The 144,179-nt window shown below is 38.2% G+C and overlaps 7 protein-coding genes and 1 pseudogene across 11 annotated transcripts; 5 read left to right on the top strand and 3 right to left on the bottom strand.

Moving 5' to 3' along the window:
* Positions 1-24,788: 24,788 nt before the first annotated feature.
* LOC122057681 (chaperone protein DnaJ) lies at positions 24,789-27,522 on the top strand. 2 transcript variants are annotated; one of them, XM_042619878.1, is made up of 3 exons: positions 24,789-25,037; positions 25,185-25,262; positions 27,268-27,522. In XM_042619878.1, the coding sequence occupies exons 1-3, from the start codon at positions 24,834-24,836 to the stop codon at positions 27,391-27,393; spliced, it is 408 nt and encodes a 135-aa protein (XP_042475812.1). In that variant the 5' UTR covers positions 24,789-24,833; the 3' UTR covers positions 27,394-27,522. The 2 variants fall into 2 exon arrangements, with proteins under 2 accessions (XP_042475812.1, XP_042475813.1); XM_042619879.1 differs by lacking the exon at positions 27,268-27,522 and adding an exon at positions 25,538-25,913.
* Positions 27,523-31,901: 4,379 nt separating this feature from the next.
* Positions 31,902-36,923, bottom strand: LOC122058101. Its single transcript, XM_042620570.1, has 3 exons — positions 35,813-36,923; positions 32,765-32,941; positions 31,902-32,167 (listed from the first exon to the last, which is right to left on the bottom strand). Exons 1-2 carry the CDS (start codon positions 36,674-36,676, stop codon positions 32,807-32,809), a joined length of 999 nt encoding a protein of 332 aa, XP_042476504.1. The 5' UTR covers positions 36,677-36,923; the 3' UTR covers positions 31,902-32,167; positions 32,765-32,806.
* A 9,114-nt stretch (positions 36,924-46,037) lies between these two features.
* On the top strand, positions 46,038-46,576 carry LOC122056924 (annotated as a pseudogene).
* A 1,116-nt stretch (positions 46,577-47,692) lies between these two features.
* Positions 47,693-65,802, top strand: LOC122057752 (serine/arginine-rich splicing factor SR45-like). 2 transcript variants are annotated; one of them, XM_042619993.1, is made up of 13 exons: positions 47,693-48,013; positions 53,695-53,760; positions 54,910-54,998; positions 55,089-55,135; positions 55,222-55,302; positions 55,385-55,547; positions 55,641-55,863; positions 55,942-56,007; positions 58,830-58,943; positions 63,646-63,712; positions 63,803-63,840; positions 65,243-65,279; positions 65,379-65,802. In XM_042619993.1, exons 1-13 carry the CDS (start codon positions 47,808-47,810, stop codon positions 65,400-65,402), a joined length of 1,221 nt encoding a protein of 406 aa, XP_042475927.1. In that variant the 5' UTR covers positions 47,693-47,807; the 3' UTR covers positions 65,403-65,802. The 2 variants fall into 2 exon arrangements, with proteins under 2 accessions (XP_042475927.1, XP_042475926.1); XM_042619992.1 differs by lacking the exon at positions 65,243-65,279 and having other exon boundaries at positions 47,697-48,013.
* A 2,378-nt stretch (positions 65,803-68,180) lies between these two features.
* On the bottom strand, positions 68,181-83,434 carry LOC122057751 (E3 ubiquitin-protein ligase RGLG3-like). The gene is made up of 12 exons (XM_042619991.1): positions 83,068-83,434; positions 76,145-76,421; positions 74,690-74,774; positions 74,458-74,598; positions 74,255-74,368; positions 71,809-71,906; positions 71,145-71,224; positions 70,950-71,055; positions 69,526-69,653; positions 69,291-69,423; positions 69,139-69,195; positions 68,181-68,553 (listed from the first exon to the last, which is right to left on the bottom strand). The coding sequence occupies exons 2-12, from the start codon at positions 76,382-76,384 to the stop codon at positions 68,470-68,472; spliced, it is 1,266 nt and encodes a 421-aa protein (XP_042475925.1). The 5' UTR covers positions 76,385-76,421; positions 83,068-83,434; the 3' UTR covers positions 68,181-68,469.
* Positions 83,435-96,068: 12,634 nt separating this feature from the next.
* On the top strand, positions 96,069-99,999 carry LOC122058013 (calreticulin). Its single transcript, XM_042620386.1, has 14 exons — positions 96,069-96,228; positions 97,247-97,354; positions 97,505-97,697; positions 97,795-98,053; positions 98,145-98,201; positions 98,313-98,360; positions 98,465-98,551; positions 98,635-98,692; positions 98,783-98,850; positions 98,932-99,027; positions 99,144-99,191; positions 99,428-99,457; positions 99,539-99,637; positions 99,745-99,999. Exons 1-14 carry the CDS (start codon positions 96,129-96,131, stop codon positions 99,754-99,756), a joined length of 1,263 nt encoding a protein of 420 aa, XP_042476320.1. The 5' UTR covers positions 96,069-96,128; the 3' UTR covers positions 99,757-99,999.
* An 11,368-nt stretch (positions 100,000-111,367) lies between these two features.
* Positions 111,368-129,371, top strand: LOC122057811 (DNA mismatch repair protein MSH6). Of its 3 annotated transcripts, none has more exons than XM_042620102.1 (23): positions 111,368-112,489; positions 113,454-113,550; positions 113,847-113,949; positions 114,026-114,079; positions 114,187-114,261; positions 115,910-115,978; positions 116,155-116,238; positions 116,912-117,103; positions 118,944-119,464; positions 119,542-119,671; positions 120,556-120,647; positions 120,984-121,162; positions 121,236-121,438; positions 121,538-121,639; positions 123,603-123,765; positions 124,545-124,834; positions 124,935-125,072; positions 126,316-126,395; positions 126,544-126,643; positions 127,378-127,504; positions 127,913-128,419; positions 128,541-128,618; positions 129,182-129,371. In XM_042620102.1, exons 1-21 carry the CDS (start codon positions 111,619-111,621, stop codon positions 128,161-128,163), a joined length of 3,921 nt encoding a protein of 1,306 aa, XP_042476036.1. In that variant the 5' UTR covers positions 111,368-111,618; the 3' UTR covers positions 128,164-128,419; positions 128,541-128,618; positions 129,182-129,371. The 3 variants fall into 3 exon arrangements, with proteins under 3 accessions (XP_042476036.1, XP_042476037.1, XP_042476035.1); XM_042620103.1 differs by lacking the exon at positions 129,182-129,371 and adding an exon at positions 128,723-128,868; XM_042620101.1 differs by lacking the exon at positions 129,182-129,371 and having other exon boundaries at positions 128,541-128,868.
* Positions 129,372-130,433: 1,062 nt separating this feature from the next.
* Positions 130,434-134,108, bottom strand: LOC122057560 (E3 ubiquitin-protein ligase MARCHF7). Its single transcript, XM_042619699.1, has 7 exons — positions 133,566-134,108; positions 133,340-133,411; positions 132,843-132,910; positions 132,600-132,753; positions 131,500-131,580; positions 131,181-131,276; positions 130,434-130,604 (listed from the first exon to the last, which is right to left on the bottom strand). The coding sequence occupies exons 1-7, from the start codon at positions 133,701-133,703 to the stop codon at positions 130,491-130,493; spliced, it is 723 nt and encodes a 240-aa protein (XP_042475633.1). The 5' UTR covers positions 133,704-134,108; the 3' UTR covers positions 130,434-130,490.
* Positions 134,109-144,179: the final 10,071 nt, after the last annotated feature.

Raw genomic sequence — 144,179 nt, forward strand, 5'->3', positions numbered from 1 at the left:
TCTGACGCTTAGCGATTAATAAGGGATTGTGGCCTTCTTGTAAGGTTGGTGTAGTACTTGGGATGGTGACGAGGGGTGCAGTTATATTTCATAAGTTTATGTTAATGGTTTTGTCTGTATAGTGATGAGGTTAAGTGTTTTCTTTTTCATAAGATTGGTAGGGTTTTCTGTAAGAGAAGTGTTCTCTCTCTCTCTCTCTCTCTCTCTCTCTCTCTGTGCCATGGTATAATATCGGAAGGAATTCTGATTCTGGAATGATTAAACTCAGCCATGAAATAATTTTCGGGAAAAAGTGAAATCTAGAGAGAAAATTGGTTGAAAGAAGTAACTAGTACTAAAATGTGAAGAAACACAACCCTAAAACGATGCAGAAGATAATAGAAAAACAAAATAAACAATGCATACAGATTTTACGAGGTTCAGCAAGGTTGCCAACGTCCCCGGTGAGATGAGATCCTACTTCACTAACAATGGAGAATAGGGTTACAGCGCTCATCCTCACGCCTCTCAGTATTGCTTGCATTACAGAGAAAGAAACCATCGCTACAAATATATAGCGAAAAAACCCTAATCCGAAAAGTACACACTTGCCCTCAAATAAAAAATTCGAGCGGGGGGTTGCGCCCCCCTACACCCCCTGCTATGCAGGGGGCCTCCTGCCCCCTTCAACCCCCACGGCCCACTAACCGGCTAGTGGGACTGCCATCCTACCTGTCTAGGTGTTGCACCAGTACTCCCTGGATTAAACTGCGACGGAATACAAGACATCATACACCAACAAAATTTCTGTTCCAAACGATCACCGCCCAATCCATCGTGCAAGAAGTGATGGAAAGTGAACTCAAATTAAATATTTTTGTAATCACGATTATATAATTACGTTACTAAATATGGTCAATATTAATTTGTTTTTACCACTAATTTCATACTCATAATGGAATGTTTTAGTCTTAAAGAGTTTAAATTGCTTGTATCTTGACAATCTGAGCTCACTTAATTATTTAGTCCCAAATTTAATTTAGAACTAAATAAAGAGTAAAAGCGTAAGACGAAAGAACGGGCCGGGAAGAGGATTAGAGGAGGACCCACATAATCAATTTTGATATTCAAAATTATGATTCAATCTCCTTAGAAGCCCCTGATTCTTTATAAAATTTACCTATTGAATAAAAAAACACGTTTTCGTTCTCTCTCTCTCTCTCTCTCTCTCTCTCTCTCTATGTGTGCGTGTGTGTTCTAAAACGTCACTCATCTCCTGCTTTCAATTAAGTGCTGTTTTGTGCCTCTATGGGCTCTCTTGTCTTGTCTTAATATATAAATCATATAAAATCGTTAAGATTTCGTTTGTTTGACGAATAAAAATGGTTGAAAAACTTATGAGGGTGATTTTTTTTTTTTTTTTAATAAAAGAAATTTATTAAGGCTTGAACAAGGTTCCAGAAGAGTCAACAAATAGAGAGAGCCACAAAAAAGATAGAGTGGTAAGAAATACAAACAAGATTGGAAATCAACGCCTTTACATGTCAAGCAGTCCGCTTGGTTGAAAATTTTATGTGGGTGGATATGAAAGTGTGCTCCTGTACTCAGACACAAGGTGGATGCAAAAAGATTTTCACATTATCACATCCCCTAGTTGATGCTCTCTTCTTCATTTTCATTGGCCAGGCTGCTGGTGCGGGGGCCACACTCTCAACTAAAAAACTTTCTTCCATATCTCATACTGGATATGGATCCTATTGTATACAAAAGGCATTGCCTTATACTTGTGCATTGGTTTAATGTAAAAATCACTTTCCATATGAAGCAATCAAGCTATTGATACTCTTGTTTCGTTTGTTGTAAATCATCAATGTTTTGTTATTGGATAACTTCACCCCATCATTCATTAGGCATGTTTTGTATTCTAATTATTGAACGCATCTTTCCCTAGAATTATAACTTTTTTTCCTTCACAATATGAATGAGAGAGAAAGAGAGAGAGAGAGAGAGAGAGATCTCGTATGGTATCATCTCGCAAGCGTGATTCTGGAATGATCAAACTCGGCTGCAAACCCATGAAATAATTTTCAGCCGGTAAAATAAAAATGGAGAGAGACAATTGGTTGAAAAAATAAACTACTGCTAAAATTTCTGCTCCAAACAGTCACCTCCTTATCCATTGGGCTCGGAAGCTACTAAATATATAGGTATACTGTTTTTCAATTATGTTTAAATAATTATTTAATTTCACTTTCCAGCCCTTTGTATAAACTGTTCCCGACACTTCAAATATGAATATTAATTTGTTGCTTTTCGCAGTATCAATCATCTTTCCTTAATACTCATAATGGAATTCTGGTCTTCAGTTGTTAATTGCTTGCAAACTTGACAATCTGAGCTCGCTTAATTCTTTAATCCCATTAATTTAGTAATCATTAAAGTATAAAAGCTTAAGATAGAAGAAGATTAGAGGAGGACCCACATAATCAATTTTGGTCTTTTCGATATGTGAGGATGTCCAATTGTCCACGCATAAGATCAAAACATAAATCCTATTTTCCCTTTCATTAAATGGGAGATGGATAGGTATGTTGCCGGGGTACAGTAAACTAGCAGACAACACCAATCGGCGCACATAATGGGGTATCATTTAGGAAGGATATAGCCAGGAGTCATTTCAAAAAGGGGAAAAGAGAGATAGACACAATGGGTGCTAGCGTACAGTATACCAACAGCATACCCAATCTTTTCCCTTTCATTAAATATTAGGGAAATGAAATCCGTCACCAACCGGGCGCATACACAGGGTGTGGCGAAATGACCCCATCCCCGTGAAAGCATGAAAGCACAAGATTCTACTTTTGTTGATGCTCCAATGTTCATTTCGCTTTAGTGAAGAGGCTATGTTTTTTATATTCAAAAAAAAAAAAAAAAAAAAAGTTATGTTAGGGATGCAAGTATGGCCATTGCAGCTAGAATTCACCTTTGTCTGTCCTAAGTCCGTATAGGGTTAGGTCCGAAAATTCCGGCTCTAAAGGCTGGTTCGGCCTTGAAAATTTTTTAGTTTGAGTCAAGGTGGGAAGGGTTAATGTTTGTGGCTCGCTTTGAGTCCGATCCTAGTTTTTTATATAACTTTTGGCCCTACCTGACCCTTATTGTTTACCTTGATTTCGATCTAGTCCTGATTATTTTTATCATAATGATGTTTTTTAAATTTAATTTAATTTTACTTTTCAATTCCAAGAAATTTAGATGCTAAGTCAAATGAATTTTTAGTTATTTCATATTTTATACCATTAGGATTAAGGTATACCTAAACTTGATGGCAAAAACACATTTAAGAGAAAGAAGTATTCCTTCTATCTTCTTCGTCTCTAGTTGGAACCAAGCTCTTCCTGTAGAAAAAACTTTCCTTTCATTTTCATATTTTTCTGCCACTGTGAGTGTATTCTTTCCACCTATGTGCGTGAAAATTCTCCATCTCCGCCTTTGTGCGTGTATTATCAACTACAATTCTATGTGTAATATTGTTCGCCACAGATCGACACTCTTCCATGATGGTGGTTGCCATGAACTGTGGTCTAGTTAGTGAATATGGCGAAACTGCCGACGACGATGACGACGATGTTGCTTCTCGAGAGCAGATCTGGGTTGGTAGATCTGTTCCCTGTGTCGTCCTCCACCACCAGCATATGACACAGCCACACGCACCCTCCTCAGAGAATCTATTGGCTAACGCAATCGTAGAGGAAGATTTCACAGGGAAAGTCGCTGGGTAGTATACCCTTCTCAGGCTTTTCGGTTTGATTTCTCTGTGGATCGGTTGGCTTAGATTTTCTATAAATTCCTCGGTGGAGGAAAAGATTAGAGTTATGTGGATCTAGGTGATCAGTGAGCAGATTCTCCTTCTCCTTCTCATCTCCCTGGTGACAGAGATTTGGTTAAGCGCCCTCATCCTCAAGGTGGCCAACCAGCAGATCTCTGCCGTCTTCGACGTTGGAGTTGATCAACGGAATAAAGATCTGGTCCTCATAGGTAATGCCTTGTCGGTTAGATGGGATAAGCCCACGTTCGGTTTCATAAGTAATGGCTATTTGTTAGCCTAGTTTGTCGGCCAGTCTTATTTGTTTCTACCACACATTACCAAAGCATGGGCTGAATCACAATTCTCTTTGAATGAGGGAAATTACATTTATGAAGCTTTTGTAACGCACCACATGATCTCTCGACGACTCTCAACCATATCCTATGGATACTCGGCTGCTAAAAGCGTTAGATTTATGGGAATGCCTTCCGTCAATGAAGACAATGCTGACGAGATGGTGGTAAACGTGGATGTTCCTAGACTTAGGTTGCATGCATACTGTGACATTCCATTTTTTCCTTCAATTGTGCCAGATATTGTTTTGGCTTGGGCGTGGATTGCTAAGGAAGTTTGTCTAGCATGTGGCTTAAAACATGGGATGTTTTATGTAGCAGTTGTGCTATCCCACTCCATCAAGCTTGTCGCTCTATCTCGTGTATTTAGAAAGTCTTATGCACCATTATGCTTCGTTAGCTGGGCTTTCAGCTCCTTTTATAGGGTTATTGATTTTGCTCATTCCCTATCCGGATCGGTCTCATCCATGACTTGTACGACAAAACCATATGTCATTCCTTGGTTTATGAACTCTTCTTTGTTCGAAATCTTGTGTTTCACATGTCTTTCCTTTTTCTTGTTATGTATTTTCCTTTTATGGTTTTGTTTATTTTGTATCCAAACCTTATGTCTTCCTTTCAATTCAGTTGAATGAAATTTCCATTTACCGAAAAAAAAAAACTTGATGACAAACTAGGATCACGACCAAATCAAGAATATTACAACATGAACCTGTCCAATTATGACCAATAATCAAGGTAGACCTGGATTAAAATTTTTAGATCTATAATAAAAAATCAAAACAGGTTTAGACCCAACTAATGAGATTCAGGATTGAACTAAGGTTTCATTAAACATAGCCCAACCCAACCTGCTGCAGCCCTAGGCTATGCTCCTGCTTCCTGGGCGAAAACTGTTCATGTTAAAGGTAAGGTCTTCTTCTTAAATATTATACCTTAATAAAACGTCTGATTCTATATAATTTACCTATTTAATGAAAAACACGTTTCTGTATTTTCAATGTGTCATCGTCACCAAGTCCCGGGTCCCGGGTCCCGGGTCCCGGGTCCCGGGTCCCGGGTCATGAATTAGACGCGTGGACCCCTCTCTCACCTACTTTTATCATGAACAACAAATGGTAATCATTTATTAACAGAATCTGTCATAGAAATATGGTCAGAATTCAGTTGATTTATGACAACTAAATTCCAGTCATTGGTGTAAGATGGTGTCCCCATCTTTACCAAATAAAAGTTGGGCCCTCCATGGGGATAAGCTTTGGTCTGGTCAGATTAATTATGGTTATCATTCGTTGAAAGTGATGGCATAAGGTTTGTTACTTAGCTTCAAAATTAAATTGGCAAAAATTATATATATATATATATATATATATTTCATAATTTATGTTGGTTAAAAAATGTAAAAAATAAAAGAAACTTACATTTTGCAATCACAAGTTCCTCTGTAATTCAACGACTAAGAACCTAGGAGCAATTTTGCTTGGTCAAAGTAATTTTTCCTGTATTTTTGTACACACTTCAATTGCTTGATGGCCAAGGAATTCTTAAGTAGACCACATGTTAACGTGATCTAGAGGTGTAAATAATATGACTTGGGTTCGATAAATGATAAATTCTAAATCAAAATGAGGCAAGCTAAGCTCACATCTCATTTTGGTTCAAAATTGACCTCAACAACTTGCTTCCTACATGACTTGCACTTAGATTCAAACAATCACAAAAGAAAAAAATTTAGAGAAACAATGTTCAAGAACCATAACAATAGTGAAGCAAGACTTTCCGATATTTAACACACAACAAGATGACGATATAGACTAAAAATCCATGGGTGTATGGGCGGTAAGGGTTCCTAAAGATTGCATCTTAAAGGCTTGACCAACATATTATTCCCCAACATCCTTGGCCACCTCTACTTTCTTTGACATTTTAAGGTTTTTGGTTGCATTATTAGTGTCTTGTCCTCAGAAACTCTTAGCAGTGGAGACCATAGTAGTTGAAATGAATTAGACAACTGGGATTTCCTTATCTTTCTTTTCTCGTTTTAGTCATCATGACCCATGCCTGGCATCAATGGAAAAGGAAAGCCAACTTTCCCAAGACATATAAGACACAATGTGAAAATGAGAAAAATCTCGCACTAGGAAAAATAAAGATTTCTTTCTCAGTGTTAGTTTGTACTTGTAGGGTAGCGAATCGGCAAACTGCCTGCATGGAACGGATTTCATGCCAATCAAATGGGAGCATAAGATAAATTGCCTTTGTATCCACATGGTCATGAGACGCACGTGTCTTTTTTCTGTTACGTGTCAAGGAGGAGAAAAAAATGTGAATAGGTGATGAGCATATGACACCCAAAGCCATCATTTTCCCATACTTGTATGAGACGTAATAGGACTAACCCAATCCTATTGCACCCCTAATTAAGAAGATGCATAAGACTAACGGGGTGCTCAGACATACATGGGAGGGTAATAATTTAATTTGAGACAGTGAAATGCCACATATGAATTATTTAGACCATTTATCTATTCCTTTGGGTGGCTTGACAACCCTTTTTCCTTTTGACATATACAAATCTCCTCAGCTTGAAATTTAGTTTATTTTCTCTTACCATGATTTTATTTTCATCTTAATTTAGTTTATGTTCTTACACACACACACACAAAAAAAAAAAAAGTATCTCTCGTCTCTATCTTGTGGGGCTAATGGATGAATGGGAGGGTGAGTCCCCTAATACCCTTATACACAAAAGTAGGTTAGACAAATGCTATTGATGTTGCATGGTTTCTAATGTCTATGTCCAAAATACATATATATATATATATATATATTTTTATTTTCCTATCTTATTTTCCTAGAAGGTGGTGGCAAGCCACCGAACACAGGAAATCTCCAATGCGCCTAGAAGGTGGTGGCAAGCCACCAAAATGAAGCACCAGAGAGCTGATCACTTGCACAAACATGGTCCTCATGGATGGAAATAGCAACTGCCACCATGGTTCCTAGAAGACCAGGATCCACAAAGTTTTAACAAAAAAAAAAAAAAACAAACAAACAAACAACATTGTTTCTAGCCTTTCAAATCTGCCAAAGGACAGCAGACCATGTAATGTGAAAACCCATTAAGCAACAGGCATCCTTATATGGTTATAGTCACCGGGTCCCGGGTCCCGGGTCATGAATTAGACGCGTGGACCCCTCTCTCTCTTACTTTTACTATGAACAACAAATGGTCATCATTTGTTAACAGAATCTGTCATAGAAATATGGTCAGAATTCAGCTGATTTATGGCAACTAAATTCCAGTCATTGGTGTAAGATGGTGTCCCCATCTTTACCAAATAAAAGTTGGGCCCTCCATGGGCATAAGCTTTGGTCTGGTCAGATTAATTATGGTTATCATTCGTTGAAAGTGATGGCATAGTTTGTTACTTAGCTTCAAAATTAAATTGGCAAAAATTATATATATATATATATATATCTATAGGGATCCACAAAGTTAGTGAAAAAAAAAAAAACTACATTGTTTCTAGCCTTCCAAATCTGCCAGAGGACAGCAGACCACGTAATATGAAAACCCATCAAGCAAGAGGCATCCTTATACTACAAAAAGTGAAATTAAGCTAGTCCTTGAGATTAGTACCATAAAATTCAAGAGTGCTAAAAAGTAAAGGGATACTAACCAATAGGCCTCTGCAAATGAACATTGAAAAAGAGCATGGACAATGGACTTTTCGACACCAGAGCATAGAGCACAAAGATCCTTAGTGCCCAATTTTCTTTAACTAAAAGGTCTTTAACAGCAATGGAATTAGAACACCACCTCCAAACAAATATCTTAATATTTAGGCCCAAGTTTTAACTTCTAGGTGAAATTCCACAGGGGATTATGGGTAGATGAGGAGGAAGAGGAGAAGATAAAGAGCAATAGTATGCATATCTGGCTGTTTACAAGGCGGAATTAGTGGAATCCTTGTTGGTGTATGATGTCTTGTATTCTGTCGTAATTTAATCCAGGGAGTACTGGTACAGCACCTAGACTGGTAGGACGGCGGTCCCGCTAGTGGGTTAACGGGCCATGGGGGTTGTAAGGGGGCAGGAGGCCCCCCTGCATAGCAGGGGGTGTAGGGGGGAGCAGCCCCCTGCTCGAATTTTTTTATTTGAGGGCAATTGTAGTTTAATCCGGATTAGGGTGGCAATTGTAGTTTAATCCGGATTAGGGTTTTTTCGCTATATATTTATAGCGAGGGTTTCTTTCTCTGTAATGCAAGCAATACTGAGAGGTGTGAGGATGAGCGTTGTAACCCTATTCTCCATTGATAGTGAAGCAGGATCTCATCTCACCGGGGACGTAGGCAACCTTGCCGAACCTCGTAAAATCCGTGTGCATTGTTTGTTTTGTTTTTCCATTATCTTCTGCATCGTTTTAGGGTTGCGTTTCTACAATCCTATCTCCAACCATCCGTTTAATCAAAAATACTTAATGTTATCAATCTCTTGACAGAGGCCTGTAGAATGCACAGATTAAGGGTGTAAGCAATATGAGATAAGATATGTTTCATCAAGAAAAAGAAACAACATGGAGACCAATGAGAGAGTATGTAGGGACATCAACATAAATGAGATTTTTTATTTTACAGGAGGTAGAGTAATTTCTTGTGCTCTTGTGGATAAACACAGGCCCACGCTACGAGGCAGCTAAATAAGATCCTCCCTAGCTATAACTCCCTCCCTAATTAAGTTGTCACTAATTAATTCCAATATGGAAGTTAATATGGAATGAAATCTATATATTAAGACTCCTTCCCTCCAACTTCCTCTCTATTTGCTTCCAGTTCCTCTCGACCACTGCTGGCATGACTTGCACCCGCCGTTGGGCCTTCTTGAATTGCAATTGGGATTCATCTCCTGCAATCTCTTAGGACACCCTGAAAATATGCTCAGGAAGAACCATATTAATCCAAATTAAGCACAATCATATCTCCTTTCAGGTAATTATTCTCCTTACTTAGTTCTTGGATTTCTTATATTGTTTTTTATTGGACTTGGACCACTTCAACTTATGGAATTTCTGTCTCAGCAGGAGAATCAACCGTATGTGATTGTGTTTGGGATGAATCTGGCTCTTCTTGGGTGACCACATCAATCTCACTTGCAGGGGAAGATCCAACTTCTATGTGCTCAAGAAGTTCCAACAGCAAATACAAGTCATGCAATGCCTAGCTACCTTCTACTACAGTAAAGGTAAAGGTAATTAACCAAGTAAACTATTTCTGTTTGTTTTTTATTTTGAGATTTTATTGTTATTTAAGTGTCTTGAATATGTTGTAGTCTGGCGACTCTGACCTCATAGAAATAGAAGGAATGGCTGTGGAGCGGCTCTTCCTTGCAGGGGTAGTCTAGTCTTTCCCTCAAAAGGATGAGGGTGGGCTGACTTGATCTTTAGTCCATGCAAGGAATGAAAGAACACAAGGAAGTGAGCCCATTGAAGATTTTTGATTTAGATAGAGAATGTAAATATAGAGAAATTGATATACAGAAATCAGTGTCACCGTAGTAGATGACAGCTTGAATCCCTTAAACACACCGTTTTATGGCAAAACAAATTGTAGCATGAGCGATGGTAAAACATGGGTCAGGGATGTGGGCTAACATAAAAATTGGGTTAATTTTGGTCTCTCGAGTTACAGTTTGGTAGGATTTTTTTTTTTTTTTTTTTTTTTTTTTTTTTTTTTTTTTTTTTTTGGAGGTGGGGTTGTGTTAGTGGTGGTAAGAAAAATTATATCATCAAGAGGGACATAATTTATGATAGTTTTCTTTTCCTTTTGTGACTACTTGTCTAGCTAATCGGGCTTACGTTGTGAGGGCATGATATTATTTATATTTGATCTATCGGGTCCAAATTTCCTATAATCAAGATTAATGGACAGAAAAATAGGTTACAAGGCTGTTAGCTCTAACTGGGCCATGCTTAATATTGGTCTCTAAAGTGGGGCTATGGCTAGAGGGGATACTAATAAAATGGGCTTAATATGGGCCTTAAATTTTTTGGTTTGGGAATTTGGGGATAGAATAGGATAAAATGTTCCAAAAAAACAAAGAAACGCATTCCACATAGAAGGGTTAAAGGAGTTGTGCTAAATGGGTCGGTATGACATTCACTCTGAGAGCGATTGATTATAAACATGTCAGACGTGAGCTCGATACATTTATTAAACATGTCGGTTCAAGGTTCAAGAAGTCACTTGTAACCATCTTAATTTCAAACATTTATGTCTTTAAAATTCCTTGGTTTATTTATTTTTTTTTTTTTCTTTTAATAAAATTCCAAGACAAGGTAAGGCTAATTTAGAAATTTAGCATTCAAGTGAGGTTTTTTTACAATTAAAGGATTTTGGTTTCCAACCACCCTGACTCGGATTACTTAGGCGTCCAACTCCCCTTCAATCACCATCCAACAGCTAGAAGGACTTGGACAAACATCCTAATACCTGTCAACACTTGTGGATGTTAAACTTTTCTTCGTAGTTGGATGAGTACTTGAAGGATCATTGGTGAGTACTTGAAGGATCATTGGTTCTAGAGAGCCCTTCCCCTCCCCTCAAAAAAACTCCTATTCATCTTTCCATGTGGTCCCTTGTGTATGGTGTGGAGAGTGGGGAGTGGGAACAAAAATCCATTCCCGATGTAACTCATATGAGTAGCATTCCATGATTTGAAGATGAAAAGCTACTTTTTTTAGGGAAAATTACCTTAGATCCAATAGATAAGAAAATAAATTACAAAATAAGTAGGTTAAAATTTTATTTTAGGTTGACTAGTTGTAATTTTGAAAATATTTACTCGATCCCCAAAATTAGTTATTGCTCATGCGGTACGTCTAAGAAAAAACATAAGTAAACTTCTGAAAATACCTCAACAGAAGGGTGCAATTGATAGAATTTTTAACGTACAGGTGAAAAAAGTGACGACAATCAGAGAGTGGCTTATAATTAATTAATGTCTCCTTCCAAAATCAATATACCCACTCATACACATGCATATCTTTCTCTCTGTATCAATACATCCCTTTTATAGTTCCTGCCACTAGGCCACGCTTATTATTAGCTATTAAACTATTATAAATCATCTTACGAAAAAAAAAATATTATATATCAAGACAGGTAGGATAGGACTTAGAAGGGTCAAACTGTCCACCTGCCTAAAACTGAACTAGATATTAAAAATAAAAAAAATTTGTTCAAAAGTCTGGAGCATAGTTAGTAAGAATGTGAATTTGTAATCGAAACCATTTACCGAAATCGAATCGATCCATTTACACCGAAATCGTAAAATCGTTTAGTAAATGGTGCGGTTATGGTTTCAAGTTTTAAGCCGATTAGCTAAACGGGTCGGGTCGATTTTAACCGTGGAACCAGTTGGTTTCAAACCGAATTGAAACCGTTTAAACCGATCCGATTAATCCGTATAACAATTAAATAAAGAAGGGACAGTAATCCGTATAACAATTAACAATTAAATTAAGTGTTCATCCTACTTTGGTATGATTTATTACAATTCAGTTCAAATTTAGGCTTTAGATCATGAACTTGTAATCCATATATGTTACTATGTTATTATGTTATCATAGATGGGGTGTTTTGGCTGAACCATCTGTCATTTTAATATTTTATGCCGTAGAAAGCTGGATTTGGATGTTGTATGAGATTAGTTCTAAATATTTGAGAATGGTCATGTAAAGAAATAGCACTAGATTATCAAATTAAGACATACCATCGTTAATATAGAATCTCTTATCTGTGGTTGCTAATTATTTTTTGATAAGCTTACGATCTTCAGTTTAGAGATGGTTGCAAGTTATAACAAACCGATTATGAACCGTTTTACAAACCGTATGGAATAAATCGAAATCAAAACCGTTTAAAATCGTAAAATCGACACCGTTTAGAAACCGTGGAAACCGAAACCGTTTACTAAACGGTCACAGTTTCAGAAAGTGGAACCGTTTAGTAAATTGTGCGGTTATGGTTTTAGTCAAATAAATATGAACCAAATCGATCCGCACCGTTTATACCGAAATTGAACCGATTAACACCTTTAATAGTTAGTAAGTGCGGAGACGGCAATAATTTGAAAATGGATACGTACGGCAATTAAATGGACCATACAGTAATAATACGTTTTAAAAAATCTGGTACAATAAAACACGTACGGCAATAATACGGTATGTGTTTAGTATGGTTGCTCTGTAAAAATCCGGGCGCAAAAATCCGAGACTAAAAATGATTGTTTGAAAATAAATTCTAATCTGTCATGCTTTTATGGACACTAAAATCCAATTTGATTTTTCAATTTGAAATCATTTTCCATTCTTTTGAATTTTCACATTTGATATGAATTAAATTTAACCTCTAAAAATTATATGGTAGAAAGAACTAAGAGGAGAATTAAAACTCATCTCGTCTCATAACTTTTACATATTCTCTTCTTCTTCTTGGTACGAAAATAAGGTTCAAGAAGATAGAGAATAAGTGTTTGCAATCGTCCATCCCTAAGATACGCTTGGATTTTCTTGAAATTTTCATAGGGGTACAATAAGACCGGTCATGAATCAATTTTAAGGCTCAAGAACCTCCTCCCTTCAACTCCTTTGATTTCTCATATGCAGTATTGCAAGAATAGAGGGAGGAGAACACGTATGTCATTTTCCTCTTTCTAATTCTTTATATTGTCCAGTTGCAACTATGTTTGTAAATAATTGTCGGTCCAATTCAAATAGTGATTGTAAGCTAAATTTCCTAAAAAGGTTTTCATTTCAACCCCTTTTGGAGAATTCCACCCTTGACCATCTTTGTCAATGTGAGTCATCTCTTTTGAATTTTTCTTGTTTCTAGTTAAAAATTATTTGCAGATGCAATCGTCCTCGATTAAATATTCAACTACCAATGGGAAGAGAAACGGAGAAGAGGAAGGGTTGATTGGGTTTTCAACAATTAATGGGAAGAGAAATGGATAAGAGAATGAGAGCAGGGGGTATTGATGTCTTACCTAGCGCCCTCGGTCGTTGGCCTCCGAGAACGGAGATGGAAGAGAAGGGGTCACTGGGACAAGGGTTCCTCCTTTTTTTGGTTTACTTAGATAAGGGAAGAAGGAGGGTTATAGTTTCGATCGATTAAGGTTCCTAATAGAAGACAAGTGTTGGGAATCAGGATTTGACCCATTTGGGTTAATCTCAATTTTTTTTTTTTTAACAAAAAGTTTTATTGAGTATGTAACGTATTATACGAATATTATTCGTGTATAATACAATTATCTCTAAAATCCGCATATTAAACAGTTTTTTTGGATTGACACGCCAAATTACGAACTTTTGAATTAAATGTTCAGATGCACATTTTATATACGTATAATACGTGTATTTTACTAACTATGGTATGAAGACTCTGGACTCTAAATCATGAGCACGTTAATTAATTCCACACAAAAAACTAAATAAATAAAATAAAATAAAATTTGTCTAAAAGGTATCGGTGCTTAAACACTCCATTTAATTTGAGCCGTTGATCTTGTCTGACATAATCTGAACCGTTTATTAATTTCAACCGATTACATGTTCTTTCCGTATTCTTTACAATTCCTCAATCCGAAGTGTTCCCACCTAAGTCGTCGTGAAGCAGAAAGAGATGATCACCGACTCTGTTCCTTAAAAGAAAGAAGTTTAAAAAAAAAAAAATAGAATTCTGAAACTCATATCTCACCTGAATTCCATAGAAACGCCACTAGAGAACACAAACAGAAGCTAAAGCGCAGTTGAGAGAAATACAGAGCCGAATCAAAATAGAAGAAAAATTAGAGAAATAAATGAATTCTTTTTAAAATTGATCTATAAATCAAATCAGTCCAGCTCAGTTTCCCTCTTAGTCGATCTTTCTATTGTTCAAAATCAGCTCTGAAGATCCGAGTTGTTCTTCGTCGACCATATGATTCCAACACAATTCACACTTTTTCCCTCTTCTATTGATTCACACAGTGTCTCCTTCCACTGTCTCATTCTCTTGTCTCATCTCTCCTGAAGCGGAAATAAAGCGGCATCAATAGAAACCATGTTAGCTATGGTACGCCGGAGGAACAAAGCTTGTAAGCTGGACACGATCGTCGGCTACTGGATCGTGTTAGCGTCATGGTGTCACCCTTTTGGGTATACCTCAACAGGAAACCGGGTGTGGAGGTATAAGCCATTAAGGGAGGCATGAGAGTAATCAATGGCTTCGATTTATTATAAAGAGATCAACACTCCAGATTATATGTGGTGTACGTAAGTTGCGAGTACTTAAGCACTGCTAAAGGAGAGAAATAAACGGTGGGTTAAAAGTATTGTGACACGTGGTAAAAACGGGTGTTTCGTACGGATCCAGTCTCTTTTTACGATTTCGGAAACATTCCTAGATTTCATCTCCAGTTTCATTGAAGGAAACTTTTAAAAATAATAATAATATTCTAGGAACAAGGGTCGATGGTTCGCTTTTTCAATTTATTATTACTATTATTATTATATTAATGGTTCAGTGGGCCAATTCAGTTCCTTTTGTGCCGACATGCATATCCCAAATCAACGGTTTAAGGAGATTTACATCAAGATTCAAGATTGTGTTGGAAACTTTGAAGCAGTAGCCTCTTCTCGCTTTTATATACCCCCAGAATCGTCTTCCCTTGCACACTACATTGATAAATCAGTTGCAGCATTGCTTCAAAGAGACGAAGGCAAGAGGGGAAATGGCAGGTGCACACAAAGAGAGATCTGAAAATGAGGTTACCACAGCGGCGGCGGCGGCGGCGGCGGCAGTGACGGCGAAGGCTGCGGCGACGGCGGCGGCGACGGCAGTCTGGGTGTGGCTTGTGATGCGACCGGGGTTACAAATGGAGCTGCGGGGGGGTTCGTCGAAATTGCCACCGAGGAGAGGGAACGTGAAGAAGAAAATCTTCAAGGACATTGCCGAGGCTGTTTTCCGTTCTACAATTCGCATGGATGCTTAGAACTTATATGATTACATCCTCATGTCTCGATGGTGTGTCTTTAGAGTTCAGGGATTGCGAATGAAAAGGGCTTTTGGTTCTTATTTGTAGGCTTTAGTACTTTTTGTTTTTTGTATGTTGATGTGAAACCATGATTGTGAAGAAGAAGGGATTCTCTCTCTCTCTCTCTCTCTCTCTCTCTCTCTCTCGATTCTCGAATCATTCCCTGGGTAACGAGAAGAACAATTGCGAAAATTAAGAAAAAGTACAATCCCTGGAGAGTGTTCTTCTTAACTAAATGTTTAGGGTTTGTTGGTGGGTTTGTTTTTATTTGCGAGATGTTGATCTTCTTTTTCTTTCTTGCTGTAGATCTAGTTCTTCCATGTCTCTCTTTATAAGATCGGAGTTTCTCCATGGCTATATCTTTTTGCTTTCTTTTACAGCACTAGTTTTTACCTGTTTCAGCTTTTGTTCTGTCTAGTCTTCTGTTTCTCTTTGTATATCTTGCCTTTCTGGTACTTCGTTTCTATTTTGTAAAGGTTGTTATGCTTCTGTGTTCAACTTAGTTTTTTGTACCTCCTTTTTGCTTGGCCTTTCCATTTCTGTTCTTTTCATTTTTGGTGGATAGGTCTACTTCTTCCATGAGTTGCATCTGATATGAGTGTTCACTTTTATTTTCTAGTCTCTGTTTTTTGCTTCCTTGGATTGGCTACTTATGTCTGCTTGGCTTTAATCTCTTGTTTTCTCGTCTTTCTTTGGGTTCTTTATGATCGTCTTGGCACCCTTGATTTCTGCAGATATGAAATTAAGATCTGTTTTCTTGTGGGTTTCTTCTGTTTTGCTGTTTGATCAAGTTAACTAGCTTGGTTTTCCCTGGTTTTGTTGTTTCTGTTTAACCCTGAATCCCTGATTACCCTGTTCTTTTCTCTAGGGGTTTAAGCTCTGTCCGGGTTTATCTGTGCATCGCCCAGTCTAATCTGGTTTTCTTATATGATTCAATCGGTGCATTGGAATTGTGTATTTTTTTTTTTCCCCAGGGAAAGTGTTATTTATTCAATGTTGCTTCCTATGCCTCTGATGGAATGTCTTTAATGGCAATCTGTGTCTGGGACTCTGGCATAGTTCTTCTCTTCTGTAATTAGAATTTTGGGCTAGGACTGGTTATATTAATCATTCTTCTTCTTTTTTAATTTCAGAGTAATCTGTTTTTATATTCGATTTAGGGTTTTCAGGTTGCAGTGTAATTTCTGGGTCTCCCCCGCCCCTGCCCCTGCCCCTGCCCCTGCCCCTCTCCCCCCTTTCTCTCTCTTGTTTGCCTAGGAATGATTTTAGCTCATTCAATCGGGTTCGTTTAGATTCTAGATCGAGATCAAGAGAGAAACAGAGTCCACACATATAAAAGGCAAGACTTAGGTTCCCAATGATATACAAAAGGCGATCTTTCAAAGCCAAGCAATAAGACCCTAGGGTTTTCAGGTTGCAGTGTAAGAACATGAATCAGAATTTGATAATATTTTAGTAATTTTACTAAAACTTTGAATCAGAATTTGAGTAACTTTCTTGATTCAGTTTTGGTTAAAATTTGGCCATTGAGATATGCGTGCTTTATCACATGGCTTAACCTCATGCATTGTCAAATAGCAAATAGTGAAGTATTGTCCTTTATTAGACATGGTGACACCTAAAGAACCATTGAAAATATCATTCAAAAAATAAAATAAAGACAGAGAAAATGCTACCCTATTGGCATAATAAACACCCAAACACAACATACGCGAAAAGATACTATTCCCTCACTTTGCAGGGCATCGAAGTTGCTCTAGTGCCCCCAAGCATTGGCCCATGCACTAGCATGTGCCTACACCAATAGGGTAATGTGCTCTTTTTCTAAAATAAAATAGGGCAAGAAAACACTGACCTCTTGTGTGGTTATTGCACCAACATGAGGACCAATGGAAGCCTATATGAAGGCATCTTTAATGCATGAGGTAGGATCAACAATTTTTTCACACCTACGCATAAAAACACATAAACGAGTAGCATTCTTTTTTCTAATCAAATAAAACAAAACTATCAATAACACTCTTCCTGACATAATTAGTTCGTTAGTATTCTTGCTCTCATTGTAGAATTAGACGTGTGGGACTTCTAAACACTCCTGGGAAATTGGGAGTGGACTCAACTGGCTGATCTAACAATTAGCAGTTGGCCGTTGGATGATAGGGGTCCCCACCCTGAATTGACCCCCCTCACAGCGTGTTAACCGACGCGTGAAGAGTAACACTTCCTCTTTTACCCTAATTAAGGAGAAATATATATCAGCTAGGTAGCCATGTGGCAAGAATCCTATGGCTGACAAGGGAATTCCTAGATCAAACGGTTAAAAGAGAGAGAGAAGGACAAGGGTTTACATAAGCAAAGAGTTTTGATGCGCTCCACCGGTCCCATACGAACATCGAATCATTCCCTCTCTTTGGCGTCTTTCTATGACACGTGTAGTTAACTCAATAATCCGACAGACTATGCCACGTGTCATACTACATTACATAACGTGCCTTTCTCAGGCGGACGCCGCGTGCGTCACAAGCATTTCCGCGGGGCCATATAATTATATAAAGGCTAGATTTAGAACACACCCCCACCCCCAACCCCCTAGCGCACAATTTGCAATTTCCCTTTAAGAGATTTCTGGTAAGAGAGGAAAATTGTTTTGAGCTCGTCGGCGGCGAGAAACACGAAATGCATGGAAAATCTGTGACGGCGGTGGCGCCCACCGGAGGTTGTCTTATAATTCCGATCGAAATACTAGAGCTGCCACTTGGTTCACGAACGTTGCCTCCGAAGAGAGGTAATAAAATAAAGAAAAAAATCTTGGATAGCATTGTCGAAGCTGTTCGCCTCTTCCTCAAGCTATTCACAAGTGAACCACTGAGCCATTGATTGCCAACCAAAACAAAGGCTCTTTGTGTCTTCTCGTTTTGGAGGTTTTTTGTGTATAAAAGTTTTTGGGTTCGTCTGTTTTCGGAATTGGGAGTTTGAAGTTTGATGGAATTATCATTGGCAAGGGATTCTATACAGTCTATAGTTAACATCACTTCCAATATCCAAACCTTCCAAGAAAAGGGAATTTAGAATTTTTAATATGGTTAATTAATTATTCTCCTAATCATTGTTCTTGGGTTTGCTACTATTTTTAGCTTGAGGATTTAGTGAATGTGGTTAATTAATTATGGGTTCCACTGCACTGGATCTTTCTTTTTGTTTCCATATGTTATAAAGAATAGTACTTTCAGGCGACTACGGCAAAGACTCATTTATTAATTAAGAAAACAAAAGGAGTGCAAAGGAAGGACCACACGCTCCTTTTTCGTCCTATGATAAAAGACTATCACGATGGAAAATCAGAATAATGATTCCATTTTATTTTTTTCATTTTTTTTATTAAAGATTTTCTTTTTTAATTCAATACAAAATAATAATGTTTTTGTGCGTTCATGTTGAGTGATCAGGTCATGTGCGAAACGCGTGACTACTTCAGAGAGGGCTGGGCGGCTCACCAGCATGGCAAACATGGTTGCCCTAGGGCCCTTGTGTGTAAGAATTCATGTTCCCTGGACCTATGGCACAAGGGCCCCTCTCGGATAGAATTAAATTTTACATCGAAATTCAATATATCCTCTCACATGCAAACATTTCTTTTCATTGCACTCAAATGTAACTGTTATTCCAACCCGTGGTTCGAAATTTTTTTATTTAGGTATATACCAATGTAAGGACTAAATACAGGAGAATAGTACCATTAAATTTAATTTTCCATTACGCTCTTGAACCAATTCTAACAATTGAAATCAGAGTCACCCTAATGTTTGGTAGGGTTTTAATTTTTCTTACGTCTGATTTATTTGTATTCTTTTGAAAAAAAAAAAAATAGCAATCCAGTGCACAACTATTGCAAGGTTTGAGAGGAGCAAATGTACACAACTTTACGTTCAGGTTTCAAATTTATGATCAACATGCATCAATAGTATAACTTAACTATTATTTGCACTATTTGTATTATTTCTAACTTTCCATTAAAAAAAATTATTGGGTCGTTACTGCCAAAGGCAAGTAGCCAACTGACTCTACTGCACAAGGTCACTTGCCTAGAACCAACAAGACACCAGACGGGTGTGAGGACAGTAAATTAGAAAAAGGTCCCAAAGTCTTAATGACAAAGAATTGTCATTTAAATTAGGGTCTAACAACACCCACACATAACAGAAAATAAAAATCGAACTATGTAAATGACCCACTATACAATTTAAATATAAAATCTCCTAAACACCCCATTCTCATGGAACACAGCAACAGAGAACTGCACAAAATTAGGTGATAAGGAGAGGGACCCAAAAGGACGGAAAACCCAAGGATGGCATATATATTATGTGAGCAAAACTACTGATTTATGCTTCTTGGCCAATGGGGTTGGTAGTCTAGTGGCGAAAATGCCCTTAATCCTTCACCGTTCGAGTTGATTGGTTGTGGATTCGAGTTTTGATATGCCCACTATCTCTCATTCATCTTGTGGAAACACCGCTTACCGTACGGGGGCTTGTCCTGGGGGCTATAATCACTACCATGGAGTACCCTTTTTTCATTACCAAAAGAAAAAATCATTGCTAGCAAGTACCCTTCTACACTTGTACACATAATTGTAAGCCTCCTTAATTAGTTTAGTTCCATTACAACTCTCAACCATGTTCTCTTTCTCAATGTAATCTTATTCCTTGGCTTGGGCTTGTAATAGAAGCCACAATACCCAAGTTTGCCATTTATCACCTTGATTTTCCTTTCCCTGTAGAATGAAGACAATTCGTTTCCACCAAAAGATCAGGTTGGAATTAATCTTCAATAAATTTCCACCAGAATAAATAATAATATTTTTAAGAAATCTAGAAACCATCTCTGAGTTCTTCAATAGTCCCACAATACCTAAAGAAATGAAAAGGAAAAAGATATTTATTAAAAATTGGATGAATATATTTAGACACCTACAAGATTAATAGAATGAAATTACTAATGTATGCAAAGAAAATTCTTTTAGACACATCTCTTGATTTCACTGTTGTCAAAGATTTAGTGAGGAATTCTTGGTACATTAGAACAAAAAGGGGGAACCCAAAAGACCCAATCTTTTTTCATGTGACATATCTGTAAATGGCAGGCAAAATTAGTCTTTCCACCCTCAATTGATTGAGCATCTGTAAATCAGAAAAGAAATCAGATTTTTACAATGATTTCTGCATCAAACTTTGAAGCTTCCAAAGAAACATTTACCAACTTATGAGCTGTAGTTGACAGTTATATTGTTATGATCCCATATCAGCTTATAAGGGTTGATCCCACATCGGTTTCTTATGGGAATTGATGTGGATTGATATGGTCTTAGGTCCCCTCACCTTGTAAGCCGGTTTATGGGGTTGAGTTCAATAATCAATTCCTAATAATTGCAAAAAATGTTAATGCAAACATTTTAGATCAGTTGTCCTCCAGATTCTTTTTATAATCAATTTTTTCCAAGGTCATTATCATTCACAAGACATTGGTATGATGCTCTGGAGAATCAACCAATCACAGAGCAGACTACTGAATCATTGAAAAAGTGGTTTAGAGGAAGATCAGCTAACTCAATTGTGTTCCTTGGCTTGTTTAAGTATGTAGTTTGGTGGGTCATTATACTAATCAAATTGAATTAATTATTCTTTGAGCCAAGTTGGATAAACAAGCATGCCTCTATTGACTTCTTCCAGAATAATAACTCTCAATCCAATAATCAGATGAACATCCACTTCCTGTCAAGCGGTGTCCTAGTAGAGGAAAAGAAATCCTCAAACAGTGAGTCCAATCCGATGATTGGCTTGGCTGGAATTGCAGGTGCTGAACTGAGCAGAAAACTGAAACAGAACTGGATTATTTGTTGGGAGGAATAATAGTAGAAATAATTGAAGATATCAGGGCAGAAACCAAACCCAAAACCAGTTTCAGATCTCAACAGAAACTACCCTCTCAGGTGTTTATATGTTGGTGGAACTAACATACATTAGGTCCATATAACTTATTATTAACACTATACTAAGCTTTTTCCAAACTAAATGAGGTTAGCTACACGGACTCTGTTTCTTCATTCATGTTCAAGGACACTCGGCGAAAGATCAAATGCCGAGTGTGTCTCAGATCATCTACATTAGCTTATTGGGCAACACTGACGATGTTCTTTCTAGGTAATTGTAAATACAATGAAAGTGGTGTTAGAAAAAGGGTGGTGTCTTCTTCTCAAGGAGCTTTTGTCGAGCAGCAGAAAATTCAGGATGGTCAACAGATAGCCAATGAAGTTGTTGACCCATTTGGTTTGTACTCAAACTTCTTGGGAGAATTTGCAATGTGGATAAGGGAAAAGCTTCATGTCTATGTCAATGGAGACTTCTTGCCACTTGGTCTTGGGATTAAACTTTGTGTTTAAAAGGAAAGGCTGTATGCAAACTTGTAATTCTTTGGCTAGTTCTTCATTCATTTTCTTGCGCTTCATGGAGGCAGCTTCATGTGCTGGGTTGTGTGCTTCAGTCTGCTTGAGAACCCAAAATAAATGGCTCCAAATGTCAACTAATAGCATTAGGAAATGCCTCCAATTGTCCAATGTGTAGGCTTTGGCCACTGGTATACAATATAGCATTGTTACCCTTTGCTCATTTCACTTGAGGCTGCCTTTGTGGGGTTTATATAAGCAATCTTCCATGAGCGAGCCTGTCATTCAGAAAATGGAAAATCACTTCGCTAGTTTGAAAGTAAAATATTTATCAAAAGGTACAAATTCACTCTTCTAAAGTCTTCATCGGCCAATATTTCTCCTTACTTCCCTTCCAACATCAGTGGATGCTTAGACCCATAATGTTTGGTGTGGTGATGAAGGCCTTAAAGGAGACCCTCCTTAATATCTATGATTTTGTTTGGATAGGAGGATTTTGTGGATGCTTACATAACCCAGCAATCTAGTCAGAGGATGGGTTCCAACAGTGAGAAAAAATCTAATTGACAAGGATATTTGATGGACAACTAACAGTTTCAGAGTATGTGGTGCTTAAATTAACATGATATAAGAGAAGATATACCACTTTTATTGCTCTTACCTCTTAAAGAAAGCCAATAGTCAATTTAACCAAGGTAAACAAATAGATTTATACATATAGATGAAGCATTGATATATGTCAGAGAAGTGAGTCAAAAGGAAACTATTAAATAAAAAACCAGGGCAGAAAGGAAACATCAAGGTATGGTATCAAGTGAAAAGCAAATGTTGAGTACATTTCCCCTTTCTCTTCTCATTTCTCTGTGATTGATTTTAGGTTCAATATCTCAGTTGTATAATAGAGAAGCACATTATCTAGCTAAAAGGGCTTCAGTTTTAAGTCTCTCTTGTCTTGTAAACTCTGCTTTTCTGGGCATCCATGTCCACATTGCTCCCTAGCTATCCTCTTGAATGTTTGACACTGTGGACATGTGAGAAATCAATGGGGAAGAATGTCCCAGTGTCCCAAAAAATATAGAATATCCTTTATATGTTACTGATAAGTGGCTAGGAACAACCCTTTTCCCTTAATATTTCAGCTGTCAAAACTACAGGGCGACTTGTTTCAGATTATAATGTAAATGCTTCAAGAAGACATCATACAAAGCAAAGGATGCAATCAAAAAATTCTATTAAAAAGTTGTGAACCAGGTAAAGCAATACTTGGTATGGTTTTGGTGGGGATTAAATCTTCCCCTTAATAAAAAAGAAATGACATATCAAACACAGAAACTATGGAGTCTACCTAAGTAAAGTGGGGTCTCTGTCCAGTATTGAACTGTTAAAAGAAAATGAGAAAATAATAAAACACTAAAGTTATGATTTAATCCCACCTCAGTTTAAACTTTGATTTGTAGAAGACAAGCCCCCTCACTGCGTTCTGAACCTATATCAGAAAAGCTGAATTAATATAGGACTTATATGGAACAAAAGATACCTTTCCTGCAGGCTGATGGAAGCAATCAATTGAGTTAATCTTCTTCAACAACATTCCTTGGCATTAGGAAAGGAGCAATCTCCTTCTCTGTTTATACTATCCACAAGAAGCCCTTTATCCCAGGGTTTGTCAGTTAATAAGGCCTTTGATTTCTCTTTCATCAAATGTATCCATTGTCTGACTTCTTCTGGTCAGATGAAACAGCATGAGATTTGCTTACTTCACTCTTAAAAATACCATCAATAGTGAATCTGTTGCCATTACATTTCCTTGAAGATTTGTGTTCAGTGAAGGCAGCATCACCCACCATATCTTTCTCCTGAGTTGATTTATCAAGTACAAATTCATTATCCTTAGTTCAGGTAGAACGCCACCATCATAAGAGCAATCAACAGGGAAGTCAAGAAAGTTTCCTTCCCCAATTGCCAGGGCCTGCAAACCTATATTTTCCTTAGTTTTCTGCAATATCTTTGAATTCCTTCCCTTGGTAACAAATTGGTTTCTTTTCTTCAGATGCTTTCCTTTATTTCCAGAAACTCCAACCGGAAGATTACAATGCCCAATAGTTTGCCGACTACATTCAACCACGATTTGAAGCAGGAAGTCAATTAGGTACTTACTCCACAGAGTCGATATCGATGGAAGTGGTGAATGAGAGGAGGCAGAGGCTAGTTAGGGCTGGGCTGGGCTGGGCTGATCCTAATTGGCCTTTTAACATTTAATTTAGTTTTAGGAAACTGAAACTAAATGAGATCAGAAGTAGACTTTCATCATTCCATGCCTCTAAACATCTTTTATTAAAGTTGGGCCAGGTTCAGCTCAAGGTTTCACCCTAGGCCAGAAATTCTCAGCCCTAACCCGCCCTCTGAGTCAAGGTATCTCAGCCCAAGCCTTGTCTGGGTTTGGGCTAACAAGGCCAAACTTGCACCCCAAGGCTAGTGAGCTCAAATCTTCTACACGTACATTCATCTGAATGTATGCTTCATGAGCAAACACATGTCTCTTTTATTTCCATAAATATTCGTCTTCACCCTTTAAATGGAAATAGTGATACAAGTGTTGGCACTTATGCATACCTTAGGGGATCTCGAGGCGAGAGAGGAGTTACATATTTTTTTTTTTTAACCAAGGTGCTCAGGTTAGCTTACAGTTTCCACTTAAATCGTAGATGCACATATGAGAAAACAATTCTAAGACCATGCTCTTATCCACACAATTCCTAATTCACCCTAACCATATGGGCAATGATAAAAATGTAAAAGTGTTGATGTGTGTCACTGTGAGGGAAGTAAGCGGAGGCTCACATTTTTTGGTAGATTTCTAATATCCATCATTTATTCCATCGTGTTTGGTCTTTTCCCCATAATACTCAATATAATCATGTAATTTTCTCCTTTTTAAAAGGGAAATTTAATGAGTATAAAGGGCGTAGAAATTACTTAAAAAGAGAGAGAGAGAGAGAGAGAGAGAGAGAGAGAGAGAGAGAAGCCAATCTCCTCCGTCCAAAATAACCAAAAAAGATTCCAATCTTCCGACAATTATCCTGCGAAACAAGATATAAAAACAGCTATCCGAAAATCTAGGCCAGACAAAGAAAGAGGGAGAGAGAGAGAGAGAGAGAGAGAGAGAGAGAGAGAGAGTATGATGAGAAACCATGGGAGCGGGGGGTTGGGAGGGCGAGGAATGCAGAAACTGCGGTTCCTAACAGCAAATCCGAAATCTAGCCGTTGTGTCAGATTCCCAACACGATCTCTGCGATTTTCCGACGAATTTGCAGTCTTGGGTCTCACTCCTTTTGCCTCTAAAGCCGATGTTAAGCAAGCCTACAAGCGATTGGCTCTCAAGGTGAAGCAACCCACCTGCCCTTCAACTTCACAAACCATTATTTCTCCTTCTTCTTCTTCTTCTTCTTCTTCTTCTTCTTCTTCTTCTTCTCCTTCTCTCTCTCTTCTGAAGTGTTTTTCTCGCCTTTTCTGTGTTTGAGGATTTCAGTATCACCCAGATGTGATGAAAGGGGAGAACCTACCTGAGAAACAGGACATTTTCAGGGAAATCAAATCTTCATACGAGGTAAATGAGATCTGTTTTTCTATCTGCGATTTGTAGTTTTTGTTTGGATTTGTGCCTATATGAATTAATACCGGTTTCCTTCTCTGCATTTTGTGTTAAGGAAATGACAATTTCTTTTTCTTTTTAATATATTTGGGAAATCATTTTCTTCAAATATTTATTTATTATTTTGGCTATATTTACTTGGCATTGGTGATTTTGTGTGGATTTGAATTTGATTGGGTTCCTACCGATAATAATAATAATATAATAATAATCTGATTTGGATTGTGAAGAAACAATTAAGAAAAATGAAGGATTTTGATACCAATTTAGCCAGTCTTAAATCGGATCAAAGCAAGGGATTGGCATTCTTTGGTGAAAGTTTTACGAGCAAGTGACAGAGGAATGCACCAATGAGATGTGACAAAACAGTGTCATACACATAAGAGGACAGTGAGATCATTTTATGTGAGAAGAAGAGAGAGACAGATATGCTATTGTAACTTGTCTCAGTGGCTCTGAGATCCTTTTTTCATGTATCAACTAGAAAAAGCCTTGGTGAATGCCTCCACCAATTTTTATTATGTTGGATGGTCAGATGAGACGAGGGTTTTTGATATATTTAAATTTATTGGTCCGTCTCAATTATAAAATTGTTTATATATCTAACTTTGTCATTTTTTTATGTTTTTTTTTTTTTTTTTTTTTGAGAGAGAAATTTTCCTTCACCACGCAATCAAAGGGTCGAGTCCCTTGTTCCCCCTTCACTGTGACCCAAATGGGCCAGGTGGCATAGGGAAAGTTGGTTCTTTTTTGAAATATCTTTTAAAACCTTTTGCATGAAATCTGGAGATTTTAGATCGGTCTAAAATTTTAATAGATGTCTAACATCGTATCTCCTAATTTAGCTTTAACTAAACTGCCATATGGTAGATATAGAGGGCATGAAAGTTAGGGTATATAGTATATAGCTCACCATTTTGAAACAATTGGAGGATTGACATCGTGAATGCAGTTATTTGATAGAGAGACTCTTGGATTGTATATATAAAATTTGGTGATTCATCTCAACTATAAAGTTGATCATCTTTTTTTATTGAATGAGCTCAATTAAGATCAACGTTTAAAAACCAAGAATCAGGTTCCAGATAGGTCATTCTGATCTAGGCAAAAAGCCCCCTAAACCCTAGTTTTCATCTGGATTAGCCAAAATCAGGATCGGCCCTAATCAATTTATCCGATATGATTTTCTAACCCCGACAGATGCCAAGCTATACTACTTTTTTCTTTCTTTTTTTAGGTGATAGCTATACTGTATATTAGAGGTATATAAGACAATGCAGTACTAGCATGTAACCTTGTTCCAACTTGAAGAAACAGCCCCAATTATTTGTTGTTTCTACCCATATCTTAGGCTTTCTGTGTTTACATATTGGAAGTTAATTAGACTATTGATCTCCCTAGAAACATATTTAAAATGCCCTCAGATTTGCATATTGGATCATATGGTCAAGCTATGATACAAAAAACAAATCTTGAATACAATCGGCATGAAGGGTTTGAGGGTTCTCAATGGTACACCTTACTTTTCTTTCTTTTGTTTTTTTTCCCCCATATTTATGTTTTAGGAAAAGTTTCCATCATTTCCATAGCTTAAAAAAATTTTTCATCATAGTCGTAGTTGAAGCCTAGAATCATATTGACAAATTTAATGACCTATCTCAATCACACAGTTTATCGAATATATGATTTTCCTTGTCTATGTACCAAAAAAAAAACCTTAGTTTCTTAAGAGTTCCTATTATTAATAATACTAAAAGAAGAAAGGTTTCTTAACCAGCTCATTTTTCCTGATTTTTTAAATGTTGATCATATATTTTTGTTGATAAATTTAGTGTCCTATCTCAATCACATATTCTATCACATTAGTTTAAAATTTTACTAATATATCCATTAAATTTAGGCTCATGCGTGTCAACAATAGTCCTCTCTTTATTTTAACATTTACAAATTAATGGAGCAGAGCTTGATGGATAAGTTTGAAGAAGAAGAGCAACAGGTGCAGATGGACTACTATGATGAATACGACGAATGGGATGAATGGATGGGATTTGAAGGAGGCATGCCCATGGTTTATAATTCATCCTAAGCCGCAAGACATGTTTGCAGCATAGAGTGCAAGCAATCCTCACAAGGTACTGTATCATAAATTCTTCTACAGTGTAATTTGTGTAAATATTGATACAGGAAAAATGAATGTGTTACAGAAATTCTCTCTTTCTCTCTCTCTTTCTCAAACAAACAAAAACAAAAACAAATGATGAGAAATATAACTCAGACTTAATTATCCAATCAATGCAAGTGGATACAACATCCATTAGGCTGTTTAGTGACAAGTTTCATAGTCTATCTATTGGAATTATGTCCATCAAATACATATTTATATGGCTTAAATTTAATTGATTTGCATAATTTAATGGGCAGCTATTGTCATTAGCTTTCAACATAAAAGTTGTTCAACAGCGAATGATAGAATTAGGCATTTTGTTCTTTTTTTTGCTAACGAGTATCAAACCTTCAGCCTGACTAGTCCCGCGGACCCATACTGACCCCACAACCACATGGACGGGATCATACCGTGGTTGAATGAGAACTATTCAACTTTCATTGAAAGCAGTGAAGAGCACTAAACACCCCCTTGTGAATGGCCCAAGGTGTGCCTAGTGGGAGTCGAACCCAAGACGTCTAAATTTACGGTTTGTACCAAGTTCATTGCTCACCAACTACACTACCACCTTGGGTTGATTTGGCATTCTGTTCATATAGCTGTCTGTTGACAATAAATTTTGACACAAAGAAAGGATCCTTTGGACATTGATATATTTGGCAAATCTTGACCCAGGAAGCATTGCTCACTTTCCCTGACCATGATGGTCCCATATGGGCAGAGGAGAGGGACAAAGAGAGGCTGCATTGGCGGAAGGCCCCCTATCCAAAAATATATTTTCAAGTAAAGGGAAAAAAGCGTTACCCAATTGCGCCCTCTATGCCCAAAAACAGGACAGTATGAAAAGAAGTCCCTACCCCTTTGCTTGGAGCCTTGGATGCTTGTGCACACACTCCCACTAGCCCAAGTGCTAGCACAGGTGTTGTTCTTTCTCGTTAAGATCATGTGTAAAGGGACTAGAGAGAGATGCGAATCAAGGTGGACAGTGTGGCAATGGGCAGCCCCTCGGGTATCCTCTTCTCCCTCACCCACCAAGTAGTTGAGAGGGTTATATGGTCTCTGTTATTTTTTGGGATAATAGGTATACGGTCTTAAGAAATTTTGTAAATATTATCTAATTAATTGAGAGAGACTTATCTGAATAGCTCATTAATTGGATTGCAATATGAAATACTAATTACGCGATTCTATGGTTAAAACACACGCAAGAGAAACCTTCCCAATCTCAGTTTGAGAATCAATGCAAACGATCGTCGCGTGCAACTCTGCATTACCTGCAATGCCTTCTACATTTGGCTTTTCGATGATAATTGAATAAAGCCTCACCATAGCCATTGGAATGCTTCAACCGGAAGGGTATCACTACTATGTAGAAGAGCTTTGAAACGATCACCAACTTTAAAAACTTCGAAATTTTTAGGAAAAATTGCTGGGATAAGTGAAAGATAGTTCGGACAAGTTGTGCCTCTGATCACTCTTGTAATGATCATAGATGCTCTCTATGGTCCAAACCAAGTTAATGCGAATTGGCCTCAAAGATGAAACCCTGCATAGCTTTCAGTAATTGTTACACTCGCTTATTGAGCCTCTTCCAGTTGACCGCGCAACCTGTACTATCAAGTGATATAAATACATGTATGTGAAGGTTATTGGTTAGCTTTGCAGGAAACAAAAACCATGGGGAAAATAAAACAACTATGATGGTATTTTGAATCTTTATTTCACTCCAAATATATATATATATATATATACTTTTTTTTCTGCTTTTCTTTGGGGGGGGGGGGTGTGGGGTGTAAATAGCATTCATTAATTTCTGATGATCTTCTTTTCAGATAATTCCTGAAACATTATAACCATAGAGAAATCAAACTTTTAAAATCAACATATACCTAACCCACACCTTAAGCTGCAAGATAGAGGAATCCAAAGCACCAGTCCTAGGGTAAGAACACTCTTACTATCAGATAAGACAATGACATCACTGGTTAGGAGGAAAGAGGCGGCTGCAGGCGATTGAGACCTGTTCCAACCAGTAATGGTTTTTTCTCTTCCTTCTCAAATGAGGAAGAATGTCAATACCATCATCAGAAAGATAAAGACTTAAGAGCCAATCAAAGGGAGCTAGGTTGAGATGTGAGTGACCGCCCTGTGACTGGGTGGTGGGTGGTGGGTGATGGTGGCACGTGAAACAGAAATAAAGCATAAAGCAGGAAAACTATAGAGCAGAAGTAGGATTAGAGGGTGTATTGACATACATGACACGGAATACAATTCAGCTTAAACAGCATATCTAGTGCACGAAGATCCTATTATTGCGGGGTCTAAGGAAGGTCATAATGTATACAATCTTACCTTCATTTTATGAAGAGGTCGCAACAGAACAACCTTAATGTTGCACCAAAATCTACCCTCACATACCACTCGATATCCAACAGTAGGCATGGCCACAGCATCCTTCCTCGTGGCTAACTAGGAGGGGCCCACAAGAAACTTTCCAAACATGCCCAACCAAACAAAAGTAAAGTTGAAGAAAGATTTCCCTCATGGTGTTTCTCACCTTTTTATGGACAAATTTCGTGCGTTTGCTTTTCCTTTTCTACAAATGCAACCAATGAACCGAACATATGTTTCAAATTTCCCTGGTCCCTTCGTAACCTTTCTAGTATAAGAACCAAAGTTATAGGTATCAGCATTGATGGCCGGTAACTGTCATACCACCGATACAATACGGATCAGGCTGTGTGGGGCGAAAATTCAAAAACTAGTCACTTCATAGCCAATACTCTCAATCCAAATCAGTATCGTATTAGGTACATGTGATACCAATGCATCAATCAACCAAAAATTAAAAAAAAGATACCAATGCATCAATCCACAGTGACAAACAAAGTTAAATGCAAAATTAGAATTAACCAAAAGATCTCCACGACACCAGAGTACAAATTCCATCTTACACCCTCTTAGATAGTGATCTGTGAAACCCACAATGATGCTTTCTCTTACCCACTAGTGATGTGCCCAGAATGGGGTTTTTGAATTTATCAATAGTAGATGAGAATTTGTTCAATGGAGTTCTTTGGCTGAAGGGGTTAGAGAAAAAGGGTTCAATGGTGGTCTTTGGCTGCTTGGTGATCTTCTTGAACAGTCAGGCGACCAGTCTCTCCTCAGGAAGCAGAGGCATGAGAAACAAGCAGACGCTTTAACAAACAATATTTCAGGCTTCAGCCAACAATAAGAAGTCCACAGAGAAAGCTTGAATAAGATCCTCTCCAGCCACGCTTGGCCCCCAGCGAGCATCCAACATCAGGGAGCCCCTTGGGCTGCATGCCCAGGTGCGCCGAGCGCCCAGCGGATCTGGAGAGGAACAGATCCTTAGCCCAACAAAGGCAAGTTTAGATGAATGAGTAGCAAGAGTCAAAATGATAAAAATAGCTCCACTGACTGCCGCAATAAATAAAAAGTGGTGATGTGCTCAGTACTTGTGTGATTAAGACTGATAACCATGCAAATAAGAACTAATATAGATTAGTTTACAGCAATAAAAGAGAAAAGGGATGCCAAAAGAAAAATAATAATGCTAGTCAATCTCCACCTAAGATGATAGGTCGTTTTTTAATTTAAAAATCACTAAAATAAAAAGCTAACATACTACAGGGCAAGAGGGGAGCGCAATAACCAGAAAGGGAAAACATCATCAAGCATCCACCAAAGCTAAAAGCAAAAGAAGCAATTCTATAAGATATCTCCACAATCTTACTTCTATGAGTTAAAACCAGAGAAGAAAAAGAAGCTAAGACAAAACCAATATCAACCAAAATATTATGCAGAGTCCAATCCACCCACCTTTGATATTTGAGAGTTGGGAGAACAATTTCTCACTCAAAAGACAAACTCGAGGGTTTGATGGGAAAGATCATACTTCAAAAGGCAACAGCACAAGTATTAAATCTCATACTCTTAGGAAAAAATATAATTGAATCAACGAGGAAGATTTTCTTTTCTATCGTCTTATTTCAATTTCCTTAAAAACACAGAATGGAGTCAATTACTGCTGCCTTCTTCTGAATACCATTAGAGTTGTCGACTGAGAAATTCATGGAGACAAAAAGATGGAAACGAGTGTAGTGGATTCAAATCTGGTGATTTCAAAGAAAGGATGCCTCACATGAATGCAAAAATGCTTAATCATTTTTCTAGGATAGACCATCTCAGATTGCCATGAAATATTCGTTTCCTGTCACCTTCCTGCTAACAGTAGAGATTCTCTCCATTAATAAAAGAAAAAGGTATCTTGTTCATTAAGAAAAGAAATGCAAAGACCAAATGATGGTAGAAGGTGTTCTGTTCATGTAATGGGCATGGAATCAGAATCCTTTGCATGTCAAGGTATCTAACTTGGTCACATAATAATAACTGAACTCAGAGACTCATGAAAAAATTACCTTAAGTACTAATTGCATTTTGCAACAGTATATATACACATATATCCATAGAGGGGGGCATAAATATATAATTGTCATATAAGCATTGCACAAGGAAAAACAGATTCCATATTGTATATGAGATATACAGACTTGTCAAAACCAGGACATGATAACAAGAAACCTGAAGTGTTTGCCAGAATCAGAGGGGTGATAGAACACTGTGTAAGATATTGGTACACCACCCATTGAGAAGAGCCACCAACCGACAATGTCTGCACAAATAAGAATAGGACATGATAATATATGAGCTATTTCTTGAATTTTTCCATTGAAAATATTCAGTAAATTTTCCATCATGTGCAACTGAGAAAGAATTATGTTGGTAGCCTGACTGGACCCTACTTTAACAACTCGTCAGCGTAACAAGTCCAGCTCATATAAAACCAGTTATATGGTAGTGTTTACATGTTGTTTTTCTTACATGTTGTACATGTTGTTTCATATCCCACAGATTAGATTATCCCCACTAGAAATTAAACACAAGTCGCGGTGCATCTGACTTGTTGGGATGGACTTCAGTCAAAAGGTCAATTAATTACAGAAATTTGCTGATTTTCTTCCATCTCAATCAAATGAAAAAAATTGAGTGTCACACAAAGGATGAAATGACAGTTTTGAGAACTGAAGCACTTCCATGAGGTTTTGCCAAGGAGGGGAGATACAAGAAAGGAAAGAACATACATAGAACTCTTAACTAACAAATAAGTAATTTAACAAACTCATACAAATTAAATACAAAACAAAAGCTATAATAACCAAACACTTAATTACATACAAGAAATCTCTGAGAATATACTCCGGCAACTGACCTTGTAGAACTTATATTTTCCTCATCTACAACACAACAGGTTTCATCTCAAACTCATGACAGGCCAAGGAGTCACCCCAGCTGCTGGCAGTGAAGGTCGTAGTGTTATTGGGACACGACGAACAACTGAGAATGCTTCATTAAGACGTGCAGCACGGACCATGAACTGAGACACCTTCTGCAGATTTAAGAACCATCAGAAAAGGAGACGAAAGCACAAAGGTTAAACTGAGACGGAAATAGAGCATTATGTCATGTAAATGTAACTGCACAGAGCAAGAGGACTCAGAAGCAACAAAAAAAATTAGTAAACCCAAGGAAGATACAGCACAAGAGCAAAACATAGAAAGGAGACTTGAAACACAGATCAAAATACCTCTACACCATGTCCAACATCATATAAGCCTTCCAATTAATTTTAATTTTGTACAGTAACTATTCAACAGAAACCAGCCCTTTCATAACAGAAGAATACTCAAGAGTTCCCAATTTGACACATTTTCTGCTTTAAGACTAGTTCTTTTTTTTGTAGAAGCTTTAAGACTAGTTATGACTATATGATTACAACAAAGAAAGATTCTAAAGGGAAACACTGCCCAAGCTTTAGTCCATCTCTCCCACCTGCAACCACTCACCTGCCATTCCCTGACCCCATCTCAATAAACAAATAATGAATAAAAAAATTAAATAAAAAACATAGTAGCTCCCACATGACGGTTTTTTCAGCTTTAAAACAATTTATTTTTGTAAGATTGCATGAATGCAATGAAAGAATGACTGTTGGGCATGTACTATAGCAACAACCCGCGAAGGTCACGATGCACCGTTTGTTAGAGGAGGACACTTTAAAAAATCATTCCATCCTTCCAAAATTTCAAGACTTGGCCAAGATAGATGGTAATGATGATAGCCTCTTTCATATTTGCAAATGAATCCGTCACATTTTTCATGCTTCTACAAACATGTGGTTGAACAAAATGCCATACGTTTAAAATTTTTGAACAGAATACTAAAGTAACTAAACATTTTAAATATTTGAGAATTCTTCTTTTGTTACTTGGCTTTATAATTGTTGGAGTGCACCCAAAAGAAAATGCTTTTACATAAATAAATTCATCATAGTTTAAAGCACCAGCTGCAGACCACCAAATGGTTTTATATCATCCTATCAGACGAATATGCAATAGGACATCCTTACTAAAGCATAACAAAACAATTTCAGATAAAAAGAGAAGGATGCGTCTGTTTGTAACTGTACATTTTTTACCCCTCTTTAAGACGATCTGTTAGTTATTTGGAGGTGCTAAGAATGTAAATTCGCTACCCTCACCCCTAATCAATTTCCTCTTTTTTTTTTTTTTTTTTTTTTTTTTTTAATCCAAAGCTGTCAGCTCTGTTGTTCCTCTTTGCTCTTTATCTGCCTCGCCAAGCAGAAAAAGCTACCTGCACCTGCGGTGTTAGCATCCGACGTTGGCTACCGCTGACTCTCTGTTCATGACAGCCATTGATAAGTGCTTGTGTGGGTTAGAAAAATCCAGTCAGTTCAGGAACTAACATCAATGAATAGTCATAGCATTTGTGTCGGTTAGAAAAGTCCAGTGAGTTCAACATAAAACCCTGTTCTTTTTTGGGTTTGCAGGGGGGTACGGGGCAAATGAGGATAAGTGGGTTTCAGTATGATGATAAACCAAAGGCTATGAGGAGAAATGAATAGTCACAGAGCATATACAGAAAACAAGAATGGAAGTTTGCTCAAGAATTAAAGAACCAGCCTGAAATCTGAATAGATAAGAAGGGGTGAAGAGAAAAAGAAACACCCTGGGACTGATCTTTCTTCATCTTCTTCATTAGGGTTTCGACGGCGAGTTGAAGTTCAGAGCCGGAGGAATGGACAACTCATTTGATGGATTTGAGAAGTCGAGAATCAACCTCAGTAACCGTTGAATTGCCTTCTCTATCAATGACCACACCTTCCCCTCCCCAATCACCAAACACTGCCAGTTCCTTTTGTCCCAATTCAACTCCCAGAGGTTACTTGATCAATCCACCAACCTGAAATCCCTCAATAGAAAATCCTTCAGCCCTCCACAGCGGTTGCGAAGGGTCCAATTCTGATACAAAGAGGAGTGATGGAAAGGGGGAGAAGGGAAAGAAAATTACAAAAATTACCTCTCTAAAAGAGGCCGTAGGTGATGTAGCCAAGGGGGAAAAAAAAGATATTACAAGATTCTGTTGTAACCAGTTTGGTTACAAACAGATTTTCCCAAAATAGGAGGACTACAAGTTTATTTACTGAACATAACAAGACAGAGAACTATCAAGTTAAAGATTTACTTACATTTACATTGTAAGTCGATCCCTGAAAATGCATAAATTTGAACATGGAACTATAATTCATCCCAAAGCAGAAAACCCAGAAGACTCAATTTGACTTTCCTTATGGCTCCGTTTGGTTGCAATGGGAATTTAAAGGGAGGGGAAGTGAAATTTTCATACCTCAAAAAGAAATATTTATAATCATTACCCATGTGATTGTATAAACTACTTAATTTTTTTAACCATATTTAGTAATGATATATTTTACATGTAATTTTTATTTTACGTATTATAGCAAAAGGTTTTGGATGCAAAGTAAAGTGAAATTTTATAACCAAATATGGAATGATTTGAAGTTAATGTTAAAGCCACATGGGTTACGATTGCATATATTTCTTTTCTAAGTATGAAAATTTCACTTCCCTTCCCTTCCCTTCCCTTTAATTCATCGTACAACCAAACATAACCTATATGAAAACAAGAAAACGAAACATGAAACATCTCAGATACAGCCAGCATTGACATTGTTAAGAATCAACAGAAAAGAAAAGTTGCAGTTACAAATCATCCATATTATCAATAAATAAATAAATAATAACCAATAATCAACACTTTCCACACATACAGAAGAGGAAAGGAATAATCAAATATGACTAACTAACCATAATTTACCGTTGTCTCTCATGCAATCGAGTTAAAGAAAGAAAAAAACAGATCTTTGGGAAGAACTGACCTTATCATCCACAGTGACCTTAAGCGGAAGGGCCTGAGTCCTTCTCCTCATCTTGTACAATCTCCAGCCTAGAATAACAACACCAATCATTGTAGCAGCTAAAGATAGAGACAAAACAGGACTAACCCTGAAAACACAGAATTTCAGAAGCTCAAAAGGAAGCTTCCACCAAACAATCTTCCTCTTCCCTTCCTCTCCTGGTTCCATCGCTTCGCCCGAGATGGTTCCCACTCCTTCAACAAACTCACCTTCCTGTGCTGCAACCTCCAAGATCGCACCCGAATTTGACCCATTTAGCCCCTCTGTTTCTAATTCTGGCTTGTAATCACCAGAGACAGAACCAGAGTCCCCCTCAGCGTTCTCAACCTTCACAGGGGAGGATCCGTCTCCACGAGAATCGGACCAAAATTCGCCCGAATCCACAGGTTCAGGTTCAGGTTCACTTCCTTTGGTTTCCCCAGATCCCTCAAAACCCACTTCGCCTCTCACATCACCACAACCCAAATCGTTTTTCCGGGAAACAGAACGTTCACTGCTCGAATCTGACCAAAACCCCGAATTCTTACGCGCTAGTATAATTCCTTCGAAACCCAATTCTCTTTTGGCATCATCTCCATACCTCGGCTCCGAACCAGGATCAACCCAGCTCGGATTATCAGATTCAACAGAATCCTCCTCACAGAGATCACGTTCAGAGACTGTTCTCGCGTATCTCTTCTCCGAATCCATAGAAAAATAATCAGACCTGATAACGCCTTCAGAGACGCCTTCGATTTCAACGAAATCCCTCGGATTCTCAAGGGGAACGGGTGATTCGACAACACCCAGCAACTCCCAGTCCTGAAACTCCCCATGTTCTTCCATGCCGGCTTATTGATGAAACAAGAGTGACCCTTAAAAGCACCTTCGAGAGAGGGAAAGGGGCGGAAGGAAGTGTTGAAACAATAGAGAGAAAAAGAATCGCAGAGAAGTGGGTCGAAGACTTTCTAACCTTTTTCTTCCATCAAAGGGAAACAGATAATATCCTCTATTACTCTCTTGCAGAGCAGAGAGAGAAATGCCAGATAGGGAGACATCTGTCACAGTGTCTAGTGTTCACTTCATGATAAGAAGCAGTCAATTGTTCGGTTTCGGTCGGGCTGAACCTTTTGGGCTGGTAATAAGCTTCTGTTTTTTTTTTGGTAAATGGCTGGTAATAAGCCACCAACCTGAAACCAAAACATTTTTAAGCCAGAACCCGATTGCGGTCCCGGTTGAAATCAATTTTTTCATCGGGTTGACTTAACGGGCTGTTATCAGCCTACTACCGATTTGGTTTCGGCTTTTCATAGATACATTAATAATACCAAAAATAACGGTTTTTATTATTTTTATTAGTCTCCGTCCAGGTTTTGGTCGCTCGAGCTTGGTTTTAGTTTCTATTTAATCTTATAGAACCAATAAAATGTTTGAAATGTTTTGAAGCATATTCAAAATTAACTAAATGCGGGTTTTTAAAAAGTGGGAATCAAGATCCGTGTAGACACTTTGCGCCCATTTGATGACGTTTCAAGAAACGCGTTTCTGCCGTTTCTGTTTCCAGAAACAGCAGAAACGGAGCAAAAAGCGTTTGATAAAACTGTTTCGTTTCACTTATTTTTAGAAATATAAATAGAAATTTTTACTTATTTATGGTTCAAAAAACGACCCAACTTGTTTCGCCGTTTCTGTAAACGACTTGTGGCAATTCTTTCACTGGTTACCATCGACTTTTAAAAACATGACTTATCAAACACCTCAATTCCGTTTATGTTTCTAGAAACGGAAATTTATGTTTCTGTCGTTTCTTGAAACAGAAACGACAGAAACGTTATCAAACGAACCCTTTATTTTGTCATCCTTAAGAACACTCAAAGCAATGATGGATAAAATGTTTGAAGGTCATCCATAATCTTAAAGATGGTTGAGATCATTGGAATAAAATGACTAAAATATTCTTGTAGGGTTAATTATGTTAAATATGGTTAATCAACTTCGAAATCTATCAAAATTTCAAATAAAATGATTTCCATGATTTTTTTTTCTTTAATATCATTTCATTTAGATGCATGTGAGGAACACACAGTAGAAGATAACAGGGTTCCTTCAACCACATACTGGAACACAGCTAGACTTTTGTTCAGGCAATAGATAGGACCTTCCTGCCTAGGGAATCTACCACATAGTAGGTAGCTAGCTAGTCGAGCGCTAAACCGAATCGACCAACTATAGGCCCAACTTGAACCGACTCATTGTAGCCTAACTGAGCCCAACCCCATTTATGACAGAACAACCATAATCTCATAGCATTTCTCTTATTTATTAAAGATTTGTTTCACCTTCTTCTATAATGATTTTTTTGTATAAAACTAGTGATTTAATGTTCAAATTGAACGATTATGAACCTTCAACCCACTTGAGTAAAGAATTTTAAGGTACGCACATTTAGAGCTTGTTTGAGTCCGTTTAGACTTAACTAGGTTTGTAGCCCGATTAAGCACGACACCGATCGCCCCAATTGTAAATCATACCATGTCCCCCAAAGCTAGGCCCATTTACTTAAACGGGCGTTCACAGTGCAATGTTTCCAAATGGTCAAGCCCTGCTAAGCCCAACTAAGACCGGCCCGACATGACCAGTTGATATACCCCAAACCTCTGCTTTGTCGTTTGTGCGCGTTAGGTTAGGATTTTCGCCTTTGTGCTTGTTAATTTCTCCGTCGTTGTGTGTTGTTTCCTCCACCTTTCTGCATGTTATGTTTCTCCGCCTTTGTGTGAGGATTTGCCATGAGTGGTGGTCTATTGGCAATGGTGACGAAGTCGCCGATGACGACGACGAAGATGATGATGCATCTCCAACCCCTTTGTAATTAGAGATCTTCTCAGCCACGAACCTCCTCATTGTCGCCCTTGCGCCTTCTCTGCAGTTCAAACCATCTATTGCCTCACCTTCCCCATCACCGCTGAAGTGGCAGCTGAGAATGGTGGTGTGTTTCGATGTGGGTATTACCTTTTTCCTAGTGAAGAAGAGGGCTCTCATCACTTTCGTCGTGGCAGCCATGGTCCCCTACCCATCGCCGCTGAAGGAGGCATCATCGTACGCTCCTTACGTTTAAGGTGACAGTTTCAAATTCGAGACCCAAGTTGCTTCTCCATGGGACTTGGCCTCACTGTCACTAAAAAATTTGTTCCAAACGACATTTTTCGTCGAGACCTTTGGCACCTGAGGTGCTCTTTCATAACTCATTCTTGGGATCTCAATGGCCACCAACATTAGAATTTTCACCGAAGTCGACATCAAGAATGTCTGTGTCAGAGGACTCGATGGTGTTTGTTTTTTATGTTTGGTTTTGACATGGGTGGCAAGTGGTAGGACTCGAGTTGTTTTGGGGGAGGATGGTGTTGTCTTTGGAGTCGGTAGTGCTTCCTATTGTCATCATCAGAGCTATTGTACGAACCGTTGAGTTTCTTCTCAACACCGGCGTCGTCTCCGAACTCTTTGGTAGTTGGTCTTGCTTTGGGCCATAAGCATACAGTGACACTCCGTGTCTGGCTTGTGTTGGGCCACATATATATTGTGATACTTTGTGTCTGGCATGTGTTGCTTTTATGCCCATTTGGACTCTATCCTCTCTATTATAAAAGAGGAATTTGCAATTGTTATTGAAAGTTGTGTTTACAGCTGTATTTCTAGGGAAGTTATTGGTTTCGCCTATCCCCTATTTTGAAAGGCTTCGTTAATGACATGTACAATGGATTTGCCATAATCCACTACTTGGTTTCTTGTTCTAATAAAAAGTGAAACCTTGTGTAACTCGTGTCTTTTATCTAGATTAATTAAAAATAATAATAATAAATAAATAAATGGGCTACTTTGTTTGGTTGTTGGAGCAGAGAAAATGAGTTATTTAAAGGGAACAAGTTGCAACCATCAAAGTGGTCAACTAAGAAATTGTAACCTTTTTTTAGTTCCCCATTTTTTTATTCCAAAAATTTATCTAATGTAAAGGTAAAAAAAGGGCTTTCATAATGTTGAAAGTTCCCTTAATGCAATTTTTATGCAAAGTGACAAGATTTACTTAATTTAGTTTTTGTATGAAGTGATGAGATTTACCCATCGTTGGGAAAAAAAACAATGTTAAACTAAAAGGGCAAGAAAGTAAGGTTATAATAAGATTTTCCCTTAAACTCTCACTTGAAAAACAAGATGTATCAAATTGTAATGGGGATACTAACCATATTGTCAAGGCAAAAGAACATTGGAATAATGCATGAACTACTGATTCATTTACTCTTGAACACAAAGGACATATATATGAGAGGACACCAAATTACGCCTTGCTATAAGTTATTTCACTGAAATAGCATTGTTACAACATCTCCACACAAACAATTTAATTTTAGGAATTAGTTTTAACTTCTAAAGATGTTTCAAAAAAAGGGGCTTGAGATGGAAAAGCCTCAAAAGTTAAAGATAAAGCACATAAATAGGCAATCTAATACTAAACACACCAGATCGAGTGAAATTCCAAGTCCAAAAATCATCTCTAAGAGACACAGGCAAAGAAATTTGGGTAACAACTTTGGCCTCAGCCTCATAACAACAAGAGTAAATGAGGTTTGAATTCCATTTTCTTAAATGAGTAGGTAATGAGATCCCGAACGAACATAATATTAGGCATATGGTTCCTACTTAAGATGCAACCCCCTAGTAATGAAGGAACCCAACAATCATTGAAATCTAAAGTATAAGCCCCATTACCAATACCTTTCCTTAAGCCTCGGTAAAGAGATCCCTACCCTTTAAAAGATTTGTCCAGCCCCAATAGCAGTTTGGTTTCAAAGTGCATCAAGAAAAGAGCAATGGGAAATGTATTTGCCCTTAAGAATTTTAACCCACAAAGCATCATGATTATGTAAGAGTTTACGTCCTTGTTGACCAAGAAGAGTATGATTAAAACAAACTAAATCACAAAATCCAAGACCACCTACAATTTTACTTCTACGTAGTTTAGACCATTTACCCAACATACTCCCTTTCCAATATTGTCTTACCTCCAAATGGATCTAATCATTTTATTCAACTCTTCACACAGGCCACTAGGGAGGAGGAACATTGACATTGAATAAGCTGGAAAGGCAAAAGCAACTGATTTGATCAGAATTTCCTTATTAGTTGATGAAAAAAGACTTTCCTTCCACCCTGACAGCCTAGCCGGAACCCTTTTCTACAATGTAAGAGAACAACTATTTTTTAGAACAACCAAGATTAGATGGCAAACCTAGATAGTTCCACAAGCTCGATACCACACCAAAATCTAAAGCCAAAGAGGCATCCTCCTTATCATTAGGAGGTATGTTCATATTGAACCAAATACTTGATTTAGATATGTTCAACATTTGACTCGACACTCGATAGTAATCGGAAATGAGCCCGAAAACCTTATGGCTCTCATGAGTCACAACCACCAGCTTTAGAGAAAATCAAATAGTCATCTGCAAATAAAAGATGGGACATAGTAGGACAAAAAAGGCTAATATGAGTACCATAAATAAATCTTTCAGCCTCCGCCTTCAAAAAATAACAAGATAAAACTTCATGACATAGGATGAAAAGATAATGATTTAAATGGTATCATTGCCTCAAGCCCCTATTAGAAACAACAATAACTGCTTATGTAATACCCTACTTTTTAAACCCGGTCTGATTAAGCGGGTGAACCGGTTTAACCATGTAGGAACCGAGCCAGAGGAAATTAGAGCGGGTTCCTTATGGGCTATGATGGCACGGGTGACCTTAAACACCGGCTGGCCTGACAAGTCCGAGCCAGTGCCAGAAGAGACGGGAGTGCCCAAGCCGTGTACATGCACCTACCATAAGGCCATGTACGAATAAAATAGGTATTATATCCGTATTTTAAGGTATATACGTATGCTACCTCGTATGCCTGGGGTGGGGTTCGCGCCGAGGCCCGAACCCGATCAAAATCCCAAGTTTGGCCCTCAGGTGGGTAGGACAGGTGGGTACACCCACCCACCTGAGTGACCCATCCAAGTGCACTATTCACTTAATTAGGAATGGTATATAAGGCTTTATGATTTTCTTTTCCTTCCATTTATTACCCCGTACGTTGGTGAGGAGAGTAAAGAGGAGAGAGAAAAGAAAGGGAAGAAGAAAGGAAGAGAAGAAAGAGGAAGAAAAGAGGGATTTTAGCGGCACCGAAGCTCGATCTTCCCATTATGGCTCCGGGAGAGTGATCTTCAACTCTAGATCTACAGTTAGAGGTAAGCAAGGTTGGGTTTTGTGAACATTCACCATATCAAAGCTTTAAACCTTTGATTCGAGTATGGTTTCTTGAGATCTTGTAAATCCCCTTTGAAATGATGAATCTAAGGTTTAATAGATGATTTATGTGTTGATCTTGAAGGATTTGAAGAGATATTGACAAGGTGGAAGGAACATTGTGGGTTTGAAGTGATTTGGAGGGTTTGAAGTCGTTCTTGAGCAAAGAAGGTAAGATGGTTTTCCCTCACTTGAATCTAACCTAGATCTAGGTTAGAACCATCCTATAGGACCTTGAAGGTGTGAAGAATGGGTGGGGAAAAGGCCATTTGAATCCCCAAAGAATAGAGAAAGTTGGGAAGAAACAGGGGGTTTCCCGCCAAGACCGGTGGGTGCAACCGGTGGGCCCCTACCCGCCTGTGGGCACCCACCTGAGAAGGCAGGGGGGCCTTCGGGCACAACCGGCGGGCCATCCTACCCGTCGGTCCTAGCAGGGGCCCCTGGCCCAACCGGCGGGTGGAACCGGCGGGCCATACCGACGGGCCCCTACCCGCCGGTCCAAACCGATGGGTAGGACCGGTGGGCCAGACAGCCCACCTGTCTGACCCACCCGTGTGGCCCCGAAGGTGATCCTTATGTCCGATTGGACCCAAATCGGACGTGTGACCTTCTTTTGACGTTCTAAACATGATTTTATCATCGGATTTCATTAATTTTGATCCTAAAATGGTGAAGTACTAACCCCGCTCAATTATGTTAGGTTCACCAAATCTTACCCGATTCGCACCGGATCTCACTCGTACCGAATGGGAGTCCTTGTACACTACAAGTAAGTGGGGAGAGGACGTTTGGCCTTGTTTCAAGGCATTGTTTGGCATTCATTTAATTATATCTAGTCTAGTCATGCCATCATGAATATGCTATGTAGATTAGTCATTCCTCACATTGTGATGCATATGTGTTATGTTTACTTTCTAAATGCCAATTGAATGAGATGTTTATATGTTGAATGTGGACATCATGGTGCATGATGCATTGATAGACTAGATGCCGTAGTCGGCTTGGAGACGAGTGCATTGGTGGCCCGTGGAATGGGACACGGAGGCACTATGCAATCGTACTATTGTCATATAGGAGCATGCGGTATTAGGATTCTCACCATCCCGTGCTACGACCCTTTCCAACAGGGGTTAAGGTGTTGGGTTATCATTTGGGGGGAAGCAGTGGTCGCGGTCGTCGGGTCACTGTGGCGGTTAGACATAACGCCCGACGGGTCATGTAGGACAGTCGGTAACCCCGGTGGTACATTCAAGAGGGCCAATCGTACTGCTTTTAAATTGCTGGAGTCAGCACCTTTATTTTCAGTCATTTACATTTCTGTTGAGAGCCGGTGGACGGCATTGTCTTTACTTTTCCGAGTACTCACGGTGGGCCTTCTCCGACAGCCCTATGGGCGTATCGCGGGAGGGAGTTCACGGCTCGTACCCGGAGTATACGCGCACTGTGGTTGTAGTAGCACTAAAACCAAGGACTTAGTAATGTTGCTTAGGTGGATGTGATTTAAAATGTATAGCATGGCATGTAGTGCATATGATGTGTTGTGATGTGTGGACTGCTGTGTGGTCCATCTTTCTACTTACTGAGCTAGTGAGCTCATCCCACGTGTACACCCCTTTTTAGATGATTTTGCAGGTCATACATCTGAGGAGTATGGGGTGGGTCCCACAGTCGAGTTTCCTGAAGAGGACTGGTGGACCCCTGAGGAGTTAGAGCACGGCGCCGACTGCTCGTGTGAGAGTTGTGCTGCGGGACAGCACTTCTGAGGCCGTGCTGAGCTCCACTTCTGAGGCCGAGCTAAGCTCTTCTATGTGATGCCGAGCTGGGCACAACCCTTGATTCCGAGCTGAGCTCCAACCTTGAAACTGAGCCGAGCTGTGCACTCTGATTGTTCTGATGATTTCCTGTATATACTTGATATATGAATTGTGCTTTTATTGTGTAATTATCATGCCTTCGGGCCCACATGTATATAATTATTGTATCACAATTCGGGTATCAAGTATATGGGATTTATTCACAGGTAAAACTTAGTCTTCCGCTGATCTGATGAACTTATGTTAGTGTGCGTATAGCCGTATACTGTGGTGGAATACAGTATCTGATGATCCTGGCAGGTTTGGGTTAACCGGTGTTAACTCGATCACCGCTCCGGTTCAGTGTGAATGGGGTGTGACAGCTTAGCCTTATCCCAACTAAATGAGGTTGGCTACATGGATCCGCAAATATTTGATTAAAAAAAAAAAAACTCTTTGCGGTATCCCACTCACGAACCGTCTGCAACTCGAATCTTACCCCTCCAAGTAGCTCTGTTAGATGTTATACTTGGGTGGAGACTTAACTTTTGCATGTCTCCACTAATTAACTCATCAATGGTCAATTTTGGTCTGCCTCTAGCCCTTTTGGCTCCATTCATCTGCATCTGGTCACTCCTCCATACTGGGGCATCCAAGGGCCTCCTTTGGACATGCCCAAATCATCATAACCAACATTCTCTAAGCTTATCCTGAATTGGGCAACTCCTAGGTCCGATCTAACCTGGTCATTTTTTATTATATCTCTTAGGGTTTTGCCACACATCCATCTTGACATCCTCATTTCAGCCACACTCAACTTATCTATGTTACGTTTCTTGACTGCCCAACATTTTGCACATACATCATAGCTGGTCTTATGGCTGTCCTGTAGAATTTTTCTTTAAGCTTTAGAGGAATACATCGATCACATAACACTTCAGACACCCCTCTCAATTTCATCCATCATACTTTAATTCTATAGGAAACATCATCATCAATCTCACATTATTTGTTTAACGTAGAGCCCATGTACCTGAAACAGTCACTTTGCGGGATCTCTCTCCCCTCAATTTTCACTTACTCGCTATCAATCATCGATCTACTGAAGTTATACCTCATATATTCTATTCTCGTTCTACTTATCTTGAGACCTCTTGATTCCAAAGTATATCACCATAGTTCCAACTTATCATTAGTCTCTATTACTGTTTCACTGACCAGAACAATATCATCTACAAATAGCATACACCACTAGACCTCTCCTTGAATATTATTGATTAAATCATCCATTACAAGTGTAAATAGATAGGGGCTCAATGCAGATTCTTGATGTAAGTAAATATTAATTGGGAACTCAGCCCCTATTAGAAACAACCTCACCAATAAAAAATCCATTAACTTTAACATGAAAAGAGACTGAATAAATGCATCTCATAATCCAATTAATCTAAGTAACATAAAAACCAAACCTAAGAACCAAATTTTTATAAAATTCCATTATACTGTATCATATGCTTTACAAGGTCAGTTTTAGAGCCATATCATCCTATGGTAGGCAAAAATTCTAGTTGCAAATTATAAAAAAATAAGGAAAAACATGATTCACCATGACTAGGTTTGATTAGGCCAAGTCATATTTTTCTATTTTTGAAAAAATTGCATTGCCATCCCCTGAACTTTGGTCCTTATTCAATGCCACCCCTTGGACTTTTCGAAAGACCAAAGACACCCCCTGAAAATTCAAACAATTCCAAATCAGACCCTACCGTTAGCTAACTGTGTTAAGTGATAGAACCGCTGTTATTTTTTTACAAAATACCCAAAATACCCTCGACTATTATGATAGGATAATATTACCCTCCCTTTCCCTTCTTCTTATAAACTCAAATGGTTCTCCCGCCTCCGGCATATGTTCGTGAGCACCCCTCCCCTCTGGCTAAGGTTCGCAGCTACCCACCGGAATACCACCATCGTACCTACGATTAAACTACCACCATCATCATCATCATCATCCCATCCTAACAGTGGATCCGAGTCTGTCTAGGCTTCAAGTCTTATGATATGTCATACAACACCAGCTTGACAAAACCCTAAATCCAAAGCTAAGGCAGGTGTGGACAACCAGAGACTACGAGCGTAAGATATAGGTATTCGCAAAGTTTTTCACCGACCTCAAGCAGAAAAACCTTATGTCCTACGATTCCAAGGAGCTTTGTATCGAAGCCCGAGTTAGCCAAGAGGTGGCTGCGCTACAGAGAATCGGTGTATCAGACTCGATTGGGATGGATTTGGTCTAGTATCCTCCATTGGCGATGATTGGTGATTTCCACAACCAACCATTTGGCAACGAAAGCTTCAATTTTGAATTCTCGAACGTGTTCGACCACGCAGTCTACCCATCCAAGTTCGTTGGAAAAATCGAACAGACATTGAAGCCCGGAGGTATCTGCATTTTGCACATGGCTTTACCAGAAGGTCCGATAGGTACTCGGCCAACGACCTCTAATGTGTGGAGTCTTTCGTGGAATTGTTTGAGTTAGAGCTCATTCATGTCCGTTTTGTTGATGGATTCGATCTCGACACAGAGTTGGTTCTCTGCAAAAAAGAATAACAAGTAAAAACGCCATTATTGATTTTTGTTCTTTTCTGTTTAATGTTTTCTTGGGCTTTAGGGTTCACAAGGAGTCATTGATCAATTCATCATTCATGGCTACTACCTCTTACGTTGCCTTTCGATTTTGGGGTTCTAAATTTTTTTCCATTTTTGTTCCAGTTGAGTTTTGAGAAGTGAAGATTAACCTTCGTCGGAGGGAATGGGTAGCCGTGAACCTTTGCTGGAGGGGAGGGGTGCTCACGAACCTAAGCCGGAGGGGAGGGGTGCCCACGAACCTACATGGAGGCGGGAGAACCGTGTGAGTTTAGAAGAAGGGAAAGGGAGGGTAATATTGTCCTCTCACAATAGCCGAGGGTGATTTGGGAATTTTGTAAAAAAATTAATAGAGGTTCTATCACTTAACGCGGTCGGCTAACGGCAGGGATTGATTTGGAATTGTTTGAATTTTTAGGGGGTGTCTTTGGTGTTTCGAAAATTCCGGGGGGTGGCATTGAATAAGAACCAAAGTTTAGGGGGTGGCAATGCAATTTTCTCTTTATTTTTTTAATAATGTGTGGGTCATTATCAGCTGAGCGCAGTAGTACTCGTAGTGGAAATTCATAATATCAAATCAACCCTGAGAAGAAATATCCCCAAAACAGTGGTTTTTCATTTTCTAAGGCTGTGTTTGGTAGCTAAGCGAAGAAAAGAAAAGAAAAGAAAAAAGTACACTTTTTGTACTTCTTTTCTTAGGTTAAAAATTTCTCTTTGCACTTGGTATATCTTCATCCAAGAGAATATTCATATTTTCAAATTCAAAATTTTATTTAGGAATTGTGAAATTTTCTTTTGCTCCCGTAAAAATTTTCTTACAAAAAACACAAGAAAACATGAGAAAATATAAAAACATAATAAGACAAAAAAGAATAATTACACAATGATATGTGTCTATCTCTCTTTTAAAATTCAAATATATATATATATATATATATAGATATATTTGCTTCTCTTGGTAGTCAAACATAGACTCTTTTTATCTTCTCACAATTTTTTCTCTTTTATTTTCTTTTCTTTTCTAGGTTTTTTTTTCTCCTGGCTACCAAACATAGCCTAAAGGAAAAGAAACCCAATAGCTTGCTGCTTAGAAAGCCCACTGCTTCTAGCTGTAAAACCCTTGTCTAGGGTTTCTGTCTTTTTGAACCGTCTGTGTCTGCTCACTCGGCCGTGTTTGTGGTCTCTGCAGGTAAACATGGCGAAACCTGGTCGTGGTCGTCCGGCCACGCCTTCGGGCTCGGACTCGGGTTCGTCTTCTCGGTCCCGCTCTCGCTCGACTTCTGGTTCAGATTCACGTTCTCGTTCGCTGTCCCGTTCTCGGTCTCGCTCCCTCTCTTCCTCTTCCTCTCCTTCTCGGAGTGTCAGTTCTCGCAGCAGATCTCCTCCACCTCAGAGAAAAAGGTTTGTACCTTTTGCTTCCCAACCTTTTCCGTTTTCCATTAGCCCCATTATTCTCTATCTGTGTTCCATTGTGCTTCGATGGAAAAGGAAGAATGCTTATGTTGGTTCATACTTCTTATTTTTGGTGGGTTGCAATATTAGCGTTTATTTAATAATTTAATTTATTATAGAACCTGGGAGATGGAGCTTATCTGCATAGTGGCTGTGCTCCGCTGTTCTGCAAGCGGGAGAGAATTCTAAATTGATGTCCATTTGTTAGGTTGGGCGTCGGTCTTAGAAGCTTTGGAGAGGAGATTCTCTTCGTAGAAGAAACGGTATCTATCAAGGGGGCCAGTATCACACCTTTGATAGCTTTCCCATCTACCTTGTCCTTGTGTTTATGTCTCTCTTTCACCATTGGCCATAGCAGTGGAACTTAAGATGCAACATTACCTTCTCTGTGGTGGTCTAGATGTTCAGCTGATCTAAAGTCTTAATGCTACAACGTGGGATGGCTACATGAATCATGTCCAACCATCCCAGGAAATGGAAAAAAAAAAAGCAACCCGGTGCACGAGGCTCCTGCTACTGCAGGGTCTGGGAGGGCAAATGTTCGCAGCCTTACCCCTTGTTTCGCCGGAGAGGCTGTTTCCAAGTTTCGAATTAATAGGTTGCAATAGCAAAGCGTGCCCACTCATCCCATGAAATGACAAAATTTTAAATTGGATCTGCTGATTCTTGGACATTTTATTTGGTGGTCAAGAATCCTAGTTGTCTTCATAGGAATGCTAGCCATGCATGTGGGAGAAAGTTGTAGATTATTTCAGTTTGGGTCTCAGTCGTGCTTAAGGTTTTGCAAGACTGATTTCAGATGATTCACTAGCACATGGTTCCAATTGGAACAAAAAATCTGAAACAGTTTCCCCGAAGAATGACAAATTTTAGCGCCTACAAGATTCATTGTTGGAGCCTTTATTTCTGGGAACTCCATTGGATGGCAACAAAGAGATTTTTTCACTAATGTAGCCATACCTCTGCAAAACTGCCTGTCAGTGTGATCAAGCGTCTTCTAAGAGAGGGGGGAGTCCAAGGCTCCATGGAAAGAATGAGAAAACTGTCGCAAAGGGATGGTACAAAAATATGCGGTGAATCAAATCCTATCTTGCATTAAAGAAATCTGCATGCCCTTGTTCATGAGATGATCCAACCCAATGGATATGCCAGTGGCAGCTGGCCACAAAAAGAAGGTCACATTATTAAGAACTGGAGGCATACAAATTAACCTTGAGAGGAAAATTCACAGGATTTGACACCGGTAGACAACTCAGTAAGATTTGACTGATAATTTGCATCAAACATCAGTTTCTGCAATTTTGATACTCATTATCCCCCTCCGATATTACAAACCTCGTCCAATTATGAGAGGAGTTAATAAAATTTGTGATCTCCCAGTCATTCTAGGTTCTTCAAAAAGTTTGGTATATATGGCAAAGTCCTAGTTATTAACATTATCCAACCGTGTGATGCAAAGGCATTTACATTAACAACCATCTTCTAGATGCTGGGGAACACCGTTTCGAGAACAAATCATGCACCGAACATCTGTGCAACTTCCACCTGGATGCCAAGGAGAAGAATAAAAACTTCCATCGTGAACTTCCACACTGACTGTATCACAAAAAAACCTGCACAATATATTTTGATTCCACCTATTTGAGCTACCCTGTTTTGCGGACCAAATTTTATTGTAGAGGCTATCTTTCCCAAGGATTTTTTTAAATACTTGAAGGTGGTATGAGCCTTTGCTTACATTCCCCTTAGAAAGATGACGTGGTTCAGAGTTACAGTAAGGATTTTAGCAGTTCACAAGAACTGGAACCATTCTTAGGCCAGGATCCATATAGGAATCATTTGAACTAGACTTGAGCAAATTCAGGACAGAATTGGCAAAAAATAAGGGAAAATTATGTAACTCAATAACCAATGGTTAGACCAGGCTGAAAACATTTTGGATATAAGGCTTATCACCCCTATCGATTGATGTAAAAATCTTGAAAATCAGAGATCAAGAAAGAGATGGAGCCCAGGGTGCTTGTATTTGAAGCTATGAACAAGAACTGAGATATTACACTGATATTGATGATCAGATATCTGGAACTGATTAAAGATGATTATAGCAGATTTCAGAATTTCAGATTAGGAGATTAGAAGCAATAAACAAGCAGAACTATGAATCCGATATACAGAGTAGATGAACAATGATGTAAGGTATGTCCAGCCTAGGTAAACAACCCCAATAGCAAAGCAACTCAGAAGTCACAGCCAATCACAGATCTGATCTCAGATAAGAGAATCTAAACAGAGCAAAGTAAGTCACAAAAGTAGGACTTAAATATATCTCAGAGATTAGGGAAAACAGAAGCTTCAGACCTGATCAGATTAGGCCCAGAAATAGAACTGACTAACCTTCAAAAGAAACCTCCCACAGAGCAGCAACAGCACAGCAGAAACTGAGACAAACCCTGGCGGAAACAGGATTTCGGTCGGAATAGAGGAGAAGGCCTGTGGCTTGCTCAGGTGGACTCCGGAGGGGCTGCAACTGTGATTGAAGGGGTCCCTTGGCGGCCTCAATAGGGTTTTGGAGATGAAGCCTGATGGTTTGGGAATTTCAGCCAAAATCGATTTGGCTTAAAACCCTGACACAAGTTGAAATCGATTTGGTAACTTTGGTTGTTCTTCAATATTCAGCTATGGGGGTGCCTGGAACTTCAATCGAGGCTTCAAGTAGTCTCAAATCACTCTGTCACAAACACAAATAAGAAGAAAATAAGGAGAAGAAGATGTATGAAGTTGTGATAGATGTAGGTGGGATATGGCTATCTCAGCTTGGGGCTCTCACCCACAATTATCTCAGTTGTTGATCCATCCTATCTCAGGAGGTTTTGGGCTATAATGGCTGCAATTCATCGAGTCTTCATTAATTAAAAAATTGGTACAACAATCTCTCTTTTATAGAGAGTAGACAGATTTACAATTAGGAAACTAACTCAAAAAGGAAACTTAACGTACTCTGGCAACTCCCACTGACTTGAACTTCAAGTGAACATAAAAGACAGATAAAAGGGACCTTCTAGAATATTTATTGACTTGTCCAACTCAGGTTTGACTGGTCAAACATAAAGGACAAAATGCAGCTCTATGAGAAATCGCAGGCAGCAAGAGAAGCTTCTGGACAGCTGGATTGATGGCTGCTTTGGGCTGGCAGCTTGGGCTCTTCTAAAAGATCAATTGAAGAAATAAAATATGGACAATCCAAGGTGCATCTATGCTGGTTTGATGGCTGCAGGTGTGGCCAGCATAGGGACAAAACAGTGAGGCCCAGCATGATCAACTCAAGGGCTGGCTGGTCTGGCTGACCTTCTTCCTCCTTCGGTAGTGTAGGCCAGCATATGTATCTACATCAAACAGCAGTGGAGAGATATCTTTTGGCTATAAAAGAACCAGAACTAGAAGAAGAACTGTGGGAGAAAAGCAATCGACCAAGGAAAAACTGCCTTCCCAGGTCAGTACTTTTAGTAGGCACAGCAGTAAGCTCATGAAATTCCTAACTAGACTCTAAAAGGACTTTGAGTCACCCTTACCATTTGAAAAAGAGAAGCAACTCAAGTCAGGACACTGCTCTACCTAACAAGTGACCTATTCTCCAACTCCTCTAACTACTACTAATTCCGTACACAAACTTAAACCCCTAAATATAGACTTATAAATTAGGTCCGTTACAAGATTAACTCTACAAAAGAGTAGCTCAAGGCCTATAGAACTTATCCATGCCCCAACATAAAGTCGTCCTAAGCCCAATTGGGCAGTCTTGACTGCATTAGAAGACAAATGGCATATGACTACAACAGAAGACAAGTGGCATTCTCATCCATCAAATAAAACCATTAGAGTCATCCTACATCAATCTGAAATTTGCCGTTTCGTCGAATGGATTGAAATGATTCATGTAGTCAATCAAAAGAAATTGTGTTAGCTTTTTTTGAGTTGAGCATAATCAAACATCTGTCCCACCATGTACAGGGTTTTGTTGCATTTTGTTGAGCTCCATTGCTGCAACAGCCGGCATGGTGATGAGAGGCATAAAACGTGGGTAATGTAGTTACATTAGCCTAGACTAGGTTGATAGTATCGCCACAGACCCCACCTAGATAGATACCTTTTTTCGCAGAATGAGAATCTTATCACAACACCTTATGACCTTTACCATGACCAAGGCCCAAAAATTAAATCAGTCTATTACTTGAACAGTTGATAACAATATCAGCACACCCTTGTTTTGCCATGTGGAAGAGTTATGTGGCAATTCTGAATTCTGATTGCTGATGTATGGGGATGATGCGGATTGGCCATGTGTCTGATTTCAGATTGAAATTCAAAATATCCTCCCATATGCATGCATACCCTCCCATATATGTCCATGCACCTGCATTGTAGTCCTGTAAACCGTCTTTATAGTCTGTGATTTGTATAAATTCTTGCTTTGCCACTTGGCACGCTTGGATTGGTATGGGATTTGACTGATGACAAGTGACCTTGGAGTCCACCCGTCCACAAATATTCAGCCCCAGCTGAACTTCCAAGTGGTAGTTAATAGAGTTGTCAAGGCGTTGACTAGGCGTCTAGGCGGTTTGCCTGGGGCCTAGGTGACAATCGCCTTGTTGCACTACATGTCGCCTTGTGTTTTGACACTTATTTATGCCAAATATCATTTAAGGTTATTTCATTTACTTAAGATATTATTCATAAATAAGCAAATACCCCCTATTTGAATCCAATAAAAATAGCTTAAAAATCAAATTCCAAAAGGATAAAAAATCAACCCCCTAGTCCAAGAACAAAAACTGGATTTTGGTTATAGGGGCGATTTTTAACTTTTAAATGCTAGGGGTTTTTTCTCAATTATGAAAATTTTATAAATTCTATCATGTTAGAACATTGCTAAAAACCAAAAGTCCGGTAAAATAATCTTTTGTTTTGATATCCATAAAATTTTTTTTCATTAAGGTGATTTTAACAGCATTCAATAAGTTTGATCGGAGCATAACTTTATCATTACAACTCAGATTTAAGTAATCTTAGACTTGTTGGAAAACTGGTTTTATGTTATAACTAATACAAAAGTCTCGTGTAAAAATAAATCATTTGACTAGTCAAACTTATTATAGAACAAGAGCATTTCTCAAAATGTTGATTTTTTATAACTTAATATGACTTAATGTTAATTTTTTTTTATGATTTGATGTGGCTAAATGCCTAAATGTTGATTTTTAATGACTTGATGTGGCTTAATCTTGATTTTTTTATGATACAAGGTATATTACTATATATAGCTTGCTAAATAATGTTAGAAAATAGGGAAAACAAAAAATAACAATTGGTCGCCTTGTTTGCCTTAAGGTGGACGCCTTCTCGCCTAAGCGCTTAGGCAACCCTCCACCGCCTTAGTTTGCCCTCCACCGCCTTAGTTTGCCTTAGCACCGTGACAACTATGGCAGTTATAAAAGGTGTGGACCTGTTATTGGGTAAATGCATGGTGAGGTGTCGCTCTCTTTAAGCTATTCTTTTCAATTCGCTGAAAAGTACTGGTTACTGGGCATATCTGAGTATCTGACAGAATATTATGGTATTGTTTCCTTATGCAGTCCTGCAGTTGCAGCCAGGCGTCGGCCTTCTCCTCCACCAGCTAAACGGGCTTCACCTCCACCAAGGTAATGTTTCATGCGAACTGTTTAGTCTCGTCTAAAATTGTATTTGGAAATATTAAAATTTTGACCAAGAAATAGGTAATTTAGCAGTTTAGGCGTCAAATTCTGTGTATGGCCTAATTTTTTTGAAGAATCCATCTGTTTTGTTCTTAGTTATAGCCTGTTATGCAGCATGGGTATGTGTAGTAGGCATAAATATTTGAGAGGGTGCTTTGACCATATTTTAACTGGTTGCAATTGTTTTCTTTATCGTTGGCAAATATGCTTTCTAGGCCACAATAGTTAAGCTGGCTGATTGACCAAACTCTCCCGACTAGTACAGCCAAAGGCTCACTTATCCAGTAGGAAGCATTGTTCTTTTGTGATTAAATTATGTTCCTCTTGATCAATGGGAATAGTAATTTAAAAAAAGATGTACTAGTTAGTCCAGTCATCGGCTTTATCCCAGCACGAGTTGTGGATTAAGAGATATTGAATACATTATATTATTAATGAATCTTGATATGCATCATATGTTTGGACTTTTTAAGCAAGCAATAACATCAAGACATGATCCACCCTTTTGGGAAGATCATTGGGTCATCAGCTAGGGCTGTTTCTGTTGTAAAATGTTCTGTTTTAAAGTTGATCATTTTGGAATCTCTCAAGAATTTTTAGGTAGCGAATTTTGTTCTATTCGAAATATACCATACACCTGCTGGTGTTACAGTAATGAATTTGTTATGTACCGAGGCTATGTGGCATCTCTTGCTCGGTATATAACAGGATTCTGAATAAACTCATGGATCAAAAAGGGTGTTTTGGGTGTGATGCATTTATTATCTGAAAATTTTTAATTGTTTGAGAGGTTGCTTTTGTCTTTATCTGTGGAAGCATTCATTGTTGAACCTGTTCCTTACCTGTCTCCGAAGTAAACCCTTATATATGTAGTCCAAATTCTTACCTATATTGCCTTTTATGCAAACCATTTAATTTATTGTGATGTATTTCACATGCTTTATTGCCTTTGGTTGAAGAAAAATAGCTGAGATTAGCTGGGAATGGAATAAATCCTTGCTTACCTACCTATTTCCTCCCAAACTTATACTTGAAGAGTCGCAACCTGTACTTGTTCATTTTATGCATATGTTCTAATGCTACTGGTTATTTCAGGAAAGCATCTCCAGTTCTTGAGTCTGTCGTTCTGCACATTGACAAGCTTACCAGGAATGTGAATGAAGGACATTTAAAAGAAATATTCAGTAAGTAGGGAAGAAGGCTATTATGCATGATCTGATTCTAAAGTCCTATTTTCCTTTCCATATAAATTTTGCTTTCCTCCTTCCTTGCAGGTAACTTTGGTGAAGTAGTTAATGTGGAATTGATTATGGATCGTATTGTAAGTTAGCATGTTTAATATTATTGTGGTTTACGCACTTGTTCATTCTATCCTGGTTTGTAATGTGGAAGTGGCAATGTTTCCAGGTTAATCTTCCTCGTGGATATGGCTATGTGGAGTTCAAGACGAGGGCTGATGCAGAAAAAGCGCAACTTTACATGGATGGTGTATGGTTCAATATACATACTGTAGATTTTTTTTGTGGGTGCCTGCTAATAGTAAATTGATGTTTTCATTGGCCTGATGTAGGCTCAAATTGATGGGAATGTTGTTCAAGCAAGATTCACCTTACCTCCACGCCAGAAAGTGTCATCCCCTCCAAAGGCTATTCCTGCCTCTCAGAAAAGAGAAGCTCCCCAAAAGGATAATGTTGGTGCTGATATTGAAAAGGATGGGCAGCGCCAGAGAGAACGTAAGCCAATTTTACAGCTGTAGATTCTTTTAATATAGCCATGTATTCTGTTCTGCTTGTAAACAATGACTTTTGTTGACCTAATTTCAACAGCTTCTCCACGTCGTAAACCTCTTTCACCACCACGAAGGAGATCCCCTGTATCACATCGAAGGCGGCCAGAATCTCCTCCACGACGACGTGTAGAGTCCCCTGTTCGTCGCCGAGGGGAATCTCCGTATCGTCGTGGTGAAACGACTCCCAGAAGGAGGCCAGCATCTCCTGTTAGAAGACGTTCTCCGTCACCTCTTCCAAGGCGGCACAGGTCTCCTGCACGGTTGGTTTCCTTTCACTTGAATGGCTTTTCTTCCTATTGATTAATCCAGTGGCCATTGACGGATTTTGTCATTGACAGAACTTCTCCCCGAAGAATACGTGGTAGTCCAGTCCGCAAGCGATCCCCTGTCCCGCTGAGGCGACGGTAAGATGCAATCAGCCATCCAAATTTGAAGTTCTCTGTACTATTAATTGTGCAAAGCTAGAATTGCATGGTGATTTCTGGTAGAGAAGAAGCGATACCTCTCTACCATTTTCTAGGTAAGTGAAAGGTCAAGGAAGCCTTGAAATTGGAATCTTGAACGCTGTGGGCATGGTTCTCTTATACTTTCCAAATAATTTTAAGGTTTCTAATTGCCTTGGGTGTGGTTGGATTTCTAAATTTTGAGGCATGGGTTAATTGAAGTTACAATTGTGGGTTAGTAGAACTCTCATTGCGATGTTCTGAAAACTGGTTGAGCTTGAGGTATTTGTGGTGTGGGGCACTGAATAATGTCCTATGTGGAAGTTGATGGATAAAAATCTTTTCTTCAATGTCATCCTCCATACTTTGTTATTGCAGACAGGGTTTTGAGTATGGTAAGTATCATATTGTATTGGTCAATAATACATATCGGTATCGGTGGATATCAATACGACATTTTTCCAAAAAATAAAAAATAAAAATTTTGTCAACCGATACGGTTCCATACAGTCTGATATGGGACTAATACGTCTGATACGGGATCGATAACACTTGATACACCTCCATTGAATGTGCAAAACATAAAACGTAATGTAAGGTTCAAATTGCAAGTTCGAACCTAACCCACAACATTCCAATACTAACAACAGTACTATATAACACCAGTTTTCACCAACATAAAATACCAGAACACCAAAACCGTAGGTGAACAGCGAGGTAATTTATTCTCGTAATTCTCAATTAGGTTTAACAGTGAATTAGATTGATGTCCTGCCCAGAAGAAACAAAATAGGACGAGTCTGGTCTGGCCAACAGAAATTGGGCTGATACCCACAAAATAAAAGATTTCAGAATTAGTAAGTAAGCACCTCAGATGGGGCAGATCTTCCTGTCGAGGGTTGTGCTTGTAGGTTGGAAATAACTCCTAAAATTCTCAGTCCATTGTGGCGGCCAGATGGTGAGATGTGAGGGAGTTTCTGAATTAGACAGTAAAATCAAAATTAGCAACTTACAGTGCACGGCCATATCCAGTCATTGGTTCAGGCTGCAATCACCATTGATGGAGGGGTTGAGGGTGAGTGCTACACTGCCAAAGTAGGTGCTGAATCTGATGTCTCTTGATCTGGAGTTGCAGTGGCTCAAAGTCTGATGCAGAAATCACATCACCAGTACAGTAGAGCCGTATGGTAGAAGTTGCACTTTCAGGAACCAGGTTCTGTGACACTCGATGGGATAGTGTTCTAGGGATTGCAGCGGCAACAGAGAAAAGGGATAGGAAGAAGATGGGGTTGGGGGAATGACCAAGGCCTCTTACCTATGGCCTTGGTCAGTCTTTCCTAAGGTCTCTCACCTCACTTCAGTGCATCTCACAGCCATGGTATTAAAACCAAACTTACTTTCATTAATCAAAGTAGAAATTAAATATAAAGCTTAAAAGACAATATAAACTTCAAAATAGAAAATGAATAAAATCTAACTTTGTCATTGAAGAACTGCTAGTCGGTGGCTTGATATATGGGCCTAAGTAATATCAGAGTATGGTCCCAAATATGCTGGTTTGATGGGTGAAAGAATCTGGACTGGCTGTTGCTGATTTCCCTTTGACCTCCGTCAATCTACATCAAGCTGTGAGTGAGATAGGTATTTGAGAGCAACCGAAGGAGTTGGAGACTTGATTTTCTCTTCGATATGAGTTGATGGAAATCATCTAATGTTAAAAAAAAAAACACCTAATCTTCATCATTTCAACAAGTTTTGGGGATTTACAGTACTCAAATCATGGAACAAAGCTGATTTGGGTAAAAAAAGGGTAATGTTGCAGATATCTTTCTCCTTTACCCCACAAATCTGCAAAAATACCTCTTTGAAGCATTGCTAGTCGGTGGTTTAAAGGAAAATTTTATTGGATGGTCTTATGATTGGCTTTGATGTATGGTGCGGAATTTTGGGAAATTAAGAAGCATCATATAGATAAACTCAATGCAACAAAGATGAGGATGTTGAGATGGATGAGTGGTAAAATTAGGAAGGATAAAAGAATGATCATATTGTTGCTGGCTTGGGAGTAGCTCCGATACATGAGAAGCTACGAGAAGGTCGTTTGAGGTGGCATGACCATGTTCAACGGTGGCCTTAGAATGCTCCAGTACGGAGGAGTGATTTGATTCAGATTGAAGGTTTTAAAGAGCTAGGGGCATACCTGAAATGACCTTAGGAGAAATGGTGAGGAAAGACTTGCATATCTTACGTCTTGTATCAATTGTGACATCAAATAGAGCTTAGGGCAAGGATCCATGTAGCGAACCCCATTTAGTTGGGATGAGGGTGAGTTGCTGTATAGTATAGGTGTTTTATGCTTGAAAACTATATTTTATATGTGTCATAAGCACATTCATTCATTTCTTTACCATTTCCATGCGTATCTTTACCATTTCTTGCATCTCTCCAATACAATACGCCTCTTAAAATCACATTTCCAGTACGATACCCGAATTTGATACTTAAATCCTTGATTGCGGATGATGTCTTTCTTCAATCAAATTTACGTAGATTTATATGGGTTTTGATCAGTCTAGATTTTTTTTATTCAGAGACTTCTTCTGTATTGTGTGAGTTCATTTGATGTTGATGCTATCTATTTATTGTAGCAATTGTTGGAATCTGGAAATTCCCTCATGCACCCATTTTGGATTGAGTATGACTTAACAAAATTGTGCATGATTATTTTCCGCAATATTTCCTTGTTTTGGCTTCCTGTACAAATGAATTTTCTTTTTGTCCAGTTCTCCTCCTAGACGAGCACGTAGTCCTCCTAGAAGGTCACCAATCCGTCGGCGTAGCCGCTCTCCTGTTCGTAGGCCTGCTCGGTCACGTTCAAGATCAGTCTCTCCTCGCAGGTAGCTATGCCATCGTATGATGCCAATTGCCAATGCCTGCTAGCTTAACATTTCAAAACAATAGCACAATCATGCATGCTTTTCACTTGAGGTGAAAAGGTCATCCTCTCCAATCCATCCCTTTTGTATTTAGTAGTTTATTTAATTTGATTTTTTTCCTTTTCATTTTCTCCTTAAACCTATTACTTTTATATTATATGCTGTTTTTTTTTTCCTTTATCCAGAAATTAGTCAGTTTAACTAAACTTGTCTGTGGGAACTGAAATGGATGCACATTTGGGCTTGTGTGATTTCCAGTCCTTTTTCATTTGAATTTGACATGTTTCAAGTGGTTTTGCGTGTGTATATGTGAAGAATTTTATGGATAAAAGACATCATATCACGACAATGCATTGTTCAATTTACAACTTGGTTGATTGTGATGTAGATCACCGGTTCCAGTCCAAGTGTAGCCACAGGAACAAGGCCCCAAAACCAGTCCCGAATCGCTGTGAGAGAAAGCCTGGTCCGATGTGACCTGGTTCTTGGTTTGATGGAGCACATTCCAGGGGCCCAGATTTCTAATTTTTAGGAGCATATCATAAGAGAGCAGGTAGATTATGTGGGGATTATAAGTCCAGATTTGGATAGAGTATTGGCCGGCAGTTTAATAGAGATATTTCCCAGATTTCATTGCTAGTTAAGGAGGAGATAATGTCCAGATCGTGTGGGCCCCATGGTCAACTGGTGAAGTACATTTTGAAGACCAATTTTTACAGCAGCTTGGACTCCCACTCTCTAAGGATGCGATCTGGAGTTGCTTTCTATTTTAGTTATTTCTATTTGCTTGTTATAGTTAATTAGCTAGGATTAGTTTCTAATTTCGGTTTTAGAGACTAGAAGTTTACTTTACTTGAGTTTCTATTTGGTAATTGGGAAAGGAATTGTTTGGATTTATTTTTTAGATGTTTCTAGAAGATTTAGGATGTAATTGGCCTTTATAAATAAAGGCATGAGGCTGAACCCAGCAGCCAACTATATCGAAAAAAAGGTAAGAGTTTTGGTTTTGGAACCATGTTATGCTGTGAGAGGCAGTGGGGAGGGTGAGATGCCTATACTTGTGAGTGGGTGAGCGACCGGGAGAGAGGGAGGCTGAATCCTATTCTATCCTTTCTTTTCTATCTTTTGTTTTCTTCTTTTTCCATCGATCTCTGCAAGTATTCTGTTTTGAATTTTAAGACTGTTGAAGGCCATTCAAAGGCCTGATTCCACTGTTGAGAAGCATTGTTTGGTTGCTATTTGAAGGCTGCTGCTATTGCTCATCGAGAACCCTACAAAACAGTCCACTCGATTGGGGTTTCAAGGTCATCCAAGCCCCTTTGAGTGTCATCGTTGATTTCTAAATTTAAATTCTAAATTTTTGTCAATCGATGTACTTGTTCTACTTTAGTGGAATGTTGTTGTGGTTCAGTACTTGATCTGAGGTTCACTAGTTGTGTACGAGATCCTGTCTGGGGTTAGGTCGTTTATGACCGAACCTTACATTAATTTGGTATTAGAGCCAGTAAGCCATGGAGGGACGGCAGAGGGAGTTGACGGTTGCTGAATTCTACTTCCCACTGAAGGCTGATTGTGCAAGTCTGATTCGACATCTTCACCAAACTTGTGGATGTCTGATTTGACATCTTTACCAAACTCGTGGATGGGTTTTTTTCAAGATGGGTAGAGTTGATGTAGTTCAAGAAAGTAAGAAGGGTACCAGAAAACCGGGCCATCAAATTGGAATATTGGACCAAGAATGGACTAATATGTGTAATTTTGAGTGTCCAACGGGTTGTATGGGCCATGGGATTTATATTTGTAATGGGACAATTCTATAAAGCCCAAATATTAGGGATTGAGGTCCAATTCTATAAGCCCAAAATATTAGGGATATAGGTCCTATAGGAGATTAAGTAGTTTGTTTTCATTTTTTGGGGGATTATGTAGTTAGTTTTCATTTTTTGTTTCTCAGTCATTAAGAATATTAGGTTTATATTTTTAGTTTCTATATCCTTGTATGTGTTATTTAGTAGCTCTTGGATCCATGTGGCCGACCCCACTAAGTGGCGTTGTCGTCGTCGTTGTTGTTCTTCATTTGCCAAGAGAGTTTCTATTTTTGTATTAAGGCAATTTATAAATAAAGGAGGCAATTCCTAGCGTTCCACGATTTGACAGCCATTGAATGAGTGCTTTGTGCATGTGTGTGTGAGTGAGTGTGAGAGACAGCAAGATTGGTAAGAGGCCATCTCCTAGAAGGTGGGAGACCAACATATCCTTTTCGTTCTTTTTTCTTCCTCTTCCTTCTCTCTCCATCTTGTTGTTTGTTACTTTTTTTTTCCCTGCACTAACTCAGTATCTGAGAGGAATTGAGATACTGTTTTACACTGATGATTGTTACTGTTTGATCCTTGAAGATTGATCTATTGAGTTTCACAGAACCTGCCTTGTGTAGACACAACTTCTTCCCTGCGGCTCTACTGTAAGTCTGTAACGGTGTTTTACTACCGTGAGCTACAAGCCCAAGAACCCCAGATCTAATCCTCAATTTCTGACCCAACTTTGGAAGCATAACACCATTCCTAGGCCCCTCATTCGATAGTGATTTCTTCCCTATAACTACTACTGTGGTTCTTGATCACAACTTCATCTTCAGAATTTTAAGCCCTAATTTTGGTATGCGATTGGGTAATATAGGCTGCTGCCAATTGTCTAGTTTGCTGGGGTTATTGGTTGTGTGTGTTGGGAGTACTAAGGGTTGTTAAAACCTATTGTTACCTACTGTTGAGTGTACGTTCTTATATTGATATCAGATCAGAACCATTACTTGTTTAGGGTTGATTCTGTGATCCTATCTGGGGTTAGGTTAGTTGTGACCTAGCTTTACATTAGATTGGGAATCCATGTATAAAATTTCAAGATGCCAAAGTTATCCTGAATGGTGTTACCTTTATGCCCTTTGTTAGAAAATTGGCTTCGTTTTATATTTTTGTCTATACTGCTATAAATGTTCCTAAATTGTTAATGAAGTCTCTTTGTGGGAGCCAATCACCTAAAAGGAAATATAGTTTTGAGTTTCTACTGAGATCCTGATCTCTTGTGACAGCCAAACTGACACTCCTTATGCATCTCAACACTTGTTGCACACATAATAATGCAACAGTTCCTGGTTCTTTCAGCTCCTTTCTGATGCAGTACAAGGCCAGTCCAAACAGGCCCCTAAATAGTTCAGCTGGGTTAAGTTACAACCAGCCCAAACCAAGCCCTTTTCGGGCCATCGACTCAAGTCATAGTCAGGCACATACTTGGGTCCATATATGTTGGCTATACTTAAGCCCAAGTTCCTGTTCTTTTCATGTAGCCATCAACCCAGCAGCAACTGAGGGAGATTTTTTGACTGATTTTGTTGGTCCCATTTGTAGAAACGCAACCCTAAAACGATGCAAAGGATAATGGAAAAACAAGAACAAACAATGCACAGATTTACGAGGTTCGGCAAGATTGCCTACGTCCTCTGTGAGATGAGATTCTGCTTCACTATTAATGGAGAATAGGGTTATAATGCACGTCCTCACACCTCTCAGTATCGCTTGCATTACAGAGAAAGAAACCCTCGCTACAAATATATGGTGAAAAAACCTAATCCAGAAAGTACAAAACTGCCCTCAAATAAAAAATTCGAGCTGGCGGCTGCGCCCCTTACACCCCCACTATGCAAGGGGGCCTCCTGCCCCCCTTGCAAGCCCTACGGCCCACCGTCCTGCAAGTCGAGGCGCCTGCACCAATACTCCATGGATTAAACTGTGACGGAATACAAGACATCGTACACCAACACCCATAGGCCCTTGCATGGAGGAGGACCTTTCGAAGATCTTGTGGGAGCCATGGAAGATTGCTTACTGGAGTGAAGATCTTATTGCTGGCATGGTTTAGTTTCTATTTATTTAAGTTTATAATTCTGTATTTTCTCCATATTAATAAGTAGGAGTTTTTAATTTCTTACTTTGTATTTCCTTGTAATGAAGAAGACTTGGTTACTTGGACATCAAGTAGCCCACACTGGTTTGGGTTACTTTTTAGAAGTTGTAATTGCTTGATTATAAATAAAGGAGGGGAACTTACCCCATGGTTTTGGCAAAGGAGCTGCAGTTCTTGTGGTGAAGCCTAGGTTTGGTAGGTGGTGAATCCTACTGTAGGCCTTGATACTGAAGCCAGGTCATGTCTTTCCCTCTTCCGTTTTTTCATTCCAGCAACAAGTACTTGCGTGGGTAACATTGAAGGTGATTTGAAGTCTTTTTTCGTTTTTTGGTTTGATTCAGTACTGATTTCTCACCTTACTACTGCTGTGTTTTCAGTTGCTACTCACCTCTATTCTTCCCGACTTGTACTTAGTTACAGTAGTCAGCGATTCCAGCTAGGGTCCTAAATGAATCTCAGACTTTTCATTGTTAACATTTTAACATTTTATTCAGGATGTGTCGTGCAACTTTCTACATTTTGTAGCAGCCTTGCATGGATCTCTTGTAGTTACACTTATATAAACAAAGTCAATGAAACAGTTTTACTTCTTGAGTTATTTACCGCGAGAGGACTTGTTTTTCATCGCTATTATTTATAGCTTCTTGATAACTTTCTACCATTTTAACATCTGTTTTTGTGTTGAATTGCCATTTGTTTGCAACAGGGGCCGAGCATTGGCTCAAAGACGTGGAAAATCTTCATCGTATTCTGGATCACCCAGTCCTCGCAAGGTATCTATAATCTTATTATCTTCTATTGCAGTTTAAATGTATTTGAAACCTCGTGTCTTTTCCAGTTCTAATGAACTTATTGCAACACAGGGAGCGAGGAAAATTTCAAGAAGTCGTAGCCCAAGAAGGTAGCATAATATTCTCTCTCATTCTAATGGTTTTCTTCTTATTATGTGAAAGTAAGGTGGTAAATCCAAATCAATCTTTTATTTAATAATCTGATTATTTCATTTCATATCCAATTTCGATTAGATATTAGACGGATCGAGGTTTGGTTGATCCAAATTCTAATCCATTAAGGACTCATATTTTCAGGACTGATTTAGATATACAAGTGTCCCACGGTAAGTGTATTTGTAAATTCCAAAATTGTAGTCTGGGAGGGTGCTCCCTCACTGTTGTCTGTTTCTGCGACGTTTGATGATTTGATCTTTTAATTGTTGGATAGGCTGATGCTAAATATAGTGGCCTAAATCAAGCATTTGGCCCATTAGGTATGGGCCTTGTCCCCTGTTTTCAGCAATCACTACCCAACAAACAGAAATAACCTTTTCCAAACAAATTTCAAAGCATTGTTCTGACATCTGGCAATGTCTAATGGGAATGAAATCTACACTTCTCTAGATGATAATGTGGATAACATGTCCACAAAATTAGTGCGTTTTTTCCCCAGTGGACTTCTAGAGCAACTGAGAGCACTGATGGTCTTGTTAAGCATGGGTTTATTCGTGTTTTTGTAATAGTTTTATTTATTGGTAAGGAAATGATAGTGCAAGATGGCGGCGTAAACAGAATGGCTGGGCACAAATCTAAACAAAGAAGTAAACAGGAGAATACAGCCTGCAACTAAAACCACCTGATGACGGTAAGGAAATGATGTTACAAGATGGCGACTTAAACAGAATGGTAGGGCCCAAATCCAAAACAAAGAAGTAAACAAGAGAATACAGCTCATAACCAAAACCACATGATGCTGATGATTTTGGACCCACTCGAATACTCAATAACTCAGCTGTAAGAATTAGTGACAGTTCCATGATTATTATAAAGGTTTAAATATAGTGGCAGAATCGTAAATACTAGGAACATTATGAAAGTGTAATAACCACTCATGTTGGGTGTGTTTTTGGGATCAGAAGTGAGAAAAAAAAACTGTATAAGATAAACCAATTATTAAATGGTTTTAGTTTGGGGAGTTGGAACTGATTAATAATTGGTTTGTGTCCATTACAACCCAAACCCATAAATTGAAACCGAACTGATTGACTCGCTTAACTGTTGTAGGAGGCTGCAAGATGTACTTGAAGTGGTTTGTAGAGGATTTGGACTGTACTGGCATATCCATTTTGTATTCCTTGGGTTGAGTTTCTGCCTGTAGATTATTATGCTACTTCCCTTATCCAGTGTACTGGCACACTAGCTATGTTGTTAATTTGTTGAATCTTGCATATCTCTTCCCATATGTCACTTTAAACCCTAATTTTCTGGGATAAAGGTACTGACTATTGGGGTAGTGTATTTGGGTAATAGATCCGGTCTAAGTGTAAGGAGGATAGACAAGAGACAGGTTGTGCAAATACTTCTCAACCAGTTGGTTGCATTAAATAATGATTTTCATTTCTGTGTAGCCTCTTTTTCTGATCAAGAGTGGATTGATTCTGCGCAGGCCTGGCCGAGGAAGAAGCAGTAGTAATAGCCGCAGCAGCAGTTCCCCGCCTGCAAAACCATAATAAGTTACTAACTAAACAGCAGGCAGATTTCTCTTCCCTCCCCTCCCCCCCAAATTGAAGGAAAAAGAAGAAGAAAACATATGGACCTTTTGATGTGATTTTAGAAAGGGAAACCCTGAAACATAAGACAGAAGTAAGATATCTCATGGTCTTCGAATTTGGTGGTTTTTTGTGATTGGATTCATGGCCTTGCCTTGCATGAGAAAGGGCTTTCCAACATTGGCTTTTCTAATTGTCTTAACATTTGTGGGATTCATGTTGTATGCATTGATGCTTCTAGAATGACTCCATTTTATTAGACTTGTAATAGGAACTTGGCACGACGTTGATAATTCCTGTGCTTCTGATGGTGCTTGATCATGGGATTGTGTTTGTCACTTGAATTCTTCTACTTTTTCATTATATTGTACACCAAATTTTGTGTTTTTTGAATATTCGTACTTCAATGATCTTTCATGATTTATGGTACTCAGTGCAAGTGCAGGATTCGATGGTGCTAGTAGGCAGGTGGAACTTGGAAGGGAGATATGATCATCTTTTGGACTTTTTTTTTACAAAGTATGGGGGTACAAGGGGGTGGGGGCTAGATGTGGAACGGGAGTCTTGAACCCGAGACTGACTGGGTGCAAGTGCTCTGCTGCACTGCATGCTAACCATCTGCGCTAAGCAGCTGACCACGATATGAAGTATGAACTGAACAGAAGACCATGTATCCACCTATCTATAAAATTTAAGCTGTCTAACATGCCATGTGACTATGTAAACTGTGGAAAAGCTTACAATTTACATCGAGACCAAGATCTGTGTGGCATCATGATAGTTGGGGGAAGGGATTGGCCTCTGTAAATCCAGAAAAGCTTTGTTTCAAAACAATGTTGGTGTCTCTTTGGACAATAAACATTGCCTTTTAGCTATAGTTTTTGAGGGGCAATACTACCCCCGATCTAGTTTTTGGGTGGTTTCTAGCCGTTCGGGCAGCTATTGGGTGTGGTGGAACATTTTAAATTGCCATTCTGTTATTATCAGGTCTCCAGAAGAAAGCTGGAATTGGTGCCATTATGGGGGACGCTGCCAAAACAACCCTTTTGGTTCTATGGATCTTTTGACTCCAAATTCTTTTCCTGTTAGGTCAGCTTACAATGAGGCTTGTCTTTTTAAATTTGGCATTCAATCTCGAGGATTGCCTCTTACTTTTGACCCTTGAAAAGGCAAAGGTGGTTTGGTTTCAATTATTCTTATTCTTATTATTTTCGTAATGTGTTCTATTATATCATAATGCTGAATGAGGATTAATTAGAGAAGTTATGGAATGCATAGGGTTCAGGAGTTAGTGGTGTGATTTAGGCTCAATTTGGTATTGTTTTTGTGGAACGTTTCTTGTGTCGGGGAACAATAAGAAAAACATCTAAATGGGCACTTCAGTTCATTTGTTTTGTTCTATGGGAATGAAACGGTCTCTAGGAATAGTTCTAGAGAAACAAAATGAGACCTGTTTTTTGTATTCTCATAGCACCAAAACATTCTCTCCCCCAACCTCTCCTCCACCCTTGCTCTTTGTAACTCCCCTGCCTCTGCATCTCCCACTCTCATGCCCTAAACTATGGCCATCCTTCCCATCTGTCATCTGTCATCTGTCATCTGTCATCTGTCATCTCTTATCTCCCATCTTTCTCCTGTCACCCTCTACAGCTCCCCTCGCCCCCATCCTTATGACTCAAGTGGCATGCCTTATCACCTCTACGGCCATGTTGTCAGCCTTGGTATTAGGGTTGAAATAAATGTCTCTCTTTGACACATTAGGATACTAGCCTAAGGATGGTAAGCGGTGTGGTTTCGGTGAAACAATATGATTTGATTCAATTCATGGTGTCAAACGTAGAAACCAAAAGCAAACCATTTATTAAACAATTATACAAGTCAAACTATTTCCTAGAAAATTCCGCATCCAATAATCTTCTCTCATAGTTTTTTTGTTAAATAACGTTTAAATGGTTGCTTTTAGGGGGAAAAAAAAAAAAACATAAAAAATTTCATTAATATGGGAATGATGCCATGGGGATGTCAAGGATTCAAGATGGTGTTAGTTATTTAATATATAAATAAAAACTTAATTTGTTTTAATCGGTTTAAACGTTTCAATCTTTCAAATTTAAACCAAACCATTCAGCTAAACACTCATTTTTCAAATCAAAATGTTGCAATTCTGGTGTGAATGACTTGATTCGGATTCGATTTGGTTGACACCCTTACTAGCCTCCTACGATATGAATTAGAGTTTCTGCAAATACAACCCGTAAACAATGCTCCTCTACTTAAAACCCTAACTGACGATCAGGAGTGTTTTCACACAGCTCCATTTGATAATTAACAACAAATTATGGCTCTACTAGTATTACCAAGGAATTTCGGATTCTATCCTTCTCCCATCGTTTGTAACAGAAGAGCACCAAGACCAACTTCTTGGGGTGTCAAACCTTAGGCCAAACCGGTTACACCGATCAAAATGATTGAACAAAGTACAAACTAAACTGAACCTACCCTTTATTGGGCCAATTTTGGTTTGGGGTATTATTGAACTGGCTGAAAACCGGATCGCATTGGACTAACCAAAAACCACACGAGCATGAAATCGGACAAAAAATGAACCAATACCGATACCACTCTGGATCCTGTGGATCAGACTGGATCGGACTGATTTACTCCTGTTTAAAAAAAATAATAATAATAAATAAATAAAATAAAATAAAATAAAATTATTATTACCTTTCTACCGTTCGGTTGTGCCAGTGAATCAGTATGGGATCAGTCTCAACCAATACCAATCAAATCTGGATGACTTCAGCGATCCCGATCTGATTTTTGAAACTATGATCTTGAATCCTAAATGACTAATTCTACAAGACAAAAGTCAGGAGCCCAGATTCTAATGCCTGTGACAGTTACTGTACAAACAATAGATGATGCGAAGAAAATTTTCATCTCCATAACAAGTTTCCAATTGTGCAGCAGCTGAAGAAACACACTTTCTCAGGAATACAGTCTCACGCGTGTCGTTATTGGCTCACGGCACATAGGGCACAATGATAAGCTTGGGCCACAGTCCTTGCAGGTCTAAACCAAAAGAACAGACAAATAAGAGATTGGTTGCTGTTAAATACAGTTATAACTTCACCTTTATTGAGATCAACTGTAACATCAGATGCATCCAGCACATTACAATATCTAACATGGCTTAACATGTGTGCACACATTGCATGATGTATATAGACTCTTGAACGAGTAAAGGTATAATTTTTTTCCTTTTATATAGTTATATTATCTAGATTTGATAGCATTCAAAATCCCTAGTACCAACATGTTGCACTTTTTTGTCCAGGACCCAATGGCAGTAAATTCTATATGTAAGTGGAAGATTCAAATCATTCAATAGATTCATGGCTACTTTATGAAGTTCTGTTTGATAATCCAAAAGAAACAACAGACTTGATGTTTGGGATATCCAATCAGTTGCTTCTGTAGGAATAATGACGAGATAAACATATTGTGAAAACATCAATTGGAACGTCTGGATAAAAGTATGCGTTGGAAAAATTAGTAAAGACATTTCACTTCTCAAGCACTTTATTTGCATGGTACTATGTGTGTCGCAGATTATACTATTGGATTACCAAATTAATATGCTAAAGGATTGCTTACCAGGTGACCACATCCAAATGCCATGTCCTTTGGGTTTGTCAAGCAAATGGGGCAGACCTGGAGCAATGACAAAGAAATATTTCTTTTTCTCAACACCATGTACGCACAGGACATAAAGTTGCAGTCTTGGAAAAAAAAAATTAGCTGTTTACCTGCTCTGTGGATGTTTCATGCTCGACTGACTGGAAGCTTGTCATGTGTGGGTATGTTCTAACAGAATTATCATGCTCGATAACTTCGCGCGGAGGGGGAAGTGGATTTGAACGTGGTGCTCCTCTACTATTTCTGCATGATTAGATTAAATTAAGGGCTCAGTAATCCCCAAACCCCAGTTTTAGAAAGTAACACTCCATATCTAATTACTAGTTCACAAGACTGCTGGCTTACTCCACAATCCTCAGTTTCTGCATGGCTTTATATTGAAATGGGATTTCCATCAGTGCACCGAGTGCAAAGGCTGCTTCTTTCTTTGACATTTCCTTGTTCTCAGACATAATCTTTGAGAAGTTTACAAACTGCATAAGACAAGTTCTTCACGATATTAAAGAAAAGGAGGGGAAAAGGCAACAGCCCACTTGTCAGGCAGAAAATCTGCTGTCGGTCATTACGAGATTAAAGAAAGGGAGGGGAAAAGGCAACAGTCCACTTGTTAGGCAGAAAACCTGCTCTCAGATGAGGCAAATATACCAATCAGGAAGATATGGAACCAGATAGAGTGGATGGTTGAATAGGATTGGTAGAAGAACCCAACCAATTGAGCTACAGATAGAGACTTAAGATGTAAGCAATGCATACAGAGATGGCATCTTCATTTTAGTGCCTGCTGCATTCGCCTGAGTCGGAAGGAAGACAATGAATGATTTGTTTAGGGAAAAAAATTATAATTAGCACATCAGTGTATTTGGGAACCTTGTAACATATTCCCCTGCTTACTAAAAGCTGATGCCATAATGTCAAAGCAATTTACTGCACATGCCAATCAGCCATGTCCCTCTTTTTAAACAAAGCAATTTATACTCTTGTAAGTTGTAACCTAACTTTTAAGGGCGGAGGTTGGGCATGCCACTAGCTTTCCGAGAGCTAGTGGCTCAACCAATGGGAGGGCTAGGATGGGAGGGGCAGGGGGACTTTTCCAAGGGGGGGGGGAGGAGAGAGACACTGGTGGGCATGGTGTTAGCATGCCCAGCCTTTCCCCAACTTTTTAGTTAGGACAATGATATGATTATCTCAAATATTAATTAAACAGAGTTGATCATAGGGGCTACATTTCCATTTAGCACTCGTAATTCATAAAATGTTAGCAGCTCCCTTCTCTTCCATTCTTCAAGTTTCAACACCACAAGGGCAACAGCACAAAGAGTCCAAATTTCTGTATCAGCAGTAAACTAATGTTTATATTCTAGATATCGCTGTCCTCTATCTCACAGCTTCTTCAAGTTTTCCGTGTACTAACTTGAACAATCAATAAAAGAACAATTTCAACAGAATTAGAAAAAGAAGTTACCACTAAGTGACAAACATAAGTCAAGTACGATGGCAACAGAGGATGGTACAGGAACTGTTCATTCTGTCATTTATATCATTGTTTCAACGCAATGTTTATTAGGTTATAAACATTCAATGATGATATATTAAAGCACCCACTTAAAAGAAGACGTTAGTCAAATTGCTGAACCAAACTCGTTATAGGTTTAAGTGCAAACAGTGTTAGAAATATTAAACATATGTTAAAAAAGAAGAAATAGGAAACTAGAAATAAACATTAAAATGTAAACCAGATTTGTTGTTGTCAAGTAAGTAATTTTTAGTACCTGGAAGTTATCAAATGACCGATGAGGAATGTTATCATCAAACTGTTGCATTGCATCCCATGGTCCATCCCCCACACCAACCAAAATAATTGACAAAGGATATTGACTAAATATCAAGACACTCCATTAGTCAATAAAATTCATCAAAGAGAGCATATATTAAATTCAAGTAGTCCAAATCCCAACGCTTGTTACCTAGCTTCAACTATGGAATTTATAGTTGCTTGTTCTTGCGGACTAAATCTTCCAGGTTGTAAATCAACACTCCTTGCAACCTGTAAATGTAAAAGGGAAAAGAAAAATAAATCCACAGCAATCAGTATGTATGTATATAGGGAAGGGCTGAGCCTAAGGTGTACCCTACACCTAGATACATTTCATTTTTCATTCATTTATTAAAGGAGAGAGAAAAATGGTAATGCATGTAGGCGTAGGGTATGCCTTAGGCTCAAAGAGCCTTTTCCCATATATTATATAAAAGTTTTTTGATTGGGAGCGTGGCACCTGTGCCAGCGCCCTGACCAATGAGAGCTCGCAGGTGGGCATCAACTAGGGGGTGCAGTGGTATTTTGCACACCCCCAGCATCTGGGTGCAGGGGGACACTCCCGGACAGAAATCATGAACCCTGCCAGTCTGGTTTTGCCTACACCAAGAGGCAGGCGGGTGTGAAAAGACCACGCTGCCCCCCCTGCTCTATGCTGCTGACGATGCTCCTGCATGCCCTCCCATTGGCCCTATAAGCTGGTGTTGCCTACACTAGACTGGCGGGGTTTTTCGCCCTATATATAAGCCATTTATATATGCCACAAAATAAATTTTTCCTTTTTATAATGAAGCCACAGAAGAAAGATCATAAACCTGCCCATCAGCAATTATGACTAGGACATGATATTGCCAATTACTTCTCTCCACTATATCAATTGATGCATCAATAACTGGTGCAAAAGAGGTTGGACCTGAATGCAAGCCAATGTACAAGAGGATAGTCGATAAGTAAACCGGATCAGGAAATTATTCATTCAAACAGAGATTTATAAAGGCATAAAGATACTATTAATCCAAAAAGTTAATGTTCAATAAATTTGCATCCACTGAAAAAAATAATATTATCAGATCCATATGTACAAATTATACTTCAATGGAAGGCTTCAAAAGAAGAAGAAAAAAGTGAAAAAGAGAAGAAAAGAAGCCACATCTGTTTTTTCTTGGACAAGCTGAGTCAAATCATGACAAATTGGGATACACCGATACACAATTTTCATCAACATGAATTAACGAACAAAAGCACCTAAAGAAATTAAAGAACAAGATTATGTCATATATGTTCACAAGTTGCCCAACCAGCACTCAATCAATATTAGCAGTCATTGGTGCAGCATAAAAGTTATTCAGAAATTTCTATGCCAAGAAAACATTTTCTTGAGTATTTTACAGAATGGTTTTCTTCCCATAATGATTGAAAAGGTTATATGAAGATAGAAAAACCATAGTAAAATTCGGGAATTAGAATCTGAAACCTTGTCAAGTTCTTGGTGAGATGTTTGGATTCATTTGCTAAAACCAAACCATACATCAGATGACAAAAAGGGAGACACAAGAGGGAGGGAATGAAATATCATGTAAATATAAACAAGCACTGCAATCGAATACACGTAAATGTATGGATGAATAGTTGTTCTAAAAAACAATTACATAAGTCAACTTATTTGATACAAATATAGCAGCCATAAAATAAGAGTAAGCCTAAAATAATCCAACCCCTATACATCTACCTTCAAAATATGATGAATTCCCAGTTTTAGTTTCTCCAGAGGCAAAACAGGATGGGAAGTTTCAATAATCTATTCTTCCAGATACCCTTACTTTGATTGATATTAGCACAGTGTATTGACTTCTCATTGAAACTTCACTTTGAAGAGTAAACAAGGGTGGTGGAAACCATGGAATGGTAAATTTTTGTTGATGTACAACAATATATGTCAGACAAGTAAAATAATTACAAAAGAAGTTCACCATGGGAAGTGACTTGGGATTCGCACTTCATCTGTAACATTAGTTGCTTGCACCACTTTTAACCATGTACTCAGAAATGCATTCATGTGTGTAAGGTAGGGTGGTGATCAGCTAACCCGACCAGTTCTTGAAATGTTAAAAGCCAGAATTATTTTTTTACCAATAGTGGACCCAATATTGAACTCTGAAAGCCTCTTACATCTTGTGATTAGTTTCAAACACCACTTATAGGTCCATTACGTCTATATGTCTCAAGAACACCTTCTAGCCCAGATCATTTTTAGCAACAATGAAGTAGCAGTAAACCTAGGGGATCCAAGCTTAACACCATACTTCTGTTAGCAACTCGTTGTTTCAAGTATCCAGATCAAATCAGGTGGATCAGCATTGTAAACTCGAGATTGCAGAGCCTGATCCACTGATATGACCTATCCAACCAATAATTCCGCTGACTAATTTATTTGCCCCTGTTTCTGACCAAACTTGGCCGGATCAGTTGGTATTTGCACTGTCAGCTAGGGATTGGATCTCAATCAGGATTTTGTTCCAATCCTGGACCCGTTTTGAATCCTTGTAGCAGTTTGGCCACCATATATTATGTCAATTCAGTTACCATGGAATTCTGCTATTTAAAAGTGATTAGATTCCTTGAACACATTCCTAAGATGAGTAAAACCACATAATTCGAACATCCATAAGTACAGACAATTCTTGGCTGAAGTTTCAGTTGAGAGTTCTCACTAGAACAATTTTGATCAGTGAATTAATTTATTCATCAAATTGAGCAAAGTGTATACAGGGGTGTAGCCAGACACAGAATTAAAGCAATACAAAAGGCTAACAAATTACAGCAGATAAATACTACTGGAAAAGCAGAAAATATTCTTTAGATAGCCATATTGAGAGGCTTAGCAAGGCAAATAGCTTGATTTGAGTGATATGCAGAGAAAATCTAGAAAATTTTGATCATAGTTTTAAAATCCAGTGTTTTTCATTCAACTTGTTGGGGAGGTTAGTGGTGGTGGTTGGTAACCTCTTGATTTTCATTAAAACTGGTAATCAAACTGGAAAAATGGAACTGGATAGGCGACCAGTTCCTGCTAAATGTGGTTCAACTCGCCAGTCTGGTCCTGTTTCAAAAGTCTGATCAATGTCACAGAAAGATAAAGGATTCTCTGTATTGATCATATATTGAAGTTCAGTTATTTCAATCATAGGAGTAACTCCTTTTCATTGACTGTGCATGGAGTTGAAACTGAATTAGAAATATGGAAAGAAATATGTTACAAACCTGACAATTTTAAATAAGGAATAATTTCTCTGTATCTTGCAAGGGCCTCCTCGAAACCATGACAAGGTCGGTGATCAGGAAAGAAGCTGAATACATATTTATCATGTGTTGATGCTACAAGGGAAAAGGAACCCCCCAAAAACACATAGTGAGATAACTAGTTAAATGATTTGTTCTAGGCATAACTGTGAAAGAATACTAACCATCGCCAAATCCAAAACAAGGTATCAAATTATCCTCATCAAAAGGAGACAATGTGCGGCCAATTACAGAAATAGCTTGCTCATATGGGTTAGGAATGCTTCCAATTGCATGGAGGCTTCTCCTATTGAATGAATACTTACCTACAATCAGTACATGGTAGTGCTTATTTCCAATAATTGAATAATTTTGAAGAAAAATAATTCTAAATCTATTGGAAACTGATCTGATCACCTGTCCACTCATTGCTCTTTGTAAAGTCAATACCAAGGATTAAATTTGATGACTCAAGACCAGCATCTCTTAATGCAGAAATAACCTGAAAATATGAGTACCATATCTCTTTTTCTTATCTGAAATTAATTAACAAATGCAGCTTATATACTAAATTCACATGACTGACAAAACTGTTCCCTTCCACTAGATTCATCAGAATATTTTTCCCCCATACAGTTTTGCATGGAGAAACAATATTGATGTAGTTAACTACATTTATTATGCTAAGGTCTAATTGAGTTGAGTTGAGTAGTATTCTATTGCATTGCTCATTTTAGTTGATTATTTTTCCTCCTGGATTCCTCCCTATCTATCAATTTCAGATTTTAAAATTACTTGTTCAAGGTTATTTCCATATGTTTTTCAATCTTCCCAGGACCTGGACATTCACTCATACAACAACAACAAACTCAGCCTTATCCCAACTTAATGGGTCGGCTACTGGGGATTCCCTCATAGATTTTATTAATATTTTCTATTACTGTAATTGTAGAGTATATGAGGTCCAACAGTGGGCGAGCTTGTAGCTCAACGGTTAAGTTGCACTATTGCAACATGTTGGTCATAGGTTCGAAAGTTGGAAACAGCATCCCCCGCAAAACAGGGGGTAAGACTGTGTACATTTGCCCCTCCCAGACCATGCAGTAGCGGGAGCCTCGTGCACTGGATTGTTCTTTTTTATGAGGTCCCACAGTGAAGAAATTTTTTCATTGACTTGTTCCTTAATTCCTTTTAGCAAATCCAGAATCCAAACTAGTTCCAGACTTTTAATACTGAGGTTTCCCTAGCTTCAAAATCAACATTATGAAAATTGTAGAGTGATACAAAATAATTCTTTGACAATTAATCATCCTGATAATGAGATCAAGATTATTGAACAAATAAAAACTATGTATTCTTCATATTATATTAGACATGACAATCCACCACAAAACAATAGAAAGACTACACTACACAGAAGAACTCAAATCTCTTATCAATCAATAGAATGAAAGCACATATCAGGGCTTCCTTCCTTAGTATAATCAGCTTCAGCTTGATCCTAAATCTTGGTGGATTGTAGGATCCTAGTTTGATTAAAAACCTAGAGCTTGACTTGTAGGCGCAGAACATATATGACTAAGTCTCATCCACAAAAGGGGAGATCATAACATTTATGGTCTTTACAGGAGTTGAGCCACGGTTAACAAACACATATTTTCCTGTTGATGTTTAATTTGATGAAGTCCCAGTTTTCAATCTAATTTGGCAATGGCACCCTAAGGTGCTTTCTAACTCCAGATTGTGCCACCAATGGGTAAAAAGATGATAAATTGTCTGACACTGAATTAACAAATATAGCAGATTGAAAATTTCAAAAGCTTCTGTTAAATGGTGTTAAAAGATGACATCCACAAAAATTATGACAAACACCTCATCCAGAGAGCTGAATTTATCAGGTATGTAAGTGGCTTGCTGCCGCATGTTCTGATAGTTGTGAACCTCAGAACTCCCTGCGTAAGGAGGTTGCTGCCGAATTTTATCACATTCAGAACTCCCAGCATAAGGAGGTCGCTGCTGAATTTTATCATATTCAGAACTCCCTGCATAAGGAGGAGGTTGCTGCCGAATTTCATCATCATATGAATAGTCCGTTGATTCTGTATTCCCCATACCTAAGAGATTTATATACCTAGGTGGAAAAATAATCCTGTAAAAAAAGTGAAAGAAAAGAGAAATCACCTTCAATACCTTTTTTTTTTAAATCAACCAAAAAATAATGCATCATATATATTTTTTTTTGGACGAATAAAATATATATTAACCCAAGAAGAAAGAATTATACAAAGGGAAGGAGTGGGGGGGAGGGCATAGGGCCATACAAAGGGACAAGCCCAACCAAAGAAAAACTAGAGGATCCAGACCCTCAAGGGGTGGGGGGGGGGAGAAAAGATAGCCGGAGATTCCATGAGTGGATGATGTGTTTGTTCTGGGGGGAGTCGGGGACCGAGCGGGACGGGATGGAGGCAACTTTGGTGGAGACATCGAAGGAGATGACCTTCCAAATGGGAAGACATCGAAGGAGATGGCCTTTCAAATCCCATCAAAGGAGCGGGAGTTGGATGTCCATCTACAAAGATTTCTCTCCATCCAAATGTGGTTTATGGCGGCACAAAAAGCAAGCTTCCCAATAGTGTCACAAATGAAGGGGCCCTGAAAGGACATATCAATCCAAATCCATTCCCTATTGAAAGGGAGGATTCTCCTGCGAACAGGCCAACAATGAGAAAGAACATTCTTCCAAATAGTGGAGGAAAAGGGGCAAGAGAAGAAGATGTGATCTACAGTTTCATCTCCCCTCCTGCAAAGGCAGCAGGTAGAAGGGATCTGAATATGGCGGCGAAGGAGGAAAGCCTGAGTGGGAGGCAGTCGGTGAGGGCCTGCCAAACCGTGAAATTGTGACGAGGGATATGGCCTTTGAACCATAGGATTTTACGCCAAGGGGCAATTTGACCCTTAATCTTAACCAGGTTCCAGGCAAAGGAGAAAGTGAACTTTTTGGAGGGGGAAGGGTTCTAGATGATGGAATCCTCCTTCTCCAAGTGGTCCTGAGGAAGGAGGGGGAGGGACGCCCAAATGTTGCTTTGAGAGCTTGGCAGGGGGGAGGCGGCCCAGCCCTCTGGGTTGAGGACAGAGGAAACAGGGGCCAATCTGTCCAAACCCGAGGAATAAACCGTTCTGGGACTGAGAAGATGAAGGAGGATACCCGAGGGGTGCCAGGGGTCCAACCAGAGAGAAGTCGAGGCACCATTTCCTATAGAGTAGGAGATGGCCCCGAGGGCAATAGGTCTAAGGCAAAGGATGCCTCGCCAAATCCACAAAGAGTTAGGGAGAGGGGTGGCAATCCAAATAGAGTTGGACTTAAGGAGGTGGGAGTAAACTCAGGAGACCCAGATACTGTTTTGCATTGAAGCAATTCTCTAAATCAACTTGAGGATGCCCGCTTTCTTCATGCCTTTTATGCACCGAAGGCTAAGGCCACCCTCAGCTTTGGGCAAGCAGACAGAATTCCAACTAAAAGAGCGGAGGAATCTGGTGGAATCGGTTCCTTTCCAAAGGAAGGAGCTGATGAGGGACTAAATGGCTTTTGTGGTGGAGGGGGGAGGACGAAGATCCCTGACCAATATAGGTACATGGATTGGAGAACAGATCTGGAGAGCTCTAGGCGGCCCGCATAGGATAAGAGCTTGCTCTTCCAGAGCTGAAGCCGCTTATGCAAGAGGTCAAGAATAGGGGTGCAGTGGTGGGCCGAGAGCCTGGCAGGGATGAGGGGGAGACCCAAGTATTTAACTGGAAGAGAGCCAAGGGAGAATCCCGTAATTTGAAGGAGAAGCTCCTTCAAGGTTCCAGAGATCCCAGAGGTGAAGAGGCAGGACTTGAAGAGATTGATTTTGAGACCCGAGAGGCTCTCAAAAAGGCAGAGCCGCAGGGTTTAAAGTATCTCCGATACTGATACGATACCCTCCGATACGTATCTTAAATTTAACCGACCGATACGATACACACCGATACAATACATAGAATTTTTAAATTCCTTTCGCATTGATATATATCCTACGATACATGCCAAAACGCATTGATACACCACCGATATGATACAATACACACCGATACGTATCGATACTCTATGGAAAATATAAAATCGAGGTGAAATGTATGTTTCGGAATGTATTAGTACGTACCGATACAGTGCGCTACGATGATATAATGGCTAAGATGGGTCATTTTTCAGAAAAAAACACGATTTTTTGAGGGGTTTTTGTTCCAAAATTGCTGCCAGCCATATTTCCCTCTAACTAAAGTAGAAATCAAGATTGAAAACAAGGATTTTGCATTTATAGGACAACTACAAACCTTGAATTCTTAGTGTAATACCCTCAATTTAGTGTTTATGCATAATACATGTTATCAATAGCTTTTTTAACAATTTTTTTATGCAAATGTGTTTAAAAGTGTTTCCTATCCATTTATGTGCGTATCTTGTGCGTATCTTAGCGTATCTCTGATACGATACGATACCCTCCGATACGTATCTTAATTTTGACCGACCAATAGGGCAACCAATACCGATACTTTAATCCTGCCGCGGAGGGAAGTCATGATGGACGAGATGGAGGAGGGATCGGCTTTTGAGAAGATCATGAGATCATCCGCAAAAGCAAGATGAGTGAGGCAGATAGATTTACATTTGGGGATAGGGGAGATAAGGTGGAGGTCAGTGGAAGATTGGATTGACCTAGAAAGGACTTCAAGGCCAAGGGAGAAGAGATAGGGGGATAAAGGGCAACCTTGGCAAATCTCAACAGAGGAGTGAAAGTGCCCCGTGGGGCTTCCGTTGATGAGAACGGAGAACATGGGGGAAGAGATGCAGGCATAGATCCAATGAACAAAGTTAGGGGGGAAGGCCATCATGAGAAGGGTGTTGCAAAAGAAGTCCCATCGAATGGAATCAAAAGCCTTATGGATGTCCATTTTTAGAAGCATGACAGGGGAGTGGGATTTAGGGTCAAAGCCGCGAACAATTTCATGGCACAAAATGATGTTGTCAGCAATCCTCCTGCCAAAGATGAAGGCAGATTGGTTTTGACTAACCAGGGAGTTGACAACCTTCTGGATGCGAATGGAAAGAATCTTGGCAATGAACTTGTAGATTAAGTTGCAAAGGGAGATGGGGCGGAAGTCCTGGAGGGAGGAGGCTCCCTCAGACTTGGGGATGAGGCAAAGGAAGGTGTGGTTAATTCTCAAGATTTGGGCAGGATTGAGAAAGAAACTTCTAACAACCCGGATGAGGTCATCCCTAACAATATTTCAACAGGAAGTGAAGAACCCCATACTGAATCCATCAGGCCCCGGGGCCTTGTTGGCTTTGTGGGAGAGGATGGCGGGGGAGATCTCATCATCAAAAGAAATGGATTGGAGAGAAGGGAGCAAATGGTTAGGAACAAATTTGTTGACGAGGGGGGAGGGGGTTTAGAAGATCAGAGAAGGAGGAGGCTTCAGATTTGATATCCTCCGGTTTGGCGAGCAAAGAGCCATTCCTAGAAAGGAGGGAGGATATTGAGCTGGCATTGTTCCTAGCTTTAACAGACCGGTGGAAGAAAGCACTATTAGAGTCTCCAAGCTCCAACCACTTGATACTGGATTTCTGCTTGAGGAAACTTTCTTCCTGGGCCAGGATGAGGGAGAGCTCAGCAGATATGGATTTCTCGGCAATAGACAGGGAGGACTTGGAGGGGTCAAGCTGTAGAATGGCCTGGATGGCATCCAGCTATTCGAGATGTTGCTAAAGCACTGAGAGTTCCAAGCTTTGAGAGCAGCTTCAACGTTTCTGAGCTTCTGGAGAGGGAGATGAGGGGGGGGAAGAGAAAGCGTGGACCGGGATGTCCCAAGCTTCTCACACGAGAGGGAGGAAATCCTAGTGGAAGGACCACATATTAAAGAACTTAAAGGGCTTACGACCAAAGGAAGTGGAGGGGTGCACCAAGAGAGAGATGGGATAGTGATCCGAAATGCTTGGGAGGTTGAAGGAAACGTGGGAGTAGGGTAAGGAATCCAACCAAGCCCCATTTACGAGGACTCGATCGAGCTTACAAGCAACACGGTCTGAGCCACAACGACGGTTATTCCAGGTAAGCTTCGAGCCAGACCATCGGAGGTCATTCATACTGATGTCCTCAAGACAGTTATTAAAGGCCCCCACAGATAGGGGTCAATAGGCTCACCACCTAATTTCTCATGGCCGAATCTGACAACATTGAAATCCCCCTCGAGGCCCCAGGGGGCAGGGGAGGCAACCAAGGGGGGAGAGGGAGCGGAGGTCATTCCACAAAGGAATTCTCTCCGAAGCCCGATTGAGGGCATAAACAATGGAGAGGAAGCAATTTATGGAACCAAAGGGATTTGATATGGAAAGATGGATGAGTTGGGAGGAGGAAAACAGGGAGGTGATGTTGAAAAGGAGAGGGTCCCAGAGCACCCAATGCATCATATTAGATATTACAGATAAGGACTGCTATGGGAATGTCTAGATGATAACAGATTTATGAGATAACCGTTGTGAAGAACCACTTTTGGTTCGATGAAATTGGGTATTAACTCTAAAAGTACAATGCAGATAGGTCGAGAGTGTAGTACAATGTCAAAAACAAGACCAAATGATTTTTCGAAGGACCAGGGAGGGTGAATTTCCAGGGTAATTTTCTTGTATGTGATCAGCACAAAGGTGTATTACATTCTTGTCTTCCAGTCTATTTACATGCTTAAATAAAATTATATTAAAAAGGTTTGCATCCCCAAATGATAATATTTCAGTTATCCCCAGAAATATGCCTGAGCCTACGCAGCTGATGAGAAACAAGCTCATGTGCGAACATAATCTAGTCAAGCCTCTTGCGTTTCCTTCAAATAATATTCTTCTGCTCCCTCAAAACTCCCCAAAGAATCATGAGGAGTTATTCTTTATAAAACACAGTCCCCTACACTTAAATGAAACAGCACACCACTTTACAAACCACAAGTAAGCAACACTCTCAGAGTCACCAATCTGCCAAAAATAGACATATGGTATGGTCCTGGCCATCTAAATGGTAAGAAAAGGTGGTGTTCCACCAATCTTCTCCTACCATAAAGTAACACTTATTTCAGTCCCAAAGCTCTTCCCTGAAAGTGATACAGAGTAGGAGCATCAATATTAGGGTCACCACCCAAGCAAAATACCCCACCCTTTTGAGGTCTTTTCTTACTCATACATTTCAAGTAACCTGGACTACCCATGTTTACACCACATGACATGTATATGGGTGGGATATTTGTTTGACATGCAGTTAGCAGCATGATCCTCAGACACAGCTGCGAAGGAGTTAATGACACCTTAATACCATTTTGTTGCTGTATCCCTGTACCCATGGTCATTTCTGGACACATATCTCTGTACCCCAAGTTCCTGAGTTAAGTGGATCCAACTCCTCAATAAACTCCCATGCCCAAACCTGCATAACATTGTGGAGCACAAGATGATCCCCATATATTCACTATATAAGGTCCATGTTCCAACCCATTTTCTAAACAGCAATTTAGCATTTAACAGTGAAAATCCCTCTGCCGTGTTTCTCCATTAAAACCCCTAGTGGCAAATCAACATATTTTGCATTCACCCAAAGCAACCTCGACTTCCCGCTGAATGCATCTGACAGCTGGCAGAGTCGAAAAAAATGATTATAACACATCATGGTAGAAGTTCCATGCGTAAAGCATTAGATACTCTCAGATCCGAATAATTCCATTTTTGTTAGTTTAAGCATCTTTCAAACTCAACCATTTCACTTACCTAATAGTCCACATATCAAGGGAAACTAAAACTATTCCTGATGCAAGTGGAGAGACCATCCTTGTTAAATTTGGTGTGATGGTTCGATCATTAAGTTTATTACATATATTTGGAATTCCTGGACCACCTTTTGTTGAAATGTACTGACTAGAACTTCTAAAGTCCCATATTTGATGCAACCACAATTTGCAGTTTTGCACACACTTCCATTGAGCAAGAATGACCCTCGACACCATATCTTCGGACAAAAACCACACCATATTCATAACATGATAGTCAATATAGTGGAGGATAGCAGATGAAATCAACAGAAGTACTACAAAGCTGACAGAAAAGCTATTGATGGCTTCAAAATTGGAAAACCACAAAACACATGACAGAGTGTAACCCTAATTGTCTCCTCCTGTTATTGAAGAATATAATCTTATCCACACCACCCTTTTTCATTTGAGTACTTATAAAATATCATTACCCCTTTAAATTCTTCAGTCACTCAACCATGGGAAGCTATCAGTAGACATGGTTAAATTGCATAACTCAAAACCAGGAATTCTGTGATTTCGATCTCAGACAATTGCTACCAAAGCGTCATCATCTCCATTAATTCTTAAACTTCTCATGGCTAACAAACATCAAATTCACTCTTCTTAATGTTTTGAATCAACATCTATCCACGAGTCAATTCTTCAAATTAACCACAAACCCAAAAAGACAAATTCCCAACGAACAGTGTCAAAGAAGTCCCTTCTGCTAGAGATTTGTTTACCCAAAAAAAAAATATATATATATATATATATATATCTCAATGAAGAAAAAGGAGACCAGGTTCCTAATTGGAACCAAACAGCATGAATTCAATACAGAAATAAAAGAGAAGCAAATGAAGAGTAACCACTAGAAAGAGAATATTTAAATGTAAAAAAGAAAAGATATCAACACAGAGAGAGAGAGAGAGAGAGAGAGAGAGAACCGAAAAGCTGAGCTGCAGCTAGTTAATCGCTCTTCAAAGTCTTGGAATTAGACAGATCTCCATCGATGGAGTTAACTGAATTATGGGAACTTATGACGGTGTAAGTGGAAGTGACGATGCGTTTCGGTTGTCTTGCTTCTGCCATTCTCTGTTTTGCTAGCAGACAAAGATAGGTTCCTGATTCATCCATCCACACATGCATTGCGTGCCCGGCGTTCTCCACTCCAAAGTCCACAATCCACACCGTTGAGTCCACACTACACCGTCCACCGTCCACCGTCCAACCCTTCTTCCATCTCCTTCAATCAAGGGCTTCCATTTCAACCATAATTTCCACTTTCTACCATTACACGGTGAGTAAAGGCATATTTAGAAGCAAAAGCTCCCTTCCCGTCCTTTGGGTTGAGTTAGATATAGACCATTCTTGGGCTAGCAACGCCTTGGGTGTGAGTGTGTGACCACTTTCGATTCCGTGCCAAGGTGTTTTTAATGGTTGGATGCATGTCAAACACTGTATTGTACCACAAAGAAATTCAACCTCATTCTTAATAGCCCTTGATAAATTACTTGTACTGTTGTACATAACCATGGGATAGATAAGGAGTGCACGGTAGACCCTTGTTTTCATCCAACGATTATGTGCATGGCCGTACATGATATACAATGGGTACAAGACCTTATGTCAAAGTGATACTTGACCGATATTGGATTGATAAATAACATAGAAAGCTTTGTGAGCCCTGTTTTTAGGGCAAGAGGTGTGAGACGAAAGAAAGAGGTGCAGTAATGGTATGACAGATCTAGTGATGGTAAAGGGAGTAGGCCTAGCTCTATGGGTGCTGGGATGGGAGGGGCAAGCGAACTTTTCGAAGAGAGAAAAGACACGGGAACATTGCTGGCACATAGCATTGGCGTGACCAAAAATTTAACCCTAAAATGAAAAAAAAAAAAAAAAAAAAAAGAGTGATAATTAATCGCTTTGTACATGACAGAAAAAATTCTACGAAAAAAAAGAAGAAAAAAAGGTACATGACAGAAAGAAAAGTAGAAAAGGAGAGTAAAGTGATTAGTACCGTTGGTCACATCCCACCCAAGCTTCTTTAGTTGGCTCCTAACAAATATCTTCGGCATGAAGTGACTTAATTGCCTTTTGGGTATTTAATTACAGTGGAACTTTTCCATGTCAAGTTCTCACAAAAGGCCAACTACAGTAAGAAATTAACTTGATCGAATCTATCACTAAAAACTAGAAAAAGAGAGTTGAGGAAGGCAAAAGCATTGAGTTTTTCCACATCATCAGCGCAAAAAAAAAATCATTTTGTGGATCCAACAAAGGAGACTCTACCCGTGCAGCCTTTACCTCCGTGCGTTGAATGCATCACGATGAATAAATTCCCATTCACTGTCAAAATAGGAAAATTCTATCCTCGAATAAATGCTCATAATTTTTATTTTCTTCTTTTAAATATGATTCATATCGAACGTGGATTACCAACATAATAATAAACATATTGCATAAGTACCATATTTACTAACTATGAATGGACCATGAAGTTTGACGTGTAAATGAAACAAGTGATGTTCTATTAGTCCAACGATTAAAACTTCTTTTCTTATTTAGTAGAACAGACAGTTCAACTTTGTTTTACCCAAAAAGGAAAAAAAAATATATATATATATATATATATATATATATTAGACTTTGATATAAGAGAGTGTTCTAGTTATTTTAAGATATACCCATGTGTTGAGATTGGCATTTGGGACTATGAAAATGTAGGATCTATTTATTTATTACTAATTTTTTTGTGCAAATACCCCCAACCACATAGTGAGGGTAGGGGTGAATTTATTCATAATTCAACGAGTAGTACTCATGAATGCAGAAGAACACATCTTCAAAATCCATGGATTGGAATTAGGTCAAACCATTGTACATGTCACCGACAGTGCCCTTCTGGGTAGGAAGTCAGCAATGTTGTTAATCTCCCTTGAAACATAATAAAAAAAATACATAACACAAAATAGGAAGCAAATGAAGAATATCCTCTAATATAGGACCCACAACATATAAAAGTCTTTTTTTTTTTTTTTTTTTTTTTGTTGATCTTATACAAGTGCCCATGGGCTAATTAGAGTGGCAAGAAGTGAGGCCCTATAAGCCAACTAGAAGGAGGAGCCAAGAGGTATAGCAGTCGCTACTTTGTTTGATCAGTAGCACCATGACAACTGTGCTCAGTGATTGTTGGTCAACATATATAAAAAAGGGAGAAAGAACTTTGTCCACCTAATGTTCCCATGCTTAGACACAACCCATGTTTTAGAGTGAAATTGTAAAAAGATGCCCCTGCCCCTAAAAATGGGGGCTGTGTATGGAGTAGGGAATGCAACATGCATACCGTTCCTCTTGCCATATAAAAATAGATTAAATAATAAAAATTAGAGAAACATGCATTACCACCCCCTGAACTTTGGTCTTTATTCAATGCCACCCCCTGAACTTTTCAAAATACCAAAGACACCCCCTAAAAATTAAAAAATTTTCAAATCAGTCCCTGCCATTAGTAGACCCTGTTAAGTGGTAGAACCTCTGTTAGTTTTTTTACAAAATTCCTAAAACACCCCCGACTATTGTGAGTGGTCATATTACCCTCCCTTTCCCTTCTTCTAAACCCACACTCTCACTCTCTCTCACTCATACAAACTTGCAACTGGACCGCTCCCCTCTGGCTTGCAATCGTGAGCACATCTCCCCACCGACGTGCAATCATGAGCACATCCCCCCACCGGCGTGTGATCAACCAAAAGAATTTGACAACACAGAAAAGAATGAATTGAAGAAATCTGCATCAAACACTCTCAAATTTTTTTGTTTATGGGTTTCTTAGGAACTTTCATCACATCACCATCAATAGAAAAATCAGTTAACTAATAAATTGAATCGATTGAATTGATCATAGTGTTAAACGGATAGTCTATTTCAATGTGGTCACAACAAGGTAGGACTCTGATAATAAATGATTGTAATGTGTTTCCATCACCGCATTGCCGTCGCACCTCTCCATTGCTACCCGTCTTGATGCAAAACACACTAAGCTTTTCCATGGCAGCCGAGAAGTCCTTGTAGAAGACGGCCTGATCAGTTTGTACTTCAACACGAAGGGCTTCGTTCTTGGGTCCTGATTCAAAAGATTATTCAACTTGAGCAGCATCATTCCCTTGGGCATGTTCTTGAGAAATGAAGAACAATCTCAAATGTTTTCAAAACTAGATGTGAAACTTAAAGAGATTGAAGTGTTTTGATTAACTCAAGGATTTGGGAATTCTAGAAACCCGATCAAGTGGAAGAGAGAAAACAGAGACCCGTCTGATTCAATAAATGCTAACAAAAAAAGGCAATTTTAGAATCAGGGGAAGCTCACGTTGGTAGATCCAAAACTTAATTTGGAGTGAATATGAACAGATCTGGGAAATCCTTTACGGTCACTGCATAGAAAATGAATTGCTACACAAACACCAACGCCATGAAAGTTCTGATGGATGCAAGAACTCCAGCCGTTCTTTCTAGTTGCTTCAAAACCCATTATTTCACAGTAATTGCAAGAACCCAATAGAAATTTATTTATAAGCGAAAGATGGAGAGATGGGGTCAGAGCCGAAGGATGTAAGTTGTAAGAGGGAGAAGAAGGGAAAGAGAGGGTAATATTTATCCGGTAATTCTTGTTCACGATTGCACGCCAGTGGGGAGATGTGCTCACAATCGTACGCCGGAGGGGAGCGGTCAAGTTGCAGGTTTGTATGAGTGAGAGTGAGAGTGAGTTTAGAAGAAGGGAAAGAGAGGGTAATATTGTCCACTCACAATAGTCGGGGGTATTTTGGGCATTTTGTAAAAAAGCTAACAGAGGTTCTATCGCGTTTGCTAACGACATGGACTGATTTGAAATTTTTTTGAAATTTCAGGAGGTGTCTTTGGTGTTTCGAAAAGTCTAGGGGGTTGCATTGAATAAAGACCAAAGTTCAGGGGGTGGCAATGCAATTTTCTCTAAAAATTATAAAAAAAATCCATGAGAGGAACAATGAGGACGGAAAAGAATCAAACCAACAAAAATCAACAACCTTTGTTCCACTCCCAAAGTCCAAGGGTCCGTTTGATAATGTTTCTGCCGTTTCTATTTCAAGAAAAAAGAAACATAAATTTCCGTTTTTAAAAATAGAAACTTAATTGTTCCATGTTTGATAAGTCATGTTTCTGGAAGTCAATAGTAACCAGCGAAAGAATGGCCACGAGTCATTTCCAGAAACGGCGAAATAGGTAGAAATTTCAATTTTTATTTCTGAAAACAAGTGAAACGAAACAGTTTTATCAAACGCTTTTTGTTCCGTTTCTTGAAACGTTATCAAATAGACCCCAAATGTACAGTGGCAACAAGATATGCAAATTGTAAGGTATCTTGACCACCAACGAGACTAACCAAACCGTTTTTGATTTAGCTCTTAATGTGGGACTGGTTCATGTGTTAAAATTGTTGGTATATGGGTATGACAAAGCTATGGAAATCAGTTGCATCTTGCAAGTAGTAATGTATTTTAACCTCTTCAAACTTTTTGTATTGTAGCCATTTTTCACCACATGAAAGCAGAACTATTTATTCAAAAAAGACATTGAGACATGTCTACGTAAAAAAAAAAAAAAAAAAAAGAAGAAGAAGAAGAAGCAGAAGAAAGAAAGACATTGAGACTTGGAAGAGGTTGAGATAGAGGTGCAAATTTGGCCCCGGCAAGTCTAGGCCCGACTAACCCTGAGCCCAATAGGGCCTGGGCTGGCTAGGGTCGAGATTTCTAGGTCCGGGTAAGGTTGGAGTGGGCCTGGATTGAGGCCTTGGGCTAAACCTAGCCTGGTAAGGCCCTGTATATATAAATATACAACAATTACTAAAAATGCTCGTGTGGTCAGAGAGAGAGAGAGAGAGAGAGACAGAGAGAACACTATTGATAGTTTAATAATTGTTACAAGCAAGGGCAATTCAATTCTTTCTCAAGAAGAGATGGAAACATGCTCAATATCATTTGATTGAATACTTGACTCAACTCCTTATTCTTTGAAGAAACCATTTACTTCAATTGTTTTTTTTTTTCACGAAAATAAGGCATGAGATAACAAATCCAGTGTTTCGATAAGATTTCAACTGTTTATGTCTCTACTCTCTAGCATGACCACTTAATGAAATGTGGAGGGAAATGGGGTAAATGGCCGATACTACTAGAAGGATTCCTCTTTGGCTAATAGGTATTGTAACTGGTATTCCTGTGATCGGTTTAATAGGTGTTTTCTTTAATGGAGTTGACTACGTTGGTAGAGGAATCGAACCATTCTATCAAAACAAAGATGATGGATAAATCTATATACTTAGGTATACGTCCAGAAATAGAATATCAAACGATTAATGACGAGTTTGAGATTGCGTGAGTGCCTATGGAGTCGCTCCTTCCTTGACAACATCTGGGCTGAAATGTTTCGTGTTATGTAAGGGAAGTTATTAGTTAATGGGAGGATGTGGGATAAATCGTGAAGAGTGGATCCATGGGTGTAGTTATGATAAGTAGTGGATTGTAATGGGTGTCTTAGGTGTTAAGTGTCGAGGAAGTTAGAAGATGTGTTGTAACGGCTACCTTTTAGGGTCTATTTATTAGTGAAGTAATAGAAGATAAGTAGAAAGAGCTTCTACATGGAAGATCTTGGATGAGTGGTATCAGGTCTTCAATGGCAATGTGATTTCTAAGATTGGTACTAGCGGTACCGCCAACGATAAAGGGCTTAATGTTTACCGGAGGTTGAGGCAGATACTATAAAGATTGTATGTATTTTAATCTCCCAACACAAATAGTACAGTATGATTCACAATTTAGCAGTGTATTTTGGCAGATTCAGATCACTTTCCCCTGTAAAGTTAAATGCACATCCAATGATAGAAATTTAATTAATTAAATCCGATGGTTCTCAACTCGCTAGCATACCTGATACCTGGGTATCATGCTAGCATTCCCATCTCTCTCCCTTTTACAATTGTAAGTTACCATGTTAAAATGATGGGTGAGGGTTGGGCATGCTAGCAGGTGACCCAAGAATAGGGTATGCTAGCACTTGTTGATCATTGGCTTTTGTCAGTTTGATTTGATTCATTGGATTCACATTTACTATTTTAATTTTAAGTATATAAAGAGAGATAAATACTCAACATAGACAATACAATTTTCCAATTCGTCTACTCCTCCATCCATGTTCTGTCATTATCCGTTGTTGCAGAGTTCACGGTTGTAGAAATGCAACCCTAAAATGATGCAGAAGATAATGAAAAAATAAGAACAAATAATGCACACGGGTTTACGAGGTTCGGGAATATTACCTACGTCTCAGTGAGATGAGATTCTGCTTCACTATCAATAGAGAATAATGTTACAGTACCAATACTCTTTGAATTAAACTGTGACATAATACAAGACATCGTACACCAACACACGATTTCACAAGTTTTTTTTTTCCTTAAACAAAAAAGCAAGAGTGGACAAACTGCTCTTGCAACTCTTTGATGCGCCTGTGTTGCTTGTAGCTAGAGTACCCACCACTACCACAATCATCATCATTCCTAATCGGGCCACTATCGCTAGCAACATCATTCCTAATCCAGTAATCCCATTGTTAGACCAGCGTTACTTCTATTACTTCAATATTCCTTCATTGACCAACGACCGATTGGGGAGAAAGTGGAACACTACATCACACCTACCTTTAATTAGTGACATTGTTTGTAGAACCATCGCAACATCCCAGGGCCTAACACGTCACATTAGAGAAAGAGGGAAGATGAGATTTTTTTTGGGAAAAGTACTTGATTACCCACTAATGGGTTTGCTTTTATAGAAATACCCATGCTGTGTTTGGTTCCACAAATTTACACAAAACAAGTTTGTGTATTACAAAAATACCCAAAACAGTATTCGATGTACACCTTCCCTCGTATGCCTACTAATTGGGCATGTCTTCTCCTACAATCGGCTCCGATTTCTCTTAATTCTCTCCCCCAATCGATTCTTCAAGGTCTGATTTCAACTCTTCCTCCCGCCCTCCAATGCCATCCCTTGCAACATTGTTGTCATAGCCATCACTGTTCTCGCCAGTAATTCCTCTGCTCTCTCCCTTCTTTTGTTTTCTTCTCCCTCCTGCAATTCCATCCGCCACTTTCTTTTTCTTCTTCCTGCAGCACCTCCTGCTTCCACCCCTTGCTGCAGCCCAACCCTCCCCATAAACCTCCACCCGATATTTCATTCCACATAGAGATTTAAATTCACAACTAAAACCAAACAAGGAGGAGGCAAAAAGCATCATTTTCTGGATTGATGGCCTAGTCTTATATAAAAACAGTCTCAATAGAGTGGGAAGAAAAGTGTGAAAGAGATGGGTTCGACTTCAACAGGGAATCAAGAAAAGTTTGAACAGAAAGTCCCGAGGCTTCTATGTCTTCACAACTTTATAGTTAGCAATGAGATCATGAAGAAACATGTTCACAAAAAACACAATCGGTTCTAGAGAAGATGAATCTGGTCTTCCTCGATGCTCCCTTCCCTACTTAAGGCAAATTTGATGTTGAAGACATCTTTGTTTCTCCCTATTAAAGATTCTTTCTCCCTATCCCTTCCATTCTTAATTATTGATGTCCGCATCTAACTAGCATAGATTAAAACTGAGAAATTGAATTTTGTTTTTAGGTATAAGATTTTAGGGTTCATAAGTTTCTCCTAGGTTTTTGTTTTCTTTTATTTTTTTTTATCCTATGTAATTTTTCCTATTCCTTTTTTAAACAAAGAAATTTTTTATGGGAATTAACGCTTTGCTTGTATGGTGTTCATGTGATTTTTAGGGAGCAAATCTTTCTACAACGGTGCAAATCTACTGGCAAAAGTGCCTCCTCTAATTCTTCTACCTTTTTCTCTTAAATTTTTCCCTTCTCCTTTTTAGTTGAAACGTTCTTCTGATCAAGTCTCTCCTTTATGTATTGATTAAAAAGAAAAAAAAATGAGATTAACTTAGAAGAAAATTTTAAAGATGAAGTTTCTGATTGTAATTGTTGTTGCAGAGTTATTCAACAACCTCCTTCTCTCACAAAAGCTTTAGAGCTGATCAGAGGGCAGAGAATTAGAACGAATCAGAAATATTATAACCGATTAGAGGAGAATATTTGCCCAACTCGTAGGCATACGACAAAAAGGCGTATGGTGAGCATTGTTCTGGGTATATTTGTAATACTCAATCTTGTCGTGGGTAAATCTGTTGAACGAAACACATCGTGGGTATTTATGTCAAAGCAAACCAATAATGGGTAATCACGTAATGGTATGTGGAGGCGGACAAGTCACTAAAATACACTTGCTGTTAACACTATAACGGTATGTGGAATTGGGCTACTCGTCACAATCTACATGGGGAGTGGCAAGCTGGCTCTGGCCGTGATGTCCACTAGATCTCCCACACCCAGTGTCGTCCGTTTTAGAAGAATCTTTGATTCTCTTTTGAAAAAATGTAAATGAATTTCTTTGGAGTAATAAGACTTCCAATTATGAAACTCGTAGAGAAAGAATCACAATAAATGCAAAGGAGGGGGGCATCTTGTACCCAGATGCGAAGGGCTTGCACTAAGATTTCCATATAGATGAGGTGGGGTATTAGTATAATAAACCAGCGATGGATGGTCTAAATTCACAAGAATAAGCAGCCAATAGAGGTGAGCTCGCTCACATGCAATCACCTTCGATGTTGCATTTATGTAGGTATGATTGTGGGTCATCGATGACCCATCCGTGGGTTGCTCAGGCGGTTAGGGCGAATTGGGGATTGTGGATAGGCGCACGGTCTCAGGTTCGATTCCCCATCTTTGAATCTGCGATTTAAGTGGAGATCACGGCGGTGGATTGCTGTGCTAGCCTCCCTGAGGATTAGTCGAGATGCGCGTAAGTTGATCCAAACACCTTGGTTAAAAAAAAAAAAAGATTGAGGCTCATCAATGAATAATTAAGAGATTGATGAAGAATATGGTGTTGCTGCTGATGACATTGAAGGGAAGGCTACCGTTGAGAACTTGAGATGGATTCTTTATTTATTGAAACTGGTATAGTATAGATAATACTTCTTAATTATTTTACTGAAATGTTGAAACAAACCATAGCCTTTTTTACAGTGGCAAAGCTAATCACGATGCCCGCCTTAATAAATTTGAAAAAGGGTCCAAATATTTGCCACGTGGTATATATGATGGAGCTAACCTAGATTTGTGAACTGAGTGACTTCAGGTCCCTGTTCACATATAAAATTTCAGTCCAAACGGAGTTTTGTGAGCTGTTAGAATAAAGATTTGAAAATCTTGATTACAAAAGAATGCTTATAAGTGTCTAGAGTATCTTCTATTTGAAAAAAAAAAAAACTATTCGGAGTACCCTAAGCATGCATAAACATATATGGGGATGCATTTCAATACAAAGAAATGGTATTTGATTAAATCTTACTATAGGGACGGATATCCGATGCATGTACGAGCTATCCAATAGTAACATTTGCAATATCAGCATCCCACATGACACGTGAGATGGGTCACATTGATAAACTTACATAGTTGTTTGTATTTTGTAAGACACCAAAACGACTATAAACATAAGGGAATATGCTCTCCATGCCGCCATGTGAGCGTACACGAGCATCCTCTCTCTCTCCTCTTTACATGAAATGACATTGCTACCCTCCTATAAATGAAGCAAATTAGTCGCAGCTAATTGGTGCATGCGCTCCTCTATGTTGCTTGCTCAGATAACCCCCTCTCTAAATATAATCATGAATAGATTTAGCCATTATTGTTGACCTCCTAAAGAGTTAACATGAAAAAGGCAAAGGGTTTTCTAGATTGTCAGGTCTATAGTGCATCAATTTTCGCCATGTAAAATGGTGATGTGGCAATTTCAGCCACATGGATGGGTATGAGATGATTTGAATTTGCTAAAAGTTAAATTTAAGACTTCCTTCTCAAGTATGTTAAAGCATTCTTTTGGTATAATCGGCTACCCCTTTGGTAGTCTTAACTTTTCAATTTATCGGGGAAAAGTCATCCACACAATTGTAGTGTACACCCCCTAGACGACTTCTCTTCTCTCTTCATTTAATGACAAGGGTCCCTATTTACAAATCAACATTCACTGAAACTCCTCTGTCTCTCTAAATATGTACGATACTATTATAAGGGGGCAGTGTGTTGATCCCTCTCACCAATTGAAAAAATTAGTTTAGATAGACTTCAAGTATTAGTATGGCATCTTGAGTTGACTTATCCATAAAGTTTATTCAATCTATTATGCGGTAGGTATTTTGATGGTATAAACGATATCTCTATAGTTTTTTTCCTCTATGGATATGATGGGGTATTGTAAGTGACAAGTTGGCTTAGTTGCCATGATCCTTTCAAATTTAGTACTGTGTCGCATAGATTCTTCCTTCCTCTTCCCCCAACCATCTAGTATTTGCAATTCTATCTCATACCCACTGGAGACTACTATAGAGGGGTGTTGAAAAATTAGGCCACACCAGTCGCCCCAACTTGAACAGATCAACTGAAGCCATATATTGGCCCGACCAATTACTTAAAAAACATGTCGATACTGATTAATAATTGAATAGTCTCAATGCAAGGTAGTTTGATCGATGGTCCCTTGACTAGGACCGACTGAATGCTTTTATCAACTGACTACCCATAAGTTATAACTTGATTATCACGTTTAAGCCCATGTAGCCCGATTCTGACCCATTAAAGGGTCGTTCATGGTTTGTTTAGAGACTGTTTATATCACATTTAGTTAGGCCTTCATTGATATCATTTTTCTTTTTCTTCTTTTTACTCATTTAACAAAAATCATTAATGAAAATTATTATTATTTTGTTTTAATCAAGACATAAAAATGGTTTGGTAGTTACTTGACAAAAATGTTTTTTTGTGAAAAAATAGTTTGGTATCACTATGTGGCTATGTGCAAAATGGTTTTTTGAAGAAATGGGTGAAGAGATTCCCTTCACCCATCTTTCTTATAACTCTTTTTATTTCCTTTGGACTGAAGAAGAGGGGCATGAGGTTTGGATTTCTAATTACAAAGTATATGGCTATTTTACCCTTCCATATTAGGACTTTAAACACGTGCTCATTAAAGTTCCGCCCAAAATAAGTGAAAATCATTTTTTGCCAAAATACATAAATGACTTTTGAGCTCTTTTTGATTTTTGTGTTTTATCATATATTTTTTTTTAATAGAAACAAGTTTCATAAATAATACCAAATGGAGTCAAAACCACTTTTATGAACAAAAATTAAAAAGAAAAATGATATTAAAGAGGGCTTTGATTAATCCATTTAAATTTTGATTATAACCTGATTATCCTAATTACCTTTCCACCAAAAAAATAGATTATCCTAATTACCTTGAGTTTGATAATGTACTAAAAATCAATCAATCAAATAAAAATGTGTCCATAGCTTAGACTTAGTAGACCTAATTTTCCCAACAGATAAAACCGTTGTGATCTTAAATTGACGAGGATCATTGGACCCGTATTTTCAGACGGACGAGAAAATTTTATTAACAGATTGGGAGGAATTTAATGTATTTTTTTTTGGTAAAAAACATTAATTAATGTACTAAGTTGGGCAATGCTTGGGTTTTACGATTGTCAGAAACAACCCAGCAATGCATGTGACTCTATGGATGCCATCACTTACCCAAAAAGTTTCGGCCCAGAGAAAAAGGATGAAAGCCCAAAAGCAAACGTGTGATTGGCATCTTATACCAAAAGGTAAAAAGTAGTCGTGGTGATGGAATCTACAAAATCGGTCATCTGCAATTCCCCACGTCCGAGTGGGATGCCAGCGTTACACTGATCTACATTCTGATTGGCTGTTCGAACGTATAAGAGGTGGTCCCAGGTGTACGGAAGAACGCCATTGGCTGGTTGCCTCAAAAGTGGGCCTGGAACGCGTCACAAAAATTATCGTACAAATGGATTTTAGGAAATCTCTAGAAGATCCATATTTTTTAAATCCCAAAATGGTATTCTCATTGTAAGAAAGCCATAAAATAATGTCAATGACCAAGATACCCATAAAATTTGAATCATATGACACAAAAGCCAGGACACGTTATTACTTAATTGACCCGACGGTTGTTGTAGTTTCTGGTTCACTCAACACCCAACCCGGTCAGCCCAACTTACAACATAAGCATGGATTAAGAAGGGATCAACATCAGATTGGCAAGAATATCCATACCAACCCGATACTGATATTATTATTATGGATAGAAAAAGTGAATTTTTGAATTTTTGGTCTATTCGGATTGATGGAATAATACATATTGACATCATATTGATTTTGATGGTGATCAATATTCATATTGATATTGTGAATTAAAACTCTTAATATAAATAAATGTTATGACTGCATAATGATATAAAGAAGATCAACCATTTCAAAAAAAAAAAATCTCAACCATGGATTTAGGTTACAATATTGTATTTAAATTGATGATACTAATATTTGATCAAGAATATTAATGAATCAACTAAAATGTTTTTTTTTTTTTATTAAAAATGATTCTTTTATTTGGAATTGGCCTGATTCATATCGGTGCCAGAGATCAACTATAATGTCAATATCATATACTAAAACCTTAAATCAGTGAATCCAACCCTATCGTGATGAAAGAGTAGTCCTCTGACAATTGGGGATGAACCGCATTGGCCAACGGTTTAGCCCGCCCTTGGGCAACATAAAACACATGTGAAATGGAGGCTAGTTTGGTAACTTCAGTTACAAGGGGTATATTCGCATTTGTACCGTTCTTCGGACGTGAAAGCGAATTAAACCTAATTTATAACCGAACAGGATCACGAAAAACTTCACTATATTTTATACGCAGCTCTCTACCCATTCCACAGATCTCTGTGTCGAAGGGGGGTGGCTCGGTTTTTGTTTGCTACAATGGCGACTCCGTGGAAAAGCCCTATCCTTTTCAGTCTCTTTGCCCTTTCCATTCTCTCAATTGTTTCTGCGGAAGTGTATTTCGAAGAACGCTTCGGAGGTACAATCGATTCCCGCGATCTCTCATTTCTTCTATGGTCATAATTTGCTCTCATTATAGGCGCATTTTGATCTCTCTGTGGGTACTTAAATTTTCGCAATTCGATCTACGTCTACATTGATCTGGTTGATAGGATCAGTGTTACATGCTTAGCAATTTGATTCGGTATGTTTGCTTTTTATCCGCTGTAGAAGTTCGTCAGTGTGGAGGAAACGCTACGATTTTTGTTTTGGTGATCTATGAGGATTTTGATCTGGTTTATCTTACTTGACATGTAACTATTAACCGACTTTAATTTATATTTCCTTGGATGTTTTTGCTAGATTCTGCATTTATATGCGGGTAAAATGTACTCTCTTTCAAAGAAGAGTCGGTTCAAAATTGGGAGTTTTGAGGAGCTCTGAGATCCGATTAGAAAATTTCGAAGTTACTGTGCAGATTTTGAGTTTACATTTTAATGTCCAACCCAATCCATAGCTGTTATTTGTAGTCTGGTTTCGCGTATAGGCAGTTAATAATTGTGTATGTGTAATCCTATTGTGCGACTGCCCAGAACATATTTTTTGGATTTATTAATGCCAATTATCTGTCTGAATTTGTTGTCTTTGTATTCTGGATTGCTTTTCACCATCTTCAAATGGTACTTCTCATCGGGGTTTATTTGAATTCCGATCCCCTTCGGGATTTTAAATTCAGTTGTAACGATTCTCATCTATTTTATGCAAAGGTTTTTCTTTTTTACATTTTTATGTGCTTTATGAAGTGTAGGGGAAAGTAGAGACTGTTAAACCATAGATATTGCATTGCCTCTCTGAAAACCATGACATCGGCATAAATAAGTTCCATTGAATTAAAAGTTGATGGTTTTTTTTCATGTTCCTATGTCAGGGTAACATTTTGCAGTTTCTTTTTTGTTTGAACATATAAATGAGCTTGTGCTTTTTATCGTTTTTGAATGATTTACTGTAATTGACTTGGATTGTGTATATCTCTACTTATGTTATGGGTGAATATTAAGATGGATGGGAGAAACAGTGGGTCAAATCCGATTGGAAGAGAGATGAGAACATGGCTGGGGAGTGGAATTACACAGCCGGTAAATGGAATGGAGACCCTAATGATAAAGGTACCCTTCTACTCTTTTGATTTTGTCTTTGAATCTTATGGAGGAAAAGAAAAATTTTCAGACATTTTGAATTTTGAGGCGTTTATGGGGTCTCTAGTTCTAACTCTTGAAAATTCCTGGGTACTTGATTGGCTTTGATATCTAATACAGGCATCCAAACGAGTGAAGACTACCGGTTTTATGCAATCTCAGCTGAGTTTCCTGAGTTCAGCAATAAGGATAAGACTTTGGTTTTCCAGTTCTCTGTTAAACATGAGCAAAAGCTTGATTGTGGTGGTGGCTACATGAAGCTGCTCAGTGGTGAAGTCGATCAAAAGAAATTTGGTGGTGAGACCCCCTATAGGTAATGAACCGTGTGTAAACTTTATTATTTTTTTTTTCCCTTCTATACACACTAAGATTGACTTAACTTGCAATTGTTTATATATGGTGAATGGCAGTATTATGTTTGGACCAGATATCTGTGGCTACAGCACCAAGAAAGTTCATGCTATCCTTACACGTGGTGAAACAAACCACTTGATCAAGAAGGATGTTCCTTGTGAGACTGACCAACTGACTCATGTTTATGCTTTCATACTCCGGCCTGATGCAACATATAGCATCCTTATTGACAACGTAGAGAAACAAACTGGGAGTCTATATAGTGATTGGGATATTCTGCCCCCAAAGAAAATCAAAGATCCTGACGCTAAGAAAGTAAGTCCCATCGAACGAAAGTTGTCCTGTGTTCTTTTCTTTTCCCAAACAAGTCTTCACTTTTAGTTACAAGCAACATGTCAATGTGCAGCCAGAAGATTGGGATGACAAGGAATATATTCCTGATCCTGAAGATAAGAAGCCTGAGGTATTAATCCTCTTAATTTCATAAGATTTTGTTATTTCTACTGGGATTCTGACTTATTTCCTGTTATATGGTATCAGGGGTAGACTGACTTTTTCTGTTCTTTGTTTGAAGGGGTATGATGACATTCCAAAGGAGATTCCTGATGCTGATGCCAAGAAGGTAGCTGATTCAGTACTTGCTTTTCAGCATTTCATTATGTTTTGAAGAGCCCTATTTCCCTAGAATTGAACTAATTACAGAATTTTATGCTTTAATATCTGTAGCCTGAGGATTGGGATGATGAGGAAGACGGTGAATGGACAGCACCAACCATTCCAAACCCAGAGTACAAGGGTCCATGGAAGCAAAAGGTTTGTGCAATTCCTAAATAAGTAGTACATGGCTTTTGTTTTAATGGGCTACTGTCTCCTTCACTGATGTTCCTTATCTGCAGAAAATCAAGAACCCTAACTACAAAGGGAAATGGAAGGCACCTATGATTGACAACCCAGGTTTTGACTGATTCTCCGTCAGCAGTATGTTTACTTTTGAATGGTTATTTTTTTGCTTGACATTCACACTTCTGGTAAATATGCTGACAGATTTCAAGGATGACCCAGATATTTATGTTTATCCCAAATTGAAATATGTTGGCATTGAATTGTGGCAGGTATAGTTGTATAACTTCTTATAACTGTCTTCATTTTTTAGAATTACGTAAATGCTAATGTGCAATATATGTACATGTCAGGTAAAATCAGGAACAATGTTCAACAATATTTTAGTTTGCGATGATCCGGAATATGCAAAGAAGTTTGCTGAAGAAACATGGGGCAAAACCAAAGATGTATTTTACTTGTTCTTTATCCTTTTCGGGTCTTTGAAGTCTTTCCTCAATTCATGTAGAGATTCATTCACAAGAAAAGAGAGAAGAAAATCACTTTGAGATATTCTTTTTTGTAGGCTGAGAAGGCAGCATTTGATGAGGCCGAGAAAAAGAGAGAAGAGGAGGTATATTGCATTTCTCTGCATTTGTTTATGGATTTTGCCTGTCCCTGCAGTACTTGTAATTTAGCTGAGCAGGACAATTTCTCCTACTGTTCTGGTACTGCCACTCATACAAAGGTGGTGGTACTAAACAAGGGAAAGAGAACAAGCTTCCTTTTATGTGTGGTAGCTCACAGCTGGATGGCTAAAAACTCCCTATAAAAACATTTCTCTGACCTGTTGTGATTCTTTCCTGGCAGGAAGCGAAGGATGATCCAGTTGACTCTGATGTAAGCTTTATTCATCTCTGAATAATACCCATCATATTCTTATTTGTATTCTATTTTTTATTGTACTAACATGTGTTGCAGGATGATCACGAGGATGATGAAAGCGACGATTCTGAAGGTGATAAAGTGGATAGTGATGAAGCCGAAGGCAAGGCTGATGACGATGATGAAGATGTGCATGTATGTCTCCATCTCCCCTCAGTTGTACAAATTTATGAGTTTTTTGAAAAATTCTCCTTTGCTGCTTCTGACTTGTTGCACACTTTTTCTTGTCTGTTCATTTGCAGGATGAACTGTAGAGTGATCTTCTAAGAAATTGTGAAGGCAGTTTATTATAGGGATGACTTCAGTTGGTTTAAGCTCGACAAAAATTTTCCTGTTTATGTTTTTTCTTCTTGATGTTAGGAATCCTTTTTAGTGAAGAATATTTACCGGCTTCATGCTTTCATGTGGCTATTATAGTTCGCATTTTACTGGGTTTCATTGATGCTAAGTAGTTCAAAGATACAAATGGCGTGGTGAGCCTCGTCAGTTTTGGTTTCTCTTGTTCGATTTCTTTTCAGAATTGTATTTGCCAACCCTTTTAAAACTCATCTCTGTGCAACCTAGTGATTAAAAGAGGCTGATTGGTGGAAGAGTGAGATATACGCATATGTCATTCGGATCATCTCTTCGCTATGGGGTTGAATACCATCATACTAAAATCCTCACTGATCAATACAGTAATTGAGTGCACAAACGTTTTTTGAATTAGATCGTGCTACTTTGAAATCTGATGGTGTTTTTCGTAGCAGTTCAAGGGGTTGGTCTACTTTTCGGCATGTTCCTTTTGCTTTGCTCTTCTTTTTCGGACACATTTGGCATGGTGCTAGAACCTTGTTCAGAGACATTTTTGCTGGATTGACCTAGATTTGGATGCTCAAGTAGAATTTGGAGCATTCCAAAAACTTGGAGATCAAATACAAGGAGACAAGTAGTCGGCATTGCTATTATCTTTGGCCGCATTTGTTTTTTTTTTATCTGAGGTAGGGTACCAGAAAATCTTGATTGGAATCACTGTTCTTTCTTTGACTCTGGTCCTTTTTTATCTAGGAGACGTATTAATCATATTCGATTGATTGATCTGGGTTATCGACAAGAAGATTTGTCTAAGTCACTTCTCTTTTGTCCAAGTCATTTCCCTTTTTCTTTGTGAGTTTCGGAATATCCCCTTCATAGGTTAAGAGATTACATCTATGAATTGAAATGCCCGAATGATCAACTCTGCATCATTGTTAGAATCTATAGTCTTCAAATCGTTCATTTGAATTAATTGAAACCTTTCTTATTGGCTGATTTGATATTTTTCCAAAATCGAAATCTTGATCAATGGAGGAACAATATCACCCTTTTTACTCAATAAGATACTGAAGGGGATGATTGATTCATTCCATATTACAAATAATCGTAGGAAATCCATTGATAACACTAGACTGTTGACAAGGGAAGGAAAAGAGAACGAAGAGAATTGAAAGGAAGAATGGCAGATGGGGGATCACTATAATGACGTATTGATTGAGTAGAATTTGAGTTATGAAATTATGAATAAGTATTATAGCAAGTTATTTTGGCTTGAAAATTAAGTTACTGACGGCGGTAACATTTATACTCTAATTGTTTTGTATTAATTACCAATGGGGTTGATAACCTAGTGGTAAAAATGCCCTCAACCCATCACCGCTTGGGTTGGCTGGTTGTGAGTTTGAGTCTTAGCATGTCCATTATCTTTCATTGGTCTTGTGAAAGCATCGTTTGCCGTACGAGGACGTGTCCTGGGACAGCTTAAAACTACCCATAAAAGAAAATACTTTAAACTTTTCATTCCAACCAAGGATAGGTCAGCCAACAAAAAACCTTAAAAACAAAGAGTAGTGTGCACAACAAAAAGCTTAAAATCGAAGACAGTATAATGTGCAATACTGCACTCGTATCTTTCGTTTCTTGTAACTCCGATCAGATAATGTTGTCTTCTATGGCACATATCCAATCAATACTACTATAATAAGAGAAGAAGATAAAAGTATCAGAGTAAGATAAGCTTTCAGCCGGTTGCCAAGTGCACTATCCCATTCCCACTAGGGGGTATATAATAAAGTATGAGATTGTCTAAATGACACCTTTATGGGTGTATTTAGACCTTATAACCTTTTTTGATGGTCTTTTATCTATTTTTATAAGTTTTTTAATTTAAAGATTAAAAAAAAAAAATTCAAAATAATTTGAAGATGATTTATAATTATACCATTATAAAAAAAAAAATTTGTTATTATTACATATTTTATGAGTCGTACATATGTGAAATAACAGGATTTATTTCTTATAAAAAAGTAAATATAAAGTTGCAAACTATTTGACGGGAGGGATCATTAACAAAATCCCTTTTAAGTATTGATAATATCCATTTGAATTAAAAAGAAAAAAAATCATTTGAATTATACTTCCTCTCAAGCATATGCAGTTGATCACGTGCATGCTTAACCACATCTAAGAAGTATTGACTCATAGAATCTTTAATGGATCCATCTTTACTGATGACTTGAAGTATTGCCTTTACCTGCCTTAATTTTGTGAGTGATCTGATTATTGCTTAAGAGAGAAGCATGAAGTGGTCGTACCAATCAGTGTCTTCATTGAGTGCAGATTTCATATTAAGTCATATCCAAACAAGTAGTTAGATGCCCAGCAATGGACATTGCTTCATTCTCATCTACTAGCAAGCCCCGTGAAGAATGTTGGACCCCAAGAGATTCGGGGGAAGGGCCATTTCATTTTTTGATTCAGGAAATACCAAATAGGTTCAATAGATGAGAGAATTAAGGACACCAATCAGAAAGACTAATCCAATCCATAATGATTTCCTGGAAAATACAATGTTTTTGTTACTTGACCAACCTTCAGTAGAGGCAAATACAACAGGTACACTAATCAATATACTGCGTACCTCAAATCCCCTCTTGGACTAGACTAAATCGGCCATGCGGAGTAACCTACTTCTTGAGTATGATAAAGACTAGCAGATTTCACCATAACAGTATCAATGCCACTGAAGTCCATGACACCCACCAAACTTGAGTGTTTCAATGGCAATTTTCTTAGTGACAGAAGGATAAGGAGGCGAATGAAGCCACAGAATAGAAGATCTTCCCCCCTTTAAATACCCAGAGATTGTCAAACAGTTGATTTCTGAACAAGGTTGTTAGAGTTCAAGCAAACACATGAGAAGGAAGATACAAAAAATGAGAGAAGGGGGCAATGGAATTAAGGATGTGAGTTTGAAACTGAAACCGTTTATCGAAACCCAACTGAGCCGTTTACATTGAAACCGCAAAATCGATCCAATTAAACGGGAGTTTCAAGTTTAAGATGGATTAGTCAAATGGGATCCGTTTTAACCGTTTAACTCATTGGTTTCAAACCAAATTGAAACTGTGAAAACCGTACCGTTTAAACTGTCAAAACCGATCCGATTAACAAGTGTAATGATAAAATATTTGGTTGTTTTAACAAAACATAATGGTTGAATTTAGGGAATAATTAAGGACCATAGAGGCTGTCCAACAGTTTATTCAATAATTTACTCATATTATGTAGTTATGTAGTTAAATTCTTGCTTGTTCAATGTCTCATTTAATCTGATACAAGATTGAAGTATTTATCAACAAAAGCAAATTTTAGTAAGCATGTGAATAAACTAGCAAACCGATTGCTAACCATTTAGAAATCGTATGGAATAAACCGCGATCAAAATAGTTTAAAATCATGAAACCGACACCTTTTAAAATCATAGAACCAAAACCGTTTACTAAACGGTTGTGTTTTCAAAAAGTGCAACTGTTTAGTAAATGGTGCGGTTTTGATTTCAACCAAATAAATGTGAACCGAATCGAACTGCACTGTATACACCGAAACCAAACCGATTAACACCCTTACTGCCAGTTGCCAAACAATGCTGATGAAAACATCTTGATTTCCTTGACTGTCATAAAGTAAATGAAATTCCAAAATACATGGGCAGATGGGCTCATTAAATAATTCACAAGTAGTGACATCCATCTCTACTAGTATATTTGCTCATACAAATCCATCTTTGGCATTTGATAATTAACAAAACAATAGATACCCAAAAAATGGTTATCTGAGATAAAATAAGATCAAAATCTATGAATGGGAGTATAAGTTGGAGCTTATTGGAAGGATTATGATGGATTTGGCAAGTTATTGCAGAACACCTTCACTCATTCTTTGGAAATTTCATCACCTAGCACAAATTGTGGAAAAATGGTGCAGAAGTTATATTTTCAGTCAAGGCTTATATTTATCAACAATCTTTTGACTAAGTGTGGCAAAGTAGATGGAATGGATTAGCAGTAAATGTTGCTTGTTCTTGCTATTATACAAAGATGACAGATAATTTAGGGCCCCTTTGGTATTGTTTCTGTTCCAAAAACTCTGTTTCGTGTCAAAAATGGAAATTTCAGTTTCTGTGTCGAAACACCATTTTTAAACGATTTAAGGCTATTTGGTGAATCTATTTATGGAACAGTTTCATAATAGAAAACCGACAATTCTGTCGTTTGGTAATGCTTATTTCATAAACCTTCTTTTGTTGTTTAGTAAATAATTATAGAAATAACATTAAAATAGGTTTAGAAATTACTAATCCTTTGGAACAATAAAGTATTACATATAAAAAAAAAAAAAATTGGTTTCAAAAGGACGAATAAAGTACAGAATTAACAATGCCTTGTCCAAGTTATTTATTACATAATTCCCCAAATTTTCACTTTTTGTCCAAGTCTAAAGACTTAAATGCATGGAGGATGTCCTTCATCTTATTTGTTTGATCCTCTAATCCTTTAAATGTCCCTTCCAGATATCCTTTCATATACTCATTCGAAGTGGACGGTGGTGTGGATGATGTTGATGTTGAGCTTTCTGAACATAATGTATGTTGTATGGTAGAGATATGTGCTTCATCTTTCAACCATTCAAACATACCACATCCACGGTTATCAGCCTATATCAAATAATAAATGTGATTAGGGTTGTTGAAATTTAACATCGAATTAAAAAAAAATCTAAAATTATCTATAGGTATAGATCAATCATAGAAATAAATTACCCTAGTTGAATTTGGGCAACATAAAATATATTGTCCCTTGTTTGGACCTTTCGTCGTAGTTTGTACTTTGCATTGACCTTTACCACATCTATATAGATGTAGTTGGTCTATCTACATAAAAAAATTACATGAATCTTGACACTTGAAAAATTCTCTTCCAATATTTTTAGCCAACTTGGTTGTATATTTAGCACAACTCTTCTCGTAAATTTCACAATTTGTTATTATGAGTGGGGGGCATAGAAGAAGTCATATGTAACAATAATTTAAATATCAAAGAAGTTAATATAGCATCCAAATACATGACATTCATAATAATATATCAACTTGTATGACATATATAAATGTAGCATAAAACAAGTACTACATCACTTGAAACATCAATTTAGGTTTTTAGTTTTGTCAAAATAGTTATCGGTTTTAGTTTTTAACTAGTTATGGCATCCTTTACTGTCTAGCCATTCCATTTGTAATTCTTAGCCTAGTGGCATTCATCTCTTTTTCCGTATTTCGTTGACTTAATTGTGTTGTAGAATGATCAACGAAATCTTCATATGGCGGATTCAAGTCATCTTCTGCAACTTTTAAATCATCACTCATCCCCACGAATTCAGCATCAGTAATATGTTCTTCTCGAATATAATTGTGTAGCCCATAACATGTCAGTACGATTGATGCCTGAATTTTCACTGGGAACTAATGCATTAGCCTTAAAATTTGAAATTTGTTCTTTGATACTCCAAATGTACTTTCAATGACATTCTGAAGTGATGGATGCCTATAATTGAACAACTCTTTTGCTATTCTTGGGGATCTTCTACCCCCTTTGTAGTATGGTAGATGGTATCTCTCACCCCTAAATGGTGTCAAAAATCCATATTGGCTAGCATACCCATAGTCGACAACACAATATTTTCATACAGACAAAAAATAATATATGTTAGTACGTATGCACTCAGATGAAAATCTAATATACTAAAATAAAGTTAATACCTGAAAGTGGATGTGAAAAACTCAATCGATGATCACTCCTTACCTATTTAAGTACTTGACAATCATTTGCACTACCTTCCTATCTTGCATTCACATATGTGAATCACATGTCAAATGAACATGCACATATCACATTTTGAGTTGTGATCCGCTTTCGATTCCTATATCGAGTTTGATCCTCTCTTGGAACTACCACATAGATGTGAGTACCATCTATGATGCCAAAACCGTGCTATGAAATATAGTGACAATTAAATGGTCACTACATATAAGAATATAAATATTCATATATTTAATTACAAACATGTATCATATCAACATATTTACCTTGAAAAAATGGTAGTATTTTCGGGTTCTGCATAATTTCTGTCAATATCATACTGACATTTGGTGGTCTGATTTTTCTCCTTAGCCAGGCGTTGTATTGCAATCAAGACAACATTGAATGTTCGACTAACTGTTTCTCCCGAGTGGTTGAAATGATTTTGGGTGTCCCTATTACTTGAACCCTTCTCAACAATCCATAAAAATATTCCAAGTTGTTCATCCACTCGGTTGTTGGTCGTATCTTTCAACCACCCCCTATGTCTAACATAATCACATAGGTTGAGAAAGACATGACGTTCCATTATAAACTCTTCAAAGCATCTATTGGCATGCCCATTCAATACCTCATACATCATGACAGCACCTGAAAATATACTATCCCTACATGATTCCCGAATATATACAGCCTCACTCGGTAATTTCATTCCCATGTGAATGATCATATATTCTTCATCACTAGAAGTTTCACAAATTGCATTTGATATAACTATAATAAATTGACAACTACTTATCAATTTCAAACAAATAACTGTAAAACATAACAATCTGACAAATCATTTCAACTCAAAACACATGTTCAACATTACACACATTAATAAAAATAAATAAAAAATAAAAAATAAAAAAAACACAAGTAGCCATCATCGAAAGTATTGTCCTGAATAAAAAATTATCAAAAATAGCATTCAAACATAACCATCATAATTAGTCTCAACAGTATAATCAGACAAAGGGCCCATTGCCCCAAAAACTACTCCAAGGCATCTAAAATTCAAGTCCTCTTAACAGGCTTTGCACAGACAAACAACTCCCTCCAACTAGAATTAGCACACATACAACTGGTAGCCTTTAAGTATGTCTCCTTTGACATATCCGGTATGGAGGATAATACCACCTCACATGCATTCACACTAAAATCTCGAGGATGAGATGCACCTTCTCCACCACGAACAGGAGATGTAACGGAAGTACTGGATGCTTTCTCAATTTTAATGGATAAATACTTCTCATACAAGTCCTTGACGTGGCTATCTCCCTTATTGACGCTCTTTTTTCTTCGTCCTGCGGGTGTCCTATCAAGATTTCGCTTTGTGGTGGTCTGAGTTATAGTAGGAGTATCCTCATGGAAGGGGCCAGTCATGCCTAAATGCATCAGGGTACTAGGAGATTCAAAGATTTGCTCAATATCAATAGTATTATCAGCTTCAATGTCATCAAAATCTTAAGCGCTGTCAACCCCTAAGTTTCTTCTTGCATAGGCATCCCCAAATATCATGCTCAAATCTAGCCAGTTATTTAGTCCATACTTTTTGTATTTCAACCAACCTGAATTTGCCTGCATAAGCAGTCATTGTATCACTCAGATGTACTACTCATTGCAATCTAATTTTGAAATAATTCAACTAGCTAGTGAGATCTATTGTACCTGTATTGCCCTACCCCATATGGACTCATCATCAACTGTGACTAATTTTGTCATTGAGTTCCACCCAAATCCAGTTGTGTCAAGTAGTCTCTTTAATTATTGGTACTTATGTTTCAACTTATTCATCTTGTTGCGTGATTGTTCTTTCCTAACTGTATGATTTAAAGCCTTCTGAAATTGCTTTGTAATGTCCTCCCATCCAGTTTTGTTAAATGAATTACTGTATTTGTGACCATTTTTTACAACTTCTTTCATTGCCTCAATAAAAACAGTAGTCTCAAGTTCTGACCACTTAACGGTAGGGATACTACTTCCAGACATGATAGCTAGACATTATACGTTATTGTAAAAAGTTAGCATACTAGGTTAAAAAAGACTGAACACTAAAAAAAGAAATAACAAATCTCATCTTCTGAATATGATACAAACATTTGTAAATAAAACTTACATGCATGAAGAATAACAATTTCTTGTACTAAAGAAACAAAAAGTAATATAAGCAACATAAGACAAAGATCTTCCAATCTGGTATCCATCAAGCTAAAGGGTTCAATCTTGGGTATTGGCCTTGAGAGTGATTTACCTCTTCTCTTAATATGTACTTTACTTTTCTCTCTTAAAGAGTACAATTGGTTGTGTCAATGGACTTGAAGGCATTACTCTAACTTTCATCTTGGCACATGTGCAGGATGGGTGGTTGGGATTAGCCACTTGGTGCTATCTCAAAGCCTTTCTTGTGCCAATGCATTGAATCAATAATGTCTTATTACAATTATCAAATAAAAATAACCAAAGAAATATGGAAATCAGATTTGGAATCATACCCAAGCAAAGTAACAAAGCTCCAATAAAATCATATTTGGGGAGAGATAATGGAAAGACCAATAAAACCAAGCAAAGTAACAAATAAATCAAGCATAGGAAGATAACAAAGAAATCAAGCATAGCAAAGTAACAAAGAAATCAAGCTATCCAAATTATTAGTATAAGTTGTCACTAAATGCCTGAGAGACTAGTACCAGACCCAAACAAAAAGTTCGCACTATGTATGGGCTGAAAAATGGATGACTAAGATTGATGCAAATTATGAAAGCTATCCGATAGCTGAATTCAGAGTTTATGATAGTTTCCTACTTCAGATAGGAACTAAAAATTCAGGCAACAACAAGAATTGATAGACAAAGATTTCATACTCTAAACAGAGCTCAGAGAATGGTCTAACTGAATGATTAAGTAGCAAACAGAGCCATAAACAGTTAACGGAAATCAAGTTCAAAAGATCAAATCAGAAAAGTGAGGATTTTAAGAATTTGAATGGCACTAGGAAAATTGAAAATTGCATGGAGTTTGAATACCATAACAGGATTTAGTCATGCATTTATGCATCTAGTCATTTAAGTAATTAGAAATTGAAATCAAGCACAAAAAACATAATTTAGAAAGTTCACATTTGAAGAAGCATAATAGAAATGGGACTATGAAAATTCGATAAGTTGAATTCAAGAAATTGAAACACAATAAGAACCAGAAGTAGAACTCAGGAGAAGGAGTTGGCTAACAGAATATTGATTTTTGGGTATTGGCCTTAAGAGTGATGTAAGGCTTCCCTTAAACTTTCTCTTTTCTCTCTTTGCAATAAATGGATCTATCTATCAAGAAAAAATAAAAGAAAATCATTCAACTAAGAGTCAGAACACTCATAGTTCTCTAACAAATAAGCTGTATGAATCAATAAGAAGCAAGAAAAAACAATTAGCTAAGAAGCTGCTTCTATTAATAAGAACACAAATTTTTACTTGTTACACTACAACATACTTATTATCATTACAAGGGAATAATGAAGCTGTAGAAGAACTTAAAAGAACAAGAAGTCCTCAAATCATATCATAACCACTCTAAAGACCTACCAGGCTACCACAACAAGAAAGTATAGAAGGGACAAAGTAAAAGGAAAAGAAAGAGATGGGAATAGGTTCTGGTTGGTGGAATCCCTCAGGGGTTAACTATGTCCAGGTCATCAGTATTTTGAGTATGCAGAAAGCATTGCATTCCATGAGAAAACATCTCTGTGAGACATTCTTTCGAACAGGTCTTGAGCATCTGAGATGTAGCCAGATTTAGCATAAATCTAGAGAAGACGATTGTGAAAGAAAGAAGTCGTGGGAGTAAAGGAGTGAAGCTTCATGTGAGACTGCAATCTCCTTGCTTGATCAGCATCATACTTGAAACCAACTGTAAGAAATTATCTTTCTTGGATCAAAATGGCTGTATTTATGATGAGATTTTTACAATTACTAACCCTCTTTGGTTCTCTCTGGTTCATAATGAGGTGCTAACCACTAACCCTATAAAAACCGAAGTCCCCAAGAGTTTACCCCCTAATTTTTGAGTTGTTATCCATAATAGTACCATTCAACATCACAATTTCGCAGAAAAACAAATTGCAGACAATTGCAAAGGCTTCAGAGGTAAACAATACCGAACTCTCCAATCTTGATTTAGGTTGTAGATCAGGGTATTATAAAGTTTATTGAGGTCATGATCCATCATCAACATATCAGAGAAGATGCAAAGGAACCATAACATTACATCAACAAAGGAAGAGAAATAGGCATACCTGTTTGAGCAAAAATGAGCAGAGAGCTAGGTTGAAAACTTGCAGAGATCTGAGTCTTCACAGATGAGATATGAGTCTTCACATATGAGATATGAGAAGACGTGATCGACCAACAGAGATGAGCAACGGAGTTCTCCCTTGAGAAGAACGATACAAGAACCTTCTGGTTCGTAAAAAATCCAAAAAATGTACAGATTGTGCGAAATAGAGAAGTACAAAGAAGAAGAAGAAAAAGAATGAAGGTGAAGAACAAAGAAGAAGAAGAAACGAAGATGTACATGTTGTGTCGAGGATTCAAGGTCGATCGTGCTTTTTCTTCTCCAGCGATCAGTCTTCTTCTTCTCCAGCTCTATGTGCGCAAAGGTGAAACGCAGAGCTGAAAGAGGGCGAGTTTATTTTATCGGGAACTTGAGAATGAAGTTGTAAAATCGTTCAATTTTTTGAACTTTTGGAACGAAACTTGTTGGACAGAACGACAATTTGTTGTTCCGTCTTTGGTCCTTCAAATCATTTTTTTTTTCAACTTTTGTTTCAAAAAAACTGAAATACATCATATGGTTGCCAAACAGTTTTTTGCACTTTTTCGTTCTATTGAAACGAAAAAAATGGTAGAAACGTTTTTTAGAACGATACCAAATGGGCTCTTAGTGTTACACAGTTTGCATGGAGAGAATTTGTCACATTAATTGATAAACCAGAGCTAAAGACAATTTATTGACAGCCTAGCCATATTTGGATCTGAATTCCAAAGCTTTGATTCTTTGGAGATGGATTACTTATGCATCTCATCAAGTATATATAATAAATGAAAGTAAAGGGAAAATATTATATTTGGAGATAAAGCAAGAACCTGGCCCAACTTGATAGCTTTATCTATAATTTATCTTTCAAAGGGATTTTTAAATATTTTTAAAAAGAAAAATCAACCAAGGAACTTTAGAATCTAGGGACTTTTTGATGAAAGGAAGCCCGTGGGTATTCAACAGCTTCTTGCATTTTATATCCCCAGCAACAATTCCTTTATGTGTAGCTTTATACATTCAGACTAAGGCAATGTCAGAAGCAAAAGCTTTTGTAACAATGGAGAAAGTCTCAACAATCATAAGCTCTTCATTCTCGATTTCTACCATGCTCGAATTGTGGAGTTGCATGTATTAGACTCACGTAAGATCATGGTAATCGAAATTGCCACATCTTAGCTCTGATACCATTTGTTGAAACTTTGGTAAAACTCATACTTAAAAGTTAGCTACTTACAAGATTCGATTGGGTTAAAAACAAATCGGTTTCCCCCTGGTTCAGGTTGAACTCGTTCGGCCGGTGGTCCAATTGCTCGCCCGACCCGCCAAAGGCCCCGAGAGGGAGAGGGAGAGAGAGAGAGAGAGAGAGGGAGCGCCTCTGTGAGCAACGAAGGAAGGGTGCGTAGTACGCGCCCAAGTTCCCGCCAAACCTCCGCAACTGAAAGTGTTCCTCGTATTTCCTTCTCAACTTCCCGCCACCAGTCCGACCTTATATTATCATTTCACTTGCCACAACTTAGCAAGATTTCTGCTTCGATCTTCCGAAGCGACATTTTCTCCACTCCGCTTTGATTAAGACCAAAAAAAGCTCCTCCTCTGCTGTTCACCGCCATCTGAATGGCGCCTTCACGTCGTATCAGCAACGGCCGATCTCCGTTGGTCAACCAACAACGCCAAATCACAACTTTCTTCTCACCCAACAAGACCTCAACTTCTCCTTCTTCGGCTTCTCTGGCCGTTTCGAAGCAAAAACTTAAGCCTGACCCGGCTAACCCTAACCCTTGCCCTTGCCCTAGCCCTAGCTCTACTCCTACCACTACTCCGCCGACAAAACAGAAGAAACCCCTGTTGGTCATTGGTCCTTCTACTAATCTGTCTCCTCCTACACCTTCTCCACATGTGTTGAAGACGCCTGATTCTGGGAAGAAATTGTATGGAGAAGAGGTTGTCGGGAAGAAAATTAAGATTTATTGGCCATTGGATAAGTGCTGGTACGAAGGTTGTGTTAAATCATTCGATATGCTATCTTGTAAACATTTGGTTCAGTATGATGATGCTGAAGAGGAGGCTTTGGATCTTCTGAAAGAGAAAATTGAGTGGGTGGAGGAGGTGCCGAAAAGCTTTCGCCGGTTACGTCGAAATTCAGTACCGGAGAATGTAGTCTTAGATGTGGAGGAGAATACGGAAGAGGGAAGCATAGGAGATGATTCTACTGATGAAGATTGGGGGAAGAATGTGGGGAAGGAGATGGTTGAAGATGATGATTCAGAAGAGATGGATTTTGATGATGATGACGAGGAGGAAGTAAAGAGCATGAGAGTATCAAACAGCAGGAATAATGGGTCGAGAAAGAGAAAAACTCTCGAACAGGAAAAGCAGGGTTCTGATAAGAAGATTAAGGGTGGTGAAAATGTACATAAGAGTGTTTCGAAAGCTTCTTTGGGTGACAATGGAATCAAATTAGTGGAGCCCGTGAATAATGCTGAAAGTAAGTGAGTTTCATTTGGCCTTGGATTACAGAATAAATTCGACCATCTTGGTGTTGATGAAACTGAAAATAGGTGTTTACTTGAGATCTATTTAAAGCACTGAAAATTTGCCCCAGGTGGTTCCGATAGGAATAATGCTAGCTGTCCTGTATATCCCTAAGTTTGGTCATGGATACTAGAGGTTGTTTCTCTTAAACATGTTGATTTATTATTGCCTATGGTCTATAATGACCATTTAGTGGGCAATGGGCATGTTGCATATGTCAACTTTCTCCAGGTTAGAGTTTTGACCCTATTGTTTTTCTCTGACTTGTGCTATATAATGAGAACTGCTATCAAGACCAGCTGTTTTCTACTGGTTTTATGTGTTAACTCTTCGATTATCTCATGCACCACTTTTACTTCTATGATGAGTGGAGATGTGCTTGTATGCATATTGGAATAGAGTAGAAGATTTGGTATTCCAGCTAGCTGGAACAACCTTGCTCCCGTGTACTGAGAAAAATAGAAAGAAAAAACAACAGTAAATTAAACGAAGATACATTAGGTAGTCTACTGAGTTATGAGTGTTGCAAATTCCACCTTAGAAAATGAGTGCATATTCTTTGTAGTGTGAACTGTGCAATTGATGGATTCCTTGTCAGAAATCTCTTGTGCTAAGATTAATTTGTTCAATTGATTTGGTCATCCAAGGAACATATATTTTTCTTTATGCTGTTGCTCTTAGTACTTGCCATACTAAAATGGAAAGATCCAAAAAGGTGTGGTGGTAAGGATCGAAATATCGTGCCTTTCTTTAATTTTGGATGCACAGAGTTTGACACTTGGGATTATGCAAATATATGCAACCCCATGTTTTGGTGGAGGCATTTGGCATTGATGGAATGTTGGACCATGTAATATGGAAAGGGACAAATGTTCCCTCCTTTCCTGTGACTGATTTTGGAAAATGTTTCACTGCAGGAGAACATGCGCCTCATATTTTTGACAACAAGTTAACAGGTGATGTTGCAGATCGATTTGGTGCACGTGAAGCAGAAAAATTCCGCTTCCTTGGGGAGTAAGTACTCATATATCTTAACTATCATCTCCCAACCCCCGAAGTAGTTGAATTGTTACCTTGCACTTCTGTCCATGTTACAAGGCTGCTAGATTCCTTGGTTTTTTCCCCTTTTTAATAATTAAAGTTCTCAGATTTCTGCATAGTGGTCCGAGGTTTTAAGACGCTGTCAAGCATCATTTCTAGCCCGAGGTTGCTTTGGTATTGCATTAGCTTGAGGGCCATTAGTATATCACTTATGCTTCCTAGTTTTTTCAATCCCACTAAGTGGATCATAATTTGCTATTTGTCTGCAGAGGACGTAGAGATGCTAAAAGGAGACTTCCTGGGGATGTGAATTATGATCCGAGGACTCTTTACTTGCCTCCTGATTTCTTGAAGGGTTTATCAGGTGGACAGGTAATTGATTGCCACAGATAGTTGGTTCATTGGGGGCTTTTGTGCTTTGTATTTTAATTTGCTTGTTAACCTGTAGAGGCAATGGTGGGAGTTCAAGTCGAAGCATATGGACAAAGTTCTTTTTTTCAAGGTATTGCGGTGGTTCATATTGCCTGAATAATAAATATTCTTTAGTCATACGGTCTTACCGTAAGTGTCATTAAAGGATCATCATTTAAACTTGCCATTTTGGAGCAGATGGGCAAATTTTATGAACTATTTGAAATGGATGCACATATAGGAGCGAAAGAGCTTGATTTGCAGTACATGAAGGTATGCATGATTATTGCTACATTTCCTATTTGATCCTGATGGTTTTTCCCAATGATTACTCTTGGAGACAGCACTAGGGTCTAGTAAAAATCTACTTGTAAGTGTTTTTCTCATTTTAAATTTGTTTATTTTCTTTGCTTCCAAAAGAAATAAAACTCTTCTCATCCCCCCCTTTCACTTCTTGGTTTGTCCCATGCCTTATAATTTTGTACTTATTTTTTTCTGGAAAATAAATTCTGGCTAATGATTGGAGGAGTAAAGGGATTTGGGGATGAGCTTTGTACAGTCTAAAGCCAGCTGATGATCAAATAAAGTTGGCGCAATTCTAGCGTTGAAAACCCCGTTTGGGATCACTATGGAGGAGATGATGGCAATCTGGTAATTAGCCAGATATATCAAGGGACCACTTGGTAGATTGGTAGAAGGATATAAGAGGGATTTATATTTTACAGTGGCAAACTTGGAAAGGATGATAAAATAAGGACAAATGAGGATGAAAGAAGGGAAGGGTTGAAAAAAAAAAAAAAAAAAAAAAAAAAGGGAAATAAGGGTTAGAAAACAACCTATGATTTGAGGTTGTCTTCAACCTCTCGGCTCCTTAACCAGCGACAAACCAGCTTTAGGAAATTGAAAAAACTCTCTCATTTAATCACTGAAGGACTCGAGATTTAAGGATTAGATAGCTGATCCCATGTACTCTGAAACTCAATCAAGAATCCTTTGAAACAAAGCTTTGGAAATTAACAAACTAATTCTGAAACTAACCCATGTGGAACTTCTGAGTCAGCTTTGATTGCCGAGTTCGATCTGATAACAAAGGAGGAGTTGGGAAGCCAAATCCTAGGGTTTGGATCTGCAGTGGAAGGAGAACCCTCACCCAAGATATTGGACCAAACCACCTTGTGATAATGTGTCGGAAGTTAATTTTTCAGTCTAGCTGGATCGCAAGTTGCATGAAATTAAAAAGAACGGTATCAGAAAGATAATAGAAGAAAACATATGATAAAGATGAGAGAATCAGAAGAGGATTAGAGCAAGGGAAAAGGAGAAAAAGAGAGGAAATGAAGGAGTCAGAACTGCAGGTTGGGGGGGGGCAAGAAGAAGAGCTCCACAGCCAACCGGCTGCCTTAGGCCACACAGGCTTCAACCAAACAAATAAACTCAATTCATTCCAATCACCCTTTGCGTAAAGGTTGCTCACATATATAAAAGGCATACCCAGTATACGAGTCTCCCACTGTTTTGGGTTTTGGGAAGGGTCATAATATATGCAACCTCATCCCCACTTCATGGAGAGGCTGTTTCACATATATAAAAGAAAAAAAGAAATAAAATTTTCTAACCAAACTTTAAAACTGAAATGGAAGTAAAATAAAATCCTATCTCCTAGTTGCTACTAATGTATCCAGCTTCCTACCAAAATAAAATAGAATAAAATAAAATAAAGGATTACAATATCAACCCAATTTTACACCTTAGAAGTCTACTAGACCCAAATCAGATTTGGACCTGTTCTTGGTCTGGGCTTTGAAACAGGTTCTGGCCAAGCATCAAAGTTCTTTAAATTTAGCTATTCTTTGTTTTTTCCCACCTTTTTCATGTTTGTATTCCTGCTACTTATTGATTATCTTTGGGCTTATGTTTCCAGGGAGAGCAACCTCATTGTGGATTTCCAGAAAAAAACTTTGCAATGAATTTGGAGAAATTGGCTAGAAAGGTTACTGTGAAAAAGCTTTAGATTTTTGTGTTTTATTCTGTCTTTTTCTTGTGTACGCATTCTTGTTTAAAAATCCCCTGGAGGTCTAGCGTTTCTTTTCAATTTGATGGGCCGACTTTGTGGGTTACATTGTACTTCTGGAGGAGTGCTTTACTTGAGCTGTTTTGACAGAGCAGGGTTACCGAGTTCTTGTTGTAGAGCAAACAGAAACACCTGAACAGCTTGAGCTCCGCCGCAAAGAAAAGGGTTCTAAAGATAAGGTTTGTGTGTATCTTTCATTTTATGCTTAGGAATTGATAGATGCTTCAAAGTACTGACCTTTCACCAGAACATATGTGGTACAAGCTGTGGTGGGTCCAGGGAATCCAGTTATCGTACTTCACCTAGAAGGTCTTCTAGCCAAAAAATTCACCAAATCAGACGATCTAAATATCTGAAGTTCACCTTTATTCATGACGTAAAGAATGTTTATTTTTAATCTGACTCGTGTTTTGGTTGTGCGGAAGTGTTATCAGTTGGAGTAGGATAATCTGCACTGCACCGCTGCTACTTACTAGTGCTACAGTGCAGGTTTTCCTGGGCCTTCAATTAATAACACTTCCCAAAGCACCTCAATTAGCTTTTTCTCAACTTATCACCTATTTGGAGTCACTCATCCATCTCAACATCCTTGTCCTGGTACTCTTTTATTATTTATGTCATTTTTTGTATGAAATATGACATTAAAAAAAGTTGAATGGCAAATCAGGGTTTATTTACCATGACCATTAAGTTGGGACAACACTTGGTTGAGTTTAGTAATTTCTTTGTGTGCATTTTCTCTACTGTTATTATAAGTTCTCATTTTATGTCGATAGTTGATACATGACCTAATGTTGAATTTATTGTGTTTGCATGACAATTAACTGTTGAAATTCTATCTTGTCTTTAAAGGTTGTGAAGCGTGAAATTTGTGCTGTGGTTACAAAAGGAACGCTGACTGAAGGAGAGATGCTGTCAAACTCCCCTGATGCTTCTTACCTGATGACAGTGACTGAAAGCCAGACTTTGGGGGACCAAGAAGAGGGCATAGTTGTTGGTGTTTGTTTGGTTGATGTTTCGACAAGCAGGTTTATGCTCGGACAGGTAAACACTCTTCAGTTTATCCATATACTTCCTTTTCCTTCTCCACTGCTATGATATATGGCCTCCTTATCATGGAATGGAAATATAATTACATGGTTTTGGAAACAAGACTTGGAGTCCAACTGGACTATTGGCTGTTTCCCAGTAGGGGTGGTGGTCTGCGTCTGATTGTCAGTTTGACCATGGTATTCATAATTGTAAGACAAGCAAGCAGACACATCATTTTTTTGGAAGTAGAAACTGAATTTTATTGGTAGAGAGCAAGAGAAATAACATACAAGGTCACATGGAGTGGCACCTAAGGTTACAACATAGAATTACAGCTGTCAAAACCCAGCCTACGGCCCAAACTGGGAAGCAACCTGAAGTTCTCTAATCATATAATGTAAGGCCCCGCAATCCAGCCCGACCTTCCTGCACCTTGCTTTGCCAAATCATCAGCCACAGAATTGGCTGACCTTGGCTTCCAAATGAATGAGCAGTTGACTTGTGTAGCCAAGAAAATCATATGCGATAAACACACATCATTTCTTCTCTCATCCTGTAGAAAACAATACTTGCCTCTTTTTCACCCTCAAAAAAGTGAATCTTCTCGTCCTGCAATCCCTTTTCCCCGAGAAGAAGTCAAATACTCTTCCTAAAGGTTAACCATTGGTATTGGTGAATCCTTTTGCCCTACCAATCTGTAACCTGGATCTGCTTTTGGTAAGCCAGGTCCACTGACTGGCCTCTTGTCTGAAAATAGGGTCAAGCAAGGTTTTAGTCTGAACCTCAAAATTGTGTTGGATAAACCTATAAAAAAATGAGTAGGATAAAGGTCTGCTGATTTGAACAAACTGGGTGCAGCTGTCTGGATCTAGTATGTTGACATTTAATTAATAATTTGTTGGATATGTTTTACCTTAGTTGGTTAACAACCTGTGTTATAACCCATTGTTGTATACTCAAACCCAATGATGATATATTTTTTAATATCAATTTACCTCAAAAATGTACTTTCTTTTTTATACAATCAGCAATCACCAGAAAAATTCGTCTTGTAAAAGTTTTTGTTTTGGGTTTTTATGATGTTGGTTGGCAACCTGATACATTTTGAATACTTATTGGTGAATGAAATTTTGTTGTTGCCGATTAAAAACACTTGACGCACCAATCCTCTCCTTTTACTTACAGTTTAGACTGGCAATAGAAAAACACTGGTGCAGTTAATTACAAAATGAAATGAATGAATGAATATAATAAATATTAACTGGAGGCTATAAAAGTACACAGATATAGATTTTGATCAAAACTATGCATGTCTGACTGTTTGGTCAATCCTGATTTCAAAACTATGCATCAGTCATGTAATCTGTCAATGCTCTACAAAGATGTGATAACCAATCAACTGATCCTTAACCATGTTATCCGTGGACTTGTCTATTCTTGGTCTGTCTTCTGCATGTTTTCTGGTTATCAACTTTAACAAGTTTATTCATTGCCATCGTCTTGGATTGATTTTTGTCTTAGAAATGCTTCTACTTGAATAGATCCAAGCTGCTGCATGTGCATGAGTCATCTTTTGTTCTTCATACACCGTGGTTAAGATTTATCTGCTCCACCTTTTGAAATATTGGTCCATCTTACAGAAATTTTGATTTTATAAAGGGGTCTTCGTTTAGCTAGGTAATCTATTGATTATTTAATTGAATTTTCATTACTTTGTGTATATGTATTAATTGAATCTCACCATTATTTGTATATGTGTGGTGAGGATGGGTCTGTTTGTAATTCTGTATGAGGAAGTGTATGTCCCTATGCAGACATGATGCGCTTTGACTAATTATCCTTTCTTGAACAGTTTGGAGATGATTCAGAGCGCAGTTCCTTATGTTCCCTATTGTCTGAGCTAAGGCCTGTTGAAATTATAAAGCCTGCTAATTTTCTTAGCCCTGAAACTGAGACAGTTTTAATGAGAAACACAAGGAGTCCTCTAGTCAACAGTTTGGTGCCAGTCCTGGAATTCTGGGACAGTGAGAAAACTATTGTTGAAGTCAGAAATATTTACAAGCAACTTAACGATCAAACAACATTGGGATCTGGTTCTGATGTTGCAGAGGGTTCAGAGTGTCTACCAGATGTCTTGGCTGAGTTAGTGAGTGCAGGCAAGAATGGAAGCTGTGCAATTTCTGCATTTGGAGGCTGCCTTTTCTATCTTAGACAGGCTTTTTTGGATGAGTCATTGCTTAGATTTGCAAAGTTTGAGCTACTTCCATGCTCAGGTTTTTGTGATATTCTTCAAAAACCATATATGGTAATTGATGCACCTGCCCTTGAGAACCTTGAGATGTTTGAAAACAGCCGAAATGGAGGTTCCTCAGGGTAACTTCTCCATTCTTATTAATCCCTCTCCCTCCCTCCTGTTTGACCTTCTAAGTCAGTTTTAATTGTCTATGTAGGACACTTTACGCACAACTTAACCACTGTGTTACCGCATTTGGAAAACGGTTGCTCAAAAATTGGCTTGCAAGACCACTATATCATGCAGGGTCAATCAGGGAACGCCAGGATGCCATAGCAGCTCTGAAGGTGAGTGAGATATAATGTGCTTATCTTTCTAATATCATCAAGCTTCCTAATGAATGAGGTTTGTGTAGTGAATGCATGTATATGCAGCTCTGAAGGTGAGTGAGATATAATGTGCTTATCTTTCTAATATCATCAAGCTTCCTAATGAATGAGGTTTGTGTAGTAAATGCATGTATATCATTCAAAGCCCTCAAATTCTCATTGACATCTGCCATTAGACATCCACAATATCAAACGGATGAGCTTGAGCATAGCTATGGTTTCCTCTGACATATGTTGATTATCATGTTGGAAGTGCAACTATTCTTCTTTCTTATAATTAGGCTCCCATCTTCTTCTGTAGAGCTGTGTCCTAGTCTCTCATCTTTATTGTGTCTGTACAGTTTGTTTAATCAGTCTCCCCTGTTACTTTAGGTATTTAAGCAGATTCTGTCCTGATTTTTATGAATAAGATATGACAATATGTATGATATTTCCATGATATATTTAAAAATCTCATGCTTCATAGAATAACTTTTGCTACTTGTGAAACTTATGGCCTTCTGTTATTCTGAATGAGAGTTTGGGTTTGTAGGATATTTCCGTATACTAGTGATTTTTAACCCTAAGGATGGCTCCAAATGTTCTTGGAAATTCTAAGTTACACTTTTTGACGTGTGCTTATTTTGTGTTTGAGTGTGTATTGATTGGTTGATCATTTACAGACTGCTACGTTTGTTAGATTTTCTACTTGCTTTCAAAATATCCCATTCAGGTTTCCAATCTGGTCAATGTATGTTAGGGTGTTATTGCAGGTTTAATGCTTATTCCTACAGGTTTAATGCTTATTTTTACAGGTTAATGCTTAACATAATTGTACTAATGAGATATGCTAAACCTTACAGGGAGTTAATCTGCCATCTACACTTGAATTTCGGAAAGATCTATCTAAACTTCCAGACATGGAAAGGTTGCTTGCGCGCCTCTTTGCTAGCAGGTAAATAAAACAGCAAGAATTTGAAGGTCTTGGTAAGGGTCGTAAGACTGGTACACAATTGAGTGGTGCAGTTGCTGTAAAAGCGGTCTAATCTTAGAACGGAACTGCAACTGTTTTAAATTAATGTTTCTTTGGCCCAATTGTACTAAGTGGATTGTATAATTGCAACTGCAATGTATACCAAATCGCAGTTGGAGCCCACAAAAGATCACAGTAGAATCCATTCTTGGGGGTTCAGCCTTAACAGCAGTCATGTTTTTATACAAGATGCTTATTGATGATGCCATTTTCTGATTTTTTTTTTTTTTTTGGGACCATTATTTGGATTCAATGCAGTGAAGCTAATGGAAGGAATGCCAATAAAGTAATTCTTTACGAAGATGCAGCAAAGAAACAACTTCAAGAGTTCCTTGCTACTCTTCGTGGTTGTGTAGTGATGATACAAGCATGCTCTTCTCTTAGTGCGATATTGGAGAATGTTGAGTGTACCCTACTCCATCATTTGCTGACACCTGGTATAGACATTCTGTAATTTGAATTACTGATATTACTTTTGTAGTATCTTATGTTATTTGCAACAAATGGCAGGCAAAGGTCTTCCTGACATCTATTCGGTTCTAAAGCATTTCAAGGATGCTTTTGATTGGCCAGAAGCTGATCGTTCTGGGCGTATTATACCTCATGAAGGTGTTGATATGGAACATGATTCTGCTTGCAAACAAATTAAAGAAATTGAATCTAGTTTGGTAAAGCACTTGAAAGAACAACGCAAAGTACTTGGGGATGCTTCAGTAAGTCCTTCCTGAGAAAAATGCATGATCTTACTTTTTTAATATTGGGATATAATGTGGATTCAGTGAGAAGATAACTAACTTTTGGTTCTTGTATAGATCAATTATGTTACAGTTGGAAAAGAGTTATATCTTCTAGAAGTACCTGAGAGTTTGCGAGGGAATGTCCCTCGGGATTATGAATTACGGTCATCCAAAAAGGTAAAATTGTATGAGGTGTAGTGATATGTTTCCTGGTTACCGAAAGAACTTTTGTATCCTCCTATTTTGTAGAATGAAGTACAATTCCCTTGCTTTATATCTCCTTAAGTAAGGGCTTGAAAATGTCTACCTGAAGTTGGAGTTTGGAACTGTACTCACAGCAATTTTCATTCCTTTGAAAATAGGGATGCATTATCTTGGCATTTGCTTCAAAATGGACTCAATTTTGGTTCTAACTTCTAAGTCATTAATGATGTAATGAGTGGGATCTCACTGAAGATTTTGGCATGGTGAACTTTCACCTGTAATGAGATTCAATTTCTGATGAATGCTTGTAATTTCCGAAATCAATACCAATAACAGATGTTGTACAAACCGGAAATTCTAAATCTGGCAAGGAACGAAAGTTTCCTTATATTGGCGCATCGTGTGCAAATGATTGGAGGCAACTTCGAATTATCTCTTCATTTTGAGATGTTAGAGATGTTTGCATTCCTTTGATACATGGGAATGCTTTTTGTAGAAACGAAATCCTATTCACAGTCCAGAAAATGAAATGGAAATTGGAAACAATCACACAACCACAACACAAAGATTTACGTGGTTTGACGAAGTGCCTATGTCCACAGATAGTGGAAAACAGTTTTCATTGACAATGGAGAAAGGGTTACAATCTCTCTTCCTCACGCTTATCTGTGTTTACAATGAATTCACATTCTCCCTAATAACCCCCCATTGCAACAATTTATGGGGAAACAAAGAGATACAAATTTCCTAAATTACCCCCATGTAAGCCTCAAACGGGCTTTTATGGCCCTTCAGAGGCAGGCGGGCAGCCCACAACCCACTCCACATATTTCAAGACATCGAAATTCAATCCTCAACATTTTCTTCTTGTGTGGCTTGTATATTCTGTCATTTTGATTCTGTTATCTTTTCTCATGAATAAATTATTAAAATTGATTTTCTGGCCCAGGTAAATTTCAATATGGAGATGCTATGGGAAAAAGGGAATTATAGTTAAGCAATGAAAATAAGGTTTATTTGGAGCTTTTGGTTCATAATAAGCAGTTCGGAACCTATATCATATGGACACCTAATCAATTAGTTTTTGTTGGACACCCTATATCCATGCTAAACATTGGCAAGGACACTCTGTTTTCTCTATAACCCTCTATAATTTTCACAGCAGGTGACATGTCAGCCACTTGATATCCATGCTGGATGTCTTTGATTGCCTTATCAGTCTCGTTGGAGTCTGGAACTATGGGATAGGTTTTGTAGAGGGTTACTTGGTGGTGGCCAAGATGCTTTGGAGATTGGTTGCGTTTAAGGCTTTGGGAGGGAAAAAGATAAGGACCTAGCCTCTTGTCAATCCTTTCATTTTGGTTGTTGGAGATTTGGATTAAATGATTGAATTAGATATGTCATACTTTTAATTCAACTGGTAAACTAAAGTGATACTTATTCTAGCAATAGTTGTATGGTTCTCTGTAAAATTGTTATGTAAGTTGAAGCCATTACACTTATCTTTTGAAGCTTTCATAGCATAAACAATGCTTGACTACCTTCATATTTAAAAATTTCTAGTCTAAATCAAGTGGTATAAGCTCCCTATGGGGAAAAAAGGGTAAAGGTGAGTTGTTGCTAAATTATTGTTTCGCTTGATATTAGCCTATTTAGGTGCTCTCAATTGTTATTTGCTTGGATTATAGAAAATGCTGAAATTTGGTCTGGTTCACCATGACTTATAGAGCCTATGGATAATATGACACATGGATAACTTGCCATAGACCTGCTGACTATTTTAAACAATATTCTTATGATGGTATAGTGAATTTTAGGTGTCTATTCATGCCTATTTTGCTGTCATATAAATTTCAGTTGGTTTTTATCTTCTGTTTGTTGAATGATTATGTATTTGTGGGTCCAAAATGTACTCGCACGAACACTGGAAATGCAGGGATTCTTCAGGTACTGGACTCCGAAAATTAAGAAGTTACTGGGAGAGCTTTCTCAAGCTGAAGCTGAGAAGGAAACTAAATTGAAAAGTATTCTACAGCAGCTGATTGGGCAATTCTGTGTGCATCATATTGAGTGGAGGCAGTTGATTTCTGTAACTGCAGGTACACCTATCCTGTCTTGCACAGTGGAGCCTGTTCTTACATTCATTTGGTATTACTGACCATATAGCTACATACTTTTGGTGCAGTTTTGTCATATGCATGCGTAGTACTTTCTCTTTTTGTGTTGTAAGATCTTTATCCTCAAAAGTTGTATTGTTTTGCTTGTTCAGCTACTTCATTGAGGCTTTGAAAAAAATTCTTGACTGTCACCACCTCTGCATTCCTCAGAACAGAGATCCCCTTGTTGATCTAACAGTTCAGTGTCTGGAAGAATCCAAGTTTGATGTGATGAGAATGCAAAGTCAACATTGTTTTCACTTTGCATTTATGGCTTAATGTGTTGTTTTTGCTGTAGTGTTGCATCATGGTTTCTATCCCACATCAGTTGTTTCTAGGTCTTCCAAAGTCTTTTATTTATATAACAGTTGTCTTGGTTGTTATCTTCAATATAGCCAAGATACAGTATCATGTCATGTGGTGCTGTTCTCTTGAAGTACTGCAGAATTATGATGTCAGGAATTTATTTCTCTTTATCCCTTTGCTTTTATTATAATATCTTAACAGTCTGTTGTTTGTGATAAAAGGGTATCTTACGATTGAGCATTCCTAGATACGATAGAATTTTTGTGCCCTAATTGTCTCTTTTGTTGCTGTGTTTACAAACTATATGTAGTTCGAAATTTCAAGGGAGCCATTAAAAGAAATAATTGCTGATTCTGAGAAAGGTATTCACTATCTTGCATCATGGATGACTGACAATGGACTGGTATTTTTTACAGAACTGGATGTTTTGATCAGTCTAGCTGTTGCAAGTGACTATTACGAAGGAAATGTGTGTCGTCCAGTTATTTTACCTTCATCATGCTCAAGCCAGTTTCCAAGCTTGTGCGCAAAGAGTTTAGGACATCCTGTTCTTAGAAGTGATACTCTAGGCAAGGGTACATTCGTACCTAATGATGTTATTATTGGTGGTTCTGAACATGCTAGCTTTATCCTTCTCACGGGTCCGAACATGGGTGGGAAGTCAACTCTTCTTCGTCAAGTCTGCATGGCTGTGATACTGGCACAAGTAATGTTCTTTGCTCTTTTGGAACAAAGACACAAGTGGAGTTCTCTGTTTGATTTTGTAATTTTTGTTCATGTGTCATTACTTGGTTGTTCTACAACAGCTGGGAGCAGATGTCCCTGCAGAAAGCTTTCAACTGTCTCCTGTGGATCGAATTTTTGTTCGAATGGGAGCGAAAGATCATATTATGGCAGGCCAAAGTACATTCTTTACAGAACTTTCAGAAACTGCAGCCATGCTGGTGAGTTTTGGAGCAACACATTTTTGAAACTTATGGCTGTTGTATTGGCAAGGAGGGTGCTTCCCTGCTTGACTGGTCTCGCATTAATTCTCTAGCTTTTTGTAGTTTGTTGAAAGAAAATAAAAAAGTACCAGGAGGCATGGTTTAAAATATCTGCAATACCGATACGATACCCTCTGATACGTATCTTAAATTTAGCCGACCGATATGGTGACCGATACCGATACTTTAATACTTGCCAGGAGGGAAAATATGAGAGATTATAAAATATCATATGTTACCTAAATAAGTAATTGTTAAGTATGATTTTGCTTCATATTGTCAAAGCTCACACCATGCTGCTCCTATTAAAGCTGGGTAGGTTGGACTGCTTATTTTAATTAATCCTTCTTTAATGATTGGGTAGTTTTCACTATCGCTTATCCAAGAGAAGTCCCACCAATGTCCATGTCCAAAATTTTCCGTTGGTGGGTCATGTTTAGCAGTACAGTTCTTTCTATGTTCAGAGACAGAATTAGTAGAATATAGGTAGACTTGTATACCAAGAGCTTTTAGGTGTTAAATCCAAGGATGATCTTTTTCCCTTATCCATTTGATAATCCATGGGAAGATATAATTTATGCTTTCATGGCATTCTTTCTAATTTTAAGTAGAAGAAAGTGCTTCTTTAAAGACAAATTTTCTTTGAAAAAGTGTGTCCATTATCTCTAAGGAATCAAGCATCGTATCATCTAGTCCCCCCCCCCCCCCCCTCACTTTGGGTTTGTCCCCGTCTGGTTTTTGTCTCCCCTAGCTCCTCCCTTGTATATTCTTCTCTAGCTTGGTAATGAATTTATTTATTTATTTATAAGAAAATGTATCATATCATACCAGTTCATATCGGCCCCGTATTGATATTGGGAGGCACCGATACAATACTGAGCAGATTCAATACGTAAAAATAAAAAATATTGTATCTTTCATATATTGATCAATACGTGTGGATACAAGATCGATACACTCAATGCACCTTGATACGCTTCCTTCAATCCTGCCAAATTGAAACAGTAAAGAGGGATACGAAACCAAGTGCAACTTAAGGCCTTGGAAATCTGTTTTCTCTTTGATCTAAGATGGGGGAACTCGTCTAGCATGAAAATGACCTAATCTTCACCATTTCAACAAGTTTTTTGCAATGATTTATGCCCCCTCGAACCTTCTCATTTTATTAGTGTGATGAACATCTTTTCAATGATTACTGCAGTCTTCAGCGACTCATAATTCACTGGTAGCATTGGATGAACTTGGACGTGGAACATCAACTTCAGATGGGCAAGCCATTGCGTGAGTGCCATTGCTTGAGAATCTGCCTAAAATGGATTCATGTGTTAACTAACATGGCCTCCTTTAAGAAATTCTCGTTAATGTTTGTATGTAGCTGTTTGTAATTCCCATCAGGGACTAACGTGCTCATTCAAGCTATCCATGGCAGGGAATCGGTTCTAGAGCATTTCATCAGCAGGGTAAAATGTAGAGGGCTGTTTTCTACCCACTATCATCGGTTATCTGTGGACTACCAGAAAGATCCCAAGGTAATTTGTTTCCTATAATTGGTCGATCTACTTTCTTAAACAGTAATACCATCTGTGGGTGCATGTTGTCACACGTTGCCCAAATATCTCAGGATAGCTTATTTCAGAAAATAAGGCTCTAGTACAAAATTTTGACAGGTTACAGTGTTTATTGCTGGCAATGTACTGGAACTTAACATCCATTTTGAGAGTGGTTGACCATTTATCCAGAAGCATAGCCCTGGAGCCCTTTCAATCACCGCTGCTTTGCAGTTTGCACTTGTTTGGGTGACCCCTCACAAGCAAAGCATAATAATCTTTGATAATATAGTGGATGCATGTTTCTTTTGTTTCTTTCTGCTGTGCAAGTTGTTATGATTGTAGGCCATGTCATAGCAAAGTGAGTTCCTGATCGCCACATACGTACGAGCTCCTGTATGTGCCTCTGTGTGTGTATAGCTGGTGCTATGACCACATACTGGGGATTAGGAGCAATTGGTGGGACCCATTGTGGGTCTCTTCTAATGAATTGGATGATTATAACCATCCAATGATTGGATGTGATCTTCTCATTGCTTTGATTTTGATCTGACAAATCATATCCTATGTAGCCTTCTAATTTATGATGTGGATGCCCTGGCATTTGATCTCTGATCATTTAATTACCAATTATTGCAATTATTTGATTTGATACTCATCTGTATTGAATTTCATAAATTCTTTCTGATCCCTTCGTTCTTCCAATTTTTGTAAAGGTGTCCCTATGCCATATGGCATGTCAAGTTGGAAAAGGAGTTGGAGTGGAAGAAGTAACATTTCTTTACAGGCTAACACCTGGTGCATGCCCAAAGAGTTATGGTGTCAATGTTGCACGGTTGGCAGGTATCCCTCATCAGTATTATGTTTTTCAGTAGTACAAAAACCAATTTCTAACCCAGATGCGTTGAACTGTGTAACATAGTCAAGTTAGTAATGCAATTCTGGTCACTTGGTGCTGTCCCATTCCCACTGTGGGGTATATATAAATCAGTAGGAAAAAAATTTCTATGGGGGAGTGTGGCCCCTACACCGAGACACATGGTGGGCCTACCAAATGAAAACCCAAGCCTAACCTGGAATCCAATCAGGCTGGTCCCATACCCTTCCAGTCCCCATTAGGTGCAGGACAGGAATAGTAAGCCACATGATTAATTTCTAAGTTTTGCTGTCTTCTTGGTTGAAAGAAACCAACCTCGGAAACTTTTCTATGTAAACATTGGTTCCCAGTTCTGACCATGGTCAGGATTTCAGGACTTCCTGATCCACTACTTCAAAAAGCTGCAGTCATGTCAAGAGAATTTGAAGCAATATATGGTAAACACAGACAAGAATCTGAATGCAAGTTGTCAGAAAAAGGTCATGATGACCAGATGTCTGATTTTTTCCAAGATTTGGCCTGCATTGTAGCAAATTTAAGTCGCCATGAAATGTGTGAGAGCATGGGTATTAGACAGCTCACTGAACTTCAGCAGAAAGCAAGGTTACTTCTGCAGGGAAATTGAGTCATGGATTTGCTTTGGATTTTGGTCTATTAAGAATTTTGGCAGGTTTCTTTACCTCCCCGATTTGCTTGTGGTTATTTCAAGAGCTTTTCCTAATTTTTCGGGTAACAAAAGGCTCCTTCCACAGCCTAAGTGGCTAAGCAGATGCTAATTTTGTTACTGGAGGTGTGTTTCATACTTCTTTACAGCATTATGCTAGCTTTGCCCAGGCCACTCTGTTGGATTGCTGCGGCATCAATATTTCTATCTTATCTAGGTAAGCCGGGTCATTGTCTATTAATTTGTGATCAATGCTTGGAATGCATCCTTATAGAAGTGAGCTTTGACATCTTTTCTCTTCTTTTTATTCCCTTTTTTGGTTGTTTTCATGGGTGCAGAGAAAGTTATCGCTTGTAAATTGTACAGATAGAAAATCAAGACAGTGCTCCATGTAATCAGTTATAATGTGACACAAGGTATGTTTTGTATCCAGAATGCATCACTGGTTTGATAAAATGTTTGTGATATGAATTTTTGTGAAGCTACTTCTCACTTCTCCATATGTGGTATCCGTATTCAGTACCATTGAACAAACTTAATATGCTATTGGATCTCTGGAGCAGGCTAGACTGGGCATCTTGATAATTACAGTGGATATCTATTGGATTTATATGTCTTATTGTATCGTGAATATAATGTTAATGATATTGTACCATTCTCATTCAAGGTCAGCACAAGTAAGGATGTGAATTTGAAACCGAAATCGAACTAAACCGTTTACACTGAAACCGCAAAACCGTTTAGTAAATGGTTCGGTTCTGGTTTCAAGTTTCAGGCCGATTAGCTAAATGGGTCAGATCCGTTTTATCCGCTTAACCCATAGGTTTCAAACCGAATTGAAACTGTGAAAATCAAACCGTTTAAATCGTCAAAATCAATCTGATTAACCCATATAACGATTAAGTAACTATTAATCTCGTATGAAATTCTTTGGACATTAGTTTTATATTCTATGTAATTGTTTTCTTCCTTTATATAGTTGAGACGGATGAAGAGGAATTATTTGAAGCCTTGGAAGATGTGTTTTTGGAGCCTTCTATTCCTACTTTAGCATCATCCACCACTACTACTGGTGTTCATTAGTAGTTGTGTTTGCATTTCACTTTCTGATGTAATATTTTCTTTTGCTTAGTAGTTTGGTTGTTTTAACAAAACATAATGGTTTTGCATTTCACATTCTTAAGATTGAATCGTTTATCACCAAAAGTAAATTTTAGTAAACATGTGAATAAACTAGTAAATCGATTGTTAACCGTTTAGAAACCGTGGAATAAATTGAAATCGAAACCGTTTAAATTCGTGAAATCAAAACTGTTTAAAGACCATGGAATCGAAATCGTTTACTAAACGGTTGCAGTTTTAGAAAGTGCAACCGTTTTGTAAATGGTGCGGTTTTAGTTTTAGCCAAATAAATGTAAATCAAATCAAATCATACGTTTAAATCGAAGTACGTTTAAATCGAAACCGAGCTGATTAACACCCTTGTTACACCCTTAACCACAAGAATAGGATTCTCAGACATTGAACAAGGAGAAACTAATTGGTTAAGAAGGCACCACTGATTTTAGATATGCTGATCTCATAGTGGCTGATCTCATTCTCCAATTGCATCTCGGATAAAATGTTATTTAGTTTTCTATTCCTACATCCCATGACTGATGTTAAGGTAGGACAGTGAAGCCAGCTTTGTTGCGAGTCTTGCAAAGCCCCAAAATGATTACATGCGGGACTCTGAGGCCTTCGCTTCAATATTGACTATAGATGTTGATAAGAGAAACATGCATTGGCATACATGGATAATGCTCTTGCTTTGAAGGGGATACTGTGGCAGGTGAGATCAAGCCTGCAAGGACTAATTCCGATATGGATTGGATCAGATTCGAAACCAGAAGCCCTAGGATCAGCTGGAATCTGGATTGTTCAAGAGCAATTCCTTTTCAAATCGGCCGATTCTACTGATCTGATTTTGATTTTTAAGACGGTGCTGCTGGGTTGGTCAATCAGAATTTCATTTTAATGTTTAATCTGGTTCAGGGGTGTGGTTTCTTGGCCGATGACTGATTCTGATCCAAGTCGCCAAGTATGCCAATTCGAATCTGATTCTTAGAACCGTGGCCCGCTCCTTTAGAACACGCTATCCAGAGAGTCCCCCCAATACCCCACCAAAAAGATATGGGAGATGCGTCCTAACTTTTTGCCTAACAGAAGAATTTTGGAGGAAAAGATGGAAGGGTACAAAAGAGCACTAAAAAGAATGCTCATGATATAAAAATAAATAATACATTGGTCTAAACAATCATGATTGACGAGTACATTTGGGTATGGACAGTATGGTTTAAGTGTTCATCTTCGTCAGTGTCATCATCTTCATCTACTTGGAGGGGTGAAGTGTCATCAAACTCCTGATACATCAACAAAAATGATCTATGAGCTTCTAAAGAGGCGAGTTTATATCCACTTCAAATGAAACATTCCAATCTTGGGTTAGTTACAATACAACAGTTTTGTAGACTGGGATTTTCCGTTTGTTCTAATTTTGCATGGACCAGGTTTTCCTTCACCATGGCCATCACTACTGTTGGGTTGCATTAGGGAGTCACAATTTCGACTTTGTAAATAACGGGTGAGAGTGTAATAGTGATATGAGCAAAGATTTAGGGGACGGTATCAATCTCTGCCAATACGGATCAGTGGGTATCGGTCGATTTTTCCCTTATTTTTTTTTTATAAAAAGTACTAATTTTTTATTATTTTACCCCTGAAATGATTTGGATAACTCGAAAATCGATTTCAGCCAATATCAATCCGATGCGGCCGGTCCCAAACTGATACTTAAAGAAACCATGGATATGTGACTATTCTCAAGGTCGTATCACTAGTGAATAAAGAATTCTTCCTCTCTATAGGTGAAAGGAAAAAATTTGGTCCATTCTGTAAAATTAACCTTGAAAACATATAATAGAACATGAGGAACTAACCTGATACTGCCTTTGTTGCATCCTTTGAATTGCGGTAATTATTTGCATTATTATATATAGAGGAACAATGATACCACCAGCCCTTAGAACAAGTATCTGCGGAGATCATGAGGAGGCCAAAAAAAAAAAAAAGAAAGGGAGATCAATTATTAGTTAGACCAGAGTGATTAAGTTAATAAAAGTCTGAAGACCATATCATATCATTCAACAAACCCCCCCCACCCCCCCCAAACACACACACACACACATACACAAAAAAGGAGCATCTGGAAAGAAAGTGAAGAGCCTATTATTCAAAAGTGTTCATTATGATACTTACTGTTAGAACTGGGAATTCATGGTGGTCTGTTTCACCAGCAACCAATGCAAGGAGGTGTCTCAAAAGCAAGAGTGTTCCAAGCTGCATTTCATTACAGAAGAAATTAAGATTTGACTTACAAGAAAAGTAATCATTCTGCTGATTAAATCACTAGGGGTCAGGTTTGTGTGTTTGGATCACCTATCCATACATCTATGTTTAGCCATTTAGATAATAACATCTGTTCTTTTTTTCTTTCATGAAAGCTCCTTCATGCACTCCTAATGGCAGGAATTGAGACACATATCACACCTAAACATATGCAAAGAGTAAAAAAAATCTCTTGCCCAGCTGCACTGGGTGCAGTGAACATCTGGTGACTGAGAGTATACCCATGGATGAAAAGACTTCACAAAGAGTGCGCCCGGTAGTAAAAGATCCAAGACACTAGGTTTGGAATCAACTCCATTCATAAATGTGTACAAGGAGTCTCGTGCATTGACTTGCTTTTTTTTATATTGATATCCAAACCAATCCTTATACCTAAAACCGCTTCAATTAGTAAGACAGTAATAATGACCCTGGATGTTGGTTAACCTCTCTCCTACCACTCATGACCTTTTCCTCCATGTGATAGAACGTCAAAGGTTGTAAGATTTCGATGAAAAGAGGCTTTGGATCTTTTTACCAAATTATGGTAACAACTAATAAGAGAATCAAAAACCATAACTTGCGGAAGGAAACGTGCAGGCAACCAGTGCAGGTAGCATCTCAGTGTGGGTCCCCACTCGGCCACTCCCCATTGTGAGTAGATAAAATACCATCCGATGCATTCTCTTTGCTGTGTATTAGCAAGCAGTAGGGTCCACACGTTCCCCCGCAAGTTAGGGTGCCCCCTGAAACAAAGGCTCTTTTTTGCCACCTGGAGAATCACCTAAAGTCACGGTTGGCATCTCGAAGGGTCCCAGGTGCCAACTGTGAGGATCTGATCTGGCAAGTTACATATGCGACACGTGAACCTCTGGATTTGGATTTTGAATTTGAAAAAATGTCTGACTGATACTTTTGATTTGATTGTAAAGATGGGAATTGGGTTTGGGTTTGGGTTTATAGTACGTTACCGTGAGGACCACAAAACGACGGCAAGACGCGCTTCTCTCAGCGGCGGAAGAACACTCGGAGAATTCTGGTTCGGCGGCGACAATCGCCATTAATCCGGGATGCTGAAGCTCCTGCTCTTGCCTCCGTAGTAGATTTGGAACCTCCAAGCTCCCTCTGTTTCAGTTTTTCTTCTGAGGTTAGTCATCTATCGAGTATCAAACTAGTGTAAGACGATGTCCGCGTATTTAGATAACGCGGTTTACCTGATAGTCATCACTACATCGACCTGTTCAGCCTTTTTGGGCGGTGCCGTGTAATCTGGTTCGAACTTCTGCAAATTTTGAAGGAAAAAAAAAAAAAAAAATTAATCTTGACGTTGGAAACTAAAATGGCCGCCAGAAGACTCTCAAATCGAAACACACACAGAAGCAGGAGCAGATTAAACATCCAAATATACCAAGAAAACCTTGATTCCGTTAGCACAAACACAGATGGTAAAAGAGCTCAAAAGGCACAACTTTTATATCGGAAAACACTAAGAAAGCACTTCAAACCAGAATTCCACCTCTGAAATCTTTGATCGCCTCTCACAGAGTTCCAAAACCAGGGGGAGGAAATTGGAAATAGCAGAAAAACAAAATTCCAGTAAGAACTTCACTTTGATAACAGAAGATAAGGGAGGGAGGAATCAAACGGGAGAAGGACGCGAAGTTTTCTAATTTTTTGCTCTGTTTAGCAATAAAATGATGTGGATACAAACCTGGAGACAGATTTCACAAGTCGTGTCACCCTTCTCGTTGCACCATCTCTGTACGCATTCTCGATGTGCAAACTGAAAGGAACCAAACCCAAACAAACAGTCACGAATTTGAATTCAGAGAAACATATAAAAAAAAAAAAAAGGTAGAAAGAACAAAACGGAAAACACGGGATGAAAAAGAAAAAAAAGCACCCCTAAAAGAAGAAATTAAGAACAAATCCTTCACCTTAACAGTTCCAGAACAAGCACAAGGAGCTTCCAATCGATTAGCGCTTCCAACTTCATCGTCATGGCAGATTCTACACTCTGCAATTGAAGAAGAAGAGATTGATTCCTCCACAAACAATACCACTTCGTCTCCCATTTCAGTTTTCCCGTTTCTCTCACTCTCTCTCTCTTTCCGTGGAATCTAAATTCTGGATCCTGGAGAGTGGATTGTAAGTTAAATACTAAGAAAGCAAAAGGGAAAATTCCAAGTTCCAAGCACACCAGCTTCTGGATTCTGGATTGAAAAATACGTCAACAGGTATAGTTGTATAGAAGCGAAAAAATCAAACGAAGAAGGAGGTGGGAGACTGGTTCTTCTTGAAGACTTGAACCCAAACTCTACCCAACTACACAAACATACACACTCTCTACATTACATTTACATTATTACCCTTTGACGTTTGACCCATAAAATAATTTGAAAGGGATTAAAGTGAAACAAACCCCTCTTTAAATATATAGTAAGTTTCTTAATCATAATTTACTAAAGGGTATTTTTGTCTAACCAACTTTTGCTTGCTTTTGTGCTAGACTAATTTATAGTTAATCATTGTACCATTTCTCGTGCCAAAACTAGATACGATTACGACTTTCTTTTTTTTGTGGTCCAAGAGTTCATAGTGAGAGAGAGAACACCCTCATTAGGAAGTAGAGCAAGATACCCTCCAATAATTGCCACGTGGCAGTTATTGTGAGGACTAAAATTTTATAAACTGATGGTCTCCAAGTCAGGGTATCAATTTGGAATCGAAACCAATGACTGAGATTCGATACAATTTTGATGTCATAGACGACATCTTCCATTTCTAAGACAAACTCATTTGATATGTACCAATTTTACCAAACCAAGAATAGTAACTACATATATTTCAAAAAATGGCTAAACTTTTTAGGCTACGTTTGGTAGTCATTATATTCTAGAAATAACGTTTTGCTTCAAAAATAGAATTGTTAGTTTTTATATCAAAATTTCATTTTAAAACAAACAAATGGTGTTTGATGAACCTGTTTCAGGAACAATTACACTAGTTGTTCATTTTATTTGTATTTGGAAGGAAACTGAAATGATAAAACAAGGTTTCGTTGTTCCATCATTTTGCGTTTCTAACATTTTTTTTTCCTTTAAAAAAAAAAAAAAAAATGACACCAAACGTTTTATTCCGTTTTTTCATTCCCATAGAACATAATAACGTCGTTTTTCTGGATGACTATCAAACACAACATTATTGTTAGTTTTGTTTGTAGTGTAAACAGCCATATATTTCATCATTAAACATGTTCATTGGTGAGATTAACATTGTAGTTTAGTTGGCTCATGGTTATTGTATGGTAGTGATTTGGATTTTGTATTTGTACTGAATAGAAGTAATATTTATTTTGAGTAAGAAATTGTATTTGTACTGAATAGAAATCATATTTATACCAGATAGAAGTTGTACTAAAATTGTATAGGGCTCGTTCTGTATTGGTATTGGAAATATATGAATGTTCCGATATGATATGTTTTCGGTATTTACTCCTTATCTCCAAGGTCCTCTATTTACTTGTCAAGTTTCAGTATAATTTGACTTTGCCAAGTGGCAAAATAATATATTAAAATAATAAATATAACAATGGAGTGCATGGCCATACATGGGAGAGATCTTACATAGGAGAAGATACATTGAACCTCTGTATGAAATTTGACATGTGGTCAATCCCCATCAATTCCTAAATATTAAATGGTCAAAATTTTTGGACTGTGGAAGGAAATTAAGAATCCTATAGTTGAGGAGATACATTGAATTTAGATATAGGAAGATATTAAGCTTCTCTTCTCTTCTCTTTTACCTTTGTAGGATTCTTTTTATTTGTGAGTTTCGAGTTGGGGAGAGGGTTTCCCATGCTACCAATATGGGGAGGGGAGAGAATTCCCACACACCACAGCAATGGTGACACAAATAACAGTATCATTCATATGGGCTTACATGGTTAGGGTAGGAGAGGAAAAACAAGGGAAACCCTATATGAAAATACGAGGATACGTACATTGGTGGTGTGAGAAATTTTTTCCCCTCGAGTTATGTCTTAAACTTAAATTTTAAAGTTCAAATTTTTCTTCTTTGGGGCGGATGATATATTGGTGAATCGTCATGGGAAGGAGGATTGGAGAAATATAATATACACAACAAGTTGTGCTTCTCTTCCCTTTCCTTTAACACTTTGGGTTATGCTTTAAGGAGAAATTTTCCTTCCACCGTGGAGGGTCATCCACAAATCTACCTTTGTTAGTATTCTATCCCCTATTTGGTGGTGGAGGACAGAAATACCGTCCATTGTTTCTGGACACCCATCCAAGTGCAATAATGACTATCATTGGAGTTCTTACCTGATGTCTAAAACTTAAGAAAATGATTCTTTGAGCCGGCTCATTAGGGTAGGGTACATTTGTATTTCTGTATCGCTCTCTCTCCCGACCTCATTATCTTCTAATAAATAATATTATTTTATTATATTTTATTGGTGTGTTCTCCTATATCGTTTGAACCCTCACCTTAAACATAAATTATGAAGTTGGAATTTTTCTTTTTTGGAGGTAGCGGAAGGGAGGTGGCTAGTAATGGTGAGCTTTCAAGGACTCTTTTGTTAAGAATTGGAGCATTTTTTCCGTGGCACACCTCTGATGTCATTGCTGAATTCTATATTTCACTTGAAAAATTAATTGACACGTAATAGATTAGAATAGATTAATTGATGTTATAAGTTGATAGGTAACACCAATGGAAATAGAAAAGGAGACATCATCTCAAAGAAAAAATTGAAAATTAGACACAATAGACACAGCTTGTGGTATGCAAGAGATGTGTCCAGGGCCAGGGGTTTACAGGGACCCGTTGATTCTTTTGATCTGTTTCATCGGTAAACCCCACCCAATAAGATAGAGGTATTGGTGGGACCGTTTTGTAGCTCTATGCTTCCTTCCTTTTCTCATCTTGCGCCATATTCCCACCTTACACTGCTGTGACATCTGTGCTTATCGGGTTATCCCCTTCGCTCTCATGACTCACCACCAGCTCCAATGAGTCAGGACCGCGGCCGCCTCTTCATTCTTATCTCTCTCTCTCTCTCTCTCTCTCTCTCTTTCTTTCTCTGTGTCTCTTGTCTCTTAATCCACGTTTGTTTGTGTAGATGAATAAGCTTATTTTAGAATTTTCCATCTTTTCTGCTTTTCTAGACCTTGCATGTTGCGTAACCTTCAATTTTAAAAATCTTAATCTGATAAAGTCTAACTAAATGATGGCCCACTCTATCACTAGATGGAAGATTTTTTTTTGAAAAGGTTCAATCTTTTAATCTTTATCAGGGATTTTGAAAGTCTATTTTTCGATCCGCATCCAGGGTAAGGTTCAAAATTTCGAGTTTCAACTTTGATTGAAATAGAATCGAAAATTTCAAAATTTGGTTGAAATCAGAGTTTTTTAAATTAATTTTTGAAATTTTATTTAAATTTTTAAAATTTTGAAATCTTGGGGTGGATCTTAATGATTGAAATTCTTGAAAGTTAGAACTATGATCCAGGCCTCCAGGGTCAATGTTGTATGTAGTTCATTCATGAGATTCTCTGGTTCATCTAAAAAAAAACTAAAGATAGTATATTAAAGAAACACTTATATTTGACTGTTTGAGATGTTAAAAGTTCAGATCGATATAAAAAAAAAAATCTATTCAGATTGTGTCTTAACTCTTGTAATTACAAAAAGGAAATTTGCATTTGAGTGTTTGAGATTTTGGGTGTCCTTTAAGAATTGAAACCGGGTCATTCCACTATCAAGCGAGGTTAGATTTTACTTCTAGGGTTGTTTAGTATAAAAGACGATTCTAGAATGGTCCCCCTTAGGTTTGGAATCAGTAAAGAACTATCCTAATTGATTATCCAAAATCGTCTTGTATGGCACACTTGCCATTCCCTTTTTCTCCCCTCCCAACCCTAAAAAATGAAAAATTAGTTGGGAGAGGGTTCTTTGAGCTAACGATAAAGAGAACCCATACCAATCAGTGGTGAATTTCGATTTCTTTATAAGGAGAAGAGGAAAGAGAGAGAAAAAGGAGATGTTGGCATAACCTCTGCCGTCAGCTCAGAAATACTTTTCCCAAGTTAGTTGTCCATATTTCTAAAAGATGAACTTATAATTCAATCTAAATTGGTGTTTCCTGGGCAAATCATCAACGTGATATTTATATATTCCTTTGTGCGTGTGGACTCTATAAACTAGAATGGTGGAAATGTATAAGGTGCACGTTGGATTAGATTGACCTAACATTAAAGACAGAATTAAAAATATATGGAAATATCACTTAACTAGATTCTACGTTAAGGCCATACCAAGCAAGGTTTGTTATCTCGGGTTCAGTCTTGATCAATATTGATCCCGTTCACTCAGATTAGGTTGGACGGATTTATGATCTAGGGGTGAAAGTTTGGTCCTGACAACTTAAATCCGCCCAGAACCCAAACAGGACTTGAGCCAAGTTCTCTAACCTTGAGGGCGGGTTAAGGTTTAAAAACCCCAACCCTGGATCAGGGTTGGGTCGGGCTCGGGTTGAGTTGAGGCCTCAACCCAGTCCAACCCGACCTCAAATTTAACCTTAAAGTTTTATATTAGAATTTAGAGCTCCTATTGGTATTTTATTTTTCTATAATTTTTTAATATGTAGGATGAGTGGTAAAAACAGGTCAATCTAAGTTAATCCAACTATTGCAAAAGCCAGGGTCAACCCAACCCTGCCTAGCCCTATCCAATTCCAACCCGGCCCTGACATGGTCAATTAGGGTCAGGTTGGATTGGTATAAACCCGATAGGGTTGAGCTTGAATATGAATCTGACAAAGTTGGGTTGGGTTTGGGTTGAATTTTGAGGACCTAAGATTGGGTTAGGGTTTTAAGAAACCCAGCTCAACCCGACCCTGTTTCACCCCTATGATTTATCCATATTTTTAGAAAAAATGGGTTTTTATTATTTTTATATCTTTAGATCATACCAGTGGATCAGTATTGGATTGGTCAAGACTCAAAATCCATCTAGACTGACAATGATTTTACCGATCCCAATCCAATTTTTGAAACCATGATCCCAAATTACCATATCCACTAAACTTCTTTTCTATTTCCCATTTTTTCAATTCATTGATAGGAGTTTGGCTGATGAGTACTACAATGACTTGTCAAAGCCGTTGAGTTGAGATTGAGCATAGAATGGGGTTTTCATGAATTAGATTTGACCGACTCTTATTATGTGAATAGCGCGTTTCTTTGACACTCCCATTATATGTTGGCTGTAAAATGGTATGCATTTTTGGAATGCATTATTTTAAATAACTGGATTCATTATTTATCTAATTTATATTTGTCATATCTCATGTTCCCTATCTTAACATTTTGTGAGTACCAGTAAAACTGATAAACCAAAACCGCTTAATAATTGATTTCGATTTCACTAATTTACTGAAAAATATTAATAAATTGTTCGGTTTCATTTTTTGCCTACTACACTTTGAACTACATCGAATCTTTTTTATATCCTCATCCCCACAAAAACTTAATTGTAGATGAAGTGGAGCTCCGAATGTTTTAAGCTTCAACGATTTGTTCCATAATTTTTTTTTGAAGATTTTAATTAATGAATCAAGCAAGGGGAAGAGTAGTGAATGAGCTCGGGAATGTACTTTGTAGTGGATTTTTCATTTTTGCCACAGAATTCAATCTGTTAAAAGAAGTCGTGGAAAAAAAAAAAAAAAAAGATTTTTATTGGTCCTAAAAATACTTTTACCCACATATGTGTTGACAGTCGACATGGAAATCCAAACATGGTGAAGTAAATGATGGTTTATTTCGATCATTTAATTTTTAATTAAGCTCTCCTTCAACTATGAAGAAGGAAGAATCCCTTAACTACTGGTGATGTGACATTGTTATTGTATTTTTATACTATCATTAACTCCCATCTCTATTATACAGTGTCAAAAATACCTCTCTCTATTTCAATAAGATGAGATCGATTGTAATCATGATTGGAATCTTCCTTCACCGTGGGTGAAAGAAAATTGAATAATTTTAATTTTCAAGTTTTCTTTTTTAAATTCCAATTTAATTAATTGATACATTACATGGAGTGAGAATTTTCATTTGATTACAAGGCCCTTTTTCTGAGGATGGATAGAATGGGAGTGGCCTGAAGCTGTAATGACAACTAACTAAGCTCCCATTCTCATTCCGTTAATGGACTATGGTCTCTCATTTTGATTCCTCTACTTATTTCTTAGGATGAATTCGAACCAGTAATGCAATTTGAACCTGTAATGGATTGCTGGCAATTATACTCTATAATGCACATCAATTATTATTCAGCTACAACTACAAAACTATGATATCATATTTAAAGCCTTAGAGGCCACAAATCTTCTTATAAAGCATTTTTATTTTAACTGAAAAAATATAAAAATAATAATACAAAAAAAAAAAACCCCTTACCTCCAGCCCTTAAAAATCTTTTTATTTGAAGTCTCAAATTATGGGTTTGGGTTTCTTGTCCTTGATGAGAAAGGCAATGGCTATTAGTTTGACCTTGGCCTTTGTATGGTTGTCATCCACTCGGATTGTCTTTCTTTTTTTTTTTAAATGAAAAAGGGTGTTCCATGCTGATCATAGCCCTAGGCCAAAGTTTTTATGCTGTAAGCAGTACTTCCGCAAGACCAACAAGCGATAGTGGGCCATGCCAACCTGACCAGTGATGGGACAAAGGCTTCCTTCCATTAGGCTACCAACCCCTTTGGCATCCACTCAGATTGTCTAAGTGTTGATACATTGTCTTGTGGATGATTTAATGTGCCCATCGGTTGAGGTTTCCCACCTGTTGAGGTTTCCGATTTGAATGTTAAACTCCACATGATAAGTTTTGAGTATAGCTTTTTTTCCATTTTAAGTAGAGTTTTCAATGTTTATGTCCATAGTATTTTGAAAATGGGCTTTGAGCTACCCTCATTTGGGTCTTTGGAAAACCTCTTTCTTTGAGGACCTTCTTAATATTGATCTATCTTTTTGTCCAATGAAACTTACTAAAAAAATTTTGTTAGTGTAGTTTTTTATGTGAAATAAAGGTAGTTCCAAACTTTAGGGGTGTCAAGCAATCCTGTTATAGTATAAGGTATCCAAGTACTTTTCTCAAAAATAAAAATTCTTGGAATATATTCTCAACTTGAAGGTTACTTCCAAAATATTTTAGAAGGGTAGATGTTAACCTCTTATATGTGTGTCATGTGTGTGAGTGATCCATGGGTAATTAGTTGAAACTTTCAAATAATTTAAAAGGATTGATGTCAGCCTTATAAATATATGGATGCTCGTGTACATATGTATATACATATAGTGTAGCAACTTTATTAATTAAGTGATACATTCTACATGTTATTGTTGAGATACTTTAGGGCTAGCTTTCCTCTTTAAGGAGATATTAATTTATAGACTAAAAACCTTTTATTTATCTATGTTTATCATCTTGTTTCAATAATCGGTGAGAGAAGATTGAAGAATATGTTGCTTATAGAATCTTTAGGGAGTGATCAATGCAATGCATTCATTAAAGATAAAGCATACTTTTGGACCATCAGCCATTTGGAGTATCCAGCCAACCAAAAAAAAAAAAAAAAATTCCTTCAGGATCTTCACCCAAAAATCTATTTTTTCATTACTCCTCCCTATATGTTGGTCATTGGAGGCTGAAAATTCCCATTTAGTGTTCCTCTATACGTTTGTATAATTGCAATGACGGTCATCAGTGGAGGAATTCCTAATTTTTAATGGTTTAAAGAAAACTTAGTAAAAAGAAAAAAAATGTAAAATAACTATATCTGAGACATTTCATGTAGATGTGGAAGGACCACGAAACGTAGAGTTGAAAATAAATGAACTCAACGAAACTTAGGAGTACCTTCTCCACAAGTGAAGAGTGAAAGCTTTTTGGATAAAAAAAATGTTGGGAACCATGTCCACACTCCTTGCCATGTTTTGGTGTTAACAAACAAACATACATCTTTAACTTGATTGTTAAAGTGTGATTAGCTTGAAAAAACCCTTAGAAGATCGAAGGTCGAATCAAGACATGAAGCTAAGCTTAAAGACATGAAACAGCAAACAAGAAGGAAAGAAGATGAAGGGCTAAAGAATGGAAGATTCAAGTGAAGAAGAAGACCACTAGGATAGATTAGTTATTTTTAATGTAATTTGTAATTTCCACATACTTATATGCACTCACCTCATGCATGTGCATTGCATCATATTAGAATGACCATAGAGCATGCCTTGACTAGGTATGGAAAGTCTCTAAGTGGTGTGGAACACACAGTAACCTAACTCAATGGTATTTTAGGGAATCTTAAAGTTAGTATCAGGAGACGAATCCTTCATAAAAGCTGTAGGAAATTGAGTTATGATTCCAACGCAATTGATTTCAAGTCAATCCAAGGTCGGACCAAAAATTTATAGTCAAAACAATGGTGATTGGTCAGTATGACAGAGCATGTCATGTTGGCGGTCGACCGGCTGGAAGCCCCGGTCGATCGAAACCACCCGAGACCATAGGCGGTCGATCGTCTGAAAGCCCCGGTCGACTGGACCTGTCCGAGACCATAGGCGATCGACCGGTTGAAAGTCCCGATCGACCGGTGCCTGTCTGGAAGTACTCCAACGGCTATTTTTTTGCCTACAACGGCTCTTGGCGGTCGATTGGATACCGATGGTGATCGACCGGTATACCCAAAATATGTCTGTTAGAGCTTGATTCCCTACCTAAAATGCTTCACTAAGTTCACCTATAAATACCCTAATCACTCTTAATTAATTATTCATTAAGAAAGAGCTTTAAGAGCATTGTTGCAAGCATTAGAGAAGTTTATTTCTACTTGAGTTATTCTATTACACAAATCCCAAACAAGAGGCTCAAGTCTTAATCAAAGTCCTCTACTCTCTCCTGTGCAAGTCAAAGCCGTAAGAGAAGACTTTACAAAAGGTGCATCACTCATAATTTATTATTCATTCTCATTTGCACCACACTTGAGGTATTCCTCTTATTCCACTATTTCTTATTTTCTGTTTTTTTTTACAATTCTAGACTGTACTTAAGATTGTAAGGATACTCTTATCCTAAAAATAGAAAGGTCTCTCTCTACCTCTAAAAGAGATTGTGAATGCGTCTCTCTACCTGGAAAGGAGATTTGTAAGGATACTCTTATCCGTAAAAAGATTGTAAAGGTTTTTCTTCCTTACATACTGTACTGAAAAGGGAGAACTAGTGGAATACCTTACAAGAGGATTCTTGTAGGGAGTGGACTAGACTCGAATTGAGTCGAACCACTATATATCTTGTGTTGTGGTTGTTCTTATTTTATTTATTCAGTATTGCTTTTAAATTACAATCACACTTGTGATCTATACATCGAAAAGAGTTAAATTCCACTAGTATAACCTATTCACCCCCCTCTAGGTTATTTCAATTGGTATCAGAGCGGGAGCTCAATTTATTTAAGACTATATCGTCTTAATAGTGAGTCAAAGACCATGACCACATTCCAAGGACCACCAGAAGGCATGAACGCCTCGAGACCCCCGTACTTTAATGGAGAAAACTTTTCTTTCTGGAAGTGCAGATTCAAGAATTTTATGTGTGGTCACAACATTCTTGTATGGAGAGCCATAGAGAATGGACCATACACTATCACCAAGATAGTTGATGGAAAGACAGTACCTAAGGATGAAGGAGAATGGGCAGCTGAAGACATCACCCTCATCTAGTACAACTTCCGTGCCATTACGTTCCTTCAATGTGCCCTCAATGAACAAGAGTTCAACCGAGTCATTGCATGTGACACGGCTAAAGAAATTTGGGATATGCTTCTTGTCACACACGAAGGTACAGCAGAGGTAAAAGAAAGAAAGGTAGATCAACTTGTCTCTGATTACGAGTCATTCTCTATGAAAGAAAATGAGTCAATAACTTCTATGTTCACTAGATTTACTGATATTGTGAATAATCTTAAAGGTTTAGGCAAGACTTATACTAATGCTGAAAAAGTCAGAAAAATCTTAAGAGCCTTACCTGCAGCTTGGAGACCCAAGAAAACAGCAATAGAAGAAGCCAAAGATTTGACGAAAATATCCTTGGACTACTTACTTGGATCTCTCCAAACGCATGAAGTAGAGCTGAATGCCGACAAACCAAATTCTGAGAAAAGAAGAACCATAGCGCTAAAATCAACTCAACCTATCGAAGAAGTAAGTGATGATGAAGAAGATGAAGAATTCGACATGGAAAAGGAAATTTCACTCATCACGAGGAAATTCAACAAATTCCTCAAACAGAAAGAAAGATTCCAACACAAGAACAAATCCTACGGTGACAAATCCTATGGGGAAAAAGGTAAAACAAAAATTAAACCCAAGGAAATTCCTACTAAAGACATAGTTTGTTTTGAGTGTAGAAAGCCTGGACATTTCAGAACTGAATGCCCAAATAAATCAAAAAGAAAGGCCTATGCAGCTACA

This window comes from Macadamia integrifolia, chromosome 12 (genome assembly GCF_013358625.1).
Source record: "Macadamia integrifolia cultivar HAES 741 chromosome 12, SCU_Mint_v3, whole genome shotgun sequence".
NCBI lineage: Eukaryota > Viridiplantae > Streptophyta > Magnoliopsida > Proteales > Proteaceae > Macadamia > Macadamia integrifolia.

Bases quoted from the DNA above. Each gene is read 5' to 3' on its own strand.
- LOC122057681 (XM_042619878.1), top strand. From the start codon at position 24,834: ATGATGAGAAACCATGGGAGCGGGGGGTTGGGAGGGCGAGGAATGCAG. The intron at 25,038-25,184 runs GTGAAGCAACCC...TGAGGATTTCAG, and splicing joins ACAAGCGATTGGCTCTCAAG to TATCACCCAGATGTGATGAA. The intron at 25,263-27,267 runs GTAAATGAGATC...TTAATGGAGCAG, and splicing joins AAATCAAATCTTCATACGAG to AGCTTGATGGATAAGTTTGA.
- LOC122058101 (XM_042620570.1), bottom strand. From the start codon at position 36,676: ATGGAAGAACATGGGGAGTTTCAGGACTGGGAGTTGCTGGGTGTTGTC. The intron at 32,942-35,812 runs GTCAGTTCTTCC...TTAAATCTGCAG, and splicing joins AGGTCACTGTGGATGATAAG to AAGGTGTCTCAGTTCATGGT.
- LOC122057752 (XM_042619992.1), top strand. From the start codon at position 47,808: ATGGCGAAACCTGGTCGTGGTCGTCCGGCCACGCCTTCGGGCTCGGAC. The intron at 56,008-58,829 runs GTAAGATGCAAT...CTTTTTGTCCAG, and splicing joins CCTGTCCCGCTGAGGCGACG to TTCTCCTCCTAGACGAGCAC. The intron at 63,841-65,378 runs GTAGCATAATAT...GATTCTGCGCAG, and splicing joins AGAAGTCGTAGCCCAAGAAG to GCCTGGCCGAGGAAGAAGCA.
- LOC122057751 (XM_042619991.1), bottom strand. From the start codon at position 76,384: ATGGGGAATACAGAATCAACGGACTATTCATATGATGATGAAATTCGG. The intron at 74,369-74,457 runs GTTAGTATTCTT...TTTCCCTTGTAG, and splicing joins TTGTTTTGGATTTGGCGATG to CATCAACACATGATAAATAT. The intron at 69,196-69,290 runs GTAAACAGCTAA...TCATTGCTCCAG, and splicing joins ATGAAACATCCACAGAGCAG to GTCTGCCCCATTTGCTTGAC.
- LOC122058013 (XM_042620386.1), top strand. From the start codon at position 96,129: ATGGCGACTCCGTGGAAAAGCCCTATCCTTTTCAGTCTCTTTGCCCTT. The intron at 98,552-98,634 runs GTTTGTGCAATT...CCTTATCTGCAG, and splicing joins AGGGTCCATGGAAGCAAAAG to AAAATCAAGAACCCTAACTA. The intron at 99,192-99,427 runs GTATATTGCATT...CTTTCCTGGCAG, and splicing joins AGAAAAAGAGAGAAGAGGAG to GAAGCGAAGGATGATCCAGT.
- LOC122057811 (XM_042620102.1), top strand. From the start codon at position 111,619: ATGGCGCCTTCACGTCGTATCAGCAACGGCCGATCTCCGTTGGTCAAC. The intron at 115,979-116,154 runs GTTACTGTGAAA...TTGACAGAGCAG, and splicing joins TGGAGAAATTGGCTAGAAAG to GGTTACCGAGTTCTTGTTGT. The intron at 123,766-124,544 runs GTACACCTATCC...TATTTTTTACAG, and splicing joins GTTGATTTCTGTAACTGCAG to AACTGGATGTTTTGATCAGT.
- LOC122057560 (XM_042619699.1), bottom strand. From the start codon at position 133,703: ATGGGAGACGAAGTGGTATTGTTTGTGGAGGAATCAATCTCTTCTTCT. The intron at 132,911-133,339 runs GTTTGTATCCAC...CAAAATTTGCAG, and splicing joins CTTGTGAAATCTGTCTCCAG to AAGTTCGAACCAGATTACAC. The intron at 130,605-131,180 runs GTTAGTTCCTCA...TTGATGTATCAG, and splicing joins TGCAACAAAGGCAGTATCAG to GAGTTTGATGACACTTCACC.